Source organism: Taudactylus pleione, unplaced genomic scaffold (genome assembly GCF_031769625.1).
Source record: "Taudactylus pleione unplaced genomic scaffold, aTauple2 ptg000017l, whole genome shotgun sequence".
NCBI classification, from domain to species: Eukaryota; Metazoa; Chordata; class Amphibia; order Anura; family Myobatrachidae; genus Taudactylus; species Taudactylus pleione.
Window position 1 is genome coordinate 9895431 of NW_028284419.1, and position 144179 is coordinate 10039609.

Sequence of the window (144179 nt, forward strand, 5' to 3'; positions counted from 1 at the left end):
GCTGAAGCAATCGCCAGGAGAAAAGTAGTCTTAATCATCAACCATTTGAGTTCCACCGACTCAAGAAGTTCAAATGGAGGACCCTGTAAGGCACGAAGCACCACCGCCAAATCTCAAGGAGCCACTGGGGGAACAAAGGGAGGTTGAATCCTGAGAACACCCTGGAAAAAGGTGCAGACATCTGGCAGAGTAGCTATCCTATGCTAGAACCACACAGATAGTGCAGACACATGAACTTTCAAAGAAGCTAGGTGTAAGCCTAGGTCCAAACCAGACTGAAGAAACACCAAAACTCTAGAAACACAAAACGCCCGAGGATCGTAGTTTCTGGACTCACACCATTGAAAATAAGTATGCCACACTCTGTGGTAAATCCCGGTGGAAGCAGGCTTGCGTGCCTGTAGCATTGTGCTGATGACTGAGCTGGAAAAACCCCCGGGACCTTAAGACGGATGTCTCAAAAGCCACGCCATCAAAGACAGATGACCCAGATCCGGGTAAAGGCAGGGCCCCTGAGACAACAGGTCCCGACGTTGAGGCAGAAGAAACGAGACGTCGATGGATAGGCCCCGAAGATCGGAGTACCAAGGACGTCTGGGCCATGCCGGAGCCACCAGCAGAAGCATCCTGCTGTCCTGTTTGAATTTCCGGAGGATCCGAGGCAGCAGTGATATCGGAGGGAATAGATACGCCAGTTGAAAAGTCAATTTCACTGACAGTGCATCGACCAGGCTTGCGCCAGTGTCTCTTGTCCTGGACCAATACACAGGCAGCTTGCGATTGTGAGGTCCACCTCCGGCAGTCCCCACCTGTCCACGAGTAGTTGAAATACCTCTGGGTGAAGGGACCATTCCCCGGGATGCACGTCGTGATGGCTGAGGAAGTCGATTCCCAATTGAGAACTCCTGGAATGAAGACTGCCGACATGGCCGGAAGGTGGCACTCCACCCAAGACAGGATGTGTGACACCTCCGACATTGCTGCTCGACTGCGAGTCCCCCCTTGACGGTAGATGTACGCCACTGTGGTGGCGTTGTCGGACTGAACTTGCACTGTCCTTCCTTGAAGAGCGCGAGCGGACAACTGGAAGGCCCTGAAAACTACCTGAAGTTCCAGAATGTTGATGGGAAGCACCACTTCTTCCGCCGTCCAACCCCAGAGACTGGCATCTGTCGTGAGCAGAACCTAGTCCGGGATCCAAAAGAGGCGACCCTTTGTGAGATGAGATGTCTGAAGCCACCAAGCCAGCGACAGGCGCACCTCCGGAGACAACACCAGCATCTGAGTCCTGATCCGGTTTGGTAACCTGTTCCATCTGGATAGAATCAGCCCCTGCAGGGGCCGGGAATGAAACTAGCCATACTCCACCATGTTGAATGTCAACACCATGGACCCCAGAACTCTCATTGCCGAGTGAACCGACACCTGGGAACTCTTCAGACAACTGCTCACACGTAGTTGTAGGGAGGAAATCTTTTCTGGAGTCAGAAAGATCCTTTGCTGACGAGAGTCCAGAAGGGCTCCCAAATGAACCATCCTATGTGACGGAATGAGGGAGGACCTTCCAGTTTATCAGCCACCCGTGCACTTGCAGACAAGCGATCGTCAGGTGCAGATGTTGCAAAAGTACCTCCGGAGAGCCTGCCAGCAATAGGAGGTCGTCCAGATACGGCAGAAGCCGTATACCCTGGTTGCGCAGATGGGCAGCCATAATTTTGGTGAACACCCTTGGAGCTGTGGAAAGGCCAAAGGGCAGTGCCTGAAATTGGAAGTGAAGCTGACGTATAGCAGACCTCAGATACCGCTAGTGTGAAGGTGCTATAGGAACATGGAGGTAGTCGTCCTGGATGCCCAGGGAGACCATATAATCCCCCGGTTCCATAGCCAGAATGATGGAATGCAAAGTTTCCATCCTGAATGTGGGCACTCTGAGGAACTTGTTCAACGATTTTGGGTTGAGGATAGGCCGATGAGACCCATTGGGTATCGGAACCAGAAACAGAGAAGAGTAGTAACCCATCCCGCATTGAGAAAGCGGAACGGGAACAACAACCCCTGCTTTCAGCAAGGACTCTATGGCTTCCTGAATCTGCAAGGCCTTGTCCTGAGAAAGACTGGTGCAGAAGAACTGTTGGGGGGTCTGTGACAGAAGGAAAGGGCGTACCCCTGAGAGACCACTTCTCGTACCCAAGCATCCGTGGTGGTATTGCACCAGCGCTGGGCGAATTGAAGAAGTCGGCCTCCCACTCTGGGATCCCCCAGAGAGAGGCCCGTCCCATCAGGCTGAAGGCTTATCCTCTGGCTTGGAAGCAGGGCGTCTATTGCTCCAGGCATGCTTCTTTGATTTAGGGGCAGCCTTGGCTGACGACTGCCTCGGGAAGGACTGACCCTTGGACTTACCCTGAGTATGAAAGGACCAAGAGGCTGAGGTCCTAGCCTTAGAAGGTGCAGCTGCTGATGGCAGACACGCCGACTTAGACTTTGTCAGGGTATCAACAATTTTGTCCAGGTAAGGACCGAACAAAGGGCCTGATTCAGACCCGCTCGCGAGCACTATACACTCGCAAGCAGGTCGATGGTGGCCCAGTGCGCATGCACACGACGGAGCCGGCTCCGTCGTGCACATGCGCGAGACCCGGATAGCGACGGGAAAACCGTCGTTCCGGGTCTCGTACCAAAGGTGGCGTGCTGTCGATGTTGAGTGACAGCACGCCCCCTTTGGTGGGCAGGCCGGGGCTGCCCAGACAGAGGCGTTCCCATGGGAATGCCTACCATCTGGGGCCGGCCCCACTGACATCACAAGTGATGTCAGTGGGAGAGCTTACGGCTCTGTTAGAGCCGAAAGCTCTCTGGGGCTTGCGGCAACGAGACCCTACCACAAGGGTCTCGTCGCAAGCACGATGGTCGCGATGGTCTTGACCATCGCGACCATCATCATGGCCGCTCGCTATAGCTGTGGGTAGTCACCCACAGCTATGCGAGCGGCCAGGAGGCCGCTCTAAAAAACCAGAAGGCCGGCCCTGATTCAGAGCGAGCGCTCTGTCAGAGCGTCCGTCTCTGAATCAGGGCCAAAATCTCCCCATTAAAGGGTAAGGCCTCCAGGCCCTTCTTGGAATCCGCATCCGCTCTCCAAGAACGAAGCCACAAAGACCGGCGAGCAGAGACCGCTGCCGCCGAAACTCTGGAAGTCAGAAGACTGACATACAAAGATGCTTCTCCAATATAGGAAGCAGCATCCCTCATCTGTCCAACTAAAGCTCTCTGAACCTCCGGAGCTTCCTCAGGAAAAGTATCTTCCAGTACATTGGCCAAGCTCTCAATGGCTTTAGCCACCCAAGAGATGGCCATGGACGGACGGACCACCGCCCCAGAGAGAGAATAAATGGAATTTAAACAAGTCTACACTTTCCTGTCTGTGGGATCCTTTAGGGATGAAATAGACGGCATAGGCAAGGTAGCACTCTTGATTAAGCGAGTAACATGAGAATCCACCGCAGGCGGGGATTCCCACTTTTTGCAATGACATGCAGGAAATGGATAACTAGATGCTAAACGTTTCTGCAGTTGGAACCTCTTACTAGGCGACTGCCAGGACTCCGCCATATGATCAGTCAGCTGGTCAGATAGAGGAAAAACAGCCGAAATTACCTTTGCCTGCTTAAAATTTGGATACTTGGACTTAGGGGCCGGGGTGTCATCCTCTATATCAAGAATGGACCGCACCGCCCGCACCAATGCCGGCACATTAGTGGAATATTTTGTCTCCACTTCCCAGGCAGGGGAATCCGAATCAGAGTCCTCAGGCAATTCCCCCTTATCCGAGGACGCATCTGAGTCTGATAGCTGCGCAGACTGGGATGACAGAACAGTGTGTTTTGACGCCTTCTGAGGCTTGTCACTATGTAACATAATTTGAAAGGCTGAAGATGAGGCCGCCAAACTTTGGACTGAACTGGAGAACACATCCACCCATTGTGGTTGATCCGCCTGCGGGAGACCCTGGAAGGGAATAACGGACAGCTGCATCACCGGAGACTGATTATACATAGGGAACCCCATATATGGATTAACAGTCTGCCCAGGCGAAGACTGCAATAAATGCGGTATACCTAGAGAAGGGGGGATGGCTGTTTGCAGTAACCCCTATGGGGGAAAGCAGCAGGGACCGCCAGACGGTCCGCGATGGAAGCCACCACCTGACAAAACACCGCCCAAGGAGGATCCTGTCCCGAAGTTGGGGGGTTAGAGGGACCAGGTAACTGACGGCACCTCACATACAGCCCATCCTGTGATAAATCCTCCATATTTTACCCCTGCAGCGCAGCGTCTGCAGGAGAGCAGCGTGGGAGCCGCAGAGCGCTCAACTTCCTCATCAGACATGATAAAATATATATACACAGATATATATAGCAACACAACAGGGAAGCTCAGTGTTTACTCTTGGCGCACCCACAGATATGGCACCGTGTAGCACACAACTATATGTGACCGACCTCACAAATACATGAATTTATATAAGTGAGATCCAAAACCCTTCCCACACACACCTGCCAGTGCTGTAGGAGAAGGAAAGGGATAGTTATAGACTGACAGTAAGTAGAAATAAAGCACAGACAGTCAGCACTAGCAACAGTCACATACAATGCAGAAAGTTAATATTCACTGCACCTTGCCACTACAATCAACCGCCCAGATTCAGTGTCTGGGGGGGCTATAGTGCTGTGTACACTGGGCCTGATTCAGAGCCGCTCGCAAGCGCTATGCGTTCGCAAGCGGGTCGATGGCCGGGCAGTGCGTACGCACCACTTGAGCAAGAAATCACTCGCTCCGGGGCTCGCAACAACATGGGGCAGCTGTCGATGTTGATCGACAGCTCGCCCCGTTTTGTAGGCGGGGAGGGGGGGTGGCTGGCCAAACGGAGGCGTTCCCGAAGGAACGCCTGCCATTTGAGGGCGGCCCCGCCCCTATTGACATCACTCGTGATGTCAGTAGTCAGCTTCCTGCTCTATTAGAGCAGGAAGCTCACTGGGGCTTGCGGGAACAAGACCCTACCACAAGGGTCTCGTCGCAAGCCCGATGGTCTCGATGATCACCTGGCCGCTCGCAAAAGCACTGGGTGGTCACCCACATCTTAGCGAGAGCCCTGGAGGCCGGCCAAAAAAAAAAACCAGGCCGCCCAGATTCAGAGCGAGCACTCACAAGGAGGGTCCGGCTCTGAATCAGGGCCTCTGTCCTTTAGCAGGGGAGAGGTACACTGGGAGACCGGTCCACACGCTGCCTGGGAGATCTGCGATGCTGCCAGGGAAGATGGCCACCGGAGACCTCAGAGGAGGAGTGGCCGCAGGAGGAATCAGCTCAGCGTCGCCAGACCTAAGCGGAAAATCGCGCTGAGCTGAGGAGCAGCTAGACAGCGAAAGCTGCCTCCCCTGGCTAGCAATTAACCCCAGGGACGCTGGCTCCCACATAATTCCCTGGTGGTCTAGTGGTCCCGTGGGGTATTCCTCCGGAGAGGGGGAGCCCGCCGCCACTGTTAGCACCTCCGGTCTGTCCCCAAAGACCGGAGGCATGCGACCCGCATAGACACGCAGGTCACCGCAAGAAGTCTTACCTTATCCCTGGCGCTCCGGCAGCAGTCATGGGAGTGCCCAGAGCCCGTGCTAGTACAGACTCTGGGGTTCCACCGCGATCCCCAGATCTGTACTGGCGTCGCGGCGCCAGCGGGGTGTGGGAGCGGCATATTGGACGTCCAATGGACAGTCTGATGCTGCCGCTCTGAAGAGTCATTTAAAAACAAAAAAAATGTAATAAAAAAAAAAAACTAAAAATAAGCTTAGGGGCAGCCCCCCCGCACTAAGGGTGACCCGACTCCGGCTGGGCACCAACTAAAACTGAGGTGCCTGTGGCTGGGGCAGGGTATAGAGGAGGATGGACCCAGTGCATCCTGGGAGCAGCAAAAGATTTAACTGCGTGGTGCCCGTGGATCCAAATATAGCCCAAGGTCAACCCTGTGGGCCCCCTATGGATGCTGAAGTAGAAAACCCCAATTTTTTTTATATAGGACACAATAATAAAAGTGCTATTTTTAATATGATTCAACTAGTCATCTACATATAAAATAAGAGTGCCCCACGAAGGAATCTCTGATAATTGGCTGCACCATTTGTGTTATTCTGGAGGTATGTGAAATCCTCAACTGCTTCTGTGCCACTTAACACTCTGCCTGACTGAATAGACAATGAATGGAACAACCTCCTCAGTGACCTTACACTGGTACAATCCTGGAGGCCCTCTGATGTTCTATGACAATAAATTTGAGTTGACCCTCTGGTCTGTGCTCTGTCTGTGACTCTGAGTCTGTGGCACACGCAGAAGAACTCTAGTAGTCTGACTCTGAAGTCTGTCTCTGAACAGTTGCCAGCGCCGCCCAACTCTAGAACAAACCAATGCGTTCTCACAAGCAGGGGGAGGACGTACAGCTGTGCATCTGATTTGCCAGCGCTGCCCCGGGTGACGCGTCCCATTCCACCTCAGCTGCCTGTGGTGTGCGCTGTGCGGCGCCCTCTGAGTAACGGCCGCGTTGGACGTGCGGTCACGTGGTCAGGGGGTGGAGCCGCCGGTGAGGGGCTCGGTGCCGTACACAGATACAGAGACTCCAGCACAGCATAGAGCTGTACGGGAGGCCTGAGCCTCTATTCACTGGGAGGGCACCGGAGATGCCGGCGAGGATGCGAAAAGAGGCCGGGAAAAGATGACGAAGCGGCTACCTATGATATGCTGCTACCTCCTGATCTTCTTCTGGTGAGATGTGATGTCAGCGTGTCCGTGTGTTGTACGTAGTGACAGGGAGCCTACATACATCATTTATATATAGTGTTATATGTAGTGACAGGGCGCCTACATACACCATTTATATATAGTGTTATATGTAGTGACAGGGCGCCTACATACACCATTTATATATAATGTGTTATATATGTAGTGACAGGGCGCCTACATACATCATTTATATATAGTGTGTTATATATGTAGTGACAGGGCGCCTACATACATCATTTATATATAGTGTGTTATATATGTAGTGACAGGGTGCCTACATACATCATTTATATATAGTGTGTTATATGTAGTGACAGGGCGCCTACATACATCATTTATATATAGTGTGTTATATGTAGTGACAGGGCGCCTACATACATCATTTATATATAGTGTGTTATATGTAGTGACAGGGCGCCTACATACACTATTTATATATAGTGTGTTATATGTAGTGACAGGGCGCCTACATACATCATTTATATATAGTGTGTTATATATGTAGTGACAGGGCGCCTACATACATCATTTATATATAGTGTGTTATATGTAGTGACAGGGCGCCTACATACATCATTTATATATAGTGTGTTATATGTAGTGACAGGGCGCCTACATACACTATTTATATATAGTGTGTTATATGTAGTGACAGGGCGCCTACATACATCATTTATATATAGTGTGTTATATATGTAGTGACAGGGTGCCTACATACATCATTTATATATAGTGTTATATGTAGTGACAGGGCGCCTACATACACCATTTATATATAGTGTTATATGTAGTGACAGGGCGCCTACATACACCATTTATATATAATGTGTTATATATGTAGTGACAGGGCGCCTACATACATCATTTATATATAGTGTGTTATATATGTAGTGACAGGGCGCCTACATACATCATTTATATATAGTGTGTTATATATGTAGTGACAGGGTGCCTACATACATCATTTATATATAGTGTGTTATATGTAGTGACAGGGCGCCTACATACATCATTTATATATAGTGTGTTATATGTAGTGACAGGGCGCCTACATACACTATTTATATATAGTGTGTTATATGTAGTGACAGGGCGCCTACATACATCATTTATATATAGTGTGTTATATATGTAGTGACAGGGCGCCTACATACATCATTTATATATAGTGTGTTATATATGTAGTGACAGGGCGCCTACATACATCATTTATATATAGTGTGTTATATGTAGTGACAGGGCGCCTACATACATCATTTATATATAGTGTGTTATATGTAGTGACAGGGCGCCTACATACACTATTTATATATAGTGTGTTATATGTAGTGACAGGGCGCCTACATACATCATTTATATATAGTGTGTTATATATGTAGTGACAGGGCGCCTACATACATCATTTATATATAGTGTGTTATATGTAGTGACAGGGCGCCTACATACATCATTTATATATAGTGTGTTATATGTAGTGACAGGGCGCCTACATACACTATTTATATATAGTGTGTTATATGTAGTGACAGGGCGCCTACATACATCATTTATATATAGTGTGTTATATATGTAGTGACAGGGCGCCTACATACATCATTTATATATAGTGTGTTATATATGTAGTGACAGGGCGCCTACATACATCATTTATATATAGTGTGTTATATATGTAGTGACAGGGCGCCTACATACATCATTTATATATAGTGTGTTATATGTAGTGACAGGGCGCCTACATACATCATTTATATGTAGTGTGTTATATATGTAGTGACAGGGCGCCTACATACATCATTTATATATAGTGTTATATATGTAGTGACAGGGCGCCTACATACATCATTTATATATAGTGTGTTATATGTAGTGACAGGGCGCCTACATACATCATTTATATATAGTGTGTTATATATGTAGTGACAGGGCGCCTACATACATCATTTATATATAGTGTGTTATATGTAGTGACAGGGCGCCTACATACATCATTTATATATTAGTGTGTGTTATATGTAGTGACAGGGCGCCTACATACGGAATGCTATTCAATTGTTACTTCTGATCACGCCCAAAGTGGTCGGGTTTAGCAGCGTAAATCGGCTTCCTCCGACAAAAATGCTTGGCGCGATTGCGAAAAGTGCAGTTTGAGCGCATAAACAAGTCACTTTTCGCCCATGTCAGCTCGCACACCCCTGGGGCTGCGAGCTGAAATGAAGCGCTGGCAGCTGATTGCGCCCGACAGGAGCAACAATTGAATAGCTCCGTCGGGCACGAAGGGGGCTGGAAACAATTGAATTCCTCCCCTTTGTGTCTGCAGATTGATGGGTTTGTGTAAGGGGTCTCTGCTCATGTGATACTTGAAGTTTATTATTATTATTATTATTGCAAAAACCTTTAATAATTGTAACCCACTGGTCTTCTCTTGTAGGACTCCCAGTAAAGTAATTTATATATAAGCCCAGAAGGCACTACATATGGCTATTTTACAAACTCACTAGTTTTGCTGACAAAACCCCCCCCATGTTCTGAAGTAAATCACTGAGACCCTGCAGTCGACTTGTAGTTATATTAACTATATTGTCATATATTTGTCGCTTGAAGCTGTAGAATATGCTGGGACTTTACTCTTTCATTGTTGATGAATATGTGTCTGTACAAAACACTAGTTTTCTGTATTGGCAGATTCTGCCCTTTCGTCAAAGTGAGTCTGTATTATGTGTCTGGCACTAGTGGGTGATAGCAGTGTTTGGGATTACAATGTAAATTCTTGTAGTATCTGAAGCTGTAAAGAAATGTAGGCTTGTTGGTATGCTTTTAATTTGCATAGTTAACTAATGAGTGTAAAAATAATTTGGCAATGTCTTGGCTACTTTAGTTATACAATTCTAATTGTTAACCTTGTTAAGGGGCCTATCAATTAGGCAACCTGAAAAACTGAACATCTAGCGTTCAGTCTTTAAGGTCGCCGGGTGCGTTGCCCGTACTGAACGGTGTTCACTGAACGTCATTCAGTGCAGGAGACCGACCTCCTAACTGTGAACATGTGTTACCTGACGAACGTTGTCAGGTTGACGAGCATGTTCCACAGATAGTCGGCAAGGACCTAGTCCTTGCCGGCTATCCATTAGACGACTTTCTGAACAATCCGACCAAAACCTCCTGGTTTTGGTCAAATCGTTCATTAAGTCGTCTAATGGATAGGCCCCTTTTTAGTCTTTTTATTTTATTTAAAAATTGTATCCGTTTGAAAAACAGTAATTTTTATTTATTTATTTTTTTGAAATCCAACATGCATGCGTTAACTGCTGAAGGCATGACCATCAATGCCCATAGTGTTCCCGCTAGCTTGTTTTAGCAGGGTGCCGCTCCCTGCCCCATATTAAAAGGGCAAAATGCGCCCTGCCCTTTTACCGGCGTCCTGCTAAAACATCCTGCCCTGAGTCTTCCCCACCCGTGGGGTCGCTGTTTCCCCATGGCAGGGAAAAGTTGCGGTGACCTATCACCACTGTGTGAAAAAGACACCTTGCACACAGCATCTATTTACTGTTAGGGGAGAGCTTGAGGAAGCCCAGAACTTTCGTAAGTGCTAGGCATACCCTCAAAGTGTGACAAACTGGGGGAGTTCTGCCCCCCCCCCCCCCCCCGGTTCGGCTAGCCCCCCTTTTTTCTGGGGTTCACCCTGCTTTCTCCGCTCCCTAGCGGGAACACTAGCCCGTTGTTACTTGGATATGCCCTCACTGTAATATACCCAATTCAGAACCCCCATTACGCTAGTTCAGTCTCTTGCAGAGATGTGAAGCTACAGTACTAACCACTCTGGTACTCTTTGTGATTATTGATGATAAGATGAAGGTTAAAGTATACAAAACAGTGTAAAGGGGAAATATGTTTGCAGTCTCATATTTTGCATATAATACGGGAGCACACTGATCAAGGGCATAACTAGGTATTTGAAGTTCCCATAGCAAAAGTTTGCAAGGGCCCCTTTGTACCACCCAATGGTGAAAAATGTGTATATAACACATGTAAATTTGACAAGGAAGATGGGCCACCCTCAGCTCTGCGCCCCATAGTTGGTATCCTGACAGGGGTCGGGTAAGTATACTTATCCTCCATCCTTCGCCGCCTAACCCTCCCTGTTAGTGCCTAAACTTAAGTCTCCCCCGTTTGTGCCTAAACCTACCCCCCCCCCAGTGGTGCCTAACCACCCCAAAACAAACCTAGCGCTAACACAGCTATGGTACCTAAATCTATCCCCCCCTCCTCCCTCGGGGCTAACAGCTAAGATGGCCCGGACTTACCTGGTTCAGACTGGCTTCTGTCTGCGTTCCGGTGTCGGGATTAAGATGGGCATCGGTATTTCGACTCCTATCTCGAGTACTGTGCTGGACTTCCAGCGTCTGGATTCTGAATGGTGGCATGCCAACCGCCGGTCTGCTAATTGCATCCCGTTACGCCCATGACACTGATAATGAATAGTAGCAAATCAAGCATACAAATAGGGGGTGGTCATATAGCGATAAGTGCAGAAGTTTGTGAAAGGCAAATAACAATTTTTTTTGTCTTGCCATGCAGGTGCACATGTGCCCAATTTCCTTCCAACTCCGCATCAAACTATGTTTAAATGAGTGGTCATATTCAGAGGCAGTGCTGTTGAATTAGTCTTGTTACTGATTAAAAGGTATAGATATTAACTTGTTTACTCCTGCAAATTATTTATCATCACATTTTTCTTCAGTGATGCTTTCTATAACTGAATAGCATCTCTCTATCTCTGTTTTTTTTTTTTTTTTTAAATGCCTGCTACATGTGCAATATTCATCGGTGGCAAACCCTGTGCTAAGCGGGATGTTATAGTTTGTACATAAAAATTAAGTAAATCGTCCAGCCCTGAAGATGTGTGTTTTTGTAAATGCTTGTTAACTAAAGTATGCACTAATCTGATAATGAATAGTATGATAGGTTGGGGGTTTTATTTCATAAAACAGTCTCAAAGGGTGCCACAGTGGTTCGTAGTGCTGCTTCTCAATGCCAGCCAATATGAGTTCTATTCCGACCAAGGCATATTACCCATGTAGAGTTGTTGAAAGTTCTCCCATTTTTATCCTTATTTTCTGTCACAGCCCAGAAACCTACTTTTAAGTGGTGACTAGTTTGTATGCAGAATTTAAAGTGGGTGCGCATTAGCGACCACCCTGATGCGATCCCCGATGGTGCCGATGAACGATATATCGGGTGGTCGGTACACCCTGCTTGATCCGGTTACTGACCACCCTATATTTCATTCACCGACACCATTGAATTTGCCGATGTCGGCAGCTGGGTTGCTCTGTTGTCCGTGCATGCACGGACGACGGAACGACCCCGATGTCGGGCAGCGGGGGCACGTGTAGTGGGTACATGCTAGACTATATGTGCCTGATATGATGTCCCGACCTGCGGGATCAGACAACATATAGTCTAGTGTATAGCTGGCATTAGATTGTTGGCTACACTTGGGCCCTGAAGCCCTTATTGTACTCTCCACCTCTAGTCACTGCAGCTGTTGTTGCTCCGATCAGGTGTGAGTGCAGGAGCTGCACATATTTCTGCTTACAGCCTCCTGAGGTTGGTGAGCAGCAATGTGCGTAAGGGCCATTCCATAGAAAGGGAAACCAAACTGAAATGTGTGTTTTGTTTTTGGAAGATCACTGTTTTATCAAGGTACTTTTGGTGTTTCCTATAGATATGTAGCAACACTTTCTGTAAATGCTAATGCTGAAGCTAGCTACTGTTTGAAACAAATGCAAGTGAATAGAAGTATTTCAAGAGGAAGTTTAAAAGGTTTGTTATGACTCTATAATAATAATAATAATAATAAACATTTTTGTACGTTTACTACTAATATACATAGGGCGGAGTTCAATTGTTTTCTCCGGCAGCTGTCCCCCCTTCGTGCCTGACAGAGCTGTTGAGTTGTTCCTGTCAGGTGCAAACTGCTGCCGGTGTCGACATTTCAGCTCGCACCTTCCTGGGGGAGGCTGATATGCAGGAAAAGTGACCCTTCGGGTGCCCAAATAGTACTTTGGGTGCGATTTTTCTGAATCAATTGAATATCGGAGTAAAATATTATTAAACCATTGGGTCTGCTTGTCCTGCACAGGAAAAAATCAGAGCCCAGCTCGGTCTAATGTCACAGAAGTTTAATGTTATGTTACCACGGAAGGATTTTGTATTTTGTCCTGTTCCATCACAAGTGCCCCACAAGCTTTAACTAATTTATGATAAAAGAAAGTTCTACCTTCATTATTCAACCTTATTCATGGAATGGGACTTTAATTTTTAAATGTATCCAAATGTCACATGGAATGGCCCGTAAAGTCTGTGGTTTGGGGGTCAGGACTTTAGATGGGGGTTAGCTGTTGTACACAGCTAAGCCTTGGTCTATTTGAGTACAAAAAGTGAGATAATTAATGGGTGCCCAAACAATTGAATTGCTCTTATGGGCGCCCATCAATTATCGCTATTCTAAAAACAATTGAATTTCCCCTTAGTGTTCACTCTAGCCTCAAGATTGGGCAGGGCACGGATTATGAAGAGGGCACATCTGTGAAGGTGGAGAATTGAATGATGAACCAGCCACTGTAGAAATGTGATGATAGGCAGCTGCTGGCATTACATTTATCATGATATGATGTCAGTGAAGCCATTCTAATTCTTCTGATGACTAAGGCACTACGTGTGCGTGTCTATTAGAGTAAAAAGCTAGCACTTTTTTTTTATAAAGTTTGATAACACTTGCATTGGTAAGAAGAATCCAAATATGTTACAAGGCTTCCACAATCTTGAAGTGGTGGAGTATACAACTTCTGGTGAGGCACTATGGGAGCGATTAAATTGTTTTCGCCGGCAGCTCTGACTAATAGGCGCCTGTCGGAGCAGGTCAATTGTTGCTCTGTTCAGGCGCGATAGCCGTCGCCGACGTTTCTGTTCACACACTCCTGAGGTGGCGAGCAGATATGTGTAAGAAGTTTAGCAGTTTGGGCTTTTTCGCTCATATAGTTTTATATGGGTATATTAAAAGATTTATTTTTAAATAAAAAAATAAATTAGTAAACTATTTTATTGCTCATTAATTTTGCATTCTTGTAATTATTGCTTGATGATTCTTGAAAATATCTTTGACAATAGCTATGTCTTTTTTTAATTTTATCTGCAAACCTGTTCAACTGGAATATCTTGAAATATGTAAATCTGTATTTAATAATTCCTTGTAATGTATGAAAATATGTTCTGTAGTTTCCTGTTGGTAGTACTCATGATGACATGGAAAGGGGGAATATGTACAAATGCTAGAAAAAGAGACGCAATGGAAGAAAATACTTTGAGTACCATTATATACCAGCGAGTGTGTATTTAGCATGTAACTTTTTAAATAGTGAAACACAGCAACAAATACATTTTAAAGAAACGTTGGCTTACAGTATAGCCAGTATTGCAGCACCTTAGCTTTACGCTGCCTTGAGTGGCTATTTTAGAGCTGTGAAGCTCCTCTCTTTAGCCTTCTACTGGCTGTCAATCATTGGCTATCTCAATGTATGCTAAAATAAACTAAAACGTCCTTTTTAAATCCTATTTACTGTATATTTAATCACAAAGACCTGCTCTCCAAAAGTACATTTAAACAATCTTATCCTTTAAAATGATGATATTCTGACTGTGATGTCCACAAACTCTTGATGAATTGCAGCATCAGCTTGTACAAATCCAATTGTCTTGCTATGGGGGGAATTAAACTCTTTTCTCACACCAGATCTCTCATTTAAAGTGACGGGACAATATCCAGTTGTTTGTACCGGTTACTTATCTGACATGTCGCACCCATGTGCACTGGGTTTAGAAGCGTGAAGAGGCTAAACCCATGTAAAATACTAGGCATGCTGCGTGTGGGTGCCCAAAAGCTGACTGGATTTCTGCTTGCCACTTCAGGACTTACCTTGCCACAAAGAAATTAATTGCTTAGACAATTGTATATTCCCCCCTATGTCCCCAAATTGTATTATTTTTGGAAGTAAGCTAAGCCTGAAAAAACGGTGTTTAAACAATTTGTAGATGTCATTGCAATAATGTGAAAATATCCTCACATTTCAACAGATACCTGGAAGTGTATATGAATCTATTTACGCTCCCAAGCTGGTTTCTTCACAGCTCTACAGTACAGAATAATCTATGTTTATGCTCATGCTTGGTCAGCAGCAGTTTCCAGGAAATTCGCTCTAGATGGCAACCTATGTTGAAAGTTGATACAGAGGGCCCCTTATAATGTTAGTGGTAAAGCCATCTGGAAGGTGCAGTTTTGCACCATGTAGCTTGTGGGAGGGGGGGGGGGGGGCTAGTTTTGAAATGTGTGGACAGATTTAGAGTTGGGAGGGGGCATGTTTTGACTCAACTGTATTGCAGTGTAAAAGTAAGGCTTGCTGGTATTTGTTCCATATGCAAAAGCATTTTCCTTGCATGCAAAATATAATTGTATTTTCACCCCTTGTATTGTGGCATGGAGTGTCCTGGTGCAGAATTGTGCCCTTTTACTGGATGTTGAACATATTGTAATTGTGGCCCACAGTGGTCATAAATATATTCTTGTATAATTTCCAATTAAAGAGAAGTGCTCCCTGTCAGGACGGTAATGAAGAAACATTTTAGACTTATTTGCAAAATCTTCAGTTTTGTCATAATCCAGACGTTAAGGAATTGAAGAGGCGAGTTATGAAGTTATTGAAGATGGTGTTGTGTAACGATTTTCTGAAATTCCTTTATTTTTTTTAAATGGATGAAGGTGTTCTGATCTAGGGATCATAATAACAATGCTTAGTGTTCCCAGCAGGATTTGGGACTGGCAGGGTGCCGGGCAGTATCGCACGTGGCCCCCGACGAAGTAACTAATGGAAGCATGCCCAGCCAGCGGTATCACTAAAGGGGCCGTGCCCAACACCTATGGAGCTGTCCCTTAATGTGAATATGTGCTGTGCGATGGGCGCGGCTAAAAGGGGCAGGATGCATTTTGCCCTTTAAAAATCGGGCTAAAACAGCCTAGCGTGAACACTGATGTTATGTTAAATGTTTGTAGTCTATTTACTGATATATTTTGTAGGGCTATGTCCAATTCCTAAGTTCTAATCATTTATCTTTAACTATAAATATCTAAATTTCTTCTAAATGTAACATAATGCCTTCATCCACTCGCTTCTTCAGTTATAACATTGGGATGATTCAGTTCAGCGTAATGCTGAATACCCCCCGGAAGGAGTTTCCTGAGCTGTTCAATTCACCATGCTGTTAAGTCTGACTAAAACCATTTAAGTCTGAGAATGCCGGTTATCCCGCCTAAAGATGGGTGTTTAGCCATGCTAACCGGCATTCTCCGACCACAGTGCCGGCCGCAATGCTGTTAGCGCCGCGCTAAGCTGGAAAACAGCATCGCGATCGGCACATTAGTCAGATTTCTGCTCACACCCTCAGGAGGGTGAAAAAAAAATCCTTTAGTCAGGCTGACAGCTCGGTGAATTGAATAGCTCCGGGAACTCCTTTACGGGGCTATTTAGAATAGTGTTGAATTGAATCGCCCCCATAGTGTTACGGTTTAACGTGAGTGCCTTTTTTTTTTTTTATTTTCTTTTTTTTAAACATTTAAATTCATTTACAGATAATTACTAATATCTAACAGGGAGATCAGAACTTTTTATTTACTGTAATCTTATTTTATTAAGAGGCAGCCAGTGCTCTTAAAAGTAAAACCATATGGGCAGAGGCTCTGATCACCAACCACATTCCGTTTGTAGGAGATAGTAGCACATGCAGGATAGCACATATCCTCTTGATGGGATTGAAAAGGGCTTTTAGTGGTCATGAGACTGTAGATGAATTTTGCTGGCAAATATATTTTTGTGAAATGAATGCAGCTATTGCTAAGGCAAGAGTCCAATCAGTAAAGTGGATCCTTCAAACATGCCTCAAGATTTCCCAATTAATTTTCAATTACGAGTACTGTGTTGAACTGACTGAGAAAGGTGTTTCTAATGCTTGGTATACACCTGGGCGACATATCCGCAGACCGAGCGTCCGACTGGTAAGACAATACACACTTGCCAATTTGCCGCTTGATGTGTCTGCACTGACATCACAACTGGGCCCGGCCACCCTGTTGAGATGTCAGTCACTGACTGTCCCTGCAGCAAGTGTACGGGCGGTCAGCAGGTTGCCCGTACACACAGCCAGATGTGCCAATATATCTACAGTCATTGTTTTTAGCTATCCTTCTACAGATCATTATTATTCAGTGCCTCTCTGAATGACAAACGAGTATGGCTGCCACAGGATCACAGCCATCAACATGTCATGGGATGGCAGAAGAAGGTAGATGAACTCATAATGCACAGCCATTCACAAAATACATTGGGGGTGATTCAGTGTTGTTGGGTTTTTTTTTTTTCTAAGGTTCAGGGGCAGTTACGGTGCATGGCATCTGTTTGTGCTGCAGGGAGAGCTTTGGGACTGCCCAGCACCTACATGAGTGCTGGGCATGCCCCTACAGTGATGAAAAGTGGGAACGTCTTAAGGATATTCCACCTATTCGAGTGACCACGCTCCCTTTTTGGATGTACACGTGCCTTTGGAGCATGCAATATTGCCATTTTTACCCATAGGCGTCCTGCCCCACTCTAGCCCCAGAGTGAACATTATGGGGGGTATTCAATAGTTTTTTTGGGGGTCTATTAGAGCAATTGAATAGTTTGTCTGATAGACACCCATTAGCTGCAGCAGACACTTTTTTTTTTTTTTTTTGCAGCCTCCTGAGGTGCAAGAAAAAATGTGTGTAAAGTTCGTAGTTTGAGCACCCAAACTAGGAGTTTTTGGCCATTTTGAGCATCTAAACCTGGTGCTTCCGGGCTAAACACTAATGGGCATTTATCAGAGAAACAATTGGATTGCTGATGACCATTTAGTTAAGATAACGAAAAAACAATTTAATTCCCCCTATGTGTGCACACGACCGAATGATATATCTGGTGCAGAATCCATTGAATCTGACAACACAAGTGATATGGAGTCAGCTGGGCTGACAAATCGAGCAAACAATTGATAAGTGTATATGTACAAGATAGTTTGTGCATAAACCTTACCAATATATCGTTCAGGCATCCGATACATCGGCCCAGTGCGTACCACATTAGTTTGTGCGCATATATCTGATTCCTTCACAGTAGTGATGGTTAGCTGAATTGGGCTAAGTAAAAGCTAGTCTAAGTTATTGATTGCAGTTTCATGGGCTACTGGAGCTTGTGCTGCAAAAATCAAATACACACAGTAATATCTGGAATCCTGGGACCTGGAGTTATTTACACAAAGGTTTATTTTATTCTCTCTAATACCCCTTTCACACTGAAAATGAAAATCCCAGGTATATCACTTTTACTCGGTAATTTGCTAAACAACCCAGGACTTTTCCCTGTGTGAAAGGGTTATTCTGGGTCTAAATTCAAGGGTCTCCAACCCTGCTTTTTTGCAGGGTCGTAGACCAGGGAATTAAGGGCCTGATTCAGACCCACTCGCGAGCGGCTGTCCGCTCGCAAGTGGGTCGATGTTATGGACTGAGCATGCGCACGACGGAGGGAGCTCCGTCGTGCGCATGCGCCAGACGCGACGAGCGAAGGAAAGTCCTTCGCTCGTTGTGTCCGATCAAAGGGGGCGTGCTGTCAATGTTGATTGACAGCACGCCCCCTTTGGTGGGCGTGCCGGGGGCGTGCCTCCCTGACGGGGGCGTTCCCACGGGAACGCCTCCCGTCAGAAGCCGGCCCACTGACATCACTAGTGATGTCAGTGGGAGTGATTTTGGCTCTGATAGAGCCAAAATCACTCCGGAGCTTGCGGTTGAAAACCTCAACCGCAGGCTCCGGCTCGCAAATTCGATGGTCGCGATGGTCTCGACCATCGCGACCATCACAATGCACGCTCGTATAGCCTGTGGGTGGTGACCCACAGCTATACGAGCGTCCAGGAGGACTCTCCATGAAAATGGAGGCCGGCCCTCATTCAGAGCGTGCGCTCTGCTCAGAGCGTACGGCTCTGAATGAGGGCCTAAGTCCCCAGTTGACCCTTTCAGACAGGGAAAATTCCCGGGATGTTAAGCAAATTACCGGGTAATACCACTTTCAGACAGAAAATGGCAAAAACCCGTATTTTTCCCGACTTTTGCTTACCGGGTTGTTTTGCCATTCTCTATCTGTACCCCCCTTCAGACAGAAGCGCAAATTACCGGGTCAAAAATGTAAACCCAGTAATTTGCTGATTTACAGGGGTAATTCTTCTCTCTGAAAGGCTCAACGCGGGACTAAATTCCCGTGTCTCCGACCCTGGTAAATTCCTCGGTCGAAGTCCTGGGAATTTAGACCCGGGATGACTTTTTCAGACAGAAAAAGGTCCCGTGTAAATCACCAAATTACCGGGTTGATATGTTTTTAAACCGGTACTTTTGGATTTCTGTATGAAAGGGGTGTAAGAGTGAAATACCTGGGATTTTCATTTTCCTGTGTGAAAAGGATATCTGACAGAAAATGGGAAACAACCTGGCATGCAAAAGGCCGCGTAAAAGCCTGTTTTCTGTCTGAAAGTGGTATAATTTGGAGCACTATGTCTAAATTGCTTTCCAAATTCAACCTTGTATTGTCTCAAATTGCCCCCAGAATTACCCCTCTTTACTTAGTATTCCGCACAGTGGCTGTAGGGATCTTGAAGAATATCTGCATGTATGATTTTCTTCACCCAGTGGCAGCAATTATTTCATTCATTCTGGTTTTCATACTCTGCTGCACAGTATATCTTGTTATGGCATGGTCCTCTTCCTAACATCAGCAGTCTGAACACTAGGAGCATTTGGTATGTGTTATTTAGAGCCTACATTGCAAAGGAAATTGTTTCCATAATATTTTAGTACACTGGGTGTTAAGTGTCTTCACTTGCATGTGTTGGCAAATCTTTTAGGATTAAATGTCTTTTAACCCCAACTTCTTTGTTTAGCGCCCAGTCAAAATTTGATTACCATTATTTATTTTCCATAGGTAAAATTGAACAATGTGTGAGAAAATTCAGACACCTATATGGTACAGGCGCAAATTGCCACGTTGTTTCATGTACCTCCAAAAGTACAAGTTCTTAATTGGAAGGAAGGATAAGGTGCACCTGTCCATCCAATCAATACAATGCTTCCAAACTGGCAGCTCCTAACAAGCAGGATCTGTTTATTACCTGCTTGGGTAAGAATATAAACAAAAAAGGTGGAAGGAGCACTTGTTGGTAAAGAAACAACAAAAATTGTAGTAAAATAAACAATGATTTAATAAATACAAATTTACACTGAGATAAAAATGAGCAATGGCTCTGTGCATGAATTCCAGAACGTCCTTTCCTGTGCACTATGAAAACCAGTAGTTAGTAGATGGATAAATTGTCCATTTCGTGCAGAATTAATAATCCAAATGGATAAGAACAAGTCCTGTTACTTTCAATGAAAGCAAACAAAGTGTCCTCTTAATAGAGAAATGGTTATTTGAATTGCAACAGTAGCAGCAATGGAAAAGCTACTGCAGGGAGCCGCTAGATGTTAATGGAAACAATGTCTATCCATTACACGTTGACCCCAATACTAGCTGGGGAGTGAGAACCTCTACCGCTTAATTAGATGTGAGACCTGTGATGTAGGTATAACGATTACCGTCTCGATCTCTGGCTGATGACCCGCACTCAGGAGTAACAGAAGCGCACCATCGCTCGTCAACGGGAGTGGGTGCTGGATGAATTAGTGCCAAGTAGCCTGTCCTCCGTGCCTGGCTGTAGTAGTCAGTTGATGACAAAGGGCTGGATAGCAGTGTCACAGCAGGCTCTCAGGCCCGATAGGGTTGTAGCGATCAGAGCTCCAGTGCACAAACAGTCTGGTATAATGAATGCAGGCTGTTCCTTGATGCGTTTCTTTGGGCAAAGGAAATCCCAGTTTCCTCAGAAGGTATAACCTCCATTGGTCTGCCATGGGCTTTAAATAGCTGTGCTGGTTGATTTTTGTTATTGGGGAATGCTCTTCAGCTGTTTAGTTCTCCTCAGCTGTCCCACTCATTGCCTTTAAATTGCTGAATGCTTTTGAGCAAGATAAAGCAAGAATTTCACGAGATATATAAAACCATAATTACAATATTCATATATTTAGTAATATGCACCTTATTTAAATTAGATATTTAAAACCAAGCAGAATAAAAACAATGTAATAAATATAAAATATATATTAACAATAATAAGTTTGTTACTCATTTCTCTGTTATATTTATACTTCATACTAATACTGTATATAGTATAGAATTAAATTGGATGAATGTATAAATGAATAAGAAAAAAGAAAACGAGAAGAATAGAGATACAAAATGGATAAATATTCTATATTTATCCATTTTGTATCTCTATTCTTCTCGTTTTTTATTTTTTTTCAAATTCATTTTTACATTCATCCAATTTAATTCTATACTATGTATATAGGCACTAGTTAGCGCTTATTTCTGCTTGCATCTCAGGAGGGTGCGAGCAGTAACCCAGTTGTTGCGATTTATCACGTGGGCAATTGAATAGCTATGGGCACTTGCCTGGGAGCTAGAACCCCACAAGAGAATTCAATTTCTCCCCATAGAGATAGGAATATAGATATACAGTGCATCCGGAAAGTATTCACAGCGCTTCACTTTTCCACATTTTATGTTACAGCCTTATTCCAAAATGGAATAAATAAATTTTTGTCCTCAAAATTCTACACACAATACCCCATAATGATCACGTGTAAAAAGTTTTTTTTAGATTTTTGCAAATTAAAAAAAAAACCTAAGAAATCACATGTACATAAGTATTTCACAGCCTTTGCTCAATACTTTGTTGATGCACCTTTGGCAGCAATTACAGCCTCAAGTCTTTTTGAATATGATGCCACAAGCTTGGCACACCTATCTTTGGGCAGTTTCGCCCATTCCTCTTTGCAGCACCTCTCAAGCTCCATCGGGTTGGCTGGGAAGTGTCGGTGCACAGCCATTTTCAGATCTCTCCAGAGTTGTTCAATCGGATTCAAGTCTGGGCTCTGGCTGGGCCACTCAAGGACATTCACAGACTTGTCCTGAAGCCACTCCTTTTGATATCTTGGCTGTGTGCTTGGGGTCGTTGTCCTGCTGAAAGATGAACCGTCGCTCCAGTCTGAGGTCGAGCGATCTGGAGCAGGTTTTCATCCTGGATGTCTATGTACATTGCTGTATTCATCTTTGCCTCTATCCTGACTAGTCTCCCTGTTCCTGCCGCTGAAAAACCTCCCCACAGCATGATGCTGCCACCACCATGCTTCACTGTAGGGATGGTATTGGCCTGGTGATGAGCGGTGCCTGGTTTCCTCCATACATAACGCCTGGCATTCACGCCAAAGAGTTCAATCTTAGACTCAAAATTCTTTGGTCTGATGAGACAATCAGGTGCATTTTGGCAAACTCCCAGGTGGTCTGCCATGTGCTTCCCACTGGCCACTCTACCATACAGGCCTGATTGGTGGATTGCTGCAGAGATGGTTGTTCTACTGGAAGGTTCTCCACTATCCACAGAGGAATGCTGTAGTTCTGACAGAGTGACCAATCGGGTTCTTTGTCACCTCCCTGACTAGGGCCCTTCTCCCCCGATCGCCCAGTTTAGATGGCCGGCCAACTCTAGGAAGAGTCCTGATGGTTCCGGACGTCTTCCATTTACGGATGATGGAGGCCACTGTGCTCATTGGGACCTTCAAAGCAGCAGATATAATTCTGTTCCCTTTCCCAAATTTGTGCTTCGAGACAATCCTGTCTCGGAAGTCTACAGACAATTCCTTGTACTTAATGCTTGGTTTGTGCTCTGACATGCACTGTCAAGTGTGGGACCTTATATAGACAGGTGGATGCCTTAACAAAATCATGTCCAATCAAATTAATTTACCACAGGTGGACTCCAATTAAGCTGTAGGAACATCTCAAGGATGATCAATGAAAACGATGCACCTGAGCTCAATTTTGAGCTTCATGGCAAAGGCTGTGAATACTTTTGTAGCTTTCCCGCTTGGCTATTTTAGCGGGGCGCGGCGCCCTGCCCTCCTCCTGGAGGGCAAAAAGCACCCTGCCCTCCAGGAGGAGGGCAAAAAGTGCCCTGCCCTCACAGCCTGCGGGTGCCGTTCTCATGCATACGCCCGGCATCTATTCTCCCTTTCTGCAGCACTTGGGGGCTGCCCGGCGTGTCCGTAAGCGCCAGGCACGCCCCCAAGTATGACGAAAAGGGGACGCGTCTTATAGACACGCCCCCTTTTCTTGCCCGCGCATATGGTTACCCTCTCTAGCTCCGGCGCCCTGCCTGCCGCCAGAGATAGTATGTACATGTGATTTCTTAGTGTGTTGTTTTTTTTAAATTAAATTTGCAAATATCTCAAAACTTTTTACACATTGTCGATATGGGGTATTGTGTGTAGAATTTTGAGGACAAAAATGAATTTATTCCATTTTGGAATAAGGCTGTAACATAACAAAATATGGAAAAAGTGAAGTGTTGTGAATACTTTCCGGATGCACTGTAAATTAATATAAACTAGAATAAACATTGTGTCACAGTGCACCAGACAATACTTACCGGGTCCGGCAGCACTGGGGTACCGGTTGGCGGTGAGCAGCAGGTTGGGAGTCCCCGGCGCCCGCTTCTGATGTCTCTGCTCCCGGCTCCTCTCTGACGCGGCTGCAAGTGCAGGCGGCCATGGCTCCCCTAGGGGTGCACGCGCTGGCCTGCAGGGGAGTTTAAACTGCCAGGCACGCCAAAAGTGAAGTCACGTATGGCGCAAGATTTGAACTCCTCCCTATAAGACGCTAGATAGGGGCCAGAGTATAGGCTCCAAACCTTACTCCAGCATTCCTAGTGATTTCTGCCTGTTCATTCCTGACCTCATCTTGTTCGTGACCTGATTCCGTCTTCTCCCTGGTACTGCACTTGTATTCCGGTTTTGACCTTGGCTATCCAACGTGACCTGTTTTCACCTGCTCCTTTGTACCTTCTTGTCTGCTTGGTTCAAACTCTGCTTGCCGAGTACGTATACGTATTGCAACTGCTCTATCCAAAGTACACCAGCACCTAAGGAAAATACTGACTAAAAGGCACTGATGAATGTAAAATCTATTAGAATTCCCAAAAAAGATATCTGCACGGTTCAGCTGCAAATTCTATAGTTATAAGGGACACAAACAAACAGTATGAAATTGTGCTCCACTTATCTGAGACAAATAAGGAAAAATCGCATAAATAAGAATCTTATAGATACAAAATCCTAAATAAAAAAACCAGAGCAAGTAATAAAACAAATTATTTATTATAATTGTATGCAATCACACTGAATAAATATATATAAATCTATTCAAACACAATACTGGGTCCAGTAAATGACATAAAATACAATATATCCTGCTGCGGGGAAATTTTAAAATCTCAAAAGGGTATACGACACTATAGTTATAGTTAGGAATATCTCCATCAGTGCCTAAGCTCAACAGCAGGTGTTTCTCTAATCAATAAATCTGATTTTTTATTTGTGATTTTTTTTTTTCCTCCATATTTGTCTCACATGAGTGGAGCTCAATTTCATGCACCAGTACAAGGGAACCAAGTCTGAGGGCTGCAACCTGCGTCTCGGACGCAGCTAAGTCCATACCTCCTTGGGGTGGTCCCTGGTGAATACGCCGGCATGTTAGACTCTGCGCCTCAGTACTGGGTCTCGTCAATCCCTAAATGTGGGTTAAGTTTATATCTCTTAGAGCTAGTTCAGTATGGCAGTACCATTTGATAGTAATAGAAGTCTATGTGGGTGATCTGAACATCTGAAACCGTGTGAAATACTTCAATTCTGCAGCTATCTCGCTGTGTATTTATGTCCATGAAATTTCCACTATTGTTGTATGTGTCTGCAATGGTCGACAATGACAATGTTGGCAATAATGTCGAAATGCAATGTTGACAGTTATGTTGACATTTTCGAAATGACGCCCGGCAACGTGTTGACATGATCTTGTCAGAAATTTTTAGGTTAGGGTTAGGCGCTACAGTAGTGGTGTCAAACTTAGGCCATCCAGCTGCAGTGGAACTACACATCCCAGCATGCACTGCCAAAGTTTTGATATTAGGGAATGCTAAAACTGTGGCAGGGCATGCTGGAATGTGTAGTTTGACACCACTGTGCTACAGAAAGGGTTAGGATTAGGGAAAGGGGTGAAACACTCACCCGAACGTCAGGGGGGATCATAGATCTGACCTGGAAGTGATGGTCACATGACCGATGCAGCTGCCTGGAGCAGGTAAGTCACCGTTGGGCCGCCAAGGATACTGTGTCGACATTTTAACATTTCGTCATTTTTTTTACCACTGCCTACATAGTCAATGTCGACATTATGACCATATTGCCATGATGAATCATACCCAACCCATCTGCAATGGCGGTTTCAGCAATCATAAGGTCTGGCTGTTAACGAATGGTTGTCATAGATCTCCTCTTATGTTTTTAAATATAAATTTCCAATGAACGTTACTAAAATAAATGTAAATGTGTTTTGTCTGTTTTCTGATTTAGAATTATAGCTAGTTATCACATGGTGATATTTATTGCCTCTGTCCCACCATCAGATCTTTATAATTTCTCATATTTCATTGGATCGCAAACCGTAAGAAAACCGCCTGCTGTCTACCGTACATGTCACTCTTACAACTGTACTTTTGTACAATAATGTTTATACTCTTGTCAGCATGGCTGTGGAGGCAGAAAGAATTTTACGTAGTCAGTAGAAATGTGGTGATTTCCAACTTCAACATAAAAACTTATATAAATATAAGTGATCACATTAACGCAGGTATAGGCATCTTATGACTCCTCATTCCCAGGCACTGCTCCAGATCTTTCTCATAGGTCTCTGAACAAATGAGCCTGATCATTATCTTGCATAAAATAAACTAAACTATTAATGGCAGGAAGAGAAAGAAGAAGCCCAGAGGAAATAGACAATATAATTATAAACATATAGCTCTGGATGCTATAAAATAGGTTTTAATATAAGAAAAAAAAAAACTTGAATTAAAGTATATAGTGTGTTAGATTGCTGAATGCAGATTCCCGATTATCGGGAATTCTGTTCAATGATCATCCTGTGATGGAATGAGCATCACTGATGAGGTGGAGAATATGTCTCCTGGGCGGAGCAGGATAGTTAGCCTAGAACAGTGAATGGAGGATCCGAAAGCCTGTGCAACACTGCTGCAAAACTTTTTGTGCGTCTTCCTCTATAACTGGGGATTTCTTCAGCAGTTCCAAAATGGTGCTGTTTATAAATAAAACCTCTGTATAAGTGACCACATTGTCTATTTGAGTGCCACTTATCCCTGCAGACTTGTTCTATCCTGTTTATCACCAGTAGTTTCAGGCTCCTGTTTTGCAGGTACTGACTTCTATAATTCTACCTGTTTTATCACAAACTACGTTTTGCGCCATGCCGAGGTAATAATTTGTGGTGGGCCGGAGGAATAAGCTAATTAAAGTTTTGTTGACCAACACTATTTAAAGAGAGTTGTAATTCTACTTTTGCCAGCTCCTCTTCGGTACAGGTGCTTGAGACGGGTTCGGTATGGATTGCCGGCGGTCGGGATGCCGCTGGTCAGAATATTGACAGCGGCATCCCGACAGTCAGAATCCAGACGCAATCAGTGATCGCAAAATGCACGCTATAGCGCGTATTTATGCGCTACAGGCAGTGAGGGACTCACTTTTTAAGAATGAGCAGGTCCTGGAAGACGCGCTTTGTAGCAGCCGGGTCAATAACCTACTCTGTGTCTCCCCGAGTTTCCAACCAATCACCGCGGTTTGCTGCGTCCCCTTATCTTATCACAGCCTGAAACACCCACCTCCCGGTCACATGACGCCGCCGGGCTCTCTCTACTGTCTCCTCACGGATCGAGTGTTCAGCAGCAGCTTCATCCTTATTGACTGATGCTGTAGTCTGTCTCTGTGAGGTAGGGGCGGGACTAAGGGGTCCGCGGCTGCTGAGTGGCCAGACCGTACCTGAAGACTGCCCAGCGTTATCGCTGGTCCTTTCTGGCGCCAGATCAAGGAGGCCACCGCTGCTGCTGCTACACTAAAGCTGGCCACACACATAGCGATTTTTTTTTTTACATTTTTTTTGGACGATTTCGACAAATTGTGAAAAATATGGCCAAATCGTGAGTTTCCACTCACGATGCCAATGCGTGTCCCCGCTCGTCGTACATCGCATCTTCAAATCTGCCGTTATGTAGGGCAGATTTGCCAATCTGGGAAACAATGCACTGGATGCACGATAGATCTTAAGCAGATTGGATATTTTTTGCTCCAAATCGTGACCATGACTGCCAGAGAGCTGCCTGGGGAGAGTTCAGGGGAAATAGTACACATCGTGGGAGTGAGAACACATCGCTATGTGTGTGGGCACCTTCACACTGTCACCAGGGAATGCATTGCAGGAAGTCACATCCTCAGCAGGAGATTGGGTATGTCTGTTTCTATGTTAAATAGATTGGTGACCTCCCAAGGAGCTTTGTTCCTGCTCTGATTGGATTCAGGCATAGCAAGTTTAATTCCCACTCCTGCCCATGTGAATGTATTTTGAGAGAAGTCTGTTTCCTAGGAGTCTGCGCCTAGTGACATGGGCAGGACCCCTGCTGGTTTGTTTTATTTGCATGCCTCACTGTGACTGAGATTGTACTTGTTTGATAGGGGCACAAATGTATATTTTTAAAATTGGTAGATTACTATAGGAAAAGGGGAAGGAGTCAGATGAGGAAATGTGGCCATGTCACCTTGGGCATATGGTCAGATCATAAATGGGGCATGTTATGCTCAAACCCTTTAATGCATTAGGTCCTTCAATCTAAAACATATTTCACTCTCTCTCCTATGTAACACAAATGCCCATTTACTTAACACACTTCTCCCTCCCCCCTAACCTCAGGGTAGAGCTTAATTCCCGTTCGCGCTAAGGACCTGAAAGTTCCATACCCATAAAGTCCACCTAAAGAAACTTGTTCGCTCAACACAAGATTATATTCCCCCTCTATGCCCACATGGATGGTAGGGAATGACGTTGGACAGTAGCTGATGATGTCGGGGTCCTCTCCATGAAGGGCATTTAGACACTACCCTAACTTAAGTAACACTCTCTTCTCCCAACCCCCACCTGTAGCACATCCTTGCCTAAGTCCCAAGCCCACTGTCCTAGTGTCTGCATAAAGCCATCTAAATGGACTGCATCATCGCCATATCTCTTCCCCCTGTGACACCCTGACAGCGAGCACTCTCTGCTGCCGCACTAACCCCCCTCACTGTCATAGCTCTTCACACGTACATACTGCACACACACATACTAAACATATACCCACTGCAGACCTATATATTGCACACTGGGGGTCATTCAGACACGCTCGCGAGCGCAGGATGCTCGCAAGCGGGTCGATGTTGCCCCACTGCGCATGCACACGACGGAGGGAGCTCCGTCGTGCGCATGCGCGAGACCCAGCTAGCGAGGGGCTCTCCGTCGCTCCGGGTCTTGCACCAAAGGGGGCATGCTGTCGATGTTGGTTGATAACACGCCCCCTTTGGTGGGCGTGCCGGGGGCGTGGCTGCCAGACTGAGGCGTTCCCATGGGAACGCCTACCGTCTGAAGCCAGCCACACTGACGTCAATAGTGATGTTAGTGGGAGTGATTTTGGCTCTGATAGAGCTAAAATCACTCCAGGGCTTGCGGCAGAGAGACCCTACCGCAGGGTCTCCGTCGCAAGCCCGATGGTCGCGATGGTCTTGACCATCGCGACCATCATCATGGACGCTCGCTATAGCTGTGGGTGGTAACACACAGCTATGCGAGCGTCCATAAGGCCGCTCCATTTTCATGTAGGAGGGCCCTGATTCAGAGCGAGCGCTCTGGTCAGAGCGTCCGGCTCTGAATCAGGCCCACTGTTCATATACATACTGTACATATACTGTTAACTACCCTTGCCCTCTCCCTACCCCCAGCACTGCCTGCCCCTAGCCTCCTCCTTGCCCCTAGCACTGTCACAACTGCTGTATGCACTTACCCCCTCCCTAACCCCAGCACTGCCTGCCCTTACTCCCCTTTACCCCAAGCTCTTTCCCCAACTTCTCCCTGCCTTTACCCCCAGCTCTACTCCAACTGATACCTGCCCCCAGCACTGTCCCAACTGCTGCCTTCCCTCATTCCCCATAATGTGATGGGACCCAGAAACAGTGGAGTAGTACCCCAATTTTCTAAAGTGAGGGGTCCCTGGGACTCACAACATATTTTGCTCTGCGCGACCACTGTATATCTGTCATCTGCTGGTGTGTACGGGTGACCCGCTGATCGCCCGTTCACATTCTGCAGGAACCCTGCAGAGATTGACTGCTCAATTGAGTTAAATGCCCGCCCAGTTGAGCTGTCAAGCCTGGCACATCAGGCAGGCGATTGGTAAATGTGTATACACTTGCCTATCGTCAGGTCGACAGCAGATGTATTATCTGCTGTGGCTATTAGCACTATGATTTGTAGGCAATATTGAGGCTAATACTCCTATATCCTAGCTTTTTTTTTTATACAGGCTGGTGCTAAAATCTGCTCTGTTAACTTTAATCCTCGGTGATCACCAAGAGACATAGTGGCTGTACTCTGAGAAGTTTGATTGTGCTTCTGTTCTGCAGATAGCAAACCTGTGACAGCACATTAACGTAACGCTTTTCTTTGCTGCACAAGAAATAAAATTCCAATACAAAGAGCACTGTTGAGAACACTATATTACCAGTGAGATTTAAGGATTAATGTTGTTTGCATAGACCTCAGTAGAGTGTAATTGTGCTGAGCTCATCAGTCTTATTTAATACGGTTACTGGGCACTAATCTGTGGAAGGCTGCCAGGATGACAAAAGCTTTTTGTATTAATGATTGTGAACCATAATAAATACACCCATAATGTGATATGGTACCCTTTGTTCCTTTTTGTTTGTTTGTTTATGCCTCATACACAAGTTATATCAAAGTCATAACTTTTTTGTTCTTGTTGTGAGAGTTTGAAACTTATTAGTTAGATGTGTTTTACAAAGTATTAAAGTAAAATAATTGATGTCAGATTACTTGGAGTTCCAAAGTTCAAAATATTTATTCGCACAAAGAGTACCACTAATAGAATGCGCATCCGTGGGTGGCACCAACACAAGACTTCAATTCTGAACGCACTGACTTGCAGAGACAGTGTGGTAGGATTTATACATTGCAAACGATATTGGAGTATCCTAAAGCTGGGTACCCACTGATAGATATATTGCCCGTTCCATTGAACAGGCGATATATCCATAGTGCATCGCCTGGTGTGTACAGCGGATATGTCTGTTAACAACGTCAAGCTCAGCACCACGGGCAGCCTATTGCTAAATGTGTATAAACTTACCAATCGTCAGGTTGGCCAAATGTTGACCTAATGTGTACCCAGCTTTTAGAAACACAGTACAGTTTAGATAAACTGGTCACTACACAATGGGTTACAGGTAAATGCAAGGCATCTGGTCAAACTTTCAACTGCCTTCCTGAGTCATGGTAACCTCCTGCTTGTCATCCATCTGTGCTTCTGTCCTCTGGCGATAGCCACTCAGAGTGGCTAAGTGGCAGTTAAAAACAGGTTCTTAATAGATACATGTGCATTTACCAAACAAGCTGTAACTACAAGCAACCTTGAATAAATGTTTGCTATTCTGTGAGCACTTGCAAAATGAAATGTATTTACAGACATGAAATTGCAGTACGATATCTACACACTGTTATGTTGGAAATGGTGTAATGTCCATAAAGAATATGAAAAAATATGTTAAGTATTTTGGAAAATTATAAAATATTTAAACTTATAGAAAGTTGTTTATAATTGTACTTCATTCAATTTTATATATTTAACCCATTGCCTCAATGTTTCTGAATGCTGCAGGTAATATTGGTGTAGATGCAGTTTGAATGCTTGGGTCCTTTCATTTTTTTTTTTTTTATCTAATGGACTTTCATTGTCAAAGTGAATTTAATAGGCTCTGAGAATGTGGGTTAAACACTTTAAAATAACACCTACACGTCTGGTCCTCTCTGTGGGCGACCTCCCAGCAGCGTGTGAGCTAGATGAAGAGTTCATGAAAACCATAGTGCTAAGCGCAGCGATTGTACGAACTGGGAATTGCTTTTGATGGAGATTTATGCGTTTGTTTTATTCTCGTCTGTTTCCTACCTGCTATAATGGTCTTGTATTATAGTGATTCACAGAGCACATTCTTCAAGCTACAGTATATGTACTACATTCACTTCCTGGGTCTGTAGTTACTCAGAGAAAATATATTCCTGTATAAGTAGTGTTGATTCCCCTTAAGTTGACAGTAACTTGACTTATTTGTGGGCTGGGTACGGGATGCCGACACTCGGGATCCTGGTGACTATCCTGTATTTGTCTGAAGACTGTGTTGTATGTGTTCATGCTATGTGTGTGTTTCCATAGTACAGACATGGACAAATCCTAATAGACCTGTAGCCTGCTGTTTAAAAATATATTGGCACCAAACTTGGTTATAGAGGTCAGTTAGGTGTGGCTGTCTCCTTGCTCAGTGAATGCTTGTGCTGGCTCCTGTGTTCTATATAATCTACCTATGTACAAGTAATCTGTTACGTGGTGTATTTTGCACAATGCTACATTATAACACATGCACACTACCTTAGGGACTGTATACACTGGGAATTACAACATTGGAGGCAATTTACTACCAGTGCAGCGAATAGGTCCATCAAGCGCGCACAAAGGTTGCTTATGCTTTGCCCATGGGCTATGTCTCTGCAAGCTTGAAGTACATTTCCCGTTCAAAGAGCTGAAAAAAAAAAATGTAGATTTAAAAGAAAAAAGTAAAATGTTGCATTGAAAGTCATACCACATTAGGAGCACCCCTTCTATGAATTAAGCTTTTCAGTATCCCTACTTAAATACTGCTCAGTTTAGCCTCCTTTTTATAGCTTAAATTAGTCATGAATAGAGGACAAGGGACGGTCTTGAATTAAATATGACACTGTTGTGTGGGTGAAATGTTCCACTCTACTGAAGTGCAACACACACGCACACACTCCAATCAGCCATAACATTAAAATCACTTGCCTAATATTATGTAGGTCCCCCTCGTGCCACCAAGACAGCTCTGTCCTGTTAAGGCAAAAACTCTACAAGACCTTTGACTGCGTCCTCGATTGAATTCTGATTTGGGGAATTTGGAGGGCAAGTCAAAACCTTGATCTCTTTAATGTTCCTCAAAACCATTTCTGAACACTTTTTGTAGTGTAGCTGAAAGAGGCCACTGCCACCAGGGAAAACCATTGCTATGAAGAGATGTACTTGGCCTGTAACAATGTATAGGTAGGTGGTACGAGTCAAAGTAACATCCACATGACTGTCATGGTTACCCAGTAGAACATTACTCCGAGAATCACACTGCCTCAGCCAGCTTACCTTCTTCCCAGAGGACATTCTGGTGCCATTTCTTCCCCAGGTAAACTACGCACTCGCACCTGACTGCCGTCCACATGATGTAAAAGAATGTGATTCATCCTATCAGACCACCTTCTTCTATTGCTCCATGGTCCAGTTCTGATGCTCACATGCCCATTGTGGACACTTTTGGCATTGTACAGGGTCAGCATGGGCACTTTGACTGGTCTGCGGCTATGCATGCCCATATGCAGCAAGCTGTGATGCATTGTGTTTTCTGACACCTTTTGTATCATAAACCGCATTAACTTTATCAGCAATTTGTGCTACATCAGATCTTGTGTGTGATTGGACCAGACGGGCTAGCTGTAACTCACCATGCGCATCAATGATGGTGCCCGTGACCATATTTCTGGTTCACCAGTTGTCCTTCCTTAACCACTTTTGGTAGGTTCTAACCCCTGCATATTGTGAACACCCCACAAGACATGCCATTTTCAAGATTCTCTGACCCAGTTATGTAGCCATCATGTATGTATGGGTGTGTATAATCTCTCTCTCTATATAATACTTTTCCTGCTTTAGGGGCTCTGCCTGCTCGTTCGGGCTAATCTCTTGAACCCCTGGACAGATTTTGATGCGGTGTTTGCTATTCTATTCAACATTGGTCGAGGAAGGTTTAGGTGTATGACATCTATGACTAAAGGGAGCTGAGCAGTGACTATTTTAGTGAAGCAAAGTCACTAAAAAAAAATCTTGCACAATGCTGTTGGCCAGGGTACTGAATCAGCAAGAGACATTGAGAGCCAATAAGAGATGAGAATGTTCCCTCTTTCTTGGCACCAGCCTAGAGAGGGCAGGGAGTCTGGCTGAGCAGGGTCACTTCTGAGGCAGACGGAGTGAAAGACGGCCTCCAGTGAACCCATGAAGATGCCCTGATGCAGACACTGTAGCCAGGAAGGAGACAGTGGAGGCATAGCTTTCAGGATTTAAAAAAACAATCATCAGAACACCATCAAATGATTTTCATTCGATGATGGCAAACAAATGGTAGAAACACTACCAGTAGTAGCCATCGGATTCCGATATCCGTACCTACACTGAACCTTGTTCGTACTCAGGGGCGTAGCTATAATGTGTGCGGGGAACACGGGCCCCTGGGTCCAGGGGGGCCCCGCACCGCACACCCTGCACCCATAATATTACTTACCTCTCCGGAGTCTGGTGCTGTAAAATGACTGGAAAATGGCCGCGGCGGTCATGTTCCCGTCGTTTGCGCAGTAGAGGGAAAATGGCCGCCATGGCCATTTTCCCGGTGACCTGTGCATTCATTATACACTGAGCACACTCTAGTGCTCAGTCTATACATCCGGCGCTGGCCGCGCACAGCTCAGTGCGCTGCCGGGCAGAGAGGAGGGGGCCCGTGTCGGAGACTGCACACGGGGCCCCTCCTCTCTAGAAACGCCCCTGTGCGTACTCCTGACCACTACTTCTCCACTGTGAAATGTTCCTGCTCAGCCATACACACTTGGTGAACAGAATGCACCTCCCATGGAAGTCGGCACTTTTCTGACAGGGGCACCACTGTTGGGAAGCTCAACAGGAAGCCCAGGAAATACAGCGTACATTGTGCAAAGAGGACATTGCTCATCGCCATGTTCGGCAGCTGGGGAAAGGTGCGCATGAAGGCTGTGGAAATATGCACAGGTGCCCCAGCCACGGGGACATGCTGCTGATAATGCTTATGGTAACTTCAATACAAATCTTTCATACATGGTGAGATGCAGAGGTCTGTGGTAAGAACCAGTGACAGGAGTGAGAAACAGGGGTCTGGGGTGAGATATAGGATGTTGTGGTGAAATGCAGGGGGCAGGAGTGAGAAGTGCATGTGATAGATATATATATATATATATATATATATATATATTATACTGTCTGTGTATATTATATGCACACAATAATGTGCCCGAGCAGTACTTCACAAGGAGCTCTCATTGTGCCCAATTTTAGCCTTGGGCCTTTCAGATGCTTCCATTTTCCTTATAAAATGGGTTTGAGCTCCACCTTGGCCTTTTAGAAGTAACTAGTGATCACATAAGAGTATACACACTATACGGTTTTTCCAAACAATGAGTAGATCGATTCAGACTGACCAAAACTATCCTGAAAATGACTAATACACCCTATTCAAAAATAATTTTAGTTTAAGACTATCCTTTTCAAATCTCGCCGATTAGTTTCTCTGTGCACCCTGTTAGATGATTGTGCTTTCAGGATGCAAAATGCTGATTATTATAATGGGCTGGACTGAACAGGCAATACAGGAAGAGGAATATGAATACCTAATAATCTTTATACCCAAATGTCGCTATTTAGCGTTGTAAGTCGCACAAGAAATAATTGCTTTCCAGACTTTGAGTGTGGTTCCAAAGCACAAAAAGTTATTATTCACATGAAAAGCATTTAGTTACACGCTGTGATCTAAATACAATTAGCGCAAAAGATTATACATAAACAAGGCACAATCGATACATACGCAGGCGCTCTGGATCCAGATTTCCGGCAACAGAGGTGAAGCCTCCGTCAAACGAAAGAATATGTTGACTAACTACTGGACATAGTGTCCGAATATATACCGTCTAGAGAGGGGACAATACAATAGAAAGGGTTGGCATAATCCCCTTGTTGTTCTTCTTGGTTCTTCTGTTACGATGTAGTTTTGTAGGTCAGTTTGTACAGTGGTAGTTCAGCCTTCCAACGGCTCTTTGTGTATCTTTTCCCGCCGAAGAACAAGTCTAAACTGGCTAATAAACATTACATTAGAGTACATTTCAATGCCTAACTCTCTATAATCCATAACTTGCAGACACATGTTGCGATCTCCTTGCTGATGGAACAGGAGATCTGCAAATAAACAATGGTTTAGAATGGCACCAAACATGGTCTGCTTATCATGTACTAAGCCTTAGATATCAAATGCATTAATTTCACAACATAATTGATAATGAATAAAACCTTTAAAATTAACCTTCATGCTAGGGAACCTTTCAGCGTAAGTGCAGTGTGTGAGTATAGGGATATTAAATAAAGACGCTAGTATGCGTTGTGAGTCTACGTGTTTGTGGAGTACATTATGAAACGTGCTTTGTGGGGCTGTTCATATATGTATTAATAAATGTACGTATTTGTGTAATGAGGACTTTTGGCATAGGGCAGTAGCAGACGCACGACGCTAATCATAATATAGCGCCATACACGTAGGTATCGTGTAGGCGCCACAAAATGGCGTCATACGGACACTGCAAAATGGTGTCATGCAGATACTAATTTTAGGATCTGGTCTCAGCCAATCATCCGGCTTCGACAGGAAGTTGATTGTCGTCACTTCATAGCTGATTTAAATAGAAACGCCCAAAATCGAGGCTAGTTTAGGTTAAACTGTTGGCAGACATCGGGCAAAGCGCCGCACACACTGCACCTTTTGAACGACAACAACATAACGTGTGCAGCAGAAGCAATGTCGGAAGCCGATCACCCGGACATTGGTGCTGCATACGCACTACACTACTCTGACAGACCTAGCCATGTTTTAGCATCGCAGTGTGTACCCAGCTTTAGAACGCTTGACATTCTAGAGAACATTGATCTTCTGTGGCTAGTATTTATAATGGCTAGAACAGGAATCTGCTGAAACAGTAAGGTGCTGAAATGGAGCGTTTTGGTGTGCCCTGTATAGTAGAGACAAAGGCTGCATTTGCTGTAGTATTTGTACATTGCCCTGACCTCCACTCTGGTTGGGCCTTATTTAGTTGATTCTAATGATTATGTAGATACACTAATTTAAACTTAAAACTGCTTTGGGACCACACGTTGCAAAGTAAGAGTCAAGCTGGGTACATACAGTGAACGCTAGTGCACTGCTGAACGCAGATTCCCAGTGTTTGGGAATCTGCGCAGGCGCCAGACCCATTCTACGCATGTGCAGAACGGGTCTGAAATTCACTTGCAAATTGACAGCAGACTGTCAGTGGTTGACAGTCTGCTGCCGTTTTGGGGGCGGGGAGGGGGCGACTATAGCCTACGTTACCTGAACTGGAGGCGTATTGCCGCCGTTGGGGTGGAGGGAAGAGGCCAGGATCTCTGACGTGTGACTGAGATTTCCTGGCCTCTTCCTCTAAACTGCGGCGGCCGACTGCGGGACCCTATGGGTCACCGCAGCCGGATGATGGTACGCAAATTAACCAATGTTGCGTTGAATAACGCAGCTCGGTTAAGTAATGCACAGGGGGGGGGGGTGTGTGTGTGTGTGATGCATCCTGTGCATTGCCATATCTGCAAAGGATCGCAATTGCAAAACAGACTGAGTGCAGCTTTGCAAATACGATCCTTGCAGGATCAGGCCCTGTGTGTGTTGCACAAATTGTTAATTGTAAGAATAGATTCTAATAAAAAAAAGGGGAAAAAGGGGATTGAGGAGTAATTCAATGCACAGGATCTATTATGATTAATTATTAACTAATATTCTAGAATACCAACAGTCTAAATTATAATTTACAAGAAAAAAGTATTTTTCTAGACAATATACTGTGTTGGTGGTGCTCTCCGGAATAAATATATCACTATATGGGATTAAGTTTTGCACAGGCAAAACGAGAAAAAGAAAATTCCTTTGCGGGGGGCACTCTTGTTGAATAAATTATAAATGAAATGATATGATATGTTGATGAATTCTAAAACATAACTTTTAATAGAAACATATTCTATAAAATACATATTTGTGAATCATGGTAAATATCAAATATTAATAAAAATTAATGTCTCAATATATCAAACTAAAATATTGATAGGCGAAAATATAGAAAGCAGGAGTGTGTATCTATTAGTATGATACACTGCCAATTGCGTATTAATCCTGCTCACAATACCATTATAATATGTCAATAAACAGAACACATGCAATTTTAAATGTAAAGACAAATTTCTGCCATACCTTTAGTCTTATATAGGAATGAAAATATCACATTAGTATCATATATCCACGTAAACACAAAAAGATCAATATCTCAAGAACTGTATGCAGTAAGTGGAAAGAATGTGTTGATAAATATCCACAAATTAATAGGCTGGCTAGTAATTCACATGAAATCACATAGTTCTCAGATATAAACTTAGTCAGAAATCTACTGTCTATCTAGTTCATATCAGCCTCTCAATTGCAATGATCTAAGTGCATCAATCCTATAGAGAGAAGGAAACAAGAAAAAAACACTAAATACATATGAATTACACCTATTATTTATACTATTAACTTAGACCTATGCTAGTTACCACCTGGGTTAACAAGGCTATGATTTGCTGGGCTGACCAGTTGATTGCGTTAATCAGGTACTTCCAGGGCACAGTTACGTTCTTCTGGCAGAACACATTGTGAGTCTGCAGTTTACCTGGGAGAAGCTTCTAAGGAGCTCTCATATCTGTTTCTGCTATTTCGAATTGCTGAGCCCTCTGGTTGTGCGCTTGGTAACCGGATGCAGAATCCAAGCGTGCGGTGAAGGGATTACCATTCACTGGTGACATGCTTTTTGGCCCGGAATTGGGCAGATGGATATCCCAGGCCACATGGGGGGGTAAGTCTTCCTTCCTCCGACTGCTCCGGCTCCCAGAGGATCTTACATGGGACCTTCGTTTCTTTCCTTTCGTGTGCCATATTCCTTTCGTGGTAGAGCCAGAGGTGCTCGCACGCAAGCAAGAGACGACAGAGGTAGAGGTCGTCCACACAATGTTGCATGTCGACAGGAACCTAAACCAGCTGAGAAACAGCTGGCATGACTGTTTTCCGCCCCATCTGGGATCTCCTGCGGTGGGAGGCCGTTTTGCAGAAATTTCAACAAGTTTGGAACTAGACCTTTTCAGATCAGTGGATTCACAGACTGATTTCCCCAACGGTAACAAATAGACTTCGAAGTCCCCCCTCATCTCGGTACTTCCCTACACGTCTGCCAATACCTGCAGACAGGGCCAGGGTTCTACGGGAGGCTATCCAGTCTCTACTCCGATCCTCGGTGCTAGTTCCGGTTCCAGAACATCAACGAGGTATGGGGTTTGTACTCAAACCTGTTTGTAGTACCAAATCCGGATGGATCGGTTTAGGACCTCTAGTCCTTTAAAACCTGTATCTTAAGATATATATAGTTTCAACATGGTGTCCCTGCAGTCCATCATTGTGTGGTTGAAACCAGGGGAGTTTCTATTATCCCTGGATATCAAGGACTGTCCATGTTCCCTTTTGGGAACCACATCAAACCTTCCCGCGTTTTGCCGTATTGCAGGATCACTACCAGTTTTGGGCATTGCCGTTCGGGTTATCCTCTGCTTCCCGCATTTTAACCAATCTCATATCAGTCATGATTGCTCTCATTCGGTCATTGGGAGTAAACATAATCCCCTATTTGGACGACTTGTTCCTCAAGGCTCCATCGATATCCCTTCTAACAAACTATGCCTTACTGACATATAACACTGTAATCCAACACGGTTGGATAATCAACTTCAAGAAGGGAGCAGTAGAAAGGTGTCCCTAATTCTTTGTCTGCGTCTCTTAGGGAAGATGGTAGCTGCCTTCGAGGCACTACAGTTCGGACGGATCCACTCCAGAGTGTTTCAGCTGGACCTGTTGTCACAAGGGTCAGGGTCTCCTCTGCTTCTACAGCGACAAATCCGTCTGAGCCAGGTTACCAGAGTGGCCCTCCTCTGGTGGATACAATACAACAGTCTTTTAATGGGCCGAACATTCGGTATGGTTCTGGATCATCGTAACAACGCATGCCAGCCTCCGAGGATGGGGAGCAGTAGTCCTCAATTTTCACTTTCAGGGTCCATGGTCCCCTCTGGATCAGAAGTGGCCCATAAATGTGTTGGAACTCAGAGCGATCTACTATGCTCTGATAGAAGCATCAGAGTTGCAAAAGACTCGTCGGTAAGAGTTCAGTCCGACAATGCTACGGCCGTCGCTTACATCAACCGCCAGGGCGGGACTGGTAGTCGCATGGCCTTGCGAGTAGTATCTCAGATTCTCCGGTGGGCCGAGAAGAAGTCAGTGATCCTGTCGGTGGTATTCATCCAGGGTGTGGACCACTGGGAAGCAGATTACTTAAGTCGCCAGGATGTACATCCCGGGGAATGGAAGATTCATCCAAACGTGTTCAACGCGCTGATACGTCGATGGTGTTTTCAGGTGGACCTCATGGAGTCATGATTAAATCTTCAACTCCCACTATAAGTGTCAAGAACTCGCGATCCACAGGTGGAGGCAGTAGATGCTCGGACAGTTTCATGGATCTACAACTTCGTTTACCTTTTTCCTCCGATTCCACTTCTTCCTTCTAAAAAGGATAAGACATGAGTCGGCCTCTGTCTTTCTCGTGGCACCGAACTGGCCTCGGAGTAGTTGGTTCTCAGACCTTCGGTCCCTATTGGTAGACGACCCGTCGCCCCTTCATCTGCGTACGGATCTTCTACAGCAGGGTCCTTTTCGTCCACTCCAATTTAGCGCAACTGCGTTTAACGGGGTGGCTCCTGAAACCGATATCTTTTAATGCAGAAGCATCCCAGACTCTGATTCCCACCATGCTACGCGCCAGGAAGCCAGTTTCGGCTGCGCTTTATCGCATTTGGCGTTCTTATATCGAATGGTGTTCCAGTCGGGTCTTCCGTCCGGTTGTCCCGCTTTCTGTTTTTTTTCTTCAGATGGGACTGGATTCTGGTCTTCACCTTGGAACTTTCAAGGTGCAGGTTCTGCCCTTTCTATTTTCTTTCAACGAAAATTGGCCCTCATTCCTGAGGGCAGACGTTAATTTTGTACCACCAATAGCTCCCTGGTACTTAGCTTTAATTAAGTATTTGTCTTGGAAGAGTGTCCTCCTCCTGGCTCTAGCTTTAGCTCGTAGAGTTTAGTTTTGGGTGCTCTGTCCTATAAGCCACCTTAGCTTGTGTTCCCAGGGTTGGGTCAGCTTTCCGTGTCAATCAGCCTATTGGGTACAGTCTTTGGTGGAGGACTCCGGTAATTCTTCTACTTTGGATGTAGTTAGAGCTCTCTGCGTCCCTCCGCAAGTCTGAGTCGTTTGCGGCCACTTGGTCTTCAGTTCACACGTGGGTCAAATGTTAGTTTTGATACGTTTGCTGCTTCGGCATCAAGTTTTGGCCGTGTGGTTCTGCAGGTCCCACAGAGTGCTCCCGCCGAAGGGGAAAACTTTGGGACGTCCCCAGCGTAAGCAACTCCAGTGTCCCCTAGTGGATGAAAGAGAAAATGGGATTTTGGTAAATCCTTTTCTCTGATTCCACAGGGGACACTGGAGGCCCACCTCTGTGCTCTTAGCCTGCCTGTTCGGTTTGTTCTGTATGTTGTATGCTTTGATTATTGTGTGTTCTTCTCTCCTTTTTTACTCCGCTTGTTCTCCATCTCCTCTCGGTCTTCATTTTCTAAACTGAGGGCTGGTGGGGAATAGAGGGGGAGGAGCTTCACACTTCTAAATAATTTAAAGTGCCGGCTCCAGTTATCCACGCCTCTATACCCCAGCGTAAGCAACTCCAGTGTCCCCTGTTGAATCAGAGAAAAAGATTTACCGGTAGGCACCAAAATCCCATTTTTATAGAATATGTTTCTATTAAAAGTTATGTTTTAGAATTCATCATCATATCATTTATAATTTATTCAACAAGAGTGCCCCCGCAAAGGAATTTTCTTTTTCTCGTTTTGCCTGTGCAAAACTTAATCCCATATAAGAATAAATACTAGCAAGATAGTTCTGATTCTAATGTCTTTCTCAAGCCTAGCTTTGACTGAACACATTTTTTTAATTATCCCTAGGGCTCTATAGATTGAATAGATTGAATGAATGCTTTATGGTTGTTTTAAAAAAATAAAAAATAAATAAATAAAAAGAATCTCTACACATACATCCCACAGCCCATTACATTACACTTCAGCAGTGTTGTATTGGGGCACTTAAAGCAGTTGCCAAATTTGGGTCACTGTAATAGTATGCCTTTCTAATGCTGGATATACAGTCAGGTGCATAAATATTGGGACATTGACAGAATTTTCATATTTTGGCCTCTATTCACCACCACAATGGCTTTGAAATGAAACAAACAAGATGTGCTTTAACTGCAGACTTTCAGATTTAATTTGAGGGTAATTACATCCAAATCAGGTGAATGGTGTAGGAATTACAACGGTTTCTATATGTGCCTCCCACTTTTTAAGGGGTCAGAAGTAATGGGACTATCAACTCAAAAGCTATTTCATGGACAGGTGTGGGCTATTCCTTCATTATTTCATTATCAATTAAGCAGGTGAAAGTTCTGGAGTTGATTCTAGGTGTGACATTTGCATTTGGAATCAGTTGCTGTCGACTCTCAATATGAGATCCAAAGAGCTGTCACTATCAGTGAAGCAAGCCATCATTAGGCTGAAAAATCAAAACCAACCCATCAGAGAGACAGCAAAAACATTTGGTGTGGCCAAATCTACTGTTTGGAACATTCTTAAAAAGAAAGAAAGCATCGGAGAGCTCAGCAACACCAAAAGACCCGGAAGACCACTGAACACAACTGTGGTGGATGACAGAAGAATTATTTCCCTGGTGAAGAACAACCCCTTCACAACGTTGGCCAAATCAAGAACACTCTCCAGGAGGTAGGTGTATATGTGTCAAAGTCAGCAATCAAGAGAAGACTTCACAAGAGTGAATATAGAGGGTTCACCACAAGATGTAAACCATTGGTGAGCCACAAAAACAGGAAGACCAGATTAGAGTTTGCCAAACATTATCTAAAAAAGCCATTACAGTTCTGGAACAACATCCTATGGACAGATGAGACAAAGATCAACTTGTACCAGAGTGATGGGAAGAGAAGAGTATGGAGAAGGAAAGGAACTGCTCATGATCCAAAACATACCACCTCATCAGTGAAGCATGGTGGGTGGTAGTGTCATGGCGTGGGTATGTATGGCTGCCAATGGAACTGGTTCCCTTGTATTTGTTGATGATGTGACTGCTGACAAAATCAGCAGAATGAATTCTGAAGTGTTTCGGGCAATATTATATGCTCATATTCAGTCAAATGCTTCAGAACTCATTGGACGGCGCTTCACAGTGCAGATGGACAATGACCCGAAGCATACTGCAAAAGCAACCAAAGAGTTTTTTTTAAGGCTGAAAAGTGGAATGTTATGCAATGGCCAAGTCAATCCCCTTACCTGAATCCGATTGAGCATGCATTTCACTTGATGAAGACAAAACGGAAGGGAAAATGCCCCAAGAACAAGCAGGACTGAAGACATTTGCAGTAGAGGCCTGGCCGAGCATCACCAGGGATGAAACCCACCATCTGGTGATGTCTATGCGTTCCAGACTTCAGGCTGTAATTGCCTGCAAAGGATTTGCAACAAAGTATTAAAAAGTGAAAGTTAGATTTAGGATTGTTTAGTTTGTCCCATTACTTTTGGCCCCTTACAAAGTGGGAGGCACATATAGAAACCGTTGTAATTCCTACACCGTTCACCTGATTTGGATGTAATTACCCTCAAATTAAATCTGAAAGTCTGCAGTTAAATCACATCTTGTTTGTTTCATTTCAAAGCCATTGTGGTGGTGAATAGAGGCCAAAATATGGAAATTCTGTCAATGTCCCAATATTTATGCACCTGACTGTATACTGTAGATGGATAAAGATGCAAAAAAAAAATTGTCCAGTGAATGATCGGTTAAGGGAATGCTCATGCTTCAGAGAATTGTGTACAGTATATAGAAGATATAATGTAGACAATTTTGAGTCCTCTACCATCATTATTACAATGTCTCCTTTTCAAGATGTTTTTGGTTTAAAGATTGTAGTATAATGTTACATACGAGTTACAGGAGAGGTGGAGAAATTGTACTGATTAAACGCATAAAGCAAGTCCAGTGAAAGGCAATGTGACCTGTTTTAATAAAACAAAATGAGACTCTTGTTTATGTCTGGCTGAGAAGTTAAAAGCTAGTTTTAAAACAGTCAACTGGAAAATTGTAATTCACTGGATGGTTCACTATCCAGTGGCTTGCGAAAGTATTAAACCCCTAAAAAGTCAACAGATTTGCTTATATTACAAATGATTATTTTTAGATTCAATCCCTGCAGACTAGTACTTGGTAGAACTACCTTCTCCTGCACTAACAGAAAGAAGTCTGTTGGGGTAAGTACACACATGCACACCCCCCTACGTGGCAAAATATGACACCTGAACAATCGCGTGTGTCATTCGCTAACCATGGGCATGAATATGTAGTTGGTAGCCCTTTTGGTGCTGCAACGGCTTCCATTCTTCTGAGAATGCTTTCTACTACATTTTGGAACGGCTGTCGGAATTTGCATCCATTCTGCAGGTGCCATCCCAAGACTAGGCCATTTTGAAAGTGACTGAGCTCTTCTGTAAGACTCATTGCACTGCTAATGTATAACTATTGATATTACATGGCTATATGTTCTGCACCCGCCAGAAATGGGTGATGCTGAAATGGTCAAACATACTTATTAGAAGGGGTTTCAACATCATTTGTGGCCATCTAGTGTGTATGTGTTAGGTGTGCATGTAACATTTAACGCTTGGTGATAATTGAGCCTTCTGTGGCATTAGAAATCACTATCTGTACTTAAAATCTCCAGAAAATTCTATAGGTATTTGTAACGTATGCAAAACTTGTGCTAAATCTGTGAATAATTTATTACTGTCTCATACATAATAAACCAATAAAAACATGACTAAACACGTTTGTTTGTGTGTTACAGCAGTATAGGTATATTTATTATAGCCCATAATTACAGGGAAAAGGGAAAGGGGGAAAAAATATATCTGCACTCTGTTGTCGATGTACTAATAAACCCCTATATAATCAATGAATCAATATTACATTTGTTCACGGGGGTGCAGCCCTAATCAACTAAGTTGAATCATATAGTAAAAAAGGGAAAAGTAGTTGTGAAGAATGGGCGCACAGAAAATTATATTTATATAATTACAAAAATAAAATATAACTTTTATTGGTTAATACCTAAAAATAGTATAGCCCCCTTAAAGGGGAATATAAACAGTGAAATATAAGGTTAAAAAATTGATATCAACAAAAAACATACAACATATTAAAATGGCAGGTCCACTAACGTGTTGCTGTGTTGAGTCTATTGTTATCTCAATACCTATCTCAGTGATATTAATTGACTCTTCCCTCCTTAGACGCTATGATATCTTATAAATAAACATCCTTTCATGATTATTAGGATATCAAGTTAACAATATAATCAAGATAGTTGCTTAAATAATTATATCAGGCTGGTTATTTCCCAGTCCACAATAATTCATAAATGCTAACTTTGCTATGTATAGACAAGGAAAACTACCAGCGCTGAGAATCATACATTCATTTAGTATATTGTTCAGTACAACAGTATCAATGATATATTCTCAAAGGTATTAGAATGATAATAAGATAATTTGCAACATTGTAGCTCAATCAACAGGTATTGGATTTTTATTACACAATGCTTCCTGTATTTGTGATACTTAAGTATGATTTGAAAATCTGGGACATCTAATAGCTTTACCTATAATAACAATAAGGTTAATTTTTAATCAGTCCACATCTGATCAGATAATAGTAATTGACACTGTATGTATCATCAATATCGATCTAATAGTATGAACTAAGTCCCGTATATTCCAAGGACTAAGTCGCTGGCATCGTGTGTGCCAATTAAATTAGCATCTGATATAGATAGGGAAATATTTATACAAACAACAAACACATATTATGGAGCTGCCAGTGACGCCGATGCGCGTGTTTCACTGTGAGCAGCTTTCTCAAGGCTGAGAGAAAGCTGCTCACAGTGAAACGCGCGCGTCGGCGCCAGCGACTTAGTCCTTGGAATATACGGGACTTAGTTCATACTATTAGATCGATATTGATGATACATACAGTGTCAATGACTATTATCTGATCAGATGTGGACTGATTAAAAATTAACCTTATTGTTATTATAGGTAAAGCTATTAGATGTCCCAGATTTTCAAATCATACTTAAGTATCACAAATACAGGAAGCATTGTGTAATAAAAATCCAATACCTGTTGATTGAGCTACAATGTTGCAAATTATCTTATTATCATTCTAATACCTTTGAGAATATATCATTGATACTGTTGTACTGAACAATATACTAAATGAATGTATGATTCTCAGCGCTGGTAGTTTTCCTTGTCTATACATAGCAAAGTTAGCATTTATGAATTATTGTGGACTGGGAAATAACCAGCCTGATATAATTATTTAAGCAACTATCTTGATTATATTGTTAACTTGACATCCTAATAATCATGTAAGGATGTTTATTTATAAGATATCATAGCATCTAAGAAGGGAAGAGTCAATTAATATCACTGAGATAGGTATTGAGATAACAATAGACTCAACACAGCAACACGTTAGTGGACCTGCCATTTTAATATGTTGTATGTTTTTTGTTGATATCAATTTTTTAACCTTATATTTCACTGTTTATATTCCCCTTTAAGGGGGCTATACTATTTTTAGGTATTAACCAATAAAAGTTATATTTTATTTTTGTAATTGTATAAATATAATTTTCTGTGCGCCCATTCTTCACAACTACTTTTCCCTTTTTTACTATATATTTATTATAGCCACCATTTTACTTGTGTGCATCAGGGCTGGCATTTTCTCAACAGCTAGCCTATACAATATTAATGAAACAAAATGAGCAACCCAACTACTGGCAGGACCATGTTCACAGTGTTGAAAAACATCCTATGACTTTAAGAGCTTTTCAAGTTTTAGGTACATTGGCTCTGAATTATTACATGGTCAGTGTCACTGGAAAATCTGCTGAGACATGTATAGCACAGGGAGGAGTGTGGATTTGTGGCTGACTATTCTCCACATCTGTATGCGTATTTAATAACTTTACGTTGTGTTTGCACTTTTTTCATGGTGTACTATTTTAATGTTAGATTTTTATTTTTAAACTTCAGGGCCACTACACTTTCTGTGTTCTTCATCGCATCTGAAATGGTTCATATCTTACTAGAACCATAATTTGCATGTGATCTTATTTCTGTTTTGGTTTTGTACCTAGGATATTATGCCACATTTGCTTATATATATGTTTTGAATTGCAAATCGTGTGTAAAATGGAATTGACTCCAAAAATGACCCCCTTTGTTAGAAATCTCTATGTAAAAGGCCTCCTAATGTAAGCCAGGGCTGTGCAGCCACTGGTCGTTAAATCCACTAAAATACACACCAGATATTCACTTATTGCAATGACTAAATTTAGATCTGAAGTGTGTGTTTGGTGTGTTCATGGTATCACACACTGCTTGCATCTGTTGTACCAGCTGGCTGCATGGAGGCTTTTGTCAGTGGTAGCAGAAGACATTCAATTTCTACATTACAAATTTCAACTTAAATGTTGTTATGGCAGAATATCTATAATTTCTAGTGAATAAATTCACACTTCATGTTTATAAGCTAAGAAAGATGTTTTTATTTAACAGAAAAAAAAGTTTTAATACCAAGTTTTGTCCGACATTTTAAATGGTTTATTTACAAAGTATTTTATGGATATGGTACTTGTTTACCTCTTGTGCAAAACATTGAAAATGCATTTTTTTTTTTTTTAAATAAAATAGTGGTTTAGATGTATTTGCATTGCTTTCACAAATATCATGCTATGTAATACCAAGTAAATGAACAAGATTACTCCATTACTATTTGATATTTCCGTCCCTTTCTCGCAGTCCGCATCCATACTGATTTAAGTTGGAGGAGGCTTTTTTTTTTTTTTGTCTCCTTTTAAAAAAAATTAAAATCAAGATAAGGGCTGGGGCCCCAAGGCACTTCATTCTGCTTTGATGCCTGTACTCGAAACTTAGCATGCATGGACAATGAGAGAACATGTCAGCAAAATAATAAAAATATAAACAAAACAATATTAAAGTGTGATTGAAAAGAGTGCAACTCAATAAATCTGCATATTTTTCTTCCTTGAAATAAAATGTCTTCTCTCATGTATCCATATAAACAAATTTGCAGATAAAGATGATTCAGGATACATAATAACTTGTGTTGATCTATTACTGAAAGATGTATATAAAAATGTGTTCTGTTTAAAAAGAAAAATGTTTGCAGTATGATGTATGATGTAAAGGGATTTGAGCACCCTTGTCTACATATGTAAAACAAAGACCGTATTCTCCCCAGCCGGTGGGGGTCGTGTAATACTCGGCAATAATGAAAAATGTTGAAATCCTTATATTGATTTGAATTTGGGATTAACAATTTTAAATTAAATCAATTGAAAATACTCTTGCAGACAGCTCCCGCTTGCTGGCTGGAAGCAGATATAATTGTGTCCAGCAATGCCTGCTGAGACACAGTGCACGTCTACCCTCTACAGTGTTCCCACTGTCCATACCACACCCTGTCTCTTAAAGATGGGTGAGGGATCTTTGTTACTATCACATTAACTTAAACGCAGCACAACTGATTTTAGCCGTCATACCCCTGAAGCAGGACAGTGTCTAGTGGACATGTAAAAATCCGGGTGTAGGACCTGATGCTGGGGAGAACATTGAATGAGCACAAGCACATTTTATTCTTCATCATTGGTGGGAAGATGGAAGCCATCTACTTTCTTCACAACTTGGAGAATGTCATATCAATATGGCAAATTGGTTTACATAAAAAATACACCACTGAGAGGTGCCACAGTAGATTTGTGTATTTCTAAACCAGTACAAACACATTGCAACAATTTAAGTGCTCCGTTGGGCGTCAATAAGTTAAGGGGCCTGATGAATGGATTGAATCGCCCCCTTTGAGAGTGACCCAATTTCCATGCCCCCATCTATGCCCCATCCCTTTCTATGAATTCCATTTTGTTTTGCTGTAAACATTTAGGAAGCATCTTGAGTCTTCATGGGTATCTGGTCTAAAGATCTACAGGAAAAAGGTAGACAATGTCTTGATAGACACCAGATATTAGACAGGTACAAATGGTCGACAGGGTCAAAAGGTCGACATGCAAATGGTCGACACATTTATTTATTTATTTTGATAGGGTCAGGCACCAGGAGGGAGGGTTGGGGTAAGGCACCAGGAGGGAGGGTTGGGGTAAGGCACCAGGAGGGAAGGTTGGGGTTAGGCACCTGGAGGGAAGGTTAGGGTTAGGCACCTACCCAACGGTTGGGGGTTAGGCACCAGGAGGGAGGGTTAGGCACCTACTCCGAGGGTTAGGGTTAGGCACCTACCCCGATGGTTAGGGTTGGGCACCAGGAGGGAGGGTTAGGGTTGGGCACCAAGGGGAGGGTTAGGGTGAAGATTAGGACTAGAAGGAAAAAAAAAAAAGAAAAAAACATGTTGACCATTTGCATGTCGACCTTTTGACAATTTCAACCTTCGTACATGCCGACCTTTAGTGTTTCGACCATTTGTCCATGTCGACCTTTTGTTCCTGTGGACCTATTGCCTGTCTAACATCAGGTGTCTATCTAGACATTGTCTACCTTTTTACTGGTAGATCTTTCAATCCATAACTGTCTTCATGAAATAAGGGGGTTCATGCTGCAAATGGCTGCTTGTATTTTCAATGCCTTAAGTCTGTGAAATAATGTGCTCCTTACAATGTAACATACTTCATGTTAAAGAATATTGTTTTCATTTCTTTTGATATAAGTAAAATAAAATGTCTGAGAATAATGCAACAACATTATCCATATGTTGTAAATATGAGATATGTTTGTAATTCACTTAGTGCTATGTATAAATCAATCTCCTATAAGCCTTGCGTTTAGCAGATTTGAACTATATATATTTATGGGATACAACTTAAATATATGGTTAGGTATGACTGTTTTCACACAGTACAAAGCACAAAACTTATGTGTATTCTGTGACTTCTAACCTATTCCCCTAATGTTGTATAATGATATTTCATTCTATTATTGATAGTGCTCACTCCTTGGCTACCATGTGATGTCACTGGGCTTTTCCAGCTCCATTACACATTGTAATCGATGTGCCCCTGTGATCTGGAAGGCGAAAACCAGACAGAGGCCATTTCATTTAGTTTACAAGGCTCAGTGAAGCTATAAACTGTGGAGATGGACTCCTTTTTGGTTGATATTTCATTTTACAAAACCAGAGGAAGGACGCCATCTCACCCATGTGTTAAATGCAAATAAATACAGACAAAGGGGGCAATTAAATTGTTTATAGCGCGGATCTGTGGGTCTGACGGAACAATTTAATTATTGCTCTGTTCTTGCATGAATAGCCGCTGGAGCACACATTTCTGCTCGCACGCTTCCGAGGTTGCGAGCAGAAATGTGTGATAAGTCCGTGGTTTTGGGCGCACGCTAACAAGGAATTTAGACTGGTTTAGGTGTTTTAATATTGCCTCGTCTACTTAGCTGGGAATAAAGCCAAGATCTGGCATACAAAACAAATGAATTGCCCACAAAACCCCTTCTCCTCTCTTCCCTTTAAAAAAATAAATAAAATTAAGTCTTTTTTTTTTTTTCTCAGGCAACAATTACACCTACTGCCAAATTCACATAAATTGGTATTATAGTAGAAGCTGTACTAGTAATGATAAAGTACTGTAACTATAGATATAATGGTGCTGTCACACTCAGCTAGTAGTCTGTGTGTAGTTGTCTGTATTCCAATAGCTATTCAGATCGAGGAACTCTTAGGGGATGATTAATACACCGTAGTTTTGGCTGCAAGTTGCTGGAGGAGCGGCCTGAGCACAAGCATCTCATGGCAATTGCTGAGAATTTTATTGCCCCTTTTATGTAATGTTTTGTGAGTTAAATTATTACTACCCGGGAACAGAAAGATCCTCCCCTTTCATCCCTGCTGGTCACCACAGGAATCCTAGCACTATCCTGTAAAGTGCCTGTATGACACAACCTGTAGTGTGTTGTGTTTTTTTTTTTTTTTTTTTTTAGCTGAAATTGAAATGCTTTCTGTAATAGGATAGATCAATTACAAGTGTTGGTCTGGTAAATGGTAAAATAATACTGCCATTATATTTTGATTCTGTTTTATGTTCTAGGTTTCCATCTCGCCATGTATTTTGCAATGAGGACACTGTACTTCCTGCAGCCGTTGTCACGCAAAATAATGAAGGTACAATAAATGAAGATGACTCTGCCACGAAAAAGGTGTGTACCAATTTCATAGAGGTTTGATAATAGACCAGCTTCATATATTCCTGTAGTAGTAGTCTAGATTGAAACAAGTATTGCAAAGTAGCAATACTGTATACCAAAGTTTATAAAAATCTCTCATGTAGTAAGTTTTTAAAGTCTGCTTTTAAATGGATAAATTATTCAAATTTAATCATGTAGCAATTATTGCCACAATGAAATATGTTTTAGGGCAAATCCGTGATTCATCCGCAATTGCACAAAAAGGGTATTGAGCTTTAGAAACTGGTGTGTTAGCTTGACCAATATTTTTGTAGGTCTGACCTTATTTGCTGGTCCACTTGCAAATATGAGTGGGTGTGTCACTGCATTGACTGACTATACTTATAGTTTGAGGGTTTGGCTAATAAGAAGCATCTTTTTAATCCTCATGTGCAGTTGACCTCCGGTTTGAGATAGGCCTGCAGGACACTATTACATAGTAATTACATAGTGTTTTGTCAGTAAAGCTGCCCATCCACTAGGCGATGCGGGAGACGACGGCACAATTACGACGCCGTCGTCTCCCGCGGGGTGAACTGCATGCACTGAACGTTCAGACGTTCAGTGTATGCAGATCATTCATCCCCGAACATAGCAACCTGACGGCGGTCGTCAGGTTGACCGTCATGTTCGGGCGGTGATTGATGTTAAAAACGACCAGCGGGCGTGCGCGCATCGCTGGTCGTTTTTAACCTTTTTACATCCTGATTTGCGGGCGATTACCAAGCAATGGAGCGATAACTACCGTCGTTATCGCTCCATCGCTAGGTTTAATCGCCTAGTGGATGGGCAGCATAAAGGTGATACTATAACATCTTGCCTTTATTATTTTGTCATAATGTTAACTTTCATTGTTGGTAAATTTCGAAAGTAGTATTTTGATGTTTGTACTAAAAGAATGGAAATAGATGTATTTGAGCATCAAAAATTGGTAAATCAATTGTATATATGTTTAAAATACTAATCACATTTAGGGATGTGCATGATCTGTTACAAAATGTTTCTCATAGCTTTATCATGAAAACTTAAACTTTATCATAAAGTAGTTTACTTATTATATAAATTGCACCAGAGTATGCTTTTCCTGGCTAATACATCTTCTCATAATAGTATGGGTTGCATTTGTCAGTCTATGTAATGCTGCTGTAAAGAAAATCTAACTACAATATTTTGTAGTTTGTTATAGAAGGTTAATTGTATTAGCTATACTACCTTTTAAATGCTTCCTCCTACAATTCCTAACCACTTCTACTACCTTTTTATTGCCCATTCCACAAGTGAATTGTCAGTATAGAGTATATATTAGCCATTTAAACTCTTACGGAATTGTATTAGCGGGTAAGCTTTCACAGGCAGGACCCTCCTACCTTTTGTATGTCCCTAGCACTGTTTGCATCCATTGCTTCTGGTCTCCTAGTCCCTTTCAGTGCCTCTTACTCTGTGTGCTCGCCCCTCATTATGTACAGTCTCAATGGGGGCGATTTCAATTGTTTTTCAAGGCGCGCTAATTAATGGGCGCCCAATAATGCAATTCATTTGTGTTTGGGCACCCATTAATTATTACAATTGTCGCACCCAATTAGACCGCATTTAGCCGCGGTAAAAAGTATAACCTGTCTAAAGTACTGATACGGGCGCCCAAACCACGGACTTGTCGCACATTTCTGCCGGCCACCTCATCATAAGGCAGCGAGCAGAAATACCAGCGGCTGTCGCGCCAGAACGAAGCAACAATTGAATTCCCCCGTCGGGCACCCATTGGGATTCCCCCTTGAGTGCTGAGTTGCCTTACACGTGGTCAAGATAATGTGTTGCCCAACGCTCAACCCCTGTCCTACGTAGTTTTGTTGATTTTATTATTCTGTAGTGACAGAGCTGTACATTGTTCTGTAGTGTTCCAATGATGTGGTAACTTACATTTCCTATACCTATGATATGTCAAGTTTCACTGTTACTCTGAACTGTATATTCCATATATGGCACTACAGAAACTATATGGTGCTTTTTAAAAATAAAAGATGATGATTCCTCCAAATAAACTATTTTCAGATGAGATGCCTCACAGAATTATAAATGTAATTATATTTGCTACATAGCATAGCATGATGTTTTCCTCCCAAGGTAAAAAAGTTGAGTAATTGCCAGATTAGCACCTGAAATTTGGCAGTGAAAACCCACAGTGCAAATGAGTTACGTTTTCATTGCTCTGTACTTTCTATTGCTTCCAACTGTCCCCCACTAAGTTATGTCTGTAATATTACAGTAAGTGCTCTCCCCTCAAAAATGACATTAAGTGTAACTATCAAGAAAAATACAGTAATAAAATCCTTACATAACAAACTTCTTTTGAACATTCACCTGCTTAGAACCTAAATTTCTAGCAACCATTCCAATCTAGTCCCTCAGGTGAAGCCTCTACATTGGTTTCAGAACTGAACATAGGACAGTTACAGTCCTGGTGACTAACATTGGCAGCACACGCTAGATAATAAGTCTTCTATTTTTCTAGACCTGAGTAAAGCCTTTGTCATGATAAATCACTGTCTCTTCCTTTGGTTATTAAAAGCTATTAGTCTAGTGTCTACCTTGTGTTGGTCCCACAACTATCTACTAATGAGCACCAACAGGTCAAAACTGAATGTGAACTTTTTGCCTAATATCTGTTAATGAGTAGTTGCACAGAAATATACACTAGGATTACTCTTGCCAACAATATAGGCTACTTACTGCCGAAAATGCAGGAGGAGACCCTATATTTAGCTATTGATCATGTAGCCTACCATACTTTACCCCATTAATCTTCCATCCTATAAGAAACCTGGAATTTGTGCTGACATTCAGATACCTAGGGTTTTGGCTTCACTTTAGACTCTGTGACTAAGGGGTTTATTTACTAAGGGCAATGATTTTCCTAGCAAAAGGCATTACCCTTTTACATTTCAGGCATAAACATGATCTGAAGCGCTGGGTTTTAGAGCCTGGCATTTAGGAGGAGTCTGAAGATTATTTAACTAGGTTAAATGGTTTACTAACTACAGGGGCCAATAGACAGCTAATTCACTCTTTTTCTTACTTTAATTGCCTAAGCCAACTTTATTTATAATTGTCTACTCTAAACCAACTTTATTTACAGGGAATTTTCTAGTTCATACATTGGTGTACAGTTTAACTCCGAGATTGATACTTCACCCACTGACAACCACTTTGCTAACAATCTTAACTATTTTATATGCTTCTGTATATTGGATCTCTGTTCGTTACAGATGAAACTACGCTCTCGCTACATAAGTCACTGACAAACCCCTGCTTACTAATATGCCAGGAATCTCTACCTTCAAAAGATGTTCACTGATTTCTTTGAAAGTACCCAATGTTCTAACATGTTTTGGGAAAGCTGCCATAGGTTTTATCCTACCATCACTCTGAAATGTGCTACAGAAATTCCAAAACTGAGGTCTCTTGTTAGTATTACTGTGTTCGAGAGCTTGCACTTAAAATATACATTACAGAACTGTTGCCAGTTATCTTAGCTTATTCCTTCTTTATTACATTACTACATAATTTGCCTTTGAGTCACTTATGTATTACCTAAATCTCTCCCCCACCCCTTACATATTCCTATTATACCTAAAGCTTATATACAGGCAGCATATCATTTTATATAATACAAGTTCTGGATTCCCTGTTATTACATTTTGGCCTTCTCTCCTTATACTTCTCAGGACACTTATTAATCTGACACTGGATGTCTGTCATTAGCACACAGTATAACTAATTTCTTTGGACTTAAATTATTAATGACTTGCTTTATCATTGTTTTGCATACGTCTTATGTGATCTTTCAAATGACTCTATCTTTTCTGCAGCTCTACTTGTGCTCTATTGTCTATTTTGTCTTTTATATGTGTATTGTTACTTGACTTAATTCAGGCCCATTTTATAAATGAGCTCTCTGTGTTCTTTGCCTGGATAAATAAATTATTTTAAAGATTTAGAAGTTTCTTAACATTTACTGCTATAAGGCACTCATGCATCAGCAATCGATTATGGCAATTCTACGTTTTGCTGATGATTGTGTAAAAAAAAATTAATCTGGAATGTATGGGCTTCATAGATCCCAACCAAAATGTGATTGGAATTGGTGAATCAGGTTGTCCAACATGTTGGATTTCACAGATCGATTGGGGTTGTAGATTGCTAGTGCATTGTTCTACCCAGAAATTTTTCCCAGCCGGGTGGCATCAAAAAGTAGCCGGGTGGGGGCCTTCGCAATTATGTGTGCGCCAGGAAAAGGGGTAATCTCCCTTACCATTCCAGCCCGACAGGTCTCAGGCTACTCCCCCACTGGCTCTGTCAAAAGTGCCCATTATGCTGTGCCCCCTGTATTTGTGCCCTTTATACAGTGCTCCCTGTAGTTTTCCCCTTTATGCATTGCCCCCTGTAGTTTAGCTTTGCCCTTATGCAGTGCCCCACAGGCTGAAGTAGTGCCCCCAGATTGGTCCCTTATGCAGTGCCCCCAGACTGGCCTCTTATGCAGTGCCCCCAGACTGGCCCCTTATGCAGTGCCCCCAGGTTTGAATAGTGTCCCTTATGCAGTACCCCCAGACTGGCCCCTTATGCAGTGCCCCCAGGTTTGAATAGTGTCCCTTATGCAGTGCCCCCAGGCTAGCCCCTTATGCAGTGCCCCCAGACTGGTCCTGGCCCTGTTCCCAGCCACAGCCCAGAACTTACCTTTACTTGCTGGCCGCTCGCGCACCCACTCCCGTTGCCTCGCGCTGACTGGATCTAACTAGATCCAACAGGCGCGCGGGTAGGCTCCTCACATCGCGGGTGACATCATGACGTCACCCACGCAGTGCATCACTGGGAACGCTTGCCTCTGAAGCGATCGGAGGCTCCTTTAGCCTCCAGTCACTTCAGAGGTCAGCGTTCCACAGCGGGGATCGGTGGGGGAAAGTGCCGGGCGGTAGGCTGTTTCTGCCGGGCGATGCGCCTGCAGAAAACAGCCTGGGGAGAACACTGTAGTGTATGGTAACAATCGGCAGATTTGCAGACCGTTACTAGTAAAATGATGGTCCTTTCAAGATTGGCAGATCTGTGTTTGCTAAAAGCGATCTACAAATCACTGGAAAAGATCTGTAGTGTATGGGTGCAGATTGCTACATTGGGAAATCTTAAAATCGGGCAACAAATCTTCAAATTGTTCAATTGTGGTTTTCTGATTGCTGATGTATGGGGGCCTTTACTTCTGTCAAGGCAAACCAAAGACCATTTGGCTCAGTAAGTGGTCTTAGCAGTAAACAACAATGTATGCTCTAATATATTGTTTGCCCACCCCCTCCTTCTAAAATCTCTTCCATCAACCTATTTTCGTCACCATGGGATTTACTTACTTCAAGCTCTACAGCTCAATATTACCCACTTAAAGATCATTATGGCATCTTCACGTCCATGCAGGCTGAGATTTATTTTCGGCATCATTAAATTAATGCTGCTTGCTTTTGAGGCCTGATGTGCTTTATATTTTTTTATGCTCCATTTTAAAATGAACCAGTCAGGTCAGTGAGGACTTGGTATTCAATATAGTGAAGCTGCATGTATAATAAAGCATTATCAAACCAAAACTTATTTTACAATTAGCCACCACATATAACTGTTCACTTCCCATATAAGTCAGGGCTTACAGCACTGACAGCCCTGGAACTGTGCTGCACAAATCTTAACTTTTAGTGGCATTGACTTTTTATGAATAGCACTTGGACAGTGACAGAGAATATCACTTTGTGTGCCGTGGTTGTGGTCGGACTGGGAGCACAAAATTAGGGAAATTTTGCTGCAGAGTAAAATATTTTGTGCAATATTTATGATTTATTTATTTTAATGTGCTGTTTTTATAGCCTGCAAATATTGTTACTGATTTTTGCACTGTAGTGGTTCTACTATTGGAACCACGATTTATTTGAATTACTTGCTCAGTGATAGTAGTGTTGCTGTCACAAGCAATAGGAGCTATGCAGTATGTGTTTTATAGGCTAGTAAGGCTAGTAGCCTCATAGTAAAGTAGCCAGGTTCCCACATATATATTTTTAAAGTCGTAATGCTACCATGTTCTGATACAGCCGGGCTAAAGGTGCCTACACACATAGCGATTTTTTTTTTTTTGCCCGATTTCGACGAATCGTGACGACAAATCGTGAGTTTCCACTCACCAACACGATGCCAATGCGCGTCCCCGCTCGTCTGACATCTCATCTTAAGATCTGCCGTGCTGTAGGGCAGATTTGCCAATCTGGGACACTATGCACTGGATGCATGATTTATGTTACGTCAGATTGGACATTTTTTACTCCAAATCGTGTGTAGGAATGCCAGGGAGCTGCCTGGGGAGAGTTCAGGGGAAATCGTACACACGTGGAATTTTGAGCACATCGCTGTGTGTGTAGGCACCTTAATTCCTTGATGGTTTACTATGGTTATGTTGATGCTCATGCTCAAGTTTTCTTTTGGCAGAATTTCTACCACTTTCAATGGGAAATAAAATAAAAATATTTTGAGATCCCTTCAAATTTGTTTTCTAACAATATAGGAGGAAAAGGAGCAGCTTAAAATTTCAGAAATCATAGACTCTAAATCACCAGTCCCAAAAGGAGCAGATGATACATTAGAAGACTGCACAAACCATGTTGAGGTAACTTCCTGTTTTGATTTTCCTTAATGTTTAGGGGTTATTTGGACTAAAATTGTGGGAATGAGATCACGTATATTAGGACAACTTGATGGCGCAGTGGTTACCATTTTTGCCTCACTGTGCTGTTATGCACGTTGTAATATATAGGCGCTATATAGATTACTGTTAATGAATGAATTCATACAGTTTCCAATTCCTCCTTCTGATCTTGTTAGCATTCAGAATACTTTTGGTAGTTTGGAATACTGAGTTGTGTCACCAAATATGGTACACTGAGTAATGGAAATGAAGATCTGTGCATGTCAGAAGTGCTGTATAGGGCGGAGGTTATGTATATATCAATAGATTGCAAGTCAGCATTAGTCGTTAGAAGAAAGGAGGTTTTGTCTGTGTCCTGAAATATTGTATAGTATGAGTAGGAAAAAGTTTGGGCTCTCCAGCTTTTGTTGTTGATCAACTAAATATTGTGGCTTTCTTTGGGTAGGACATGATGATTTTGCAAGGTCTTTGTATACGTGGTATATTTAGGAAAGATCTAACACAAGGAGAGCTTTGTTTTTGAAATTTTTTTTTTTTTAATTCTTTTAAATATAATATTGAGTGTCATAAAAGAGCGGCACATTTTAACAAAAATGTGTAAACCATAAGAGAAATACAGTAATATAAACAAGACCGCAATGAGGGAGGGGGGATTATGTCAGTATGTCTTTGGAGCTTTAGTTGGATGCCTGATACTGCTGCCAATATTGCAGCATGTGGTACAAGCTTAAGTTCTATAGGAAGAGAGGGGAAGGGATACTACATAAGCCAAAATGACTGTCCTTGTTTATTTTTATGTCACCGTTTCCTACTAAAATATACACGACTTGCATTCTTTGATTATTTTCCTGTAAACCTTTTTTTTTTTTCCTCTTTGCCATCAGACTGACATTTCTGATGTTGTGCAGGACAAAAAACCAGAGCAGGTGCTAAATGTACTACTTGGCGACACAGACATTAAAGACCTGGAGAGAGAAACTATGACCTTGGCTACAAATGTTGAAAACATTTCTAGCTCATCTACCTCAGAGATCCCTCCTGACCCGCTTTCTGAGTAAGCCTCTTCCTTTATAAATTTAAGCTTTTAAAGGTGTCATGTTTTATTTAGCGTGCTAAATGTTTACTTTACATTATTAATATAGTAATATACTACGATGAATGACCTTCTCTCTGGAAACTGTTTCTTTGAAGGTGCCTACACACAAGATGATATTTTTTGCACGATTTGGCCGATTCTGACGCATCGGAACAACAAACCGTGTAGTGTCTACAAAAGATAACGATCCCGATGTGCGGTCCCACGGGTTGTTTGTTGTATCCTCAAATAGATTAAAGCATGATATTGTATGTCCGGGATTGCCGGGGAGGCCAAGGGAAATTTGTTGATGACCTTGCATGGTTTGCGAGTCGTCTAGTGTGTAGGCACCTTTTAGTTTCTTGCATATTACTGCCCTCATAGACCATGTTATTTCTATTTTGTTTGCTTTTATATATTTCATGTCTCAAAAGAACAAAACTATAAACACTTCCTTCACTCGCATTAAAATCACAACATATTTTAAAGCTTGAAGGAGGCTGGACTTGCTTAGATGGCTCTAATTCGGTAATGGGCAGAAGGTGGTTCTCTGACCCTTAACTTGTGGCCCCCAGATCCTTTTGCTCTGTATATAGGCTGTAAAAATGCCTGCTTGTATGTTACTAGTAGTTTAGACCCGTCATTCGGCAGGTCGTTAACGATCGTGCCCAGTGTTGCCTTTTCACCTCTGTACCCCATCCGTCCTTGTCTGTCCCTCTTATATAACCACCCCCCAGTATGTCTCTTTCATCAGTTCCCCTCTTTCTCTTATTTCTGTCTGATCTCTCTCTCTGTCTCTCTCTCTCTCTCTCTCTCTCTCTCTCTCTCTCTCTCTCATATTTCTATTACTCCCCCATCTGTGCAGCGTCAGGGCCTCATTCCATCTCATCCCTGGAGTTTCTTTTGTGCAACTCCATTATATAATATATTACAGTTAGGTGTCTCTCTCATACGTTAAATGTATTGATTACTCTTAATTTCAGTAATAAGTTTAATGTGCTGCATTTTTGAAGATTAGAGAGCCTGCCAGTGCAGCCTCCAAAATGTATCTGGTTGCCTATAACTGCTGCAATAAAACTAGAAATAATAAACTGTTATGTCTTTTAAACAATAGGTACAAATCTATATGTGAGAAGGGTCTAAATGGTTTAATCCATTGTGTGAATTAACCAAAACCCTCTCTCGCATACCATCATTCCTAACTTCCCTGACTAAAGTGTTGGAATCCTGGGCTCAGCCCATTGAATACAAGCAAATCCGACTGTATGACTAATAGAAGTTATGGTGTAATAGCTGATTGTTAGATTACACAGCAGATTGTAGCAATACTAGAGGGTACATAGGCTGCCACACATACAGTAAATTATCACCATCGCTGAAAATCTATTTTCATGAGTTTTGTTCCTGTCTAATGTTTTTATTTAAGTTAATTCAAAGCATTTAAAACTGGTTTATACTGTTATTGGCAAACATAGATGACCTCTTTAAATTCTAAAATTGTTGCAATTTGCCAAGAATGTTGGTTCTTATCTTGTGGCTTGGTCTTGATTTTGAAATTCTCTTGGCAGCTACTCACAGTAAAAGCGCCATTTTGTGGTCTGAACCAGAATGAGAATTTAACTTCTAAATTTGCTCATTACTGTCATTGTGGCACTTCATGAGCAGTATTGACAAAACACTGGTACCTATTAGTTTGATTTCTCCATTCTCTGTTTCGTTCCACAAACCAGTTGCCAGCATTCAACACTGGTCCTCAAGTACCTTAAACAGGTTTATATTTTTCAGAATTACCCTCTGGCGGAACAGGTGGGATACTTAGATACAGTCAAATAGATCAATTCACTTGCAAATTTAGAGACTCCTGAATAGATGGCCCAGTTTGGTGGTTACTGTACCGTTGACTAGATAATATGGTCTCCAAAGCCAGAAATTTCTCCTTACTAGTACTGAAGCCTCTATTTCCCTGAGCTGTTCTTTAGATCCCCGAATAAAGTCCCGCCACAAAATATGCACAATTGGAATTTGGTTATGGATCCTTTCTATGTTATTTACAGTCTTTCCCCATTTCTAAATTCCATGTGGTGATGTATATCATGCAGGCAAATTCAAACCAGTTTTCAGAGTATATAACAATCTATCCCTGCAAGCAAAATTCAAAGCTGTTTTTTTTTTTTTTTAAAGTAACTATATAGTTACTGCACCATTTGCCCATTCACAAGTTTTCACAATTTCCTGGTAGAAAAGTTCAGGGACCAGCAATGAGTTCCACTTTTGCTTGATGGTATATAGCTTTCAGCTAGCTTCCTTTTGTTTGTCCTAAGCTGAAATGTCATTAACGATGTATGCCAATAATGTGGCAGTTTTCTAAGATGTAGTCGCAGGGTGTGTTTATGCAATAAATAGCAATACTCTCATTATAATGTTGGTGTTGTTTTGGCATGTCGCTGACTAGCACATACTTGGAATATATTTCAGAAATATTCACCCAGGATGACTTCAGCAGGTATGATCAAGGGGTTGTCCTCACTGTTACTTAGAGCCGTTACCGCCTACAGTTGTATTAAGTGTTGATACTGGAAATTGAACTCAAATTAGTGTTCTCAGTATTTACTACAAAGGGTAAATTTACCCAGTGTCGGGTTGGGCCTCAATTGCTAACTGATGGGCATCGCCGGCAGTTTAGTCCTGAAAAATAGTGTTTATTAAAGAATCGGCTTTGGCTGTCATTTGAAAGCCACTGGTGATGCCCATCTGTTTTGAAACCCCTGTTCCACGGCAATTCCACTTTCAGTATACGGCAAATTGTGAAGCGCTGCGCAGATCACTATGATCTGTGCAAGCTTCGTTCTAAAAGTTAAAAGGTGTCATACATGGGGTACCCCCCAAATCATTAACCATCCCCTGGTATCGAAAATAGGAAGCAGGTGGTCCCCTGTTATTTTCTATTAGCAGCACCAGACTGACCAAGCTGGGGCAGCTGACTCTATAGTAGGTTACCACCCGGCGTGGGGTACACCTGCCATAACAGCAACCAGAGCAAAACTGGTCAACCCGGGCTGGAATCCCAAGAAAAGTCAGTAAATCCCCCCCCCCCCCAAAAAAAATAAAAATAAAAATAAAAAAAATGGGGTACCCATTCCCCAATGATGACCAGCATGGGGCTTTAGGTGTGGAGGTAAGTCTATGAGATTGTTCAGTAATTTTGTGCTTTACAGGTGGACCACAGGTCCCAGCAAGGCTGCCCGGGCATGATGACACTTGTTCAGCCGGATATCAAGGGCTGCTGGCACCTGTACTCCACCTGCAAAAATATATTAAACAACATACAGGAGACACACACCAAATATTTTATTAAAAATACCCACACAGTCCTCATTGACCCATTAATTACCCAAGTAATATAGGGGTTCACATCCTCTTTAGTCTATGTAGCATTCCCGAATCTCGGCAAAACGAAAAAATGATACTACTATTCCTCCGAGAGCACCATTGCGAATGAGAGGTCACATGGGGACGCTCTCCCTAGGAATGAGTGGGGACATGCTGATCGGTCAGTTCATGGCAGTTCTCCCACACTTTTTTTTTTTTTGGAGTATTCTAGTCACTGTGTCCAGATACATATATGCCGGCGGCAGTTTGTACAGCAATATCAACAACATAGTGTCTTAGTGATTAATTGATGCTGCATTTAATACCATTTTATTTAGTGACTGTATCATGATACACACATCTCCTGACTGCATCATGCAGAGAGATACTGGCAACATAATGAAACCGTTTGGGTACTGTAGCTACAATATCACATCGTAACAAATATATTCCTAAAACAGGAATAATATATATGATTGTTACTTAATGGTTACACAGAAGACCATATTATTAATTGAAGCCTGGAATATACATGATTATATCTACAAATATTAACACTGCCAGTCATACCCTAACATAGCTATACAATGTTATGTGAGGACAATAGTTACCTCCAAATGAAGTGAATAGTAAACCTAGAACTATATGCATACTTGAGTCGTCTAAGATCATTTGTGGTGTTACCAGTTATTAATGGGGATGCTGACAAGAGTAATCCCAGAAGGGCTGCACATAACAAAATATCTGTAACTATCCATTGTGATAAGAATTTGTAATTGTATCCATTAGAAATCGCCTCAGGCAGCTGATACAATACGATTTGATAATGTCCTTCTGCTGGTTTATACTGGGTACATATAGTAGACGGATCCGGCATCCGAGTGGCCGATTTGTAAGCAGTACACACACCAATCTGCCGCTCGATATGTCTGGCCTGACATCACAACTGGGTGAACATTTAAATTTGCCCGCCCAGTGGTGATGTCAATGTCAGCGGTTCCTACAGTCAGTGTATGGGCAGTTGGCGGGTCGCCCGTACACACACCCAGATGCACAGCTATATAGTTCAGATATATCTGCAATGGCTGTGCTGCAGGGCCGACCTGATGGGATCTGGTCAATATCCCAGCACATGGGATGCCGACGCTTAGAATACCGGCCCCAGAATCCCAACACCTATCCTGTCTGCCGGCATCCCGAAGGTAAGTATCGAGGGGAGGGTTATGTTTAAGGTGCGTGGAGGGGGAGGTTAGGTTAAAGCACTTGAAAGGAGGTTAGGGTTAGACACAGAGATGGGAGTGTTAGGGGTAGGAGAAGGGTTAGGATAACTACAGACAGGTGACGGTGTTTTAACACTATCGGGATGCTGGCATCCTGTACACAACCCGTCTTGATAGGTTTGTGAACTATGTTGTCCATAGACATATCAGGTGTACGCATCTGCCGATGCCCTCACGATATATATCGTTCACCAATATATCTACAAGTGTGTACCCAGCTTTAGAGGTGTAAATATATTGATCTAAAAAGATTCAATCCTATAAGTAGCTCTATATTTCAATCCTACTGTCTGTTTGAGGTGACATTGCCATTCTACACAGAGTATATCTCTTGTAGAACAGGTATAATAACCCACCACGATGATAAATCACTGAGACAGTGGTAGTTTGCTGTTTATATAAGCAGCTGAAATTTATAAATAAAATATATGGCTCCCTCCATAACGTTATTAAAAAAAATTGAGATTTAACTGTATAACTAAACTTATTTAAGCACTTTAACTATAATATCTTTCTTCCAGCAGCTTTTGCTGCGATATGAGCGGGCAGCATGGACAGGCTAATTAGAGGTCCATGCTGCCGCTCCTTCACCCCGCCGGGCCAGAACGCCGGTACTGATCCGGGGATGCTGGCGGGTACCAGGGTCTCAGCTAGCGGGGACTCCGGTATTCCAGACTGTGGCCGGATTCACGGGGATTCAGGTAATTGGCGAGAACCCCTTGGTGGGTTACCGCCGATTCAGTCTTATTTGTCCCTAGGCAGGGGGCTCCCTGGGGACAGGCTGCACGTGGAGCAAGGTACTGATCCTCCGCTTCCACTAGACCACCAGGGTTTGCGGGCTGCAGCACTATGGAAAATGCCCCAGCCTCCCAGGGGTTAATAGCATGCCAGGGGTGTGTGCTTTCCCTGTCTCACAGGCGGCACCTCCTCCGCTGCACAGTGCCTTTCCCACAGCGGTCTGGCGGGCTGTGGCTGTGTTCCTCCCCCGGACCTGTCTCCTATCAGCTCCTCCGGCAACCGTTTTATAAAAGTGGCGAACGCTGCTGGATTCTGATACAGGGGGCATCGCGGTCCCCCGCATACCTCTCCTCCACTGTGGTCAGTGTATGCAGCACGGTTTCCTACCAGGCTCTGTGTCTGCGTAGTTGATCATAGTGCATCTAGTGCAGGTGATTTATTTCTGCATTGTATGTGACTATATGCTAGCGCTGTCTGACTGTACTTCACTTCTGACTGTCAGCCATTTTACTATCCCTGTCTTTCTCTCCCTTGCGGTGCAGTGCTGCAGGGTCCTTATTGCCTCACAGTTAAAATAAAAAGTGTTTTTCTGTGGTGCGTCACATACACATCGTTTACTCTCATCGTGTCTGAGAGTCTCCTCAGCTAAAACGTACCACATGAACAGTACTGTTAGCGGAGGGTGATGTGAACACTGAGGGTTTCTCACATTTCTATAGTATATGTATTTGTGAGAATTGGTCTGCACTCTGCCATATTTATGCAGTAAGTTTCCTGCGGCTTGACAAGCATAAGACAGGACTAGTATTTTGCTTTACTACTATAAATTTGTATATATGTATGTATATGCTATGTGGTCGCATTATACCCAGTGCATGCTGTGTGCTATTACCATGCGGTTGTGTCTGCAGGTATGACGTACACCCTGCTGCTCCACTCTTAGTTACAAGGCAGGTATGTGTGGAGAAACAGCTAATTCTCCCTCCCTGGTAGTTCACGCAGTGTTGACAGTAGTGTCTCTCTCTCTACCTTTGTACACAGACTGACTACTACCTCCTGTCCATGTTGCAGGGATTACCCTTAAGCCAACATGGGGCACGCTTTTGGCAAAATCCGCATATTGCGCCCTTTTGCCTACTCTTCGCTTCGGCGATGAAGTTTCGCGTGTATGCCACGCTAGGTAGATGGTCTGGGATTCGCCTGCACGATATTTTTCCGCCTGCACGATACTTTTTCGCCAAAGCGAGACCTTTTTGCAAAAGTGAGGTTTCGCAGGCGCAAAACTTTTAGGTGTAAAGGGTATTCTGCGGAATTCCCTTTTGTCAGTGATATCACAGGATTGTTAGCTGCAGGTTATCCATTGCTGTAGTTGACTACATGCCTACTGAGTACTGCAACCTTGCCTATGTTTTCTTGAATGCTACGTATCGTAAAGTGGTACTTTGTTGGAAGTCCATATACTCTCTTACAGGGGGAGGCTTCCAGACCAGCTATGACTAAGCTGGATAGCCAGAGAATGGAACAGGGGGCAGATGCCTTGGATCCATATATGTTAATGAGGCAGCCTTAGTTACAGGTCTCCTCACTTCTAGAATTTCCTAGGCAGCAGTGGCGGCACGCCGCTCCCTGTGGTGGCGCTCAGAGAGCTGATGCAGACTCCAAGAAAGGGTTGGAATGCTTACTCTTTAATGGTGAGGTCCTCTTTAGCCCTGATCTGGGAAAAAAATTGTGAGCACTTTGGCAGCAGCTAAATCCACGTGTCTGCCATCGGCCCAAGTTCCTTCAGGGTCTGGGACTTTGTCCTTGTGGCCCTGTTGGGCCCAGGGTAAGTCCAGAGAACAGTCCTGAAGGGATGGGCCTCCCCCTGGGGGACCCCAGGGTGGGAGGCCGACTTCTTCAGTTCGCCCAGTGCTGGTATCGGACTACTACAGACACTTGGGTAAGAGACGTGGTCTCTCACGGGTACGCCCTCTCCTTCCGCAGAAGGCTTCCCTGACAGTTTTTCACACAGGCCTTCAGTCAGTTCAAGACAAGGCCCTGGAATTTCAGAAAGTAGGGCACTCTATGCTCCAAGCGGGGGTTATAGTGCCTGTTTTGTTGCCTCTGAGAGGAACAGGGTTTTACACCCGACCCCTTTCTGGTTCTGACACCCAATGGGTCCTACCGGCCTATTCTAAACCTCAAGTCCCTCAACAAGTCTTTGAGGGTCCCTTGGTTCAGGATGGACACCCTGCGTTCCATCATATTGGCTATGAAGCCTGGGAATTTTCTGATGTTCTTGGACATTCAGGATGCCTACCTGCATGTCCCAGTTGCTTTAGCTCACCAGCGGTCCCTCAGGTTCGCAGTGGTCAATCCACATTTCCAGTTTCAGGTGCTTCCCTTTGGCCTTTCCACAGCACATAGGGTGTTTACCAAGGTCATGGCAGTTATGGCAGCCCACCTGCAGATGCAGGGGGTCCGCCATTTACCCTATCCGGACGACCTTCTGCTATTAGCACGTCTATGGGGGTACTTCAGGGCCATTTGCAACGGATAATGTCTGTGTTACAGACTCACGGATGGCTGATAAACTGGAAGTGGTTCCTCACAGACAACAAAGGACAGAGGAAAAGATCTCTGCTTTACAGGTAAAGATTCATATTTGTCTTCAGAGTCGCCAAGAGTCCCTTCACTTGGCAATGAGGTTACTGGGGTCCATGGTATCATAGTTCACCATGGTAGAGTATGCCCAGTTTTCACTCCAGACCTCTGCAGAAGTTGATCTTCTCCAGATGGAATGAGTTGCCCCATCAGATAAAGACACTGACGATGGTGCTTTCTCCAGAGGTACAGCTGTCTCTGGCCTGGAGGCTGCTGTTGTCCCACCTCAACAGGGGACGCCCATTTTGGATCTCAGACTGGGTCCTCCTGACGACGGACGCCAGTCTCTGAGGTTGGGGTGCTCAGACAGGTCCACACTTCTTTAGGGAAGGTGGCAGATAGCAGAATCTGCTCTTCCAATCAACATATTGGTACTTCGAGCGGTATTCAGAGTTATTCAGCAAGCTAGACTAGTTCTTCACGGAAAACCCGTGCAAGTCCAGTCAGTCTACGCCACCACAGTGGCTTACATAAACCGCCAAGGAGGAACCAGAAGTCAGGCGGCCATGACACAGGTGTCCAGCATTCTGGCTTGGGCGGAAGGCAATCTCCCAGCTGTCTCGGCAGTTCATACCAGGAGTCCTCACCTGGGAAGCAGACTTCCTCAGCCGTCAGGACGTGCATCCCGGGGAATGGTTTCTTCACCAGGAGGTGATTCATAACCGCTGGAAAACTGCAGAAAATGCAAAATTAGCGGTTAGTAAATCTTCCCTCAAATGCGTGGAATTATTGTAAATAAACTTGCTGTATGTTTAAAGTTCGTATCGCCAGAACACTCTGGCCTTCATAGAAACCAGTGAAATTTCCAGAATATATTTTTATTTACGGGCAGCATTGAGACAGCTGGGAGTAAGGGTGTAGTGCTGACCGAACAGGTAAGAAGCAGCGCACCGTGCACCTTCCCATCCAGCATCTCACTGTTTTGTGGGCCCTGGGTAGGAGGGGGGAGAGGCTGTTAGGCTGCAGTGCTTGCTTCTGTGCAGGGATGGGCCATGGTCAAGGTGGAGGATGTGCCCGGTATCCTCTTACTGGCAGGGACGGTTCTAAGCAGCGAGCTGTACTGTAATGCATCCAATAAGTCGCACTGCGCTGACATTTCTATATGAAACGTCTGTGCAATGCGACTTTCGGCCACATTACCGTGCCGGATGGCAGGAAAATTTTGCCAGACGGTCCGACTGAGAAATATAGTGTGGAATGAACACTGAGGTTTGTAGAACATAACAAGGGGTGAAGTTTATCTGCCATAAAGCATATACTCCTTTTTTTTTTTTTTAAGATTTTGCCAGTGCCTCCTCTATTACGGTCCACTTTCTGTAAAAAAATAAATAAATGTTATGGAAACTTCTAGTTTCACAATACCAAAAAAACATCCTCCTGTCACTGCTTCAGATGGTCTGTGGTTATAAATGTCCTGGGAAATATCTTTCATAATTAAGGATTTAGTAATAAATGTTAGTGTATTTCTAAGTCTTTTTGTGTTTAAGCTGGATAAATAAATATAAATTGTATATTAAAATTGTATCTATAGGTCTCCTTTGAAAGAACAGGCTAAAAAGGCTAGCGGAATCACTAAGTACATTACTTTCCCTAGTACCTATTCAGTGTCTGTTATTCTTCTGGTTATCTTATTAGTTTATTTATTTTTTTCTTCTTTGGTTTTTTTAAAGTAGGTTTGTTCTGCTCTAATGTGTGAATAGTCTGCGGATAGTGTATGTAAACCCCATTTAGATGCAAACGCTACGTTTCCCTAAATGCAATAGTCAATAGAAATTGTTTTCATTAGTTTTTTTTAAGCTGTATTGCTCTTCTTGAATTCCTTTTCTCTATTTTAAGGAAAGGTAGTTATTCTCAAAAAACATACAGTCCTTCCATATGGTGAAGCTTCTGATATGCCTGCACGTATTGAATAGGTAACACATTAATTTTTGGATGCTGCAGCACATTTATAATTTTGTTAACTGCAGTTCAGTTTGAACTACAACATAACATTAATAGGTCCCATCTGATACTTGGCTTTTGAGCAGCTTTACTGCAAGCTTCATTGATTAACATCCGGGCTTCACTTGTGGTGTATGCATGGTTATGTGCCAAAGCAGAATATCGCTGGTGGGTTCTTTCAGGTCCTCACAAGCTCCCATGATTCCATTAACGTTTCATTAGCTCTGAGCTAGCAGTGATTTGAAAGGAACAATGTCTGTGCTGTTCTTTGGCTCCCCTGCTACACTAGAAGACCACGTGCTTAGTGCTGGGTTCTCCAACAAACAGAACCATGCTAGGAGCAGAGTATTTTCCAGTATCTGAATATTGTTTGAGCTCAGTGTTTGAGTTGCCAGGTAAAATCATGTGGAGAGTGTGGGAGATACCTTTGTGTGAAGAACCACCTAAAACGAGGATTTAGCAATTACAATATTCATATCCCATATTATGCTTTCCTTGGTGCAAGCATTGGAATATAAATAAGTGACGGTTTATTTTACCCTTTATTTCCATTGGCATTATAAAGTGTACCTGTTGCCTACACACATTAGGGACTTACTGGATGATGCAGCCTGTAGTATCCATTCTTTGGCAGCTGGTTGGGAAAACTGCATTCTTATTGCTATTGGCTCAGCCCTGTGTGTAGGCAATATGCTCACCCTAATTGGGCACTTTTTTAGTTGCAGATGTGCAGTGTATTTTGATAGTCTGGCTTTTGTGTAGCTTAATTTATATTTATATAATGTAGTTTCTCATTCTTAATTACCATGTTCTCTATAGGAAACCTCTTTTCGTCAGTAGTAATGCAGCTATCCGATAAAATAGTGGTCAAATGATGAAATTTCCCATTAACTGCACTTTCTCTTTAAACTGCTTCTGTGTTGGGTTATGGACAAATACTCAATTTCAGGCTCTTGATAACATTACATGTAATAAAATCTAAAATATTTGGTGCACCGTATTCTGCTGCTGTCCCTCTGTCTGCTCCCTTTGTTGTCCATTTATAGTTGTTACATGGTAAGATTTCTCAAACTCCCCCAGTGTAAAAAGGATGTTATTTCTCTCCCTTCAGTGTGGTAGAAGCATCCAGTGCCGCTCTCCCTCTAGTCAGCTCTAGTGAAGTTGAGCAGTCAGAACCTGACTGCGACATGGGGGGGTCAGTAGAGGTTGAGCCTCAGAGGGAACCTTCCTTTATCAATCCATCAGCAAGGTGAGTATTGAAGTAGGTTGCGCTTGTTAAAGCAAAATCACTGCAAAAGAGAGAAACCGGAGAAAGGTAACTCTTCCTCTGCTACTAAGGCCACGCAGCATTCGGTCGCTCACCTGCTCTGCTTGCATTTCTCTTTTGCATCTGCAAATCTGCATATTGTGCATGCATGAAATATATCTACATACAAGTGCCAGGCTTTGAGGATAATTGCACCCATTCTTAGATCTCAGATTTCATATTTTAAACTAGTTTTCAGTTTCTTTGATCCTATTATCAAATTTTGTACTTGCGCCATTTGCTCATGCTCCGCTAAATTGCAGAGACATTGCTCTGTATATGGGGCCATAATATTTATCACTCCTGATCTAAATCTGATTGCGAACGATCATTTTTTATTTTTTGTATTATTTAATTGGACAAGCCGGTAAATCATGTCTTCTAACTGCATTGATCTGACCTCACACAATCCGCTTGTTCAACACTCCATACATGTGGCAAAATTAATGACATAACTGGTAATTTGCCGCTTAGGACAGGTTGTTAATTGCATATCTGTGGCCAGTATAATAAAAACGGTGCAAGTAATACAAATTTGTTTAGCCCATAGTAACCATGTGATAAGCTTTCCGTGTTCTGTTCTAGCTGTATCATGTCAAGGTTAAGTTTGTCGAGCAGTTGTATTTCTTTTTTTGCTGCTGTTTCATTTATGCCAACATCAACAAGTTTTAATTCCATACATAAAATAAGATAACATCCAATTAATTGTTTAAAGAGCATGTAAAATATTTCAATTTCAAGGATGTTCTCATGTTGCGTGCTGTCAATGCTTTCTGCACCTGTATGAAATATGCATCTGCTGTGCCTGTCAGAGAAGTGCATGATTTACAGTTTGCAGCCAAATATCTTTGTATATATTTTTCCTTTTAACGATTCCCCTTTAGTTTTGTGAATGAACATGTTGAAAACATCTCCGTTCCACACAACAAGAAAAAGGTGACCTCATCTGAATTGGATGCCGAGGTCTCAGCCCCAGAGACAGAAGCAGCAAAACAGAAACTACCCCTCAATGCTTCAGAAGAGTTAGAACAAGCAGTAAGTTTGGCATTTGCAGTGCTCCAATGTTCTCTTTTTCAATGAAGCAATCTGTATGGTGTTGATGCATACTTTCCAGAAAATCCAAGAGACTCTTGAGTTTGGGGAGTTACCCACAGACACCCGGGAGAGCAGATCACAATCCCACATACCATCAGTGTTCTACAGAAATGTTGCCGATAAGGTGACTACTGAAAGCAGCACTGAGAGTTTTAATAGGCTTAAGTGCTGACCTTGTAGGCTGCAATGACCTGACCAGAAGGTTGAGGAAAACACAATGACTGATCGAGGCTCCTGTTAAACTGGTTTCAATCTCTCTTCTAATTTGAAAGCAAGTTCAGACATCCATCCTGTGTATTCATGTAAGAAATACTTCTAATGCAAACTAGAGTTTCATCCTTTAGCTAAATGCATTAAATAAGACATTTCTTTCAACCATTACTAGCACCTATAGTGCAGGTCTCACTGTTTGTAATCACAAATATATTATAAAATACATTGCTATACCAGTTTATAAGGAGTATAAAACTTACAGGTGACCAACAACAAGGAGGCGATTGGAGGTGACCCCTCTGTCCCTGGGAACACAAAGGACCCCGTTGACATTCCAACCTTTGATGAATGGAAGAAACAAGTCATGGAAGTAGAGAAAGAAAAAAGTAAGTTAATCCCTCTAGGAAATCACTGTCCTGTAAACACCTTTCCATGGTTTCTGCATGACAAATGGGTTGGGTATGAAATCCCGGCTATCTGGATGCCGCTGGTTAGAATACCGACAGCCGGAATCTCGACACCCATAGAGAACAGCGGTAAGTATTTATCTAACCCCTATACTACCCTTCCCTCCCAGGTGCCGAACCCTAACCTCCCCTTAACACCCCGATACTTACCTTCGTGATTCTGGTGCCGGGATCTCCACCTGTCGGGATTTCGGTTCCGGTCTTCTGACTGTCGGCATTCCGCACGCCGGGATGCCGACTACATCCCATGACAAATATATAATGGACTGTTTTTAATACACCTGGTAATAGCTATTTATCACATGTTGCTGTCTGTCTGTGTATCTTGTTTGTTGTGTATTAACATGGTGCAGCAATGTTGATCTTGAACTACAGTCGGTTAGGCCTATTGTCTGTATATGGCTGTTACTATTCTCCAATGCATGTATACAACTGCTAGTCAAAACCGCTGTACTTTAATCTGTGCTAGCTGCATGGTGCACAGGAAACACCCTGGTATCAGCAATTGATATGTTTAAATGACAAATAGGGCAGAACGTTGGATTATGGCGTACTTCCCAAAAGCAGTACATTATTCATTTTCACTTTTTATCCATTTCATTGGTCCTTTTAATGGTTACATTTAACCAAATAAGTTTTTCTAGTTTATGATTTCTGTTTAAGGATAATGAAAAGTAAATGTATGTGGGATGTGTCCCATCCACAGGCTGAGCAGCCAGGCAACTTGTCTCCGTTACACTATGCACTCAGTGTGTGTCTGTCGTCTGTTGATACATTCCCAGTAGCTGGATAGAATTTCAGATCTTTAGAATGTTGCAGGATAGTCGAGACTGAAAAATATGTAAAGGAAAGCTCATTGGAATGTTGCTGTATAGCTATTCAGTGTTATGGGAGTCGTTTGGTCTCTTACTCTTTATGAATTGGTAGTCCGCATTCTCATGACTAGTATTATGTAAGAATCTATGCTCTTTGCTTTGGGTCATGAATATGGGCCTCTTAAATAAATCTATCAATAAAACCACATATATAAATATACTCGTTAAAAACCGACATGGCCCGGAAGTTGCCGTGCTCCTGTTATTCACTTAAAATGCATTAATATGTAATGACAAAGCAATAACCTTCAAAATCTGATTTTGTTCTAATAAAATAAAGTTGAAAGTGCCCTTTTCTGTTTTGTACAACCTATCACTTGATCACTGAAGACCATTGCTAGAGGCCAGACTGCATTCCTTGTCCTCGGCTTTATTAATAAGAGTTTCTTCATAAGACTAAAAAAGCCACAGGCTGCTAAATTAGCCGGTATCATTGGGCCTGATTCAGAGTTGTACTCTGCTAATTATCGCTCAACTGCGAACACATTGACAATCTGCACATGCGTCTAAGTCGCACCAAGCATGCGTCAATGTACATTACTGTACTCCCTCGCAGCTACTTTTTTCTCACAGCATGATTGACAGGGAGCGTTTGTGGGAGGTAATGAGGAGTGGCGGCATGTCTCGATCATTTTGGGGGCATGTCACATACTGCGTTTGTGATCCTGTATGAAAGAAATTTGGCTCCACCATCTCCGTTCCCACGGCCATTCTGCGGGACCATAGACAGACTGACTCAGGACTGCAACAATCAAATGAGCTGCGACTGATGCTGCGTCTTTGTACACTGATGCTGCAACATTTTATGTAGATGCTTGGATTTGCAAAGCTGCAGCCGGGCGTCTCTATACATCTCCCAGCGCCTGCGACATTTGCATATTTTTGCATAGCAGCAGATTTGCATTCAACTCTGAATTGGGCCCATTGTCCTAGTCTGAGCGCTACTTTGTAGTTTAAACTCTGTAGAGCTTGTGGGTTGTAACCATATACATGAATGGACCTTATGAATTAGAAAATGCTTGCACTGAACAAGCTCTGCCCAGGTACAAAGCATGTTTTTAAATGTGGAAAACTTTTCCAGTTTAGTGAGAGAATTATTCAGCAGACGTGAGATATTTGAAATTGTGTAGTTTTACTACATGAAGTTATAGCAACACAACATCATGTCTCTGCAATTTGTACTATAATATACACCCCTCAGTCTGCCTTAGTTGTCACATTTGGAGTTCCCTCACCTACAGTATTTATGAGCAGTCTTCTGTTTGTGTGGTTTCTGTGGGCCTTAAAATTGACCCTGACAATCTTTGTAGTGTTGATAAAACTAGCTATCATGGCCCCTGTACTCTACAGTGTGTATATGCATATGAATTGGGTTTTATTGTGTACATTTAGTTGAAAAGGTGTTTCTGTAGAGCTAAATATTATTAGATTCCAAAGTTTTCACTCCTATATTAAAGCAGAACCTAATCTTGATGATACAGACCCGCTTAATCTCCTAAAGTTTATTTTAGAGGTTTCTTTTTATGTAGAGTGATGCACACTTTTTGTAAATGTAACACTTTACAGGTGACTCGTGATTCTGCTGAAAGTATAGTTTTTTTTCACTTTTTACTTGGCTTATGAAAAGGTTACACAAGCAGACTATTACTTGGCCTTGTTACTGAGATACTTTCATGTAGATATTAAATAACAAAAGACATTCTGTGGTTGAATGATAGTCAGATGACTAGTGCATGGCCCCTGAAGGGGTAATCTGTCTTTTAGTAAACGCAGTGTCTACACTACTTACAAGGTGACATTTAGACATGATCCTGTATCACATGAGGAGCAAGTGTTTATAGAGTTGCTGAAGAAAGTGTTCCATCTATAGCGTGTCCTAATGTGAGGAAGAGATTTGTATAATCATTCAACAGTTCTACTTCTGTTTTCTAGGTCAGTCAATGCACCCTTCTGTCAATGGGGTGCAGCACACTGTAAAGGTCCAAAAGAATAGAAACAATTATGCTTCTGTCGAGTGTGGGGCGAAGATACTGTCTGCTAATCCTGAAGCCAAGGTGAGAGCAATGTTCATCTTAATTGAAATGAGAATACATGCATATGGTTTTGCTGGGAGTTCTGCTACATGTACCAAGCTAATAAACAAAATGGGACAGGCAAAACAGTACTAAGCACGACTCTATTGTTACACTACCTGTATACAACCCTGTAATCTGCCCCTCCATCAGTACTTCATCCTCCAAAAGCAAATCATTTTAAGGGGGGAGAGAGGTCATATACTCTTGTGGCCAAGCCAGAATAAATACTATATACTAGCACATATAGTAAAATATTATATCCATAGAAAGTAAGAGGCTTTTCTTCCATTATATCACACCTACAAAAGGACAGTTTGTAAATTTAAGCAACATTTCTCGCCACCTTTTTAAAGAACAACCAGTACAATGTTTTAGTTTTACTATTTAACAATGTATTAAAGACATTAACATATACTACTTTTGATAATACCAGAATAATCACATCTAGCTACTGTAGTTAACTAGCTGCAGCAATAGCTGTAGGGCAGATCTTATAGATATGTGCTGTCACACCTTCCCAGACTATTCCAAACATTCAGTTCCTCCCCATAAACTGTCCCTTCTAACTCCAAAACATGATCTTATGTTCTCCTGTACCTGCTTTCTATTGGTGGGTGTAGGCATGGGGTGCAAGTAGTAATGAATTAATGGTTTTCTGTCAGCTATGCTATGACAAGAAACGTGGAATACTTCATATGAATTTTCATGAACTCTACATATTTGGTAGTAGGGGAAGGGGAGACCATCTATCTGTTCTTGGTGAGATTGAAGTTGCACCACAATAGTTGTTTACAATAATTGTAGATCTGCCTCCATTTATCTATTGGTCTAAAGCTGGGTACACACCTCAATCTGCAGATTGAGTGATCTGTAGATGACGGTTGTTCATACACACTGAACAAACATCTGTCATCTGGGTCCTGTTGGCTAGGGGCCGTGTTGTGCCCCGTGTCTGCAGCAAGTTTACGGGCAGTCGGCTGACCGCCCGTATGCACAGCACAATGCCCCACTATATCTTCAGATCTATTTGCATCGGCTGTGCAGCAGAGCTGACACGATATGTCTGTGAACGACCATGTTCAGACACATCGCTGGTACACACTGGCCGACGCACACAAAATATATTGGCTGATCAATTGAACGGCCAATATATCTGCTACACAGGCGATGGACAGATCTGTCCATCGGCAGGTGTGTACGGCCGGTCTGCAGAAATATCTGTCCATCGGCAGGTGTATACGGGCGGTCTGCAGATCGTCCGTACACACAGCGGCAGCCGTGAGGAGGGGGCGGGAACACGCCCCCCACCCGCCGGAACATGCCCCCGACATGCCCCCTGGTTGCCGGGACCCTCAGATGATGGCCGTTCAGTGTGTATGAACGACCATCATCTGCAGATATATTTGTCAGGTGTGTTCCCACCTTTAGCCTCCATGTCTGCTTGTTTATCCATCATTAAAATGAGCAATAATAGGTGAGGGGGAAGTTTAGAAGAACTGCTGCGCAAAGTGCTACATATTGCCGTAGTGCACACACTACTTTCTGCTGGATTATTTGTTTTATTACTTGTATGGTGGATGTTGTGAGCTGCATAAATCTGTACAAGAGTAGGTGCATCACATAACGGAGAATCTGCTTTGCCATAATAAATTACATGGATGTTAGTGATATTTTTATATAAAGTGTATGCTAGATATTTCAGTTACAGAACAATTAATGCATGTGGGATGTTTTGCAATGCGTATATTTTTTTTCTCTTTAATTTTTTAGAGCACATCTGCCATACTTATAGAAAACATGGACCTGTACATGTTAAATCCTTGTAGCACAAAAATCTGGTGAGTTACTTACTATGTATAACTAGCTGATGTGAGAAGTGTTGTTTTGTTTTTGGCATGGCTTTAGTCTAGTTTAGTGATACAAGCATTCTGAATAGAAATGTTTAGCAATAAACCTGTGTACATAGAATCTAATCTGGAAGATTGTATGTTTGATTCCAACACAGACTAGGGAATATGAGTTTATCTCAATGCTGCTTGTCATATGGAAGAGGTTCCCAAACTGACAGTAGGTCCAGGTTTTAAGGATAGCCATGCTTGAGCACAGGTGACTTAATTAGTACCTCAGTCAATTTGATTTAACCATCTGGACTCAAGTATGGATATCCTTAAAACATGGATGTAATGGCAGAGTTTAGTAACCTCTGTCATGGTAATATGCAGTGCTAATAACAGTGGACCTCATTCAGAGTCGGTCGCAAGTGCTGAGCGCTCGCAACCGGCTCAATGTTTTGGTCCTGCGCAGCGGGCGCACTGCGCGTGCGCAAGCCCCGGAGCGAGAGAGAAACTCTCGCTCCGGAGCTCACTATAAAAGGGCCGGCTGTCGATGTTGATCGACAGCTCGGCCCGTTTTGTAGGCTTTTTGCAAACGGAGGCGTTCCTGACGGAACGCTTGCCGTTTTGTGGGCGGCCGCACTGAAATAAACAGTGATGTCAGTGGGGAGTTTCCTGCTCGATCAGAGCAGGAAGCTCCCTGGGGCTTGCGGTTGCCGAAACCCAACCTTAGTGTCTCGTCGCAAGCCCCGATGGTCGCGATGGTCTTGACCATCACCCTGGTCAGTCGCTAAGCTGTGGGTGGTAACCCACAGCTTAGCTAGCGACCAGGAGGCCGCACTAAAAAAATGAAGGGGCCGCCCTCATTCAGAGAGAGCGATCACTTCTAGCGACCGCCTCTGAATGAGGGACAGTGTTTCTCAACCTCAGTCCTCAGGAAATTCAAATATGCATGTTTTTCAGGTCTCCTCACAGATTCACAAGTGAAATAATTAGAAAAACCTGTGGATCTTATTAAAATGTCAGTCAGTAATGAATACACCTGTGCTCCAGCATGGAGATATGGAAAACATGCACGAATAGTGTTCCCTGAGGACTGGAGTTGAGAGACACTGATGGATATGATACACGGCGAGTGGCCTGTTCTCCTCCATTTTATTGCACATGTCCTCTAACTTATATGCAGTGCTGTAATAGATGACATTACACATGTTCTCTTATGGAATATCTTTTTCTTTCCAGGTTTGTTATTGAACTCTGTGAACCCATCCAAGTGAAGCAGCTTGACATTGCAAACTACGAGCTCTTCTCGTCCACTCCGAGGGACTTTCTGGTTTCTATTAGTGACAGGTGCAAATCATTTTTTACATTTGTGCTAGGTTATGAACTCTACATGCGAGCAACTTGAGTTGGTTGCTGAATTTAGAATAATTTTTTTTAGGAACAAGAAGTAACAGGTCAGCAGATGTTTCTACAATTAGTGCTGCATGTTTCACATAGGAAGCTTATAAAAAAAAAGCAATGTGTCATTTTAGTACTGTTCGATTTCCTTTTTTGTCTTTTAATATTTCTGTTCAAATCTCAGTTTACAAGGTAGAAAGAAATGTAAGTTAGGAATATTCACATTTAATATGTGTTACTTAGGAGAAAAGCTAATTTGTCCTGTCTCTGTATTGCAGGTACCCCACAAACAAGTGGGTAAAACTGGGCACTTTCCATGCAAGAGATGAAAGAACTGTCCAAAGTTTTCCTCTTGATGAACAGATGTATGCAAAATATGTCAAGGTGAGACTGGCTCCTTTGGCTTTGTAATACCACCAAGACATATTGCACTTGTTTTGGCACCCCCATATCTGTTTTGCAAAGAGACTGGCTGAAATGTTAGCGTCTTTGGAGGATGTTGGAAAACATTCAAATCCTTTTAAATAGTTTTATTAAAACGAACCGCTGCATATAAAAAAAAGTTACCTTAATGCACCTTGGTATATAATAGTTCACAGGTTCTCAAACTCTGTCCTCAGGACAGTGCATGTTTTCCAGGTCTCCTCAGAGAATCACAAGTGAAATAATTAGCTCCACCCATGGATGTTTTAATATGTGTCAGTGAGTAATGACTACACCTGTGCATCTGCTGGGTGACCTGGAAAATGTGACCTGTGTGAGAGTTTTTGAGAACCTCTGTAATAGTTAAGGTAACATCAGAGCTTCTTTTTTTTTTCATTCTAAAATATAAACTGTACTCCCTCATGTGCTCTTAGACCAGGAGAGACTGCTAAACTCACTCATCTCTCCTATTCTGTAGTGATCTCATCACTTGTATGATTATGTATACAGGATATCACATAGCCATATCACATAGCCTACATCAATATACCAAACTCTTATTAGATGGTTTCTGACCATAGCAATTATGTATATGTGTATTCTTTATATTTCTTCTAAAAAGGTGTATAGGACAGTGTTTCCCAAACTTTTGTCCTCAAGACACCCTAACAGACCAGGTTTTATGAATATCCATGCTTCTGCACATATGGTATAATTTAACTGACCAAGGTGCTAATTGAGTCACATGTGCTTAAGCATTGATATACTTAAAACCTGGACTGTTGGGGGGCTTTGAAGAGAGACTTGGGGAATCACTGGTGTAGGATACAGGTGAAATATAGTGTATATTGTAGAACTGATGTTTAATACTTGTATTTGCTCTGACTAAAGGCCCGTACACACTGGGCGATGTGTGTACGGAGCGACCTAGTCAGTGACTGACCCGACGGGGGTGCATACACACTTGCCGATGCCACAACAACGAATGGTGGCGGGGAGGGGGAGTAGCAGGACCGTTCTGCATTCGGCAGCATGGCATCGTTAACTGTCTCCCCAGATTGAGCTGCATGTACTGAATACAACCAGGGATATCTATAACGACCCGCAGGAGCGCGCGTCGTTCGTCAAGTTCATACACACTGGACGATTTGAACAATGTATCATTCAACGTTATCGTTCATAAAAATCATACAGTGTGTATGAGCCTTTAAAATATATCCAGTGTGAATGGTCCAAATTCATGTGTCCTTGTAAAAACAAAGGTAATCCATGTAATAAAAACTGGAGAGAAATAACGTGCTTCATAGTTAGGATTGTTATTCACAACTTCCTATTAATGGCGGTCTTCCTATCCCTTGATCAACACCCCTGAACCTCTATTTTTCTTCCACATCAATACACACACGTAAAGGTGTTCTATGAGCGTTTTAACCAACAGACATTTTTGATATCCCAATAAAGTATAGCGTGACTGGATTCTTCCTCTATAGCTTGGGGCCAGGATACATTTTAACACATTCACATGAAATCCTGCAACTTTCAAGGGGTGTACAGCACAGTACCTGCCATGTGTAGTGTACAGTAATGTCTGTTTTGTATATTTGTTTTTGTGTAAGTCATGAAAAGATTGCAGAGGTGTTGCTATCATTTATTTTCTGGTTAATTATGCCTGAGCTTTCGATGGTTTGCAGGATGGCATATATTTCATAAACGATCAGCAAAGGCTAATTCTTTATCCTTCTATCTTTTCTTTCTCTATAATCTTTTTCTTTACAAAACTGGTGACTTGCTTTCTAATACTTACTCTGTGTTGCTGACATGTATCCAACTGATAAAGTTGTAGTATTTTGTATTGTATTAGTTTTCACATAGACGCCTTACAGCACATTCTACAGCTGCAGTACTGTTATAAAATGCATATGAATAAATATAAGCTTGGTATGTTATTTGAAACCTTCACAAAAGGTTTCTTTATCATTTGAGTTGATGCTTGATACTATACTCCCGGTCACTGATAATAGCTGCCACAGTTATTGGCACTTTAAGTAAATATGAACAAAAATCTTTGTCTAAAGTAACACTGATGAAGTGCTTCATGTCTTGGCCAAATAATAGGAATACTACAGTGTTTTTATTTAAATACACTTGTTTCACTACAATCACTTATAGATGAGTAACACTGTCGGGGCGATTCAATCCATCACAATGCTGAATAGTCCCGGAAAGGAGTTCCCAGAACCATTTAATTCACTGCGCTGTTAGGTCCGACTAAAACCACTTAAGTCAGAGATTGACGGTTAGCATGCCTAAAGCTGGGTGCTAGGTTGCGCTAACTAGCATTCTCCGACTAAAGTGCCGGCCGCTAGGATGTTAGCGCCGCACTAAGCCGGAAAATAGCATCACACCCTGCACTTTAGTCGGATTTCTGCTCGCACCGTCAGGAGGGTACAAAAATAAATCCTTTATTCGGGGTAAAAGGGCGGTGAATTAAATGCTCTGGGAACTCCTTCCCAGGGCTATTCAGCATTGCCCTGAATTGAATCGCCCCCTATATTTCTTGAAAAACAGGTTACCAAGTTATTGGATATCTTGAACTATGTAGAATCTCCTCCGCTACATATGACCTTTTTCTATCATTTTTAATAGATTGAAAAGCACATTAAGGGGTCTTTGATCATTCCTCAATGCAGAATTTTTTTCAATATATCTCCCTTTTTAGTCTATGCCCTTTTGTAATCAAACATACATTTTCTTTGTGGTTTAGTCTGGAATCTCAGATACAGTATGTGTATAAATCGAGGTATGTCTGTGGCCATTATTTTACTGGTAGGTCACCTACTGTGTGTCCAAGTGACAGCTTTCTGGCACAGGCAACCATATTTTGTGTCAGAATATACTTTATAATATTAGAGTTCATGATGTCGTTGAATCATACAAGGGACTTAGGGCCAGTGGCAACAACTGCACCACAACATCAGCAATCCAATGCCATATTTCACAGTGGTTATACAGTTTTATTCTTAGTATGGCTCCACACTGACACCAAATGTACTGATGGGAATAGTGGCCATAGAGTTGGTGGAGCTCTTTATTGGCCTTGTTTAACCAAAACATCTGGTTCCAGTGAAAGTAGCTTTGGGAAAACTCCAGTTATTTTTTAATTTTGTTTTTGGGGATGTGAGTGTGTGTGCGCTGAGGTAACTTCACTATTATTTTTGTGTTTTCTTTACTAATTGTATGCCCCCGTTAAATAGGCTGTTCGGAAGGGTGGGGGAGAATATTTTATTCATTTCTTGACTACCAGTTTAAAGCTATATATTTGTTTCCCATCCCCCCCCCCCCTATTCTTTTCTGACACTAGTATGACTAGTCAGATGTCAAGCTCACCAAATATAGCAAAACGGGTGGCCAGATTGGCCCAAGGCCCCAACATCTGATGTGTTTCTGTGATTGCAGAGAACTATATTTTATGATTCAGTAGCACAAAATGTTGTTCTACAATGTAAATTATGATTTTTAGTCTGGAAAACCTGCAACATACTACAGACAAGAATAAAACAGTTATACAGTAGTAAAGCATACTGTATATATTTTCTAATAAAGAGTCACATCTTTTTGTAAAAAACAATCATTTGCAGTTTAATAGACCGCAAATTATATATTAACATAATTTCAGTTAAACGTGCGAACTTTGTCCTCTGTGCAATTTTTTCTTCTGTTTAAATTAGAGGGTGGGAACAGCAAGGGCAATGTGCAAGCATTTAAGCCTGGGCAGATATTTTGATGACACAATGCTGAATGTATGTATGAAGTGCACCTAAATCTCATTCTTAGTCTTTGCTCAGCTTGCATGTAGTAATCATCTGATTCATTTACCAGACTCCCATGCAATGTCTAGTTACGATTGTGTATTGTAGCACCTGTCATTATGTGAGGTATGAGCCAAGGCTCCTTTTTGCTTTTCACAATATGCAGCTACCTTACTCGTATGCTCTATAAGCCATAGACCTCAAACTTTACTTATCCATAGGCAGGTGAGCCAGCATCCATTGTCTGTCCTTTATTACCTACTCTGACACTTCTCTCTGTTAGTAATAACCCTTTTACACCGGAGCTAAAACCCGTGTTATTGCAGGGTTAACCCGGGCAGCTCCTTGGTGTAAAAAAGGTGAGGGTTGGATAGCCGGGTCGAGTGACCTGGCAATCCAACCCAGGTAAATAGCAGGGCTTAACATGGGAGTAACCTGTGAAACCCTGCTGTATGTACGGCGCATTCCGGGTCACGATGACCTGCAGTGCGCCGCAAGCTGGCCGATTGGTCCGACTTCAGTGGTGCTTGGAGATAACGTCATCTCCAAGCGTCCACTTTTATGCCGGAAAAGCCGGGTCTATGCAGACCCGACTGCGGTATGAGCGGCTCCGACTCGGGAATATCCCGAGTCAGCGCCGGCTAAATTCCGGGTCTGATCCGGATAGGAACCCTGTTCCAACTCCGGGTCAGACCCGGAATTTTGGTGGAAAAGGGGTGTAACTGAGCCCATGTAAGATTGGTTACAGCAGAGTCGTCATCATTAGGTTAACACAATGATATATATTTTTTTCCTTTCCCTCTGGTTGAATTACGATACTACATTTACAGGTTTGTTCTTGCACATCTTTGCTGCAGTCGTGCCAAAAAGCCCCTCTTGGCGTGGTAGGTCCTGTGAGACTCTGCTAGTGCTGGACGGCTTTTTTTTTGGCAAAAATGTGTCTTTAAGTCACAATATGATGGAACTAGCACACACCAGCAGACTGCAGGTTAATTTGATATGCGGCACTTGTATATCTGTTTACGTCTGAGTCTCTGAATCTGTATATGAAGTGCTACAATGTAGCGGCCACAGCTTTTTTCATTCCATGCTCCGTAGCTTCATATACAGACTCTGGTGCCCACAGATATAAAAGTGTTGAATATCAAATTAATCTACCAAGTCTGCTGGTGTATTCTAGTCACATGGTGTTGCGACTTAGGCACATTTTTGGCACAAAGATCCCCGACACTAGCAGAGTAGCACAGGTATTCACAGGGTCCTATTCTCCTACCCACCAGGGGTCCTTACTCTCCAGTAAGGAATCTGGGAAACTCCTAAATGGCCTATGCAGCTGTTACACAAAGTAAGGTAGAGCTTAATAAATAGCAATGTGCCTTCCCTAACCCTAAGAAACCTGACACACCATTCTCTAACAGCTCACTTGATGAGCGTTCTTTTGCATTCTGTTCTCTCCACTAAAACCATTATCCTGACGCACAAAAAAAAGCTTTACCCCTAGATAAGGAAAAATCGTGGCACCGTTTTAATGAAGCTTAACTCACCAAGAATCCTAAATTAGGCTCTGAAAAGATGGCGTGTACTATGGAAATATGCGCTTCTCTTATCTGTCACTTCTGTTGGGCGACTCCTGTATCCCCAAGCAGATCTCTACACTTCTTGATTTGTATTCTTGAGGCTAAACTTGAGCAGTGCTAGTGCATTTACAGACATAGATACCTGTACGTCATAGACTCCTGTAAGGCTGTGTGTTTAACGTCACCTCTGTCATCCTAACCCTTAGAATCATGAGTGCTGCTAGTCATATCACAGCACCAATGAATTTCTAACATTAATAATGCTGGCCATACACGATACAATTATCGGGGAGATCCGCCTGATATCGGCGGATCGCCTCGATAATTGTAGCGTGTGCGCGGGCGACCGAGGGTTAAATATTGCTCGGTCGGGCATGCAGGATTGTCCAGCATGCCCGTCCGATGCGATATTTACCCGGTAACTGACGGCCGCATCGGGCAGTGTATGCCCAGCGCGGCCGACTGACAAACATTTCCTGTGTTCCTTCCTACGGAAGGAACAGGGAAATGTCTCCTCCCCCGGGGGCGGAGCGCAGATGTCGGGCTATACACTGAGATTTCTCTCACAGTGTATGCCGGCGACATCTGCGGCTGGCAGCCGGTCATATAAAATGTCTGTCGGTCTGACAGACATTTTATCTGGCTGTGTATGCCCAGCATAAGATGTATCTATTATTTTAGCAATGACATTGGGACAGAAATCCAGTGCCACAAAACCAAACATAGGAACCACTGACTCTCACATATGAGAATATTTTCCCCACCAGTGCTTTAAACTGGCCAAAAGTTACCAAAATAAAAAGTTATTTCAGATCATCATTTCCAAGGATAATTTACTCTGCTCATGAAGGTACCACTTGCGGCAGCCAATGTGGTCGCTGTAAATAGGTTACCCTGGCTACTATAGGCAATGCCCAGTTGAGATGACCCATTATGGGGGAGATATAGTATACTAAAGCGAGGTAGTGGTGTATATATGACAGATGATGTCAGAATAGAGTAGCTGAACTCGACTTTCAGAAGCTTGTCAAAAGAAATATTGCATTCTACTTGGGGGAGAAAAGAAAAAATAATTGCAAAAAAAAAAAAGAATAAAAAAAATAAGGCTTTCTTATTGTTGTGCTGTAGTATACAGGAATTGCTTGCACAGAAGAAAATGTGGTTACTTGTGCTTATTTGTTTGCACCACACCAATGTTAACAGGATATAAGTCCTTTTATCGCTGTGTAGCTTTACTAAGTATTTGCAAACATTTCTCCTCTCGCTATTGTAATACCCTGGGAAAAACAATTGAAAGCCTTCCACTTGCTGCTTTTTTTTTTTTTTTTTTTTTAAAAAGCAGCACACACAAGCAAAATTTGGTTATGCAATAATGTACTTATTTTCCACATCTCTTTTAAAAAAAGCTTATTTTATTCATAACCTAAATACTTTAGGTGAAAGCTTAACTAATGTATGCAAAATACTACAACTTTATAATTGTATCTGCCTAATGTTTCTTTAATAATCCTTATTTAAATGCTGATTCTTTAGATATGGCTCGTTGCATGGATCTTGTTTCTGTACTGACGCTTGTTTTTTCTTTTTCCTTGTTGCTTCAGATGTTCATCAAATACATAAAGGTTAGCAACAATCTCTGAATGTTTTCTGTACAGCTAATGAATGCATGGCGAGAGGTGCTTTCAGATCTCACTAGAGTACATTCACATTTGCTTGTAGGTGCAATTCCGTAAGCATAATGATGCCTTGCTTTATAACAAGTTTGCCTTTTGAATTGACTTCCTGTATTCTTTAGGTGGAACTGATCTCTCATTTTGGATCCGAACATTTTTGCCCATTAAGTCTCATAAGGTAATGTGGAAATCCTTAGATGATTATCATAAGTGTTGTGTTCAAGTAAACAAGAAAACCTCACTTGAGCTCCTCTGGTCCGGCAGACCCCACATTTTTGGTAATAGTGGATTTTTTTAAACTTCTTACAGCGGTATCATTGCTCATTGGGAAAGTATAAGCAGCTCACAGGTGAAAGATAGTGACGACCCTGCTAGCAGTATAAAAAATGACCACACTTTATAAGTGTAGCTTATTTTTCGTGTTTTGGATACTGTTATTATTCTAAAGGGACAGTGTCTTTTTAATGTTTACATTGATAAATCTGTATTGCAGATTTAGAAAGATCCAAAAAAATTACTTTTTAGCATTTTTTCTTTATTTTTGGCACTATATTGTACCTATTGTGCTCCCGAGAGGCCCAATTATTACCAGACATGCCCTGCAAAACCCTGGTTATATGTATGTGTAATCCACAGCATTAGATTAACTGGTCAGGTTACATAAGTGGAATGTAGTAATGGTGAACCTAGGGGTTATAAATTAATAAAATAAGAGAAAGTGAACCCTTTCTTAAAAAAAATAAAATGATTTTGAAATGACAAATTTTGATATGTCAGTGTTGGTGTCTGTAACCTCCTCAGCCTATTCTTTAGAAGCTTTGTGCAGAACAATCCTGGTTGCATATGTGGCTACATGTTTAAGCTCTAGATCACTGCATTAGGAAATCTGCATGTTTTCTATGAAGATGTGGAAGGAGATGTAGAAAGAATGAATACAATTAGAACAGGGGTGGGGAACCTTTTTTCCTGCCAAGGGCCATTTTGATATATATAACATTATTCGCGAGCCCAGTGTAGGCCACACCCCTCTGTGTGACATCACACGCTGGCAGGGCCACAATTGCCGGTGATTACAGCAATGCCCAGATTATCCCGAGGATGCTCCAGGGAGCTGTAAGAGCAACGCTGTGACAATCTGAAGCGCCCAAAGGACGCCCCAGGCGGCACTGCTGCATAGATTCTGGCTGTAGGTTACCATTCTAGGCACCCTGCTAGCCAGATGAGGCTAGCAGAAAAAAGCTCTGAGGGCCAGACCAAATGATTCTGAGGGCTTTATATGGCCCCCAGGCAGGAGGTTCCCCATCCCTGCATTAGAGGGCTGTCACTTTGTGTATTAGTTTGAGTGGTTTAGTTGTGAACTGGGCACCTTACCCACTGGCATTGTGTTTCCATCAATAAAACAAGTGCAAATGGCATATGAAAATGCATGTGTGTTATGCAATCTATAGTCTCTGAATCTGTATACAAAGTGTTGCAATGCTGGAGCTGCACCTTTTTTTTCCACACCAAGTTTCGTTGTGCTTCAGTTACAGACTCTGTCACACACAGATATAAAAGTGTTGCCTATCAAATTAATCGGCACAGTCTCCTGGAGTGTCCTAGTACATCTCATTGCGGAAAAGACGCTTGGTGCATGCAGAGTTGCAGGGGAACTGGCAGCTCACGTCAGTCATCGTGCGCCCCTAGGCATATTCAGACTAGATGTATGAGGACACATCTGTACACATCAAGCTGAAAGGGGTTTTCATTTGTTTTAGTAACCATAATGTACTTATATTGATGTTTGTTGGGTTAGTTTTGTTTTTAAGTGAGCACTTTTTTTTTAGCTTTAAGATGTATTTTACATATCTTGAGATATTGGTGGTCTTTATGTGCTTTTAACCTGGAAATGTCCTAGCAAGTGTACATTTCAAGTGCAGATCCAATAGCTTATAGTCCTTAACCATAATCGAATACATCAATTAGTATTAAGGGAACCTGTAACAGTCACAAATGTACAGATGTGTCCTTATACACCTAGCCACAATATGCCATGTGACAGACGCCTGGCATGACTGAGTCTTCATGTCCTGTGCAACAATGCTTGCACCAAGCCTCTTTTTTGCTCAGAAATGCATCTTAGTTGCAATGTGATGCGAGTAAGACGCACCAGGAGACTGCACTGATTAATTTCAAATGCAGCACTTGCAACTTAGGGCCGGATTCAATTAGCAGCGAAAAGTGTCATTTGGAGGAAGTTTTAGCCGATTTGCGATTTCCGCCTGTTTTCTACTTTTCTCCGTATTCAATTACAGGATATTTTCGACTACGTGAAAACTTTACATGGAAAAATAGGCGAAAAAGTTTCTCCACAAATAGGCAGGAGAATTGGAAGCGCAAAATCGCTATTTTGGTGTGCAAATGTGGGGAATTGATCCAGAACCCTTTAGTCATTAGGTGGGGGGTCCAATCAGTCAAAAAAACACCCTGGGGTGAAAATGTAAAGAGTGTTGGAAAATGGGTAAAAATTGGGGGGCCTGGTATTTTTGTTTTCGTTATTTTAAATTAGCATTTTAGCAACCTCAAAATATACTAGTACTCCTTTTCATCTACCCCAAATTTAACTACGGTACTTTATTTTTCTGAAAAAACATTGTCTTCTATAACTTTTCCACATACATGGAAATAATCATATAACAGCCCTTTGCACTAAGTACTTTTATTAGGGCTACTACTATTCTATATTGATTCCCAGGGTCACTGAAGCTTTTTATGGGGTACAGACTGATTTCCCCCAAAAATGATGTCCTTTACACTAGTTTTGTTTTGTAAAACATTCGCCTATCCGCGTTTTTGCCTATTTTACAATTGAATAGGGCAAAATGCAGGGATGCGCATGGAGAAAACATTGTGGCAAAACAGGCTAATGAGACCAATTCATTCCACTTTTCGCCAGACGGCACTTTTCGCAGCTAATTGAATTCGGCCCTTAGTCTATACGAAACTTGGCTGGGTAAAAGCTGCATTGTAGCACTTCATACAGATTCAGTGTCAGTTGCAGACATGTACAAGTGTTTATCAAATTAGTCAGTGCAGTGTGTCTCCCAGTGTGTCTTGGTTGCTTCGCATTGCGAGAGTGACACATTTTTTACATGAAAAAAACGCTTGGTGAAAACAAGTTGCACAGGACCTGCAGCGCCAAGAGGGGGTTATTTGGCATGACTGCAGCAGTAGTGTATGTGGACACATCTGTAGATGTAGAGGTTTCACAATGACAGATCAAAAATCTTCACATTCTGAATGCAGCCTGTTGATGTTTTTTTTTATATTCCCTTGGAACAGTGTTTATCTCGAGTTGTGAAATGTTTGCCTTACACGTTGCATATGTGTGATATTTGCATAGAAGCTAGTTTCCAGAATGCTTGTGGCTTTTTCTGGATAAGTATTTTCTTCTTCTGTAGTTTTTAAGTTCTATGCTTGCAACATACTAAATGACCTTTGTTATGTAGCTGACCGTGACTGTAGTAGAGGGCACTAGGTGTCCTGAAAGTGTGAATGACCTTACACCATCAATGTACCTAATAATAATCTCCAAGCGTATCACAAAAGTGAAGGTGGACCCATCAACTACTCCTAACGTTTCATGTCTCTCAGGGTTTTCGGTACCAGCATGGTGGAGGAGTATGAAGAAATAGTTGACTCCCAGTACCACTCGGAACGGCCAGAAATATATGATGAAGATGAAGGTAGCATTTACCCCAATATAGCGTTGTCGTCATTATCTGAGAAATGTTCCTTTTTTTTTTTTTTGTGATTCCAGTTCTGTTTAATTATCCTGGATACTTCCATCCAAGACGTTCATATATTGTCTTTGCTAAAACTTTTTTTTTTTATCATGAAACAGACGTGTGTGTGTATACCTCATATATTTTGAACCCAATGTGCACAGTGCATAGGCTGCTGAGCTTCAATAATATGAAAATCCCTCACTGACAAGCCCACCGACGCTACAGAAATACATTAACACGCCACCACACATGTATTCTCTCCTGTCACACATGCACGCTGCCAAGCCGCCACCCAGGAACAGCGAGTAGTAGCCCACACAGGAACGCAACGTGCACATTGCCCACCATAGGTTACCAACGTACCATGACAAATGCATGTGTGGGTCTTTATGGACCCAATAGTGGTTGAATATTGGCATGCCGTGCCCACTACTGTTATGATCCATAGAAGTGACAGGTAAACAAGCTCAGGACTTTAAATGCAGCCTACCGTGTGATAGTCCGATATCACAGCACTGACCATAAACTCTGAGATGTGGAAACAGATATGGATCATTCAGCCTTTGGCTCCCGAGTTGTTATGGAAAAAGGGAAGAGTGTCGAAGAGAGAAAGAGAAATGGAGGGGACTGAAAGAGAGAGTACTGGTGTGAGGGGAGGGGAGGGGAGGGGGAGGGTTTGGGGTGCTGAATGTGTGTTTGTTTGTTTTTGTAGCTTGTGGACAAGTCTTCTTTGAATCTTGTTTAATTGCTCATTAGGGCCAATACAATTTTCATGTAATTATGAGGGGGCTAGCTCTTGAAAAGACCACATATCTGCACCCATCTTTTTCAAACAAGCGATCACTTTTTTTTATTGTCTTTCTGATTGTGACGACCAAACACATTTTATCTAAATTTAAAGTATTGATTATTTATTTGTTTTCCTGGCTCCTATTTACACTAAATGCTAATGGAGTACATATAGAAAGGGAAATTGTTCCATCTTTTTCAACTTTTATTTCATAAATGAATAATGTGATTATTTTTTCCTCCTCTATTATACCACCACCTGGTAACTAGTATGATTTATAGACTTGGGTTAGAAAAGTAGTTAACACCTTATTTGATATGTTTGGTTGTATAGTTTCCTAGATGGTTTGCCTTCCTGACCGATTTATTTTCTGTGCGTCCCATACATTGCATTTGAAACAAAACAAAATTGTGCAAAGTGTTCATAGTGTTAATCCATGGCTTATAAAGAGGTCATTCTTATTTCTGAAAATGCAAAGTCCTCTGGGGAAAGGAAAGCTAGGCTTGGCCGTGGAGAGGTTAAGATGACTTTCACCATTTATAATAATTTTTTTGGTGGCACAGGGTTTTCATTCCATTGAGGTCCTGACTATGTTGTATGTTCTCTCCATATTTGCTTGAGTTTCCTAAGGCTGCTCTGGTTTTCTCTTACAATCCAAAAGCCCTCTGATAGACTAATTGGCGTCCAACAAAAATGGACCTTAGTGTGAATGATTAGGAAAGCAGCAGATAAGTGCACCCAGGAAGGCTACGTCACCATCTTCAATAATGTAATGTTCTTTGAGTCAGTTTGGAAGTGAAATACTATGTAAATATGTTTTGATTCATACAGTGTGTAGCATTACACTGTTGTGTACTTGCACTGTTGCACGGAGTGTACTTTGAATTTGGTCTGGCATAGATGCCGTTATCTCCTGCAGTAGGAAGAGTCTTCATTTGAAATTGATATGCTGCATATCCACACTGTAGTACGCCTTTGCTGTAAACATGGGTTGTCCTGCATCCTATAAGTCTACAGGTCTAAATATTTAAAGGCTAAACTCAGTCTTTAAAAACTGTGCTGCCATCTAGTGGATTACATATTGTTTAAAAAAAATATAAAATAGTTCTTATTTTCAGAGTCTGTCTTTATTATGTAATGCTGCAAACATTCTGGGAACAGTATGCAGCCATTTGCATAGTCGTTGCTTCCTCCATTGCTGAAATTGGCAAACTGTGTCCAGCCAGAGCGGTTTTGTTTGTGCAGATGAGACAGAGCTCTGGTGATTTCTGTTGTACTGTGCTTGGAAATGAAAAGGTGGACTTTACTCTTAATTGCTCAATCACATTTAAACAATTACCAGTGTAATTCAATGTAATGTGAATTCAAAGTTTTTACCTATTTATCATTCTCAGATTATCCAATGGACTATAACACCCGGGATGATAAATCCTCTAAAAATCTGCTAGGTTCTGCTACAAGTGAGTGACACTCCTTACCCCAAATCCAACTATATTTATCAGTTTACACTTGTAATGCAACATTCACTATGAATCTACAATTTTCTTATTCACTGGTGTATGTTGTGTATTTTTGTTTTCCTACTTTAGTTGTTTTCCTTTTTCTTTATAGTGTGTACATCTTAAATTATTCCCCACTTTCTCACTGTTGTAATCTAAGAAAACAAATTATTTTCTGCCACTGTTTTTTATGAGATATTGTAATATATAGCATTTTTTAAATGCACAGTCTAGTAAGTAAACTTTAATTTTTTTTAAAGGTACCCTTTTTAGTTTTATGTAGAAATAATCAGCCCGGGTTGTGTATGGTATGGTCAGAATCCCAACTCCGGTATCCCAACAGGCTTCTGACACTTGTCTGTCAGTATCCTAACCCTCCCCCTCTCACTACCCCTAACCTTAACCCTCCCTCCCCGCAGCTTGAACCTAACCCCCCCCCCCCCTCCCCAGTGCCCTAAACCTAACCTTCCCCCTAGTGCCTAACCCTTCCCGTAAACTTGCTACAGGATTCAGGCGGTCGGGATGCCGGGATTCTGACAGGTGTCGGCATTCTGAGTGCCAGAATCCCAGCGGTTGGGATTATGACGCATCCCATCAGCCCACCTTATTGTAATTCTTGGTAGCATAAGTGTAGTAATAATTTGTCGTTAGTTCTGAGGTTAAAAAAATTTCAAGCAATTGAGAAACTCTGTAAGAGCTACTAACAGATGAGTGTTTTCAATTTGAATAAAGACTTCTAAATCCTGTACTGTGTGTTACGGGTATGGGGTGTTTCGTGGGGGATGTAGTTATGAGATCGGCGGCCGTGGTGCCGTAGGTCTCAATACCTACATCGAAATCCTGACAAGTGACTTAAGATAGGCGTCGTCGAAATACTGACGCCTATCTTAATCCCGACACCAGAACACTGAAGTAGTCCGGGGTGCCCTTAGCGTTAGCCGCAGGGGGAGGAGGGTTAATTTTGGGGAGCGTAGCGGGGTTAGGCTTGGGGGGGGCGGGGGGTTAGGGTGCGGTAAGGGGACGTTAGGGTTAGACACTGGCGGGGAGGTTAGGGTAAGGGGGGGGGAGAGGGGTACTTGGAGGGGCGGGGGATTAGGGTACTTACCTGCCCTGTCGGGATCTTCGGGCTGGCGGCGTCAGGCTATGCAGCCACCTGGACTTTATACCCATTCAGTTTGCTGGAGACACTATTTTCAAAATATTCTGAAAAACAAAAGTGATTTGATGATCATGTGACTTTTTATTATTATTACCCAGTTGAATCCTTTTGCTGTCACTATGAGGAGCACTGCATCAAATTTGTATTAGGAGATAGATCAGTGTTGGCTAACCTTGACACTCCAGCTGTTGTGGAACTATATATCCCAGCATGCCCTGCCACAGTTTTAGCATGCCCTAATAGCAAAACTGTAGCAGTGCATGCTGGGTTATGTAGTTCCATAACAGCTGGAGTGTCAAGGTTAGCCAACACTGCGATAGATGGAACTACCATGTTTGCAGTGTTATTTAGTTGTGACAGGGCACCTTTCCATGGGTTCACTCTGCAGAAGCGGAGCAGTGAGGAGGGAAAAGGCTGTTGGTACTTTTGGCAGCTGGCTGGCATATGTTTTTGAAAATCTGCGCCTCTCTTGAATAAGCCCTCCCCAATTGCCGGGCATTTCAGATAATAGACCCATCTCTACACAGTGGCATAAGTTCATCCTAGACGCCCGGAGGCAAGTTATAATTTGGTGCCCCCCCATCACAGCAGCTAATACTGTAATGTAACAATCACATGCAGACAGGCTATAGATAGATGAAGGCAGCAGCTGATGGTCTGACATGGAGCTCTCCACTAGTGTATGGTGGCTTCTCAGGTGCCGGGAAGGGGTGCCGTGTATTGGGCGGCCATGACGGTACACTCCGGGTACATAGTTACAGCTCTAAGTGGGGTGTGTGTATGTTATGTACAATGGAGGAGGTGCCCCTTCAGAGCTGGAGCCCGGCGGCAGGCGCCTCCATTGTCTCCCATAGTTCTGCCCCTGTCTCTACATACTCATTATGATTGTTGTGATACAAAAGCAATCTTGGACATTATATACAGGAACTGAACATTTTGTCCTGGGAATTTCCATGCAACAATTACATTTATATGATCAGCAAAGGTGCCATATATAAATGCTGGCCTTACTAAATAAAGACAATGGTGGGGACCCAGGACGAAGGACCTTCACTGACTAAAGTACAATAGTAGTTTCTTTTGAAAGGGAGTAGCATTTCCAGAAATGTTATAAAATAGTAAAAACCCCATTGTTCTCTACAACTAGTGGTAATATTGAAAGGTTTTTTCTCATTATTCTTATGCAACCTTGTAGGAGATGTCTTGAAAATTGCTGCGGTCTGTGTTTTGGGCTCCTTCATTGTTGCTATGAGCTTAGCTGCTGAATGCCATCTGATTAGCTATTTGTTACAGATCAGTAATAAAACTGCCCTTTTTAATGTGTTTGGCTGACGTTATTACCTATCTGGGTTGTCAGCCAATAATTGTAGTTTAATAAATAAAAACAGTAATGCATATATCATTAAAATTGGTAAAGTTCCATAAGTGTATTAAAGCATTGTTTAATTTCCCTTTTTTATTTAACTTCTATTTACTTGATTATTGGCACTTTGTTATCTTGATATAGGTTTCTCATTCGTACAGGTTAATATTAATCTATTTACACACTTCTATAATTATTTCTTTACTTATATCATTCATTTTCCCGAATTATGTGAACAGTATGAAACTGGTTTGAAAATATGCAAAGTGCCAAATAATTTCTGTAATGGTAAAAGGGACAATGTGAGTAGAAGTAACCAATGCTTATCTAGAACATACCATTCTCATCCCATCAGATATCAGTATCTATGACCTATTATATGGTTCTAGAGTATTGTCTCCCCTCCATAGATAGCATTGAAACGAGTGCAGTAACATTTGCTTGTGTTCCCTGCGTTCTCTTCAGATGCCATTCTTAGCATGGTGAATAATCTTGCAGCTAACATGCTGGGTGCGAATACTGAGGATGAAATCACTGAAGGGAAAGGTAGCTGCTTTACATTTTGTATTTAAGCATTAAAAATAAGCTAATATGACAAATATCCAATTTTTTGTATTATTTACAGTAACTATTGTAATAGTTGGTAAAGTAATAAATAGTAATAGGGTGTTCGGTTTCTACAGAATTTCAGGTAAGAGTCTTTACTCTCATAAATATCACCAGTATATCTTAAAGTTCAGTGATCAGGTGACAGATGCAGGGTTTTTTTTTTTTTTTAAAGTCCTCTTACAAATGGGCTTGTGTGTTGCATTGCCAATCTGTGTCCTGCCATACACATTATGGGCCTTCGAGAAAGTCCACTAGCACCTCATAATAATGCAGCTTGCAGAAAATTTGTTGCACTGCGCTTGCACACATCTTGTGCCCGCATTTTGAGCTGTGTATCTTATACTTACGCCTGATGAGTTGGTTAGGAGCTTTAATTTGTAAGTTCAGTGCATTAGGGTCATGGAGACACAAGGGGCGTCCGATTACGACTTGCATATATTTTTTAAGATTTGTCTCTCCGGAAGCAAATTTCCGCACATTCCATAGGCCTGGTGCATATTTAGCGCTTAATAGCTGTATTTTTGCTCCAGACATAATTATCTGCAAAATGCAACGTTGCACGTATTTTACGTTACCTGCAACTTATAATACAGCCACAGAAAATTAAGTGTATGGACTCTTTCTTGTGTACAGTATGCAGAAGTCGCAGTTTTATGTTTAACGCTAAAGCAGAACGTATGGTACGGCTGATTCATGTTAAATGTTTTTCAGCAGCTTAGTAATATACTTAACCAAATTATGTATTTACACAAAAAAAAACGTAAAATAAAAAACCTCACACACAAAAAAAACAACTTGTATATTTTATGGTAAAACCACGTTTGGTAGGATAAGAAACCGATTAAACAGCAATTTAATCACACTAGTTAGTGATTGTGATTGCGTTTTAAATACTGTTTGCGAATTGATAAGTGGGAAAGAAATTTTTTAAGATCAAGATACATTTACATTTTACTGAATGATACTCAAGCAATATACTGTAGATCTCATCTCATGATCAGATCCAGTTATTCCAAGATCATACATTGATTTATTGAAGTTGTCATCTGTGACCTACATTATAATACTACTGTCCTCGCTCTTTGTAACTGTTTGCAAATGACACAACCCATGTCTAAGCAACATTGCTGTTAACAGCATGATATTTCATATTGTATGACTATTAATATTTATGAACATTTATTTATGTAGTTTCAGCATGCTCCAATGTGCTTTACAATTAAGAAGAAACACCAAAAACATTGTGCTGAATGTTATTCCCCCAGACGTGTGTGACTTATCACATGTATAAATATTAATGCACGATACAAATGACATTTCTTTGTACTTTGAGATTCTTTTTGCCTTTTTTAGTTTTGAATGGCAGTACAACCAAAAATGTTACTGCAGAGCCTTCAGATGCAGGTACAACAAAGGCCTTTGAACAAACTATAACTCCAACAGCTACGTAAGTGTTCTTTTATTTTTTATTTCTATTAACAAGGGTGGATATTGTGCAGGGGCGTATCTATAATGGGTGCAGGGTGTGCGGGGAACACGGGCCCCTGGGTCTAGGGGGGCCCTGCACTGCACACCCTGCACCCATAATATTACTTACCTCTGCGGAGTTCCACGTCGGTGCGGGGGTCCGGCGCTGTAAAATGACTGGGAAATGGCAGCGGCGGCCGTTTTCCAGTCGTTTACGCAGTACAGGGAAAATGGCCGCCGCGGCCATTTTCCCGGTGACCTGTGCATACACTATAGACTCTTGGCACACTCTAGTGCCCAGAGTCTATAACTCCGGAGCTGGCCGCGCACAGCTCAGTGCGCTGCCGGCTGGAGAGGAGGGGGCCCATGTCGGAGACTGCACACAGGCCACCTCCTTTCTAGAAATGCCCCTGACATTGTGTAAAGTAAATAAGGGGATACAAGTGCTATCAATATTCAATATTACAATTAAGCATTCAGTGTAGTCAGGGCAATTACAAGAAAAACAGTAGTATAAAATACTTAGCAGATAATAGGTTTACCCTTGTATGTTCTTTTGAGCACCTCTTGTATCCCTAGCGTAAGAAAAAATTGATAAGCAAAAATAAGCAAAACCCATTGGTGACAGACTCCTAAATCTCATATCTTGTGTGAGGTCTTAAGGCACACATCCACATGCTGATAATACTGAGCGATTGCACAATTATGGCATCGTAATCGTGCAATCGCTCAGTAATCATGCACAAATTGTGCACTCTTGTCGGAATCGACCAGCAATGCGTGCTCCGCTGGTCGTTTCCGACATCAATCAGCGGCCGAACATGCTGTACAACCTGTCGATAATGTCAGGTTGAACATGGTAGGGGATAATTGATGTGCCTACACTGAATGACTGAACGTTCAGTGTAGGCACAGCACAGACTGAAACGACTGCACGATTACAATGTCGTAATCGTGCAGTTATTTTTTGGTCTGAAAGTGGATGTGTGCCTTTAGTGCTTATGTACTAATAATCGCGGTACTGTAATATGTATCCATGCATGCGCACTGTGTCCGCTTCTGGAGCCGGCCAGGGGCTGCGAGAGAGAATCCCGTCACTGGAGCCTCCATAGGCTTACAGTAGTTTACACATCTGAAGATGGTGTAAACTACTATGGCTAAACTCAGAAAAGCTTAGTACATATGGGGTCAGATTGCGGTCCCCATTGATGATGATGATGGGGACTGTGATATGAAGTGCTAATCGGCAGAAATCTCCTGCATTGTGCCATTAGTACATAGGATCGATACATAAAATGATGCAGAAATCAGCTTGATACATATGCCCCTTAAAAGATTATCAGTATTTCTGAAGACACTAGTCTATTATGTTGGAAAGATGCTGAATAAATTGTACCCTTTGCTTCTAAATGGAGAACTAAAACTTTGAAAATTACTTTTACCCCTTCAGGACTTTATATGTAAGTGTCGCATATCATTGTATTGAGTTATTAATGCTTACATCACTCTTTTTCGCATGTGGGTTACATCACTTTAAAGTTGCTGGATGTTCCATCAGTTAGTGTAACTTTACATTTGTGTCTGCTGAAGCTTTTTCAATTAATACCCATGAATTTACTTATACCAAAATATTGCTCTGTTAAACTGCAGTTTGCTTTGTAAATTACAAAACTTCTTTTAGAAAAATTGATTATATGGTATTAATGTGCCATGTTTTTTTCAAGGTTGGAAACGGAGACTGTGGATCCTCCTGCAGCACCCATACCTGAACCAGATACTCAAAAAGAAAATCCCATTGTTCAGTTAGTCCAGGAGGACGAGGATGAACAACCAAGCCTTTCAACTGTGACTCTCTTGGGCAGTGATGACCAGGAAGAAGAAATGGTATCCTGGTTTGAGTTTGAGACCCAAATTTACTGTGGCGAATTAGCAACCATCTGCTGTATATCCAGCTTCTCTGAATATCTTTACAAATGGTGTTCAGCTATCGTGGCCATTCATAGGCAGCATAGTAAAACAGAAGTGTACAAACGAAGGGAGGAAAATGACACCCAATCTATTTTGCAAACCTCAGTAAGTCCAACTGTTACTGAGACCTTGGCTGAACCGTCCGAGAGCAAGATTGCAGAGAAGGACACAACTGACTTTATTTTGGTAAATCCAGGAGACCTTTTACAAACTGGCACTTCAAATACAATTATTCAGTCCATCGACTTGGAACCTAGTCACACACAGGCAGTTTCTCAGTCTCCTCCCGCACATGCGACAACAGGTGAAACCCTTTCATCTACTATGTCTCTTTCAGAGGCCACCGAAATGGAGACAAGCCCCACTCCTAGCTTGTTTCCTTCAGAACCCGTACAGGAAGAAACACAGGAGCTGAAAACCAGCGAGACTCTGATTTATGCTGAAAACCCCACTGTACACTTGGAGAATATTATTATGCCAGATGTTGTAGATAGTACTATTAAACAGCGTGTTGACTACACTAATATTATTAAAGCTACAGAGACTCTTGAAGTTCAGGAAACTACCACACCTCCTGTGGAGGGTGAAGTGGAAGATAAAGATACACTACAGCCTGTGGTGACACAACCTGCTGAAAGCCCACCTGTGGTGGAGAGAAAGGAAGAAGACCAGGTGATAGACGATGTCTCCATTGTCGGTAGCATGCACAGAACTACTACTGATTTTTATGCTGAACTACAAAATTCTACTGATCTGGGCTATACTAATGGAAATCAAGTACATGGTTCCAACCAAAAGGAGTCTGTCTTTATGCGTCTCAATAATCGCATTAAAGCTCTGGAAGTTAACATGTCTCTTAGTAGTCGCTATTTGGAAGAGCTTAGTCAGAGGTAAGTGGTTTTTTATGCACCCCACAGTACTATACAGACTTTATGACAATGAATCTACTTGCACTGAGACCATATAAATTGCATCCTTGCATCCACCCTGTCCTGCTGCATTCGATCTTAGTGTCCTTTATCAATCAGGAAAAGAAGAGGGTTATGGGAATACATAAGTGACTTCGGAGCCCCCAAAAAAGGGAATCTCTAAAGGTTATTGTACAGTTGTTTTATTTTGTTCTAGTTTTAAACATTAATTAGAGTTGGCATAATGAGTACAATTTGTTATATCCAAATTCTTTCATGAATTTAATATATGAATGAAAACTGTAATAATAAAATATTTAATACAGTTGAAATAAACCCTTGCTGAAATTGTGTTTATTCCACCTATAACGTAACCATGGCATATTGTATGACATATTGTATGCTACATTGTGTTTTAGATACCGAAAACAAATGGAAGAAATGCAGAAAGCTTTTAACAATACTATACTAAAACTTCAAAACACTTCAAGGATAGCAGAAGAGCAGGTATCTGTAGTCTATTTTAAGTTATGTTTTCTACTTCTAGTCTTTTATAATTGATTTGTGCCAATGCTGCTGGACTGAAGTAAAGTTTGTTTTGAGAATTAATCTTCAATTATTTTTGTAATTGTCATGACCGATCCATTTGCTAAGAATAAATGTAACGGTTACCTTCCACTGAATCTGTATATAGTGAAAATTAAACCCCATCCGTTATAACCAGTATTTGCTGTGTAATATCCTAGCGTGCTATTTAATAAAATAGCCAGAAACTTCCCCACGTCTCCAATTTGTTGACCAAAATGACGTAGATGAGACTTGGGCAGACTTTGGTACCGATTCAGTTACCCATGGGATATGACTTAGAAGCGTCATTTCCCTTTGGCTCTATGTAAGGGAAGATTTTCCCTCAGTGCCTTCTAAGTACATATGTAATCTTATACATCGTTGGTGCAGTCGCGCTAAAAAGCCCCTCTGCACGCCAGGTCCCATGAGACTCTGCTAGCGCTGGGTGTCTTTTTTTTTTTTTTTTTTTGACAAAAATGTGTCTAATGGTGCATACACAGTCAGATTTGATGAACGATTGATTGATTTTTACAACAATTTGAACGATGAACGATTTCTGACAGTATTAAAATGAATGAAATTGTCAATCTGACTGCAAACACAATCTATGTCAGAGATCGTTATCTGACTCTGACATGCGGGAACGCGCATCGTTCGTCGATGCATGCCCTACATATGTCAAAGATATGAAGGATTGACCGATTTTTACAATCGTTATCGTTCATATCTGCTAAGAAATGTGACCGTGTGTATGCACCATAAGTCCCAATGAGATGCGATTAGGATGCACCCTCAGACTTGATTAATTTGATACGTGACACTAGCAGGTCAGTGAGTTCCTCTTGTACGGCGTGGCATGGGGTCTCTGTAACAAATGTGCATGGCTGCAACGTGGTCATCTGTCAGTTTTATTGATTTGCGTCCAAGGATGCTATTTCAGAAAACTCTGAACCTCAAGGAAATGCTTTGGGATATCCCTTTTTTTCTTTCAACTTCTCCTCTGCTCAGGGGCTGTGTTAGTCAAATAATTGAGGCTAGTGCGTAGGTGTGGTCAGTAGCACATATAATGAAATTGGGGATGTTACCATCTTCAGTAGTTATAGAAATTAATATAAAGTCGTGCATTAGCCAAACACAATGGTACGTTTACGTAAAGTGAAAGAAGAACTAGACATGGACCCAAATAAGAACTTGAGGGTCCTGTTGAGAATTACTGGAATTTGAGAGTATCCTATTTGTGTTGGTTGCAGGAAAAAAGAAAGTGGGACAAGCTCAGCGGTTTCATACTTTCCATCCTGACTTGCCCTATAGGAAGAAACTTGTTAGGACAACCATGACGGATTAGCTTTCTATGTATAAGAGAGAGTCCTTTTACAAGTTTTAGCCAGTGAGAATATGTGGGAGCAGCAAGAAGCCAGCATAGGGCCACAGCACTCCATTTCAAGCGACAGCTCTTCACTTACTTAGTGTTGGACAACTTTCTTAGAGATTATTTTTAGCATATCTTACATTTTATGATGTTTGGGGCAGCTGTTAATACCTTTTGCAACTCTTTTCCATACTAGCAAATGTCTAAAAAAATCTGTTCTTATGTGATCGAGATGTGGACGTAGATATGTAGTCTTTGCCAGTGTTTTACTTGCCAAAAACTAGTGGTGTTCATTATGCAGCAATGATTTCATTTGGTGAATCTAATCCTCTTCCATCAGGATCAGCGTCAGACTGAATCCATTCAACTGCTGCAAGCCCAACTCCTCAATATGACCCACTTGGTTCTTAATTTGTCTGCAACAGTCACTGAACTAAAACGGGAGGTAAATATATGTAATATAGTGTTTAAGGATGGTCTTAATTTTGTATTATGGTGACTGTTTCAATGTGAGTCCGTATGTACTAAACGTGCAGCAGTGGATCGTATGGGACTTTTTAAAAGGCTACACATCTTTTATAGCCTCTGTTCAGTGCAGTGTCAATGTGCAGTCAGACATTTGAGATCTCATTATGCTACTTCATTGTATATTTATCCTCCCTATTCTTTCAAGTGTGTATTAAGTTTATAAAATTTAATATTTAGAAAAATCGCTTGTGTGAGAACTGGCAGGGTATATTCTATGTATGAATGGTTAATATAGTGAAGTTATTAGCGCAGTTCAACTATATTCTACTGGCTGTTCCTCTCATGTCTGTGTTTTTGAAAGACCTTATTAATCAGTCTTTGAAAATAATATAGCATATTTGTTGTTAAAAGTTTGAACTTGAGAATGTACACTATCCATGTCTAGCTTGGATACATTCATACAGGTTCATTGTAGCTGCACGATCCAGTTTAAATCTATTCCGTTTGTTATGTTTTGTGGCTTGAGAAGGGAATCCATTGCTCTCATAACAAACTTTATCCTGTTGAACTACAGATGTACAGATTTCTATTAGCTCAAAATACTTATTCTTCTTGCATTTCAGGTGTCTGATCAGCACAGTTATTTAGTTGTCTCATTGATTTTATGCATTGTTCTTGCATTATTAATTTGCTTAATGCGCTGTAAAAACTCGTCACAGTTCAACGATGATTGCCTATCAAAAATTCCTAAAAGCAATAACTACCCAAGTCCCAAACGGTAAGTTCATTATCAGCGCTTCTTTTTAAAAACAACTAGGTCAGTAATGCATGTTAGCTTGTATAAATGAACTATGTGTAACATTTTATAAATGTGTATTATTCTAAGTGGTTATGTACACAGTGTGCTGCCATAGACATGAATGGGGTTAGGCGCATTGACAAGCTTTGCACATGCAGAAATGGAAATAGCAGCATGTAAAAGAACTAAGTTTATTTATTTTCATGTCTTTCGAAAGAGTATATCACATACATATGTTGTAGTAAGGATTCTGGAGAGCAGCCATTTAAAACATATTTTCCATGGGTCTGTATTTGTATCAAAGTTATTGGGTCTCAAAGCAGAATAAAATATATATTAGCTACATTTGTTGTAAAGTATTGTAGGTAGATATGCTTAAGCTTTAAATGGTCAATATTTAGGTCAAAGATTTGTATTGCATTGAATTACTGACTAAGCTATACAAGTTAATAGTCGTAACTTTCTTTTGGTGAAACCCACTTTCATGTTAAGATAGTTTCTCTAATGACATGTCCATTTTACACAAGGTCATTTTATTTTTTTAATTACTATATATTTTTTTTTTAAGGTGTTTTTCTTCTTACGATGATATGAATCTTAAGAGAAGAACCACATTTCCCCTGATCCGTTCTCAGTCATTTCAGCTATCCAATAAAGAAGGTAAATATTCATATTTCTTCCCATTCAGTGGTTTAAATGATGTAGACTGACCCGTATTGTATTCTATCTACACACACCGTGGTGCTAAACAACAGTGATTACTCAGGAAACAAAACAATATTTCCAAAATATCTAAACCGTAAGCTCAAAAGTCCAGTGGTGAAAATAAAGGAAAAGTGTTCCCCCAGCACTCTGCAAAGGACCAGCAATGAGATTTGAATACTACATGATAATAGAAATACAGATATCTCAGTTTGCTTATTTTTGCAAAGATATGTTTAAGCCACCAGGCCACGTCATGGCGTCTATGTTCTGGTGGTCCCTAATGCCACGTGACGATAGCATTCTGTTTGGGTCATATAATTGTGTAGTATAAGACTGCAGGATAATAGCACATATTAATATATCTAAATCAGTGGTTCTCAAACTCGGCCCTCAGGACTCCACACAGGTGCACAGGTGTAATCATTACTCACTGACACATTTTAAAAGGTCCACAGGTGGAGCTAATTATTTCACTTGATTCAATGTGGAGACATGGAAAATATGCACCGTTTGGTGTCCTGAGGACCGAGTTTGAGAACCTGTGATCTAAATTGATAGCTAATTCACCTGGATGAATGCCAAAATACTCCAAATGGCACTACAGGAACCAGCACACCCTCCAAATGCTGGTCCCATCCAAGCCTCTCAGAACAGTAATCTAAAATGGTGGTTGCTGAAATCAACTTAATGGCCCTTCACAGCTTTATGTTTGCCTAGTGAATTGCTAGTTACAGGATGCCAGCCAGGCTTGTACGAACCACACCAAATCTAAAATCTGAAAGAAATGAAAACAGCGCTTGCAATAACGAGTGAAAATTCACCAAATTGTGCAACAAAAACAAAATAAGTGGTCCAGTACCAAAAAAATAAAGCGATGGCTTACCTGAAATTTCAACATTACTCTATAGACCAATGTTGGCTAACCTTGACACTCCAGCTGTTGTGGAACTATATATCCCAGCATGCCCTGCCACAGTTTTAGCATGCCCTAATAGCAAAACTGTAGCAATGCATGCTGGGTTATGTAGTTCCATAACAGCTGGAGTGTCAAGGTTAGCCAACACTGCTATAGACTATTCTCCACAAAACCATTCTTCTTTCATAAACTAAAAATATGAAGAAAAACATAGTGCAATTGTGTTTAGGTATACCGAAGCAGTGGAATCACACGTACAATTTATACATAATATTAAGGCTTGTCTGAATTTCAATAGGAAGACCTAAGCCAATAACACTGTATACTCAACGCATCCTTATGTCAGACTTCCTCAGGGGCACGTGAGAACCATGCATTTATCCGGGTATAACAGTGCTACCAATTGACAAACAATTAACATATGTATGCAAGCAAAAATTTCTGAAACCAGAGATTTGATATTGGGGAAAACAGTATATAAAAATAAGCATATAAGATAGTATGTTTATACTATATACAGGCTGTGATAATAAAAATCAGGACTATACATATAAAGCATCCAAAAAAGAAAATTACCTTTTAAAAATGCATCCAGGGTCTGGATAGTATCGCAACCATATGTAAACAGACCTGTTCATATACATTACCAGTAAATGAATATAAAGTGCATTTGATGTAATATATAGTCCAATAATATCTCAGAACGGGTTAGCACTGAAAACGAGATCCGCATAAGCAAACAACACCCAGAGCACATCCGGGCTAATAAACTGAAGTGAAATGGGAGAAGCGGCTCTATCAGTCCGGAGGTACATCAGACCTCTAAACTATGCTAAACAGGGGAACTAGCACCATCTAGGGTCAAACAGCATAACTTATAATAAACCTTCTACTATAATTTGTTCATAGGATAGTTATCCAGTATTCCTAAAATCATAAGGCAATTTCATAATTAAAATGTATGGAACAATAGTGTTTAGTTTAAAAATCCAAAACATTTCCATTTGCAACAGAAGCTTATCTATACTAACCCCTCGCTCTCCAATTTTAACGTTCTATCGCTTGGCATTTTAGAAGCAAAGGATTAGCAGTGTTGATTTCTAAAATGTATAGGGACAGTTAAATGATTTTTTTTTATACCTCCAGGTGTTCTTGTATAAGAGTTTTGAACAGTCTTTAGTGTTATACAGTGTATGTGTCTATATAATATATATACAGTCAGGTGTAAAAATATTGGGACATTGACAGAATGTTCATATTTTGGCCTCTATTCACCACCACTATGGCTTTGAAATGAAACAAACAAGATGTGCTTTAACTTTGACTTTCAGATATGATTTGAGGGTAATTACATCCAAATCAGGTGAACGGTGTAGGAATTACAACGGTTTCTATATGTGCCTCCCACTTTTTAAGGGGCCAAAAGTAATTGGACTATCAACTCCAAAGCTATTTCATGGACAGGTGTGGGCTATTCCCTCGTTATTTCATTATCAATTAAGCAGGTAAAAGGTCTGGAGTTGATTCTAGGTGTGACATTTGCATTTGGAATCAGTTGCTGTCGACTCTCAATATGAGATCCAAAGAGCTGTCACTATCAGTGAAGCAAGCCATCATTAGGCTGAAAAATCAAAACAAACCCATCAGAGAGATAGCAAAAACATTAGGTGTGGCCAAATCAACTGTTTGGAACATTCTTAAAAAGAAAGAACACCCGGAGAGCTCAGCAACACCAAAAGACCCGAAAGACCACGGCAAACAACTGTGGTGGATGACAGAAGAATTATTTTCCTGGTGAAGAAAAACCCCTTCACAACAGTTGGCCAAATCAAGAACACTCTCCAGGAGGTAGGTGTATATGTGTCAGTCAACAATCAAGAGAAGACTTCACAAGAGTGAATATAGAGGGTTCACCACAAGATGTAAACTATTGGTGAGCCTCAAAAACAGGAAGACCAGATTAGAGTTTGCCAAACAACATCTAAAAAAGCCATTACAGTTCTGGAACAACATCCTATGGACAGATGAGACAAAGATCAACTTGTACCAGAGTGATGGGAAGAGAAGAGTATGGAGAAGGAAAGGAACTGCTCATGATCCAAAACATACCACCTCATCAGTGAAGCATGGTGGTGGTAGTGTCATGACGTGGGCATGTATGGCTGCCAATGGAACTGGTTCCCTTGTATTTATTGATGATGTGACTGCTGACAAAAGCAACAGAATTAATTCTGAAGTGTTTCGGGCAATATTATATGCTCATATTCAGTCAAATTCTTCAGAACTCATTCGACGGCGCTTCACAGTGCAGATGGACAATGACCCGAAGCATACTGCAAACGCAACCAGAGTTTTTTAAGGCTAAAAAGTGGAATGTTATGCAATGGCCAAGTCAATCCCCTGACCTGAATCCGATTGAGCATGCATTTCACTTGATGAAGACAAAACTGAAGGGAAAATGCCCCAAGAACAAGCAGAAACTGAAGACATTTGCAGTAGAGGCCTGGCAGAGCATCACCAGGGCTGAAACCCAGCGTCTGGTGATGTCTATGCGTTCCAGACTTCAGGCTGTAATTGCCTGCAAAGGATTTGCAACAAAGTATTCAAAAGTGAAAGTTAGATTTATGATTGTTTAGTTTGTCCCATTACTTTTGGCCCCTTAAAAAGTGTGAGGCACATATAGAAACCGTTGTAATTCCTACACCATTCACCTGATTTGGATGTAATTACCCTCAAATTAAATCTGAAAGTCTGCAGTTAAAGCACATCTTGTTTGTTTAATTTCAAAGCCATTGTGGTGGTGAATAGAGGCCAAAATATGAAAATTCTATCAATGTCCCAATATTTATGCACCTGACTGTGTGTGTATGTATATGTATGTATATATATATATATATATATATATATGTTTGTGTATGTATGTGTGAGTGTGTGTGTGTGTGTGTATATATATATATATATATATATATATATATATATATATATATATATATAATATTTATATTACAACATATATATTACTGAGAATACGTAATTAAGCAGAGTTTTCAAACATCTGTGTATCAGTTTAAATGAGTGGAGGATAATGATGTGAAACAAACAGGAGTTGTGATGGTGTATCTGTCTCTCTCGGTCTGTCTTTCTCTTACTTAAATGAAAGAGTTAAGTAGTGCAGTTTGAACAGTTTGCATCGTCATCTTTTATGTGTTCTGCTTTCCTGCTTGGCTCTAAGTAGAGGATGTTGGTTCATCCTGCATACATTAGGTATTAAAGAACGCCAAAGTAGATGCCAAAGTAGAGAAAGTAAGATGCCAAAGTAGAGAAATAAGGTGAATACAATCATCAGTTAGTCCGTAGCCTCCACCAAACAGAATGTTGCCAGCAGTTTTTTTTAGAACGAGATAGAACTGTATACATCTTTCAGTCTTGTTCATTTTTATTTTTTATATATAAAATCAATTATATATATATATCTCAAATTATAATAGATAGCTATCTCCGGTGCCTTCCTTGGGAGGCTAGCTCACCCACAAATACAAAGATCATAAAGAAGGCGGCACTCAGAGGCTGGAAATGAGGTGACAAATCATGGCTTCTATTACAACGTTTCGGGGAACGAATCCCCTTCGTCAGGACACAAAATAACAAATAAAAATGGTACACGCAAAGTAAACTTCCCCCATGTGTGTGTTAGTGTGGATGCCAAGCTAGCTTCCGGTGACTGACGTTCGGTACCGGCAGCTACCGTCGCTATTGGAATGACATCACTCAGAAGGTGCCCAACACTGGGAAATCTGTCTGTTTTGGGTAGTCATGGTTACCAAACTAAGCGCATGTGCGAACCACTTGTAGCCCTTACACAAGAATATATATAGAGAAAAATACTAGTACACTATTTGGTGTGTTAAAAATTAAGAAAAATAAATACAAAATAAGCAAAAAAGTATATAAAAAAAGAAGTATTAATAAAATATAAAAAAATAAAAACAAATATATTTTTATCTATAACACCATATAAATATGTGATTCAATAAACCATGCTATAAAATAGCATATTATATTAAAGTAGTGGGAATGAAGGATTAAAACAAATAGTGTGTTAATAAATGTAGCTAACTTGACACACAATATAAAGTACTAATATATAAGTACTTAACTTATTACACAATAGCGGTGAATTTCAGCAAAATATTAGTGAGTTTTTAGCCTTAATAGAGTATTGTTAGTTTACTCTACAACAAGCATTGCAGGAGCTATATTCAGGGGTATACAGCTTACTATGAATATCTGTATGTCCTATATAATTACTGTTCACAAATAATTTTGTGCTTACATTATGAATCAATATACTGACTGATATAACATATATATGGAAAGTGGTGTTGTCTTGGCACTCTTGTAGAGAGACCTGTGGAAACTGTTATCTTCAAGTAACATGATTTGCACACAGAGTGCTGAGTTGGAGAAAAATGTTAAGCGAGTTGTATTCATTTAGCCCTCTAGGGGCAACAGTACCAATTGTGTGGATCCAACGGCTCTTGCATCTACGTAATTGTTGTAGGCGATCTGCACCTAAATTTTAAGGGGGGTACCCAGTCTATCAGTTTGCACTTTAGACTCGCAATTTGGTGTCCTTTTACTACAAAGTGTCTAGCAACATTTTTATCAAAAGTGTCTGTTTGGTGTACTGACCTAATGGAGGCTCTATGATTATCCATTCATTCTCAAAAGTTTCTAGAGGTAAAGACCACATGGGCTTATAAGTATGCATATGACATGGTCTAAGATACAGTGCAGTTTATAATTAATCTTTATATTCTTACCCGTATGTGGGGGTGGGAATGTGGGGCTAGGGATCATAGCCCTGCACGTTATACAGCCTGCACATTTATAACTTCCTGGTTTCTTTTTCATCATTTCATTTCTTATCTTTTTCTTTTTAATCCGGATTCAGGGTAGGTCTTAAGAACATTTGTTTTAAATTTGGTCCCCTTTTATACGCCATCATCGGAGCACGAGTATCTGTAAAAGGCAGAGAGTTATCTAATTTGATCGGCCAAAGTCTCTTGAGAGCTGTATGTGTTGCATCGGCTAGATTATCATATACTGTTACGAATATCAGTCTGTTCTCAACTTCTATTCATGGTCTTGGGTACTTGTACTTGCTTTCTTTAGGCATTTCTTTAGTACCTTGTTTGTATATCCTTGTTCTTTAAGCCTATCTGTCATCTCTGCCAATTGGGTCTCTTGATTATGTTTGTTAGTATTGTTACATAGTACTCGTAGATACTGTGATCTAGGCAAACTGTCTTTAAGAGCCGGTGGGTGATTGCTAGAGGTTAATAAAAAATTTTTTCGGTCTGTGGGTTTATGAAAAAGTTGTATGAAGTTTCCCATCTTGTCGGTCGACTGAGATATCCAGAAAGTTCACCAATTGTTTATCCACATGTTGTGGGTAAATTTTACTGGGTGGTCAAGATTATTTAGATATTCCACCATGTGTACAGAAGCACTTTCAGGACCCTGCCAAAGTAAGAAGATGTTGTCTATAAACCTCCTGTAGAACTTGATATATTGACCAAAACATGGGTAAATAAATATCTCCTCGTATTCCGCCATGTATAAATTGGCGTATGCGGGGACCCCATGGCGGTTCCTGACAGTTGTAAGTAGAAGGAATCCTTATACATGAAATGGGTATTATATAGAACAAGTTCTGGGTTTACAATGAATTCAATAGGAGGTTTACTTTGGGAAGATGTTGTCATAAGGGCTCTCTTCAAGGCACTTAGACCTTGTTCATGTGGTATTATAGTGAACAAGGAGGACCTATAATATATATAATGTAACACGGGTTGTTGAAATGAGGAATCCAGACAGGCAAGTATTTTTGGTAAAGCAGTGGCTTTTTAATAGCAGCAAACACTGCACCTTAGCATACGTGAGTTTTGGCCTGCACATATGTATGTACGCACATACCCCTGGTTGAGACTATAAGAATTCATGTTTCTTTTAATAGATACTCTTGTATTTTGATGTTACATCCTAAAGGATTTATAAACTTGCCTTATTCTATATCTCTATTAACTGCAGTTGATCTCATTGGAGTAGTTCTCTCATTGGGTGTCCAATGCTATAAGTATGACCGTCAACAGTAAAAATGAAATTTGAGTAAAGCCTCTGTTAAACTGTTGTTTCTAAGGGTAAACCACTCTCCGGCAATCTCTCACTCCTCACAAATAGCAATTTGCATAGGTGAGGAGCAGTAGAATGAGGAATAGTGGATCTATACCCGGACCTTCCTTATTTCTATATATAATGTCTAATTATGAGATCTCCTTATATGAAGGATATTGCTAATGCACTCATTGATACCTTCCAGTTGAATAAATCAGAATATCGATATTTGTAAACATCCATATGTTATTTTTGAATATTTCGCCTTATGAGAGATGGTTTAGTTAAAAACTGTATTTTAGTATTTTTTTCTGGGATTGATCAATACCAAAAATTCTGAGAATTTTAGAGATATAGTGTTGTCTTGTATGTTTTATTATTTATTACATTTTTCTTTTCCAATTACTCATTTGGGTGATAATCTTCTGTGTGATATTTGTAGTATCCTTTTGTCTTATCGTGTGTCATTTGTTAGTAGCTAATGTCTGACTACTAATTTGAGACAGACTATTGCAGAGACTGAAGCATATATATTTTATAATTTATGTGGGTGTTTATTGGATGACATACAAAGTCCTACTGATTTTAGACTCTATCCAATAAAAGTTATTTTTTAGAATTTTTCTTGTTTAAGGAGTGCTCGCCCAATAGTTTTCTTTCTGTTTTTCTACCTGCTGTATACACTCTAGTGAGCACTGCCACTGCCTTTCATTTATAGTGAATATTGTCCTCACATCATTCTTTCAGGCATAGTGGTTGATGTATGTATTTACACTTTTTCATTGTCTTGTTATTCCAATAAAGAACACACTAAGATTTACTGTCTGCCTGTGCGTCGTTTCCTTCCCATTTTCCCTTTCCCCTTTGATATATACTTTATACAGTGCCCCCTGTAGTTTTCCCCTTTATGCATTGCCCCTGTAGTTTAGCTTTGCCCTTATGTAGTGCCCTCAGGCTGTAGTGTACCTATGTAGTGCCCCCAGACTGGTCCCTTATGTAGTGCCCCCAGGCTTAAATAGTGCCCCCAGACTGGCTACTTATGCAGTAACCCCAGGCTTAAATAGTGTCCCTTATGCAGCCGCCCTATACAGTGCCCCCAGTAGCAGCCCCCTTTATACAGTGCCCCCAGCAGCAGCCCCCTTTATACAGTGCCCCCAGCAGCAGCCCCCCTTTATACAGTGCCCCCAGAGTAGCAGCCCCCTTTATACAGTGCCCCCAGAGTAGCAGCCCCCTTTATACAGTGCCCCCAGAGTAGCAGCCCCCTTTATACAGTGCCCCCAGAGTAGCAGCCCCCTTTATACAGTGCCCCCAGAGTAGCAGCCCCCTTTATACAGTGCCCCCAGAGTAGCAGCCCCCTTTATACAGTGCCCCCAGAGTAGCAGCCCCCTTTATACAGTGCCCCCAGAGTAGCAGCCCCCTTTATACAGTGCCCCCAGAGTAGCAGCCCCCTTTATACAGTGCCCCCAGAGTAGCAGCCCCCTTTATACAGTAACTTATACTCACAAAAGAAAGAAAAAATAGACATCTTACCTGATCCCTGCTCCAGCCGACGACCGGTGCTGTCTGCTGCTCACGGCCCGCTTTGCACCATGGGACCGCTGCGGGGGGAGTCGGAATGGGAGCTCATGAGTGAGCTAGAGCCGGCTCCCTATGTGGCCGCAGCAGCCAATCAAAGTCTGTATGACTCATTGGCTGACTGCGCTGCTATGACAAACACACAGCTGTCGCTGGCGGCTGTGTGTTTGTGTGGAGCAGACCCGCTACTCACTGCAGTCTGCCCTACACTTGTGGGGCCCTGGGGACACTAGCGGCGGGTGCGGGCCCTGGTGCAATGCATCGGCTGCACTGCTGCTAGTTCCGCCCCTGGGTGGCAGTGCTCAGCGCGCAACTCTCGGGATGTTACAGTGCTGGGCGGGGGGGATTTTTACCGGGCGGGCCGCCCGACAAATAAAGCGTAGGGAGAACACTGATAGTGTTTTTCAAAAAGTATTCAACCCCCTAAAAATTCAACAGATTTGTCTGCATTACAGATGACACTTACACAACTTATTCCAGTCAGTAATTTTATTTCAAATGAGTAGGCGCTTTTATTTTCAAAATCCCAATTCATTATTGGTCTGCAGATTTAAAAAAAAAAAAAAAAAAATACAGAAAAATTAGCTGTATTCAACAAAACACTGTTTATTAAACAAAAAGCCAACCTAAAATCAGCACACACAAACTTTAATAATCAGTGCTTATCTGATCCAAGACCATGTCAGCTTACCAGCCCACTGCATTCTAAGAATCAACCGTTTGACTTAACATGATTAGGGCGGCTGCTCACATAGTGTTGGTCGAGCAGCTGATCCTTAGAATTCAGAGTCCTGATTGGCTGACACTGGAGACCAGACCTGGGACCATTGTTTGTGTTGGATAAATGAGTGCTACATCAGATAAGTGCTGAATTGTATACTTTTGTGAGCAGATTTTATGTTGGCCTTCTTTAATAGTATTCTGCCTATGGGTATTGCACCATTGTGGTGAATATTTTGCTTTATAGTATCACTAAATGTGCCTTGGATTTAAGATAGTTCTGTGTGTCTAAATTGGAAATTCCTCAAATAAGATAAGCTGCTATTGATCAATCCAAAGCACATGCAAATTTGGCCTTTAGTGGGATGCATACGGCTAGTCGACAAGCATTATGGGGACACGGCAACACACACCGTGATGTCGACAAGTGTGAAATTTGTACTCGTGCCGGCAGTACAACTGCCAACATGATGGTAATTAATCATGACAGTTGTACTGCCAGAAGGTGTAACATGCTGCTGACAGAAGTGTCTACATTTCAGTGTCCATATAACTTATTGCCATTCTAATTGTCGATAAACCATCTACTTTCACTTTAGTGTGTGTTTGTGTACATAGAGGGCCTGATTCAGTGGTAGATGCGCTTGCAGTTGCCCGTGTGTATGTTTTCGGGGAATCAGTATGTAATGCCAGCTGTCGGGATGCCTCCTGTCAAAATACCGACAGTGGCATCCTGATGGTTGTTATCCCGACGGGTCGGGTAAGTACACTTGCCCTCCCTTCTTGTAGCCTAACCCTCCCCACCCCGCACCCTAACCCTCCCCATTAGTGCCTAAACCTAAGTCTCCCCCAAAAAAACCCTAACGCTAACCTCGTTATGGTGCCTAAACCTAACCCTCCCCCTTCCCCACGGCTAAGATGGCATGGACTTACCTGGTTTGGGCTGACGTCTGTGTTCCGACGTCGGGATTAAGATGGGCGTTTTCGACACCTATCAAGTCCCGTATCGGACTTCTAGCATCGGGATTCAGACCGTCTGCTAACTACATCCCGTTTAATGAGTTTTGACAGCAATAATATGCAAATGCCACTTTTAGCTTTCCCCTTGTGTGGTAGTGTGCACCAGAATGTGCAGGCCCTGAGACGCCCACTGTCACAACTACAGCACCTCCAGTGGTTCTGCGCAATCCACCATTGGGGCACCAGCCCTAATGCAGGTGCAGTTTCTCAGTTTAAACATGGCTGTGGCTCTGTGTCTGAGAAGGCTACCGCTTTCTCTGACACACCCATAACATGTACGCTCAGGGTAACGCGAGCATCATAGGGGTTTTCAAAATATTTTGTGCGTTCGCATCTACCTCTGTGTCAGGCCCAGATAGATATATAGATGGATATGTAGGGTTAATTCAAAATACCAAGCAGGAGTATCAAATAATGTATAAACTAAAGTAATAGTAAATGAACATAACATGCTTTGGCAATGTACCATGGATGCAGACCTCAGCAATATCATTGAAATATATGTATCAATCCACACATAAAAGCAGTGCATAAAACCTTGCAGCAGCTACAAGATGTAAAATCCTTTAAGAAATGTAATGTTGGCCATACACCTGCACGACAAGCATACGATACGATTCGCCTCACGATTCCCCGGAGCACCTTGCAGTCCCGGCAATACGATTTGGTGTTTTTCTTTACACTCGATCTGTCCTACGATCGATTGTGTGCCTCACGGTCTCATCTGGAAAATGTAATTGAAATTACATGAATGGACGCACGATGCATCGCACGCACTAAACTTAACGGTATGATCTGCACAGGATACGATGGATAATATGGGCTGCACATCTGATCATACTATCCGATTTAGGAGCTGCGGGAGCGCGCATCGGATCATATCTTACTAAAAAAAAATACACGATTTTCACAAGATCCATCATACAACTCGTCGAAAATCGGGCAATCGGCCTGAAATCGTGCTGGTGTATGGCCAGCATAACTCTTCCTACAGTATTTTAGGTGTTATAATAATCTTAGAAAAGGCTGCACTTTGGCTGTTACCCTATTACAACATGTCTTTACATTTGTATGGCCACAAGTTTTGTCTGTTCATCTGCTTTCTACAAATATATTTATGTTTTCCATAAAACTTGTTGTACAGTAGCTGCAAATGGTTAGGATGTGGCTTACAGCATTGGCTCTGTGCTGTCATTAAATGTCGTGCAATTATTTTAACGCATCTCTTCTCCTCTTTAGTGAATCCCGATGATTTATATATTGTGGAACCATTGAAATTTTCTCCAGAGAAAAAGGTAATTATCGTTCCTTGTACACTTCCATTTTTGAAGCGCAACGGAATCTGATGCTCTATATAAGAAGATGTAAACAAAATATAAACTTAATAGTAATGAAATCACTAGAGCAGGGGTTCTCTACTCCAGTCATCAAGTACCAGCAGCATGTCATGTTTTGTGGATTTCTGTAATTATACACAGGAGTTAATCTATTTTGCTGGATCAGTAATTATCCCACCTGCTTCAAGAGACCGAAATCCTCAAAACATGACCTGCTGGGAAAACCTGAGGGTTAAGGTTGAGAACCACTGACCTAGAGAATTCCACCTTTATGCCCTATTTACTGCCAGGCTACAAGTATAGTGAGCTGGAAGGTTGTGGTGCTGAAGACTTGAGGCATCTATGGGACTGTGTTGAGCAGTGCAATCAATGACACCTTTTATTGGATGGCTGAGTCACCTGTCCTAAGGATGGATTCGAGGTTAGAGGAAGGGAGTGCGGGAGGTGATTGAAGATTTAAAATCTCTCTTCCATCCCTTCAGGGTTGAAACGTCTTTGCTCACCATGCTTGCAAACGTTTAGCTCTGCATAAATGAACATGTAACTCTTCTGGTCTCAGGAGAGAGGTACCGCCACTGACTGACTACCCTGCAGTTAGAGGGAGAGGTGTTAGTGCGAAAGTGCCACAGAGAGTGGTTAGTGCCAAAGAGGTCTAAGCACTTTTAAAAGTATTTGAACATGCAAAATATATATATTTTTAGTGCCCAGGCTGTTAGATATGCAATCATGAAATCATGTATTTATCACTGGAAAAACTGCTGGTCATATTTACAGCTTCTATGATGACTTTGACAACAAATCAGACCTGTATTTTGGGCTTTGAGAATTCAGCTATAATAAAGTGCTTATAATTCTAAATCCTCAACACCTCACTCAGGGTATTTTTTATCAAGTGCTTATAATGTCAAAATCCTCTGTGTGTGTGTGTGTTTTTTACACACACACTCACAACACCCATGCATGTATAGTCTATGGATTGTAGTTTAACATAGCCCTGTAATTCAAGTTACTTATTTATGTCCTCTTGAAGAATGTATGGATCAAATTAAACTGCAGCACTGCTATCCCAGGTTTCATCAGTAGATGGCATTACAACATTATGTAAAGCATAATGGTTTGTTCTAACGCATGTGTGTCTTGTTCATAGTGTTTTATTATGCTTTTTGACCGGCAAATGTTCTCAATTTGAACCTAAACAAATGTGACTAGGTCACCTGCTGTACATTGGATTTCAGACAGCCTTAATTTCTTTGTTTATTCATTCAACCACCTCCTTTGTTTGTATTCATTTATATGCCCATTTCTGTAGTAAAATTTCCTTTCACGTATTATCATAGGGACTTTATTTGTCCTTTACCAACTGTTGTACAGCGGCTTAGTAATATGCTGTTACTATGTAAAGATATGCTGTTACTATGTAAAGATAACGTTTTGTAGTCTAAGGAAGGGTCCTTGTATCTATAGAGAAGACCAAGAAGAAGCACAACTTGGAAGGCATAAGGCTAGGTACACTCCTTAACGACTGGTAATTGGAACGATTTTTCACCCGATTTCCCTTGAGGCTAGAAGAAACTATATTGCGTATACACACTGTACAATCTTGCATAAGATCGATCTATCGTAGCGTTCACTTGTATACAATTTTATCGTTGCTCCCGCGCACACAACGATTGGCCTAGTCATAATTGGCCTAATCGGACCGACATATGGTCTGGTTGTCCGGATGGCCATACACACTACACAATAGGCACCAAGTCGAAATACGATATCATCTGAATGACCGTGCAGCACCGACAACAAGAAGATCTCGACCCACGGGAGCACGCGATTGTGCGTACACACTATACAATGTAGACGATTTGTCGTTACAATACGGCAAATTGTCCCGATATCGTTCAGGTGTGTACCCGGCCTAAGAGAGCTGCCAAGGGACTGAGGCCAAATATGATGGCTCGCCTTCTAAAAGACTTGATACATAATTGTATATTTCTTTCAAACTTGGAAATGTGAAATAAGCTTCCCATCACTGGCGCCCATAGGCACAACTGTAATGGCTGCTCCCCACCACCCAATTTTATTATTTTCATTGTTTGGGTAGAAGTCCTCATTTGACGATTGCAGTTTAATATAATAAAAATGATAATAAAACCACGAGGTATGATTTTTTTTATTTAATGTATAGTTATTACTGGGACAGCTTGCAGGGTCAGTCTGAGCATATCCTAGCTGTCCATACTCAATGCAAGATGGTGTATGGTACACTACGTTGGAAATGTTTTGTGGTTACTGATAAAGTTCAGACTGACAGCAATAAAACAAGCGTCTATGTTCTGCAGCAAGTGGTGCCCCATGGGAAATTCACCACTGCTTCCCGTGCCTTGTAAATGAGATGGATGCTACAGTATGTTTTTAATGGAGATTCTTCCCAGTACCATTGTGAGAATTGCTACATATTTTTTCCTGTATTAATTTTTAAACTTGTTTACTATTCTACCCACAGAAAAAGCGTTGCAAATATAAAACTGAAAAAATTGAGACATTAAAACCTATGGATCCTTTAAAAGCACTGCCAAATGGGGACATTAAAACAAAGAAAGACTTCACAAACCAGAGAGACTTCTCAAATATGGGAGAGGTGTACCATTCTTCCTACAAAGGGCCACCTTCCGAGGGCAGCTCCGAGACTTCTTCACAATCAGAGGAGTCATATTTTTGTGGCATCACAGCCTGCTCAGCCCTTTGTAACGGACAACCTCAAAAGACTAAAACTGAAAAAAGAGCCATTAAGCGCAGGCGCTCAAAACTTCAGGACCAAGGAAAGTTCCTCAAAACCTTAACACAGACTAAATCTGGGTCCTTGCCCAGTCTGCATGACATCATCAAAACTAATAAAGAGTTGACTGTGGGAACGTTTGGGGTTACAACAGTTTCTGGTCATCTCTAATCATTGCAGGGTACAGGAGCTGTGTGTGTTTTTCTTTCTTTCCTCTGTTATTACATAGAGGAAGATCCAACTTATGATTTAAGGAATAAATGCACAACTTGACTAGATTGAGCTGTTCTTCGAAAAACGTGGATCATCTCCAACCCCTGGATTCTTTAAACAAGGAAATGGGGCATATTTTTCCTCTGGAAATCATTAAATAGGAATAGATTTTTCAGTTTATTTACTAGGGGGACGAACATTTAGACCCAGCTTGTTGGGTTGAACTTAAGCTCAACTAATTGTTTCCTACCATGACGTTCCTGTACTTGCACCTTTCCATATTTATGTGCCTTCTGTCTATTTATAATGCTACTGGAGAGAAAAGCACCAAAGCGTGAATGGAGGATTTTTGTTCCTTGTTCTTTTTTTGTTTTATTATTATTTTTTTTTTTACCCCCTTGATTTTTTCTGGCGCTTCACAGTATAACACTAGTGTATTAGGCCATTTCTTGGAGGAATACTTTAAAAAGACAAAAAAAAAATCCAAGTGTGAAAGGTTTATATATTTTAGATGTTCCGTGTGTGTGCATATTATAGGTGGTGTTTTCCAAGAGAGTACATTGTTTCTACTGCTGTATAGTTTACAAGAGAAATGCTTAAATTGGTTCTCTTCTGACAAAATATTGCAACTTTTTTCCACTTGGTTTGAATGTGTGTGTGTAATATATATATATGAGTATATGGCGTAAAACAATATGCTTGTGGTAAGTACTTTGCTGCCAGGGGTGCCTCTAAAATGATTCAGTAACCCTGCTGATCGTGAAGGTGTTACAGCCTTATGTACATTTCTGACCAGTGTTAAACATAAAGGTTGCACCATCTGCCCAGCATACAGAGTTTCGTAACTTCATCCCAGGTTTTAGATAATGTGATGTGCTTTTGATCTGGGGATAAAAGGGGAGTACAATTAATTTTTTTTTTTTTAACGCTTTATGTGAGGAAGCTCTTTAGCAGGATGCACACAACTCAAATCGGTACATATGCCAATTACTAGTCCTAATTAAAGATTCAATTCATATATGCCAAACTACAGTAAAGAAATCAGGCAAGCGTTCATTAATTAGACTTGTGCTAAACTATAGATGAAAACGTAAAAGGAGAACTCCAAAAACAATGACTTGGGTGGTGATCCTCCTTACCACAAGTAAGTAGGCTCATGATAAATGCACCCTGATAGCTCCTATAGTGGTGTCATCCTCCAAGGCGCACCACTTTCAGATTACTGCAAATTGTCCTTTTTTTGACACCGTTAATCAGTTTACAGAGTTTAAAGCTCCAGCCACTGTGACTTGAAGTGTCATTGGAGTGCAAGAGCTGGTAGATGCCATTTTCAGAGAGGTCCTATGAATAAAATCTCCATACTTTTGCTAGTTGTGATGGTTGGATTGATTTCTCAAATGACACATTATTTTTCATGGCATTCTCACTTTATTAAAGGCTTATTGGTGCCAATAACAAAGATTGAAATTAGATGGTGGTTTCGATCAATCTAGTGCAATTTAGGCTTATGTTAGTAAACTGGCTGCATTTATAGGACTTTTGTGCTGTACACCATTTTACTATACAAGCCTTTTAGCACATGTAAATGTTTTAAGGTGGTGATTCGTAGTAATTATGTTGCCAAAAAAGAAATATTTGCCATTTTGTTCCTTTTATACAGCATATAAAAAAAATCGATCCCGTTGACGGTTCTAGTATATTTAACCAGGTCAAACTACACTTAAACTTTGTTAAATATAGATGTGCATGCAAGGTTTTCAGTGTGATCTTTAGTAGAACTTCTTTTAATAAGTCAGGGTAGTGCTTTAAACTTCAGATGCTTTGCCATTTTGTATGTTTTGCATCAAAAGTTTTCTTCTTTATTCTGTTGACACTCAAATTAGTAAAGAAAAACTCTGTTAGCCAAGTAAGGATGTAGGAAATTGGTGATGAGCTTGATATTGACCTTCTGCTTAGACCTGATATTTTATACAAATTACAGTGTTATCCCTTCTATCAGTTTGTATGGCGTTGTAGCAGTATCCAGTAACCATTATATCAGTTAGTAGAACATGAGATGATAAGCCACAACATATGAAACCTCGATTTAAGTTGTTGGAATCTTATTTACTATTCCACAGGTGAACTGGCATTCTTTACAGTCAATTATATTGGTTTTATTTTGCATAAAGTGGTTGTATACATACAGGTCTGTCCTCATACATCTAGCCTCCTTGCGTGTTCAACAGCCCTTCTAATCGCAACATGCCGTGGTGTGACTCTGTAGCGCTGAGTGTCTTTTTGTGCAGCTTTTTTACCTTCAAATGCGTCTTATGCAAACAGTGATGCGAATAGCTAACACAAGCCGCTTCTGCTGATTAAAATGATATGCAGCATGCTTATATTCTGTGTGAGACTGCGGGTGTATCTGCTTGTGAAATGCTACGTTAGTGTCAGCGGCTGTAACATAGCATTTCACATGCACTTACACCTGCAGTCACACACAGAATATAAGCATGCTGCATATCATTTTAATCAGCAGAAGCGGCTTGTGCGAACTATTCACATCACTGTTTCAATAAGACTCATTTGAAGGTAAAAAGGCGCACGAAAGACGCTTTGTGCTTCCGAGGCACCAAGCGTCTTTCGTGCGACTTGTAGCGCATGGAGGATAGATGTATGTGGACACATCTGTATGGTGTAGTCTGTCCCAATTACTTAAAACAAAACCCTTCCATTGGTATGTAATACATTGTCAAAAAAATAATTTTATACCCTACTAGCCATAAGTTGGCCAAATCCATTTTACAGGTGGCAGTGACCACTGTTATCTCTGCAGGCTAGTGAAAGGTACTATAGTAATTTCATACTAATACCAAAGCGGGGCAATGCATTGGATCATACCGATCTTTAACATTGAGGTGTATGAAATGGATACGTTTCATTTATAGCTGTTTGCTTTTAGACATACAATGCATTTTACTATTTTAGTACTGTGTATTTATTTGGGGATGAACCAGTCAGTCTTTTTTTTTTTTTTTTTTTAATTAAGGAAAATGCATATTTTGTTTTCTAGCTACCTACAGTAAAGCAGTGCTTGGTTTGGCTACAATTTGTCAATCATCTGTCATGTCTGTGCCATTTTATGTGATTTATATAAATCCACAATGGCCCAGGGCTGAAATTGAATATTGATGGTTATTTGTGCATATTACGTTTTTGTGCTTTCCATGTTCTAAAATGTGTGTTTGCTTTGTTATAACAGCCCAATGTCCTCTTAAAATATTGAGTCATTTAATAGGATGCTTTTGTGCTATGTGCACTGACCCATCTAGATTTATGTCCTATGGATATTGTTTTTTATATTAATTTCCCTTTTTTGTGTAAAGGCCCCATATTGTCATTAACGCCTACTTACAGGTGTTGTGATTCCTTATAGAGTCTGTTATTAGCAATGTCTATATTTTAAGGTATTTTAATTTTGTAAAATGGCAAATTATTGTGGTGATAAAGGAAATTTCAATCCATTTTTTTCATTCATATCCCCCAATGTGCTTTGTAAATCGTGGTTACACATTGGTGTATAAAAACAAACAGAAATTATGCTTTCATAGAAAACTGTCCTGCCGCAATTACAGTGAAAGGAAGCGAGGAAAGAGCGCAGTCAAAACCCCCACTTTAAAAACTGACTTAATTCTGCTGTAGATCGGTACTTGCTTTACTTCCAGTAGAAGACTGCAAATACTGCTACAGATGGAGAAAGGGTTCTTGCACTCTCCACAGCTTGTCTAATTGATGCAAATGCATTCCTGTGCTCTCTCTATGGGGGAGAAACACTCTAATATATCTCTACTCCAAAGCAACTGGCAGATTGTTACTCGCAGGTTTTGCCTTTTCTCCCCAGTATGTGCTTATAGCTATTCAGGTATCCTCCAGCAGCCGCGAAGCTAAATGCTTAATGCGAATTTCTGCTCCAAACCGTTACTACTCATGGGTCTCTAATTGAATAACTCTGGGCACTTTACTTGGGAAAAGAGGCTGCTCAACACAAGTCACGGATCTGTTCCTAAGAATGTAGAACCCTCTTAAAGTACAATAGGTTACTTCATTCTATTGACTTGGCAAAAAGATTTCTACATATCAAAATGGACTTCTTTATTATATGCCTTGTAATATGTTATACTGTGAGATTAATTGCTTGTCTTATCAAAAATAGGGGGCTTAGGACCAGCACTGAATAGTTTTCCACGACCAAAAAGCTACTTATTGCAGGAGAACTAAAGGTAGTGTGGGCTTAAATGCATTCATAGCCTTCTAATTTGCCTTATGAAGTTGGCTTCTTGATTTCTTGCCAGCTTTATGTACTACCAGACCATTTCAATGTCCTACTGCAAGTAGGGTGGTTAAATTTCATTACTACCGGTTTCATTTTACTGCAATATTTTTATGTGACCGTACCATTCCATAATTGGCAGCTTATGGAACTTTGAGCATCATTGGAGATGTAGTTCGGGAAATTTGGGATGCTGTAGGTTGCTAATCCTCCAGGCATAATGATTCAGTAGTTTAAGGAGCTTTTCTTGCTTGTATAGATGTTACAAATTCATCAGAGAACTTAAATAAACGACCTACTTAGGTACAGGAAATGACTTGTGGAAGCGGAGACTTCATTTCTACTATTTCTTCATAGATGTGGATTTGCAGCTCATCTCATAAGTGTTAACAGCGCTGCACATATGTAATGGTAACAATCTTTCCACAGTGATGGTAATCTACGTCTACATTTTCACAAGCTTTATTTTAAGTGAGCCCTTACCATAGAAGCATTTCTCTCAAACTATTTATTCCTCCTTTCTTTGATTTTAAATCTGGTGACAAAAAGTAAGGTGATAGGTGAAAACTAATCGCTGATGGTATATGTATTTCTAGAGTCCATTGCTAGCCTGATATAAGCTGCTACACCCATCATCCACATAAATATACCCAAATTCTAACCTATGACTTCGTAAGAGCTTAATAAATATATTTTTCATCACATAGTCAATCATTCATAAATTCCCTCTTAAAAAAACGTAATTTTTATTTATTTTTGTTTTATAATATACACGTAACTTTTAGGTTTAGTTACAATGAATGATAAGATGATACAGATTTGGTACTTTTGAGGGTGAGTGGATAGTTACATTCCCCACTGATTTTAAAGATCACTATAGCAGATTTATTTATTTATTTATGTTATTGAGAAAGCAGATAATATACCCTCTGTTCTGTGAATGGTGTGATTTTATACAGGTTTGGAATCTCTTATTTGGAAATCCATTATCCAGACTGAAAAATGTTAAATATCACTGGTGATGCACAGTCATGATCACCTAGTGTTTCTTTCCTGCAGTTAGTTTGAGAGCTATGCTATAAAAATGTCAAGGTGCACAATAATGCATTCTAGACTAGTAATAGGTAGTAAACCAATACACCACGAGAAAGTACCTGTCTTGTCCAAAATCATAGGACTCTTACTAATCTCCTCCTTAGCTGATAAATGTATTCCTGCTGGGACCTTGTGGAACTGCAGAATCCGGAAAATCCTTTGTTTATCTTTCTTTTGGAAGAACAATAATTGTGTTTACTTAGGGAAATACTATAAATTGTGGGATACTCGCTACATCCCTTTTCAATCTTAACATACGTACTTTTTAAAGGTAGGGAACGTACCATTTTATCATTTAAGTGTTTTGACCGCTTTCTGTTCTTGGTTCCTTGTATATGTTCTCATGCAAATTGTGACTTGACATAATTTAATTAAACTGTTAAAAAGCAAAACAACATAAAAATATTTGAAGTGTCAAATGTGTACACTCCATGGAGTAAATATAATAGTCTGCGAACAGCAGGCATAGGTGGTTCCCCGGAGACTGCTCGATGTGTTAAGTTAGCAATCATGTGAAAGGCAAAACCAGGTTGCATTTACCTCCATGTGTCTGTCCAACATACAATGTATAAATGTGTTCGGCTCATTAATGGTGGCATTGATTCTCTAGTCTAATACATTTTTAAACTGTTAAACAGGTTGCAATGTTAGCATGTTATCTCAAGGTTATCAGGGCAAATTAAATGTTATATATATATATATATATGTATGTGTAAATGCAAATCTATATAAAAAAAAGTTGAATCTTTTGACGCAGTAATGTTTTCAGTCCTATCCAGATGCTTTTTGAAACCCTATTTGGCGACTTGAGAAAGAGACCAGTTAGGCCTGGAAACATTGCTGCTGCAGAGGAAAGGTTTATTTACAGCAGAGGACTACAATCTATAGAACTGCAATGTATACAGTGTGTGACTGTGTGGATGCAAGTTCAATTATCCATATGGCCATAGCTGTAAAATTAATGCCCTGTTGAACTCCATGAGTAATATGGGGCTTATCATACAATTTATTTATAGAGACCAAGTGGCTTATTGACCAACATACAATGGGCTGTAACACACAGGAACTGCCTATAAATGACACTAATAACATTTCTAATTTAATAATAATTGATGGGCTACAGGTGTTTTTAATGTTATTTGGGAGAGGGAGGGAGGATGGACTTCAATTTATGATGTTTTTTTAGGGTCCAAAATGATTACAGTAGTGTTGCATTTATATGTAATCGTTCTGTAACTCCAATACTTGGCTGGTTGTGCATAGAACAATATCCTGACTCATCAAATGAAATAGACTGTGCATCCCTTAATCTGTTAATTTATCTATGTATCCTCCATGGTTTGCACAGTCCTGTTTTGCCATCTGTACAATTTGTTTTTTCTCTCACCACTTAGTAATCCCCTTGCTCATTACTGTATTTACTACTTGTATGTATTTTTGTGAACACAAACCAGACTGTTTTATTTCTGTATGATCATATTCCTAAATGGCTCTGCAGAGTGTGCAGACCATTCGAGTGTCCTGACCTTTATTTTTAAACTGGTCTAGAAGATAAAAAGCAGGGAAAAAAATATTAAATTTTTTTATGGCTTACAAATATATGTTGAATAAAAGTGTAACTCCAGAGCCTTAGTGCAATTTAGAAACTGTGAATTTCCAAATAAATATGAACACTTGTCTCTATAATCTGTATTGGTGTGTTTGTTTAAAAGCCTGGAAGGCCCATTATTTCAGCCAGAAGTTCATTAGAGCGAAAAATCTATATTTTTATTTGCAGCCCATTGTTCCAGAGCATTGTGTACTTCATACTTACCCTCCCGATTTGGTCGGGAGCCTCCCGAAAATCGGGTGCCGCTCCCGCCCCCCGGAAACGTAGGTAAGTCTCCCGGTCCCCGGTGATCCATCTGGCCCCGCCCCCCCCGCGAATACAGTATTATCCCCGGCAGCAAGGGGCTCGGTGACGCGATTTCCGTCATCATGGCCCCGCCCCCTGCTTCACTATGCCCTTTATCTTGGCATTCTGAAGAGGGAGCGGGGCCGCGATGACGTGATCGCGTTGTCACGCCCATGCCCCGCCCCATTGACTAGTCATGGTCTGGGACACGCCCCCCTGCTAAGGATGCCCGACAGCTCCCTCCCGGAAGGAGGAAGCTAGAATTCGGCAACTCTGGTGTACTTTCAATCAATATTGGGAGATTTTTACACTAATATCCTTCACCAGGAAGCTCTACAGGTGATGGAACTCTTATTAAGGGACATTGTATATTATTAGAGTCCAGACATTAATTTTTTTTTTCTTTCCTTATTGGAAAAAACCATGTCAAGGAGTATTTTCATTTTTGATGGGGCCTACTACCTGCAGTTAGTATGAGCTCTAATGAGGCACATTCATTTGCAAATTCTTATATTTTCCTGCTGGAGACAAAACTATTTGGGGAATGAGGCCTTTTCTAACTGTTTGTACGTCACATGCTATATTGATGACATCCTACTGATTTGCAGAGGTTACTTACACAAATTTACTAAAAAGATGAATGAGATTAACCAGGTGGACATTAACATAGTTTACAATTAAATTGTAATACAGAGGCCACACAATACCTGGACGTGCTTATTACAAGGAATGGCAATAATTTAAATACTTACGCTTATAACAAACTGGTGGATCAGAACACTTACTTATATGCCACAAGCCACCATCCAATAGCAGTGAAAAAAGCCTTCCACACTCACAATTTCACTTAGTAGGGTGGCTAGACAAACGCAGGCCTGTCTGACTATTTAAACGCTGTTTATGGGTGTGCATAAATTAACCACTGCCGTTGTCTAGCAGCATGAGAGCTCTCTGTGTGTCAGTTCAGGCATCCTTGAGAGAGAAGAGACCTGCAGAAGGGAAAGTAACGATCTTCTTGCGCCGACAATTGAATTGAGAGAAAGCCCTTTCAACTTTCTCTCAAAAGGTCTGATCTTGAAAATATTTTTGAGATGGAAACAGCAGGACTGTAAGAGGTGCTGAATGTGTGGTTTGAAGGAGATGGAGGAGTCCAGGATAACTCCAAGACGGCGTACTTTGAGGCTAAAGGAGCTAGTTGTACTGTCAAATGATAAAGAAATTGTGGGAAATGAGATTTTTTGGGAGGGTGGGAAGATGGTCAGCTCAGTCTTAGACATTATGTTTAAGAAATTGAAGATATAGCAAAGAGACAGATGGAGATACGAGTGAGGAGAGAGGGGGAGATGTCAGGGGAGAAAAGGTAGATCTGAGTATCATCTGCATAAAGATGATATTGGCGGTCAAAACAGCTTGTGAGTTCACCTAGAGAGGATGTATAGAGGGAGAAAAGAAGAGGTCCAAGAACAGAACCTTGGGTAACACCTACTGTAAGAGGGTGTGGTTGGGAAGGAGTCATGAGAGGAGACGAAAGGATTGGTCAGAGAGGTAAGAGGACAGTGTCACGTAGACCAAGGGAGTGAAAGATTTGAGCAGGAGAGGGTGGTCCACAGTGTTGAAAGCAGCAGAGAGGTCGAGGAGAGTGAGCAGAGAGTAGTGGCCCCTGGTTTTAGCAGAAAGGAGGTCATTGATGACTTTCGTGAGGGCAGTTTCAGTGGAGTGAAGAGAACGGAAGCCAGACTGAAAAGGGTCAAGGAGGGAGTGGGAGAAAAGAATGTGTATTGTTTACAACCGCCTACAGTCTGAGTTTGGTGGCAAAGGGGAGGAGAAAGATGGGTCGTTAGTTGGAGTATTAGGTTCAAGGGTAGATTTTTTAAGAATGGGGGAGATGAGGGCATGTTTGAAAGCAGAAGGGATTGTGCCAAATGAGAGGGAGAGATTAAGGAGGTGGGCAAGATGGGAACAGGCACAGAGAGGTAGCAGAGGAGACGGGATGATGCATATATAAAAGGATTTTGTCAGTTCTCCGGCAGCAAGGCTGGGGAACACTGGACCAATGGACAGCCTCCCCAGGGGAGGGAACACTCAGGCTGCCTGCCTGGAGAACTGTATGCCCAAAGTGAGTGTTGCCTGAGGCAAAACCCTGAACACTAGAAACAAGCAAACGTGGACAGGAGACGAGACAGCAGCATGACATACGTGTTCCACTGAAGCTCCATGTTGTGCTGCCCAGGAGGTCGCCACCGAACTTGTGGAATGAGCTGACACCCGGTATGATGCCAGTCGCCCCGCACTAGAATAACCTAGAGTGATGACTGAGCGGATCCAATGCGCAATGGATTGCTTTGTAGCTGGCCAACCCTGTGTATGAGCGTAGTAAAGAGCCAGTAGAGAATCTGTGTAGCGAACAGAAGTCTTGTCCAAGTAAAACCACAGAGCTAGATCATCCCGGTCCCAGGAAGTCTCTAAAGAAGGAAAAACAGGAAAGACTATTTCCTAGTTTAAGTGGGAAACTAAAAAAAGTATTGGCTGAACCGTATGGAGAACCGGTCTATCGTCATGGAACAAGAGAAAATGTGGCTGGCAAGACAAAGCCCCCAACTCTGAAACCTGCTGAGATGAGGCCATAGCCATAAGGCATACCAGCTTTTAAGTAACGAACTGAAGATCCGTGTAATCTAAAGGCTCAAATGGAACCTGGTTGAGAGTAAATAGGACCAGATGAACAGTGCCACCGGAGAAAGAATATGCACCATGCCCTGCAAAAAGGTGCAAACTTCTGGAAGAAGAGCTAACTGCTGTTAGAAAAAAATACAGGGTTGAAATTTGAACTTCCAAAGAACTAAGTTTTAGCCTGGCTCCCAAACCCCACTTAAGGAAAGTCCAAGAAACGAGAGAGGTGAAACTTGGAGGTATGGAGCCCTCTCCATTGGAGAAACAGACCTTGTTGCAGGAGGCCTAGTCAAAGTGAAAGACTCCACCTGGGACCTACCGACATTTCAGAATGTCTGCATTTCATGACCTGCATGGCCAGTTTGGAACCACTAGGATAACCAACACCCATTGATCCATGATGCGCTTGTGTACCCGAGGCAACAGTGGGGTCGGAGGAAAATCTCATGCGACAGTTGTGGCATCCATTGCATAAGCCAGTGTGTGCCCTGGATCTTGCATAAAACCAGGGAAGTGTGAAGATGTGTCGGGAGGCCGTGAGATCCACCTGTGGAAGGCTACACTTCCAAACGAACTGTTGGAAGACATCCATGTATCTGGGAGTATTGGAACAAAAGTCTCTGCCCCGGACAGGATTCAGGCCACCTTCGCCATTGCTGCGGTGCTCTTCGTGCCTCTCTGACACATGCCACCTGCATGGTAGTATTTGACAGAATGTGGACCAGCCAGGACGAACTAAGCGACCAAGAAAGCCAGAAAAAAAGCTTGGAGCTTGAGCACGTTGATCGGAAGAGCTGTCTCTGATAGTGACCAAAGGTCTCGGAGCTGAAGATGAAATGTTACGGCATCCCAACCCAGGAGACTAGCGTAGGTGGTCACAATGACCCAATCTGAAGGAGATAAGAAACCAGACATCAATGGAGACATTGATGGGTGCCGTCTGACAGAATGAGAAGCTGAGGATAGGGACGCTAAGCACCCTGTCCAAGATTGGAGATTCTCTCACTGGAATTCTCATGAGTGGAGTCCGGAGTCTGGTGTACTGATTGGTCTCGAAGGTGAAGACCATAGTGCCCAACAATGGTATGCACAACAGAATAGACAGACAAGGCACCAAAAGCACCATCATGACCTGGACTCTAAGAAGAAAAACTTGCTGGAGAGAGGTGTCGAAGACCACCCCCATGAACTGCAGGTGCTGACAAGGGATTAGGCAAGATCTCTCGAAGTGCAGCCTCCAGTACCTGTGCTTGAGCACTCTAGGTGTTTTTGTAACTGTGAAGCTGAATCCGCCTTCACAAGGAGATTGTCTAAAAAAGATAGATGGTGATACTGTCCCTGCGCAGAAAGCTCCCTATGACTGACATGAGCTGGTGAACACTCGCGGAGCCGTGGCTATATGAATGGTATTGTCTGGAATTGATAGTGATCGGATCCGACTGAAAAACAGAGGAGAGAATGATGACCTTCCCAAATTGGAATGTGAAGATGCGCATCCCTGACATCCAGGAAGTTCTAGAACATGTTGGCCTCCATGCTGTGGATAGCTGATCTGAGAGATTCCAGCCAAAAACGATCCACCCTTAACCTGGTGTTCAAGGCGCGAAGATTCAAGATTGACCCAAAAGAGCCGATCGATTCCTGGAACAAGTTGAAGTAAAACCCCAGTTTCCGTTCCCGTGGTGGAACTGGAGCAATGACTCCCTCCGGGAGGAGAGATGTGATAGCCTAGACCAGGGCACACGAACAGTTCAGGTTTTAAACATAGCCATACTTGAACACATCTGTGCTCAAGCATGGATTCTGAGGAAGAACCGATCTTGGTTTGAAACGCATTAAGCGGTGTGGCTGCATTGACTACTGGATGTGGTTGGGGGGGCTACCTATCCATCGTTGTTGGCCTAGGATTGAGGAGTATCCGGAACTGATTACCATCCTGTTTTTCAATTGGCCCGATGAGTATATGCTGATTCCCCCCCACACATGCTGTTTGTTATATGCTTATTATTTTACTATGTTTGTGAGTGCATTTTTTATCTATTAAACACCTTTTTATTGCCATAAAGGTGTTTGCACTATTTGTTTTTTTCTTTTCATTTTATGTCATCCCTTTGATGTTGGTGCTATATGCATTGGAGTCACCATCTACTATATGGTCCATTTGAATAAGAAGAATCTTTATGGATTGACCAATTATATCCTTAGGATGTTTAATCACCAAGGTTTACACAGACATCATTTGTCTGGACTTTAAGGGTGATTTATTCTCATTTTTTCTTGTATATGTTTTCATGGAAATAGGTTTTGCGCTCTATTTGTATTATATTGTTTTTTACTTTTGTCGCAGTCAGTTTGAAAGTCTTTTCTTTCCTATATGGAGGTTTCTCTGCAATTGGGAACCTCCTGAAGAATTTGAGCCTCACTGGGCAGTGTCTTCAGCCGGTATTCACTATTCATGTAGAAGATCACATTGTCTGGAAGGTGCCTGTTTACGTAGAAATATAACCCATGTCATCTTCATAGCCAGATAATATACACTGTATTAACAGAGGTTTTTGTGCAGGAAAAATTAGAATTTCCCTGATCAAACTTCTGTGTATCTCCAGGCTCCCCTGTGTTACTTCAGACCCCCCAATGTCTCCACCCCCTGGCCCCCCTGTGGTTCTGCAGGCTCTCTGTCTTTCTCCCAGGCCTTCATGTCTCTCACCAGGACCCCCTGGGCCTCTCCATCCTCAGGCCCACCTGTGGCTCTCAACCTCATTCCCCCAGTGTGCGTCTCTCAGCCCCATTCCCCAAGGACCCAGTGTGCATCTCTGCACCATTCCCTCGGCCCCAGTGTGTATCTCTCTGCCCCATACCCCAAGGCCCCAGTGTGCGTCTCTCGGCCCCATTCCACAAGGCCCCAGTGTGCGTCTCTCGGCCCTGTTCCCCAAGGCTCCAATGTGAGTCTCTCGGCCCCATTCCCTAAGGCCCCAGTGTGTCTCTCTCAGCCCAATTCCCCAAGGCCCCAGTGTGCATCTCTCTGCCCCAGTGTGCGTCTCTCGGCACCATTCCCTCGGCCCCAGTGTTTATCTCTCGGCCCCATTCCCCAAGGCCCCAGTGTGCGCCTCTCGGCCCCATTCCCCAAGGCCCCAGTGTGTGTCTCTCGGCCCCATTCCCCAAGGCCCCAGTGTGTGTCTCTCGGCCCCATTCCCCAAGGCCCCAGTGTGCGTCTCTCGGCCCCATTCCCCAAGGCCCCAGTGTGCGCGTCTGCTCCATTCCCCAAGACCCCAGTGTGCGTCTCTGCCCCACAGCAGCCGATGTCGGAGAGTGTAGGGACTGGCCCTGGATGGCGGTGGGCTGGCAGCGGCGGATCGGCGAACTGGGCTAATGGGTGGTCCTGTGCACCCCTGGACCACTTCCCAGTTTCGCCTATGAGGACCAAGGTTGGGAAGCACTGGCCTAGACAAAAAAACAAGGAAGTCTCTTTTGGATTACTACTGTTAAAGGAAGATCTATTGAAAAGTGAGACCCTGTGAATATTAACTGGATTTACTATTGATGCCTGACACTTATTTGACGTTTTATATGTGCTTTTTTGTTTTTTGAATTCATTCTCTTATTTTGTATTATTAGCCCCACTCCCGGGAGTATTATAAGGCTGTGCAATTATTGCTATAGATATACAAAAATAAATTGTTTAATATATCCACTGTTGTGATTTACAAGCGCCACCTGCTATTTTTCTTTTGTATGATTCAGTGTAAGAGGGTTGGCAAATCCTCTTTGTAGGTGTGTAACTGTGATTACTAGCAGAGGGATAGGTATTTCATACACCACGACTGGTGCCTGGATCATTCGTTTATTGTGCGATAATAGTATCCATTTTGGATACTAGTAATTTCAAGGAACGTTATGATTCTGAATCCGCAGTCCAAGCGCGGAATCAAAGGGCTCTCAGAGCCGAGACGGCCATAGCTGAAACCCTTGAAGCTACCTGAGCCCCATCTTGCACGGCCTCGCACACATAATCAGCTGCACCGCAAAGCTGTTCCTCCAAGTCCAATGGGGGAATTCCTATGCGAATCACTGTGAAGCTCTGTGACAAATTTGTCAGCCCAAGTCTTCATAACTCGTGTCGCCGAGGCTGGTAAAGGTTGGATGATGACCCCGGAATCCATGAAAATGGATTTGAGACAACGTTCCAAGTTTTTTTATCTACCAGATCTTTTAAGTACGCCAAGCCCTGAACAGGAAGAGCCACGTCAACCTTGGAAGGTAATTCTCGCTTGGACACATGATCCGAAAGTGGATAAAGTGAAGTGATTTTGTGAGGAACGGGAGAACTACTTATCCGGCGACTGCCAGGCCTCTTCGATGAGAGTGGAGACATCTGCAGAAGAAGGGAAAGTAACTACCTCCTTGCAACAATTGAACTGACCCCCAAGCTTCCCTTTGGGAATCCACATCCAAACAGTCCAGAAAGTGGTGCACAGCCCCAATGAGGTCCTCCACTCAGTGACTTGATGAAGATTCCAAGTGCACACTCCCAGGGACATCAGTTTCAGCCAGGTCGTCCTACTCCTTTACAGAATCCGAAACATCTAGCGGAGCCCTGGAATGAGAAAAATGGTTATGCACAGCTTAGGTTCCTGGAAAAAGCATTCCAAATAAGTGTAAACCTTTCCAAACCTCCCGCTGTACGCTCCATGGTACGGAGCGAGAGTGGAGCCATCACAAAGTGGGGAATCGCACCGCCAGGAGCAGGTGATCTGGAACCACGCATCGAGGAAACAGGTGCAGCTGCTGCCCAAGCCTGATCCTTTCGCTGAAGGGCCACAAGCTTCACTAAGTAAGAGACCGACCGACCCAGTCTGTGCCCACACTGGCTCCCTCGGAGCAGACGCGGCAGCCCCAGACTCTTGTGCAACACTAGACCTTGCCTACAGTCCACTTTTACACACAGCAATTCAACATTACACTTCGCACAAGTGAAAAATAAAGCCATAACAACGCCTTTTGCCTTGACAGGTTTGGCGTTGTCATAGTCCTCACCTGTCGCGTTAGATATAGCAGTCAGAGGCATCATAAATTCTCAGCCACAGGAAATTAACACAGGACACTGGGCAACTTAGCCTTCCTGAGAGGCCAAAAGTCGCAGAGGAAAGGAGCTCAGAAGAGAACTTCAGAAACCAAGGATCGCAGCCTGCAGGTCTAGAAAGTACAGCAGCTACCCTTTCTTCAGCAGCCTGCACTTTCTACCATTGCTGCAGCCAAGTCCAGGGGAGGCCTCTCCCCTGGATTTCTTCTCCATGCTACAAGTGCTACTACCTGCCCCCGCATACATAAGGGGAAAGCAACCTGTGCGGTGCACACTGCCTAGCAAGATAACACTACCATCCAGGATAGCGCCCGGCACCCTCTAAAAGGACGAGACGCACACTGTTCCCGGGTCCAGGCAGTCACACTGAGTGCTGTTGGAGGTCCCTGCCATCAGCGCACCCCATGCCGCAGCAGCTGCAAATTGGCAAGCTGAACAGAGTTCTGTGCAGCCGCTGCACTCACATTGTACGTTGCCACAAGCAGCGTGCAGACACCTCACTACAAAGGAAATAAGATTACAAATAAACAGAAAATAAACTACAGCAAGGGCTGTTTAGCAGCCCCTCCAAACATGCCCTACTCCTGGTGCACCAAAAGTAGACTGGCATCATGGGGTTGCAGGGGAGAGGAGTTTGGTTTATAAAGTTAGTGTAGTTTAAGTGCCAACTCCAGCCCCAAACTACAATCCCATGGTCCAGTGTTCACCAGCCTTGCTGCCAGAGAAATGTCACCTTATTATGGCTTACAGTGCTGTATGCAGATCTACAGCATGATTGTCACATTGTTTCTGTGCTGAGTTTTTTGTTTTTTTTTTGTCATTGCAACCTGTTTTTTGTTGTCCGTTATCTGTGCTTTTTCAAATGAGTTCCTATGCTTTTTCAGTTTGCATTGTTTCTATTTAAGATTGTTTTACAGTATCTGTGTTAAATTATGCAATTAGTTTGGAATATATTTATAGGCTGATATAATATATATAAACTAATATGGTTATACACTACTTATTTATACATGGTACCCTACAATTTTTGGGTAGCTGATTAAAAAATCATTGTGACCTGAAATGAAACAGAAAAAAGGTATATAAAAGTATTCACTACTAGAGGGCGCTGTCTGCATTCAATGTGTGTTTTTCATGCTGTTCTCTGGTATATTATTCTGTTTTGTTTATCTTCCTTACTTTCTATAGTTTTTATTGAAACTACCTGAAAAACTGATTTGTTGCACCATTGGATTGATATGAGCTTGCATTGGTGGAGAGTGTTTGCACTGTCTCCATAGTTACAAAACATGCCTAAAGCTGCCCATCCACTGATAGATGCGGGGACGACGGCACGATTATGACATCATAATCATGCTGTCGTCCCCCTAGGGGTGAAGTGCATACACTGAACGTTCAGACGTTCAGTGTATGCAGATCAATCGTCCCCGAACATGGCAACCTGACGGCGGTCGTCAGGTTGACTGCCATGTTCGGGCGATCATAGGTGTTAACGGCCATTGGGCACACGTATTGCTGGTCGTTTTTAACATTTTACTGCCCGATTTGCGGATGATTTGCAAGCGATTGCACGATAACGACGTCATTATCATGCAATTGCCTGTTGAAATCGCCTAGTGAATGGGCAGCATAAGGGTGGTGTGTGATAGACGTTAAGCACACTGGAGGTGTGACGCACAGTTATGACATCACCCCAGTCCCAGATGGTGTTACTGGCTGGTGGACACATGGTATTGCTGCCTATTAAAGGTAAATTATATATATAATTTTTTTTTTTTTTTTTTTAATCCATGAGGAAAATCATTAAAGATGATTGAAACGTCAGAATATGTTTGTGGACGTGTACAGATGCTTTAAAGACAAAGGAGTTCTGCCCCATGTGATGTGTTTGAAAAGTATTGCTTTTCTGAGAGGGCACCCAGGCATTAGCATATTATAGGGAGGAGTGCCAAACATTTTGGTTCATATACATATATCAGCTGTAACATTAAAACCGCCTGTCTCATATTGTGTAAGTCCCACTCGTGCCGCTGAAAGAGCTCTGATCCATGGAGGCATAGACTCCACAAAACCTCTGAGGATATCCTGTGGTTTCTGGCACAGACATTCGTAGCAGATCCTTTAAGTCCTGTAAGTTGTGAGGTGGGCCCTTCATGGCTTGGGCTTGTTTTTCCAGCACATCCCAGAGATGCTCGATCAGTTTGAGAGATGGAGAATTTGGAGGCCAAGTCAACACCTTGAACTTTTTCATGTTGCTCAAACCATTCCTGGACCATGTTTGCAGTGTGGCAGGGCACATTATGCTGCTGAAAGAGGCCACTGCCATCAGGGCATAGCATGTCTGCTGATTTTATTATTGATAGTACTATTTTCATTATAGAAACATTGTTGTAGTTCTTTGGTCTCTCTTTTTAAGTAGGAATTCAAATTTCCTTTCATCTCAACAATGGCAAAGCAATGCTTACCTTCCAGTAATTTGATTTTTGAGTGTTTTTGTAGGAAATCATTAATCATCTTATCAGTGTGTTTTTTATTCTATCAACAAACGGTGTTTTATTTATGTTAGTCGCTCCAGTGGAGTTTATTGTAGTTACATTTCAGTTGATGGCAACTACTTATGTAGGAAAATATGCCCATAAGCCATAACATTAAAAACACCTGTCTAATAATTTGTTGGTCCCCTTTGTGCTGCTAAAACAACTCTGACCATTCAAGGTATATTAGCAGCAGATCCTTTAAGTCCTGTAAATTACTTGGTGGGGCCTCCATGGCTTGGACTTGTTTTTCCAACACAACCCAAGGTTTCCCAGCAGAACAATGCCCAGAGCATCACACTGCCTTTGCCAGATTGCCTTCTTGCCATAGTGCATCCTGGTACTATCTCTTCCACAGGTAAACGACACGCATACACACATTCGGATGTAAAAATAAATGTTTCATTAGACCAGGCCACCTTCTTTCATGGTTCAGTCCTGAAACTCAAGTTACCATTGTAGACATCCCTGTCCCACCTCATTTACACCTCCACATCCCTGTCCCACATCAGTTACACCTCCACATCCCTGTCCCACATCATTTACACCTCCACATCCCTCTCCCACATCATTTACACCTCCACATCCCTCTCCCACATCATTTACACCTCTACATCCCTGTCCCTCATCATTTACACCTCCAAATACCTGTCCATCAACATTTACACCTCCAAATACCTGTCCCACATCCAGTGCCAGATAAAGGTCCACGTTGGCCTGGAGCTGAAATTCCTGAAGGGCCTATTGTGTGCCACTGCAGGGGGTGTGTAATTAGCGCAATAGGCATGTGAGTAATAATGCTACTAAGGGGATGTATAGCTATGTACATTAAGGGGACAGTGTGGTGTAGACACACCAAATAGTTACACAACAACGAGATTGTACACTCTGTTTAATACGATCGATAACCGGAAGTGACGTTCTGCAGTTCAACAGCAAAACTGGAAGTTGTTTTGGCTTCTCAAATGATAATTTTAATTGTTTATTTGGAAGGTATTTTCAAGTTTTTTACATCTTATTTACTGTAATCATCTATCTGCTTCCATATTGTATTTTAAGTATCAATTATAGTTTTAACAAGCACATGTCACTTTAACACAATCAACCAATGAGGAAGCAGGCTTAGGTATTTAGGCTGGATCCCTCCACCAGACCAAACACACCTTGATATATATGAGTTAAAACATGTTGGTGTTACAAGTACAAGACTCCAGTTGGTGTTTGGGATGCTAGAGGAACTCACCTGGCTCCAGTTCGGCTGCATATATTTCTGTTCCCGGAAAATTTTGGACAACTGAAACGCGAGTATAGGTGTATATACTACTACATCCATTCCTTCTGGTACGTCTTGATTAACTTATTATTGGTGGATTCTTGCACATACATGGTGATCCATGGTGGAATTGTTATTTCATTTTTATTTGTATATCCTTGTTATTGTGGATTTTTATAGTGTTATTAAATTACTGTACTTCACTATTCTGACCTCCATTTTCTCCCCTTGAATTTACATATGGATCTATGTTTTATGGGAGCACAAGGAGTGTCCACTGCATACAGAAAATTCAAGGTTTTATCTTCTTGGATCTTCATTGGAAAGGAAGGACTTACACACCCTGGGGGTGAACTGTTTTCTATTTTTATTTAAGACTTTTTATTATCACCATTTGTTGAATATGTACATAGCATAAGAGCTCTAACAGAAAGGAGGTACGCCTAATGATTGTTTTATCTTGCTAATCAATGAATATTTATTCTAATAACGTACACATGTTTTAGAACTCAAGGGAATTATCCACAGAAAGGTAATAGTAAAATAGCAGTCTGAAAACAACATTGCACTGTGAGCCATGCACATAGGTGTTTCACAGTGTGTACACTTGAATGACATCTTCCAGTACTTTGACATGGGACAAAAACCACATCTTATGGTGCATACACACGATCAGATATTTCCTTCAGATATGAACGATAACGATTTAAAAATCGTTCAGTCGTTCATATCTGAAGGAAAATCGTTCATATCTGACATGCCTGAACGATGGACGATCAACGATGCGCGTTCCCGTTTGTCAGATAACGATATCTGACATCTGATGGGTTTGCAGTCAGACTTGGACGATTCCATTCATTTTAATGCAGTCAAAAATCGTTCAATCGTTCAAATCGTTCAGATCGTTTAATCGTTCAATCGTTCATCTGACAAATCTGACAAGTCTGACAAATCTGACCGTGTGTACGCTCTGTTAGGTGCGGTTGCAATCCTTGGGAAGGTTGTGCTGGGACCGGGTTTACTTGAAGGACACACTGCAATAACGCCCGGGTTTCACGAGGTAAAGTTGGTAACTCCAAACGGTGCTCCAACCATGGAACCATCAGACTGTAAGCTACAGTAGCTGTTGAAGAAACAGACGCCTGGCCAATACAGTTTGGTTTTGTCTGATTTTGTTATCACTGTAGATCACGTAGCCTTTTATTCCTACAGCATTCAGTACACCATAAAATACACGTACGGGCAATCGTTTGGTTTTTGGCTGCAAGAAGCAATAGAGCACAATTGGTCGAATGTGTCCACTCCTCCTTTGGTGGTTTCGTATGTTATTCTATTGGAGAATAAGAAAATGTAAAGTGAAACTATTTCCGAAAATGTTACCACACTATCCCTAACCATGGTCTGAGATACCCGAATTCTCTAGAACAGCTAAACTATTAACATTTCAACATTTTCTTATTATGGCTGATCTAATGTCTGAAGTAAGGTACTGAAATTGTTTGTTTAATTTACAAATGTGAAAAACGTTCGGGTGGAATCCCAAATCATTTACATATCAGGTGTCCAGGGTGCTGGATGGGTCCCATGGAGCTTACTTCCACCCTTCTTGCTATACGTACTCCCACAAGTCTACTGTGGTAAGCAATGCAGGATTGCGGCGAGTGTGTGCAGGTAGGGGGGGGCATGTGTAATAGGCACATCAGGGACCCACTGAGACTCGTGGATGCTGGACCTCAGACAAATTGCTGATTTCTGTATTTCAGGAAAGTGTCCAGTAGAAAATAAATCAAACTGCATCAGGTAAGATAGTTTTGTGTGTATACACGGACTCAGGATAGAATTAAAACTGGTCTTGTAGGATTTAAATGTGTAATGACTCAATGCAGTATATGAGAGTGCCAGTGTTTCAGTAAGGAAGGTGACTGGTGAAGAATGTCACACTGATCTAAAGAAAATTTGTTTTCCATTTCGTTAGGGAACACAGAGATTCATCCAATGCTCTGATTTCTTTGCTGATTTATTTTTCTTTCTATTGCTTAAGTAAGATATTCTGGCTGCAAACAGATCATTTGGAGAAGAATGCCATGTTTAGCTTGTTGCTGCTGTGCCTGCTGTGTAGAGTATATTGTACATTACTGACTGGCTGTGTATGTATGTGTTATGTGTCTAAAATAACACTGTTACTGATGTGTCCATGTATGATCGATGTATGTCCATGTAAATATGTAGGGGTTATGTAGTGGAGGTTCCCTCCTCTAGTAGCCATGACCCTGCAAGGGACCGGTCTGCCCTTTTTTGCTATTCTCACAAAGGCCACCATTGATTGCTACTAATTCAGGGAGAGTTGGCAAGTCTCAATCTCCCTGACTCCCTGAAGAGTCTAGCAATCTCCATGATTTCACCTTACCCCAATCATGAAGCTGTTCTATGTAAATAAAAAGAGATATATACATTCAAATGGGATCATTAGTATCATTTCCCTGCATTGGTTATATAAGGCACAATGATCTCTATGGCTACTTGCATTTTCTGAATAGTATCAGTGTGTTTTCATCAACAAATAGATCTTACTAACTGCTTTGGGGCTCATTTACATTTGGATTTAAGACAATTTTATGAGATGCCTCTCAGATGTAGCCGTACACGCCCACTTTAACTTGCACTCATAGATGTTATTGTGCATACACTCGGTCAGATCTGTCAGATGAACGATTTTTCCAATGATTTGAACGATTTCACACAGTATTAAAATGAATGAAATCGACCAAAGCTGACTGCGAACAGATGTCAGATATAGTTATCTGACAAGCGGAAACGTGCATCGTTCATTGTTGCAGGGACACATGTCAGATTTTCTTCTGCGTGCGTCACATTTTCTTTCTTGAGCGATTTTTAAAATCATTATCGTTCAAGTCTGAAGGAAAATCTGACCATGTGTATGCACCATTACTTACACCAGTGGTTGTCAAACTCGGTCCTCAGGCCCCACACAAGTCACATTTTCCAGGTCACCCAGCAGGTGCACAGGTGTATTCATTACTCACTGACACATTTTAAAAGATCCACAGGTGGAGCTAATTATTTTATTTGTGATTCTGTGAGGAGACCTGAAAAACATGCACTGTTTGAGGTCCTGACGACCGAGTTTGAGAACCTGTGACTTAAGGCCCCCATACATCAGAGATTGATTGCAGCAATCGTGCAATTTGCAATCGATTGTGTATAAAAATCTCTCCCTTTTTCAATCGATTGCAATTGCAGAAATGCCACAATCGATTGAAAAAGGGAAAGATTTTTATACACAATCGATTGTAAATTGCACGATTGCTGCAATCAATCTCTGATGTATGGGGGCCTTTACACCATCTCCCTGAAAAGGTTTTTCAAAAGTAGGCAGGTATGCAATGATTGCTATGGTAAAACGTGATGTGATCAATATATCAGTGAGTTAAACTCCCCTCAGCTGATGTCAGAGCTGGTTGCTGCTTTGCTAACTCCACAGATCCCTTATACAGGCTATTTTTATTTATTTTCTTTAAATTAAATTACCCACGAGTTTTTGTTGTAAAAATGGCAGCGAACATTTCTTTTTTTTTTTTTTTCAATTGGATACCACGGGTACCGGGAGTGTGCATACCTGCAGTAATGACAAATTGGTCACTATAGCCGCAGTAATTTTTACTGCAAAAATAACGCGCCCAATTGAATATGCCTCTATGTACATGGGATTGGCACAGCTAAATTAAAGTTTCTTTTGCTGTTGGGTATATGAGTGTTTGCTTTTGTTGTGGTTTTCATCGGGTGTGTGAAGAAGATGTGGGAACCACCAATGATGGAAGTAGGTCTGTGAATCAGCAGTTGGGATACTTTGATGTAAAGCAACTTTAATCATTAAAGCAGTTTAATGTGGTGTATTTACCAGCAGAGCTTCCTTTTTTAAACCTCTATTATGTGTAACATTTGTACACCACATTACTGTGCTGGTTTCCAGGTAGCAGTGTGCAGTGAGATCAGTGGTGTAGTTAGTGGAGAGGTGGCAATGGTTATACATACCAGGGGAGACATAGCTCTTCACTATACATGGTATTTTAATTTTGTTTTTCTGTTCTAAATGGAAGCAGTGGCATCACTAGGGAGGTTCGGGCCACACCAGGTGATGACATTCCATGGAGTGACACCAAAATAGCAGAACCGCTCTGCTATTTTGGTGGCACATCCTTGGATGGTGATGGTAAAAAAATGTCAAAAGAATGATTGTGGGGGTGCGAGAGGAGAATCATCTTGAAGTCCATGGCTGACTAGATCTAATATGCATGAGGCGGCTGCATCGGGAGAGCAGGCAGTGAGCTTAGAAAACTTTAAATATAGCACTGAGGAGCTGACCATTGGTGGTTGGTCTGTCTTTCCTCAGGAGCTGAAGAGAACACTCAGGGTGCTGCTGTGATGTTTGAGACATGCTGGAGTCAGAGCAGCGCCGCTGTGCAGGGGAAAATGCATGAGTTTTAATTTGGGGGGTTCTATATATTGGGGTCCTACTTCACTGATTTTGGGTCCTATTACATATTGGGGGGGGGTGAGGGCAGGCAACAGCTTGGACAGGGCTGGGGGCACTTAGCAGTTGGGATAGAGGAGGTTAAGGGCAATCATCAGTAGGGGTAGAGCTGGGGGGTAAAGGCATGGAGAAGTTGTGGTAGAGCTAGGGCTAGATAGGGAGTTAGGGTGGGCAGAGCTCGGGGCAGGGAGGGATAAGTGCAGACCATAGTTGTGGCAGTGCTAGGGGCAGGTGGTGGGGGTAGTAAGGGGCAAGGGTAGATTGCAGCTGGGGCAGTACTGGGGTAAGGAAGAGGTTAGGAGCAGGCAGAACTAAGGGTACGGAGGGGGTAAGGATAGATAGCAGATGGGTCAAGGAGGAGGTTAGGGACAGGCAATGCTGGGGGTAAGGAGGAGGTTAGGGACAGGCAGTGCTGGGGGAAAGGAGGTAAGCGACGGGCAGTGCTGGGGATTGCACGCATGTAGCAGTCAGGGTAAATGGGAAATACAGCTATACAGTTGGGGATTTATGTGGCTTTCCCTATATATTTAGTATGGATTCTGGTTTTCTGTGAGTGTGTGGATTTACAGCAATTTTCTTTACTATATTTTTGTATTTGTATAATTATATATTATTGTATGATAGATTGACATGTTATAATACCCACCCCCACAGCCCAAACTTTGACAATTTTTTTTAGAATTTGTTACGTACTAATTGATGCCCCCACTTTAGCTCCACCCATATTAACCACAGCTCCGCCCACTCCTGTCCCCCTTCTATATTCCATAGTTATAGCCAAAGAGTTGCTGCAACAGCTTGGATACTGAAGACTATCTGTTTCATTTGCACTGCATTGACTGTAATTTGTGTGGTGATTATTTGCTCCTTGGACCCTATTCCTCTTACCCCCCTTTAAAAAATATCTCCTAGATTATTGTATTAATAAAGGCTGTCACATTAAGTCATTTTACTGTGTGTATGGGGCTAAACTCTCTGCTACAGCCTGAGAAGAATAAGCTTGTGGAGTCACTGCCAGAGATGAAGGAAGATCTGCTGGAGCTGTCATCTCAATTCTATGGTACCATATAAACCTAACTTATCTGTGCCCACAATAACACAAAGAGAAGATCGCACCAAGGAAAATAATATCAATATTATATTCATGCAAAATAACCCATAATATTAATAGAAATAGCTCAATTGCATATTTGACTATGGGGTGCTATTCCCAGACCCGTAGTACAAATTAATCAAGAAACCAAGAAAAAGGGGTCCTTGCTTAGAAATGCATCTAAAGTTGCATGGACGTAAACGTAAACTTTAGCGCATATTAGCTCATGTGTTACTGACCACGAGTGGGGCTGAATATTGTATTAGTGTAATAGTGATAATGTTGAAACACGCTGCGTTTTAATACACATGCGGGATCCCTGTTATTTTCATATATTAGAAAACTGACATCAGAGCGCTGTTATATATATCACAGCAGTGAAATCCATTAGAACACATGCATACTGCTGAATAATTGTGAGTGCATTTGATTACAGTTTTTGAACAAGCTATTATCAGCAGGATTATTATTACAGTAGCCCCTACAGTTTATTAATAGTTAAGATGCAGTGCTGTGAATAAAATAATTAATGTAGCATGTTTGTCAATCCAATATATCACAGTACAATTGTTATTGGAACTACTGTTCTTATTGAACGATCTATCAATATAGATGATAAATTGAGTTCCCTCATCTATTAATTCATATTGTATGAGAGCATTTATATTAGAATTAATACAGTTATTGAACGCTTAATCGCGTTTACTATTTAAATATATTCAGCACTGTGAATTTAATTATCACACATAGCTGAATGAATGTATCAATTGTATAGTTCCAAATAATTAGATACGTTGTGTCAGTGGGATGTGAAGTTGAAATATGAGATATTGTATCCTTTTATATCCTGCTACAATTCCCTGGTAGACTGATACATGTTCTTGTACAGATCCTGATATATTTGCACTTAACTATATTTTCTCTATATAAGCACCCAGTTAATGTGACATAGTGGTAATCACAGCATTTATTTTAATACTTTCTTTACTTGAATATTTTCTCTACTTATCTATACCCATTTTATTTCGCTGAATTTGTTTGTAACTGTCTGTTTATTAATATTTACTATTAAAGGTTAAGTTTTATAATAATTACGTCCATGCCACTTTAGGTGCATTCCTAAGCAAGGACCCCTTTTTCTTGGTTTCTTGATTTATCTGTACCCACACCAACACCCGGGGTACCTCATAGCTGCAAGTTTTTATCTTATATTACACCCACATCTATCTGCAGCCATGGAAATATTTTGTGCTGATATTTCCTCCAAATTAGTCCTTTAACCTTTTATCGCAAAGTGCAGTGAAAAATGAACTTCCCTGGAAATACAACCTTACATTAACAATTCCATAGAATGTAAGCTTGTGACGAGAGCTATCTTACATTCTGTTACTGCCCAGTCTTATTACTGCTTCTGTTCCCAATTGTAAAACACTGCAGAGTATACTAGCACTATTTAAATAAATGTTAATAAACTTTTGCTCAGTAAGTGGGCGGCCATGGAGGGGGTGTTAGGTGTGTGGGTGGCCACGACGGCGGCCGTATCTGGGAGGCTCCCGGCCATTTTGTGAGAGCAGGTAAGTATGAAAGGTCCTGGTCAAAAGATATTTACACAGATCAAGTGATTGTTTGCCCTTGCGTGAAAGCCATGCTGCAATTGTATTGCGATTATGTTTGTTCAGAGGATTCACTTGCAAAGTGAGCGACAGTTAGTCAGCATCTGGGGGGAGGTAATGGGGGGTGGTTAGAATAATGCAGGTGTGTCTGACTATTTAGACGCAGTCTCATGGGTATGCATAAATTAGCCATTGTGATCTTTCACAGGCTGAGAGCTCTCAGCGTGGCAGGAGATCCGAAGTGTTTGAAACAGATCAGACTTGATTTACAAGCTGCGTGGCTGTCCGATGTGTGACAATGTTATGATATTTACACTGTGGCACGTCGTCGGATGGATATGAGAAGGCAGCAGTGAGCGTCCCTATGCTCTGGGAAGCTTTGGGAGACATTAACATATTTTAGCAACTGTGATCCATAAGAGTTTACCGTTGTGATTGCATTAGTGTAAATCTCGTAATCAGGCCCAAAGTAGCTGGTGATAAGTAAGAAGTCCAACATTTCCTAATTTCACACATATCTTATGGCTTCTGCATTCTTCTCATTAAAAAGTTAGGGGGTGTGTGACTCTATTGTGTGTTCCATCCTGAAACACTATCTTGCTGGGTTTATGCATCTAAAGCTTGTGTGGTAA

The 144179-nt window shown here is 41.9% G+C and overlaps 1 protein-coding gene across 4 annotated transcripts; it reads left to right on the plus strand.

The window, feature by feature from the left end:
• Window positions 1-6518: 6518 nt before the first annotated feature.
• Window positions 6519-119715, plus strand: SUCO (SUN domain containing ossification factor). Of its 4 annotated transcripts, none has more exons than XM_088482183.1 (24): window positions 6519-6798; window positions 50608-50716; window positions 57330-57431; window positions 58355-58524; window positions 69628-69765; window positions 70707-70857; window positions 71393-71516; window positions 74405-74526; window positions 76318-76385; window positions 77622-77729; window positions 78059-78164; window positions 85191-85211; window positions 85385-85440; window positions 88896-88987; window positions 91214-91279; window positions 94306-94386; window positions 95803-95896; window positions 97641-98774; window positions 99212-99299; window positions 101069-101173; window positions 101820-101974; window positions 102564-102655; window positions 114348-114403; window positions 116946-119715. In XM_088482183.1, the coding sequence occupies exons 1-24, from the start codon at window positions 6749-6751 to the stop codon at window positions 117387-117389; spliced, it is 3732 nt and encodes a 1243-aa protein (XP_088338309.1). In that variant the 5' UTR covers window positions 6519-6748; the 3' UTR covers window positions 117390-119715. The 4 variants fall into 4 exon arrangements, with proteins under 4 accessions (XP_088338309.1, XP_088338311.1, XP_088338310.1 ...); XM_088482185.1 differs by having other exon boundaries at window positions 58379-58524; XM_088482184.1 differs by lacking the exon at window positions 85191-85211.
• The last annotated feature ends 24464 nt before the right edge of the window (window positions 119716-144179 follow it).

Excerpts from the sequence above, each read along its gene's own strand:
- SUCO (XM_088482183.1), top strand. The coding sequence starts at position 6,749 with ATGACGAAGCGGCTACCTATGATATGCTGCTACCTCCTGATCTTCTTC. Across the intron at positions 78,165-85,190 it reads TGTATGCAAAATATGTCAAG|ATGTTCATCAAATACATAAA; the intron begins GTGAGACTGGCT and ends TTGTTGCTTCAG. Across the intron at positions 102,656-114,347 it reads TCAGCTATCCAATAAAGAAG|TGAATCCCGATGATTTATAT; the intron begins GTAAATATTCAT and ends TCTCCTCTTTAG.